General features: G+C 37.7%; 3 protein-coding genes and 2 long non-coding RNA genes across 5 annotated transcripts; 4 read left to right on the top strand and 1 right to left on the bottom strand.

Annotated features, from left to right (window-relative positions):
• Positions 1-27,811: 27,811 nt before the first annotated feature.
• Positions 27,812-30,263, top strand: LOC131945186 (uncharacterized). The gene is made up of 3 exons (XR_009387119.1): positions 27,812-28,070; positions 29,746-29,834; positions 30,184-30,263. It is a non-coding gene; the product is annotated as an uncharacterized LOC131945186 (long non-coding RNA).
• A 9,908-nt stretch (positions 30,264-40,171) lies between these two features.
• LOC131945189 (uncharacterized) lies at positions 40,172-41,709 on the top strand. Its single transcript, XR_009387120.1, has 3 exons — positions 40,172-40,242; positions 40,591-40,705; positions 41,493-41,709. It is a non-coding gene; the product is annotated as an uncharacterized LOC131945189 (long non-coding RNA).
• Positions 41,710-42,874: 1,165 nt separating this feature from the next.
• On the top strand, positions 42,875-47,039 carry LOC131945182 (uncharacterized). Its single transcript, XM_059306211.1, has 3 exons — positions 42,875-42,919; positions 44,142-44,230; positions 45,581-47,039. Exons 2-3 carry the CDS (start codon positions 44,153-44,155, stop codon positions 46,397-46,399), a joined length of 897 nt encoding a protein of 298 aa, XP_059162194.1. The 5' UTR covers positions 42,875-42,919; positions 44,142-44,152; the 3' UTR covers positions 46,400-47,039.
• Positions 47,040-49,362: 2,323 nt separating this feature from the next.
• LOC131945214 (ryanodine receptor) lies at positions 49,363-120,358 on the bottom strand. The gene is made up of 125 exons (XM_059306242.1): positions 120,353-120,358; positions 120,157-120,267; positions 119,576-119,677; positions 119,242-119,313; positions 118,955-119,030; positions 118,387-118,499; positions 117,781-117,877; positions 117,352-117,445; positions 117,168-117,242; positions 116,797-116,953; positions 116,459-116,626; positions 116,066-116,187; positions 113,915-114,039; positions 113,635-113,699; positions 113,395-113,530; positions 113,089-113,190; positions 112,741-112,859; positions 111,974-112,107; positions 111,559-111,797; positions 110,987-111,176; positions 110,568-110,778; positions 110,348-110,452; positions 110,105-110,208; positions 109,909-109,995; positions 109,550-109,709; positions 109,324-109,397; positions 109,107-109,198; positions 107,832-107,916; positions 107,431-107,551; positions 107,167-107,263; positions 106,935-107,018; positions 106,691-106,814; positions 106,385-106,489; positions 105,984-106,103; positions 105,169-105,488; positions 104,304-104,411; positions 103,566-103,628; positions 102,683-103,371; positions 102,344-102,459; positions 102,031-102,214; positions 101,754-101,840; positions 100,714-100,900; positions 100,110-100,191; positions 99,745-99,866; positions 99,386-99,461; positions 99,043-99,222; positions 98,336-98,485; positions 98,047-98,162; positions 97,764-97,819; positions 97,424-97,522; positions 97,162-97,260; positions 96,939-97,049; positions 96,630-96,780; positions 96,299-96,423; positions 88,767-88,915; positions 87,941-88,151; positions 87,530-87,659; positions 87,046-87,182; positions 86,731-86,833; positions 86,346-86,571; positions 85,751-86,013; positions 85,379-85,551; positions 84,711-84,931; positions 83,378-83,468; positions 82,510-82,644; positions 82,058-82,221; positions 81,666-81,744; positions 81,489-81,578; positions 81,185-81,322; positions 79,758-79,823; positions 79,484-79,559; positions 78,567-78,690; positions 76,199-76,439; positions 75,544-75,665; positions 75,249-75,359; positions 74,773-75,011; positions 74,270-74,351; positions 73,181-73,207; positions 71,679-71,827; positions 71,402-71,537; positions 70,498-70,548; positions 70,250-70,371; positions 69,824-70,002; positions 69,522-69,680; positions 68,933-69,226; positions 67,292-67,351; positions 66,847-66,990; positions 66,477-66,589; positions 66,269-66,362; positions 65,978-66,145; positions 65,339-65,407; positions 63,053-63,152; positions 62,624-62,703; positions 62,362-62,438; positions 61,965-62,113; positions 61,758-61,846; positions 61,250-61,378; positions 60,816-60,920; positions 60,609-60,690; positions 60,431-60,501; positions 60,249-60,314; positions 59,199-59,278; positions 58,232-58,393; positions 57,863-58,019; positions 57,641-57,739; positions 57,470-57,549; positions 56,893-56,919; positions 55,015-55,215; positions 54,634-54,870; positions 54,300-54,393; positions 54,056-54,141; positions 53,809-53,902; positions 53,610-53,696; positions 53,132-53,362; positions 52,683-52,856; positions 52,356-52,471; positions 52,173-52,233; positions 51,845-51,991; positions 51,584-51,715; positions 51,419-51,467; positions 51,180-51,287; positions 50,858-50,922; positions 50,572-50,672; positions 50,053-50,104; positions 49,363-49,812 (listed from the first exon to the last, which is right to left on the bottom strand). Exons 1-125 carry the CDS (start codon positions 120,356-120,358, stop codon positions 49,714-49,716), a joined length of 15,816 nt encoding a protein of 5,271 aa, XP_059162225.1. The 3' UTR covers positions 49,363-49,713.
• A 3,912-nt stretch (positions 120,359-124,270) lies between these two features.
• On the top strand, positions 124,271-130,297 carry LOC131945215 (zinc finger protein 431). The gene is made up of 6 exons (XM_059306243.1): positions 124,271-124,331; positions 124,949-125,025; positions 125,184-125,393; positions 126,235-126,414; positions 127,206-127,308; positions 127,788-130,297. Exons 1-6 carry the CDS (start codon positions 124,274-124,276, stop codon positions 129,365-129,367), a joined length of 2,208 nt encoding a protein of 735 aa, XP_059162226.1. The 5' UTR covers positions 124,271-124,273; the 3' UTR covers positions 129,368-130,297.
• Positions 130,298-135,300: the final 5,003 nt, after the last annotated feature.

Genomic DNA, 135,300 nt, shown 5'->3' on the forward strand with positions numbered 1-135,300 from the left:
TTAAAGACGTTAATTAATTTATTGATATATTCATTGGTAGATTAGGGGTCATCCATAAATGATGTCACACTTTTTTGACGATTTTTACCTCCCCTCCGTCACACACGGCGCCTCGGTAGAGTGCGATTGGACGCCCTAGGCTATTCTGTGAGCAATGTGGCGCCTACGTTCGTTTTAAAGAGTACCTACAATATTGACTCGGAGGCATACGACATTCGACGATTTTAAAAATTTAACAGAGCCAGGGATCGTACTCGGTGCCCCTGCAGTTATTTAACCAGGGGCTCCCGAGAGCGCCGCTCTACGTTCCTGACACATGGGCGGTCGCCGAAGTGCGTTCTGCCTCACTATTACGGAAAGTGATTAACATACACTCAAAGGTTTTATACAGCACTCCCTGGGCGTGTTGGACGGCAGTGTTTCTTCCAGACTTTTTTTCTCCGGGGGGGGGGGGGGGGGCACTTGTAAAAATGTATGTTTACTATATAAAATCCATCTCGTTCGGGAGGGGAGGGACGGGACTCAGACCGACCCCCCCCCCCCGAAGAGATGCCGGGAAGAAATACTGCTGGATGGTAATGTTGATATATATATATATATATATATATATATATATATATATATATATATATATATATATATATATATATATATATATATCTTCGTTCTTAATTTTTAGTGTTGGGAGGGATCGAGCCTTATCTGCCAGAGGGTTTGAACTCAAGACTTTTTTCGAATTTATCAACCATGAGCTTTGCCGACTCGACCATGCCTCCATCACAATTAAGGATTACGTGTCAACTGGTTATGCGCCATTGAGGTCATTGACTACGATTTCAGCCTGCTTTTCTTTTTGAATTTGCTTCCATAGCCTTTGTTCAACCAAGAACAAACTACAAGGCAGCAGTTGTTTGATTTTGGAGTTGTCTCTGCTAGAAGAGTGGCTGTCCCCAGCTAACGAGCCTCATCTGCCCGAGGATTCGAACTCGAGACTTTTCGCCCCCCCCCCCCCCCCCCCGAACGAAATGAAATTTATATAATTTATATAGAAAATATATACTTTTAACAATGTCCCCCCCCCCCCCGAAGAAAGTCTACCCCCCCCAACAAAATTTTCAAGTGCCCCCCCCCCCCCTTCGGAGAAAGAAGTCTGGAAGAAACACTACTGGTGCGCGAACATTTTTAGCATTAACCCTCAGCTGAACGAGTTAACACGTATTCGTTGGATGTGTCGACTTCACGTGTGTGCTTGTCGTTTGCCTTATGTCCTTACTCTAACATTTGTTACAATGGTATGCGTAATCTTGAAAATTCTGCAAGCGAGACTCTACAAACGAAAGAAAACGAAATATCCGTGAAGTCGTCGAATAAAACCCCGCGTCCGGATGGCGTGTTGCAACGATCGGCAAGCGACGGACAGTTACGGAAATCCAGCCAAGTAGACATAGCTGACACTTACCAAATCATCAATATCGCCAGCTGCATGCAATATTTCCATTTTCCCTTCCCACATTTATTAGAATTCGACAGCATCAAACGCCCTTTGAACAACGTAGGCAACATCCAGAGGCGGCTATCCAAATCTGGTAAATTGGCCAAACCGTTTTTAGTCGAGGTGAAAACCGAGAGCGACAGAAACAGAAATCCGAGCCCGCAGACGACGAGTCGAGCTCCCACTCCCAGGTCTCAACGCTGGCATCTGACCTCTCCAATCAAATGACCCCGGACAAGATCCACTTCCAAAGCACGCGGATCATCGAGTCCGAGGTGGACCCGGCCAACTACAGGAAGATCCTGGCCCTGGCCATGCGGCAAAGGGTATCAGGGGCGTCGCACAATGTGGATGTGACGAAAGGCCGCGTGCATTTCTCCTCCGATTTGGATGTATGCGTGTATGAGTCAAACAGATATATAGATGTGAGTAATTCATTTTAACACTATTCTCAAAAGGTAACCCCATACGGCAGTGCCAGATATTGCTTAAAATTGGGCCAACAAGAAAGTTCTAAGACATTCATATAGCCTATATGAAGTTAAAGTTAATTATGCATTTTTAGAAGGGACAGGGTAGCCGAGCTCTAGACTGCTAACCCGAAAGTATCGAGCTCGAATCCAGTTACAAGTACGTAGAACGTCCCTGAGTACACCCAGCTCTTATGGGTACCTGACTCTCGTTAGGGAAAGGAAAGGCCGTTGGGCCTAATACTGACCCCGAAGTCACAGAAACAGGTGAACCCTACTTCATTTGCCACAGGGACCGTCAGGTTCGAATAGGGAACTTAACTTTTAAACATTTTTGAAAACTGGAGATAGAATTTACTTCTGGAGGAGCTATGCTGTAATTGCGAAGGAGAAGACAGGCTGGATTGATATGATTAGAGGTAATATACAGAGGCGTAGGGGGGGGGGGGCGGGCGTGCGGACCGCACCGGGTGACACCATTTAGGGGGGGTGACACCATGGCAAAAAATAGCAAAATATATAGAGAAAAACATGAGGGGGGGGGGTCAAATTGAAAGTTTGAGGGAGGGGGGTACAAATCGGAAGTTTGAGGGGGGGGGGGGGGTGTGCACATCAAAAGTTCGAGGGGGGTGCAAATCGAAAATTTGAAAGTTTGTTCCCGGGAAGGGTCGCTATGCCTGTGGGGGGTGACACCATTAAGTGCCGCACCGGGTGACACCCGACCTCGCTACGCCACTGCAAGTAGGTACCTTCCTTTTTAAACAAAATCAACCCGTATTTATACGTGCTGAACATGACAAAATAACCAAATTTTAAAAAAAAAGTAGGCCTACAATCTAAAAAGCAAATCTGTAAAGCATCTTATAGTTATTATTGTTGATGAACCACTTATTTATGTTTTATGTAATTTATATCACTGTAAAGGAAGTTGCCTGTGGTTTCAGGTGATAAGTTTACTAGAATTTTAGGCATGACACATCAATCAGCACACAGTGAGAAGGTGTGACGCTGTTTGTGTATGTTTGACGTGTAGCACAATGGGCCTACAACTTGTAGTACACAGACAATGCGACTGTGTTGTGATCGGTGTGTGAGTTTGAGTTCATGAAAGGGGAAGTAACCCAAGCGCACATTTCGCTTAAAACCTGTGAAGCGGTATTTCCAAGAGAGACACAGACAGTAAATAACTAGATCTAAATCTAGAATTTAAAAAGCCTGTGTACTTATTTTAAGTACATGTAGATCTAGAAGAAGGCCCGTCAATTAAATAACCAACTAATACCATAATTTAGATCTCTCAATATATATGAACATTCGTGATGAGGATCGAGGTACGGTATGTTTTGTAACCATCTACATATATAGGACCTATTTATGTGTGTATAGTTTACTATATGCCTACTTGGTGGCTCTGTATAGTTAGATAGATCTAATATTAATTATAAATATTATAAAGTAAATTTGTCACTAAAGGTTGTTAGACAAATCTATTGATACCACATGCAATAAATGTAAACAATAGGCTTAATTAAATTTGTAAAAGTAAAATAGATCTAAATCTAGGAAATGGATCTAGCTCTAGAATCGAGGCATATGACAGTACGAGGGGTCATCTATAAATGACGTCACACATTTTTTTACGATTTTTACCTCCCCCTCCGCCCCTTCGTCACACACGGTCACAAAAAGCCAGACCCCCCTCTCCTAAAATGACGTCACACCACAGCCTACATGCCTTCCCCTTCCCCACCTTCAAATTTGCAGTTGAATTTTTCTTAAAATACGATATTTTCTCCAAAATCTTGTCTGAACTCTGTCAACATAGGGTATTTTAATCAATTCCTATTACAGTTTATTAAAACAGTTTCCAAAAAAACGCGAAATAACGGAGAAAATTTGTTTTCTAACATTGTTTTTTTTATTATACGAAAGTGTTACGTCACACCATCGGAGCCACACCCCCTCCCCCTCATCACATACCGTCACAAGATTAAAGACCCCCCCTCCACCCAACGGGTGTGACGTCATTTATGGACGACCCCCAACATGAATCTAGAAGGCCCATCATTTTATAATTTAACTACCAACTTACCATTGTCATATTACTTGAGGTCTAGAAAAGATCTGTATGGACAACGATGATCGAGGTACGATTTAATCATATAAAGTTTTCAACTATTTGGTTAGCCATATCTGTTAATTTCAGAGTCAGACTATCCGATTACTTCCAATAAAATGTAAACAATAACTAGATGCAGAATAGAGGCCTATGTGCTTATGTACATGTAGATCTAGAAGTCTCATCAATGTAATAACCAAATCCAAAAAAAACTTTAAATTACAAACAACACACATTGTTGACACATTCTATGTGCAGGTGGAGCTACGTCCAGCCGCACATCATTTTCACAACAGAAATGGAAGTGAAATCAGTTTCTTGCTGGATGTAGGCCTAAATCTCAGACAATGAGAGAAATAGTTTTCTAGCTCAAGCATGGGTTAACATGACATCTTGACGTATGTCTGAACTCTTCAGTTGGCTACAAGCCAAGCGAAAACTGAAACCTGAGGTAAAGACTGCAGTCGAGACATCACCAAAAACCACCTCCGCCGTCTAGCAAAGACAGAACATTACAAGCGGCTTCCTATGTAGAAATGAGCTGCTTCCAGCATCTTTGTCATAGAGCAAATAAACTGTTCAATATTACACCATCCACACACGTTTCGCCTGCCAACCACGATGTTGCTAGATTGATCACATTATTGACGTCTGTTGATAAAATTGATGCTCCTGGAACTATCAACCAATCTCAACAATGCAAGCGATCAAATAGAGGAAAAATTATCAGCGCTCGTCAAATGAATCTTCAATAAGGTCAGTTGGGAATATGTATGACGAATGTTTGCAGGGCGCCTGAGGTGTAACTGCGCGCAGGGCTCCTGAGGTGTGAGTGCATGCCGGGCTCCTGAGTGGTGAGTGCATGCCGGGCTCCTGATGTGTGAGTGCTCGCAGGGCTCCTGAGGGATGAGTGCTCGCAGGGCGCCTGAAGTGTGAGTGCGCGCTATGCGTCTGGCAATCGACAGACCGCTCGCCGCCTCATCAGGACTGCTCGCGGCTTCTCTAGGACTGCTCGCGGCCTCCCTTGGACTGCTCGCGGCCTCCCTTGGGCTACTCGCGGCCTCCCTAGAACTGTTTGCCGTCGCTATTGCACAGCTCGCCGTCCCATATTGTGGTAGCCCAGCTCTTGAGGTGTTAGGGCTCGCAGAGCTTCTGAGGTGTTAGGGCTCGCAGAGCTTCTGAGATGCGAGTGCTCGCAGAGCTTCTGAGATGTGAGTGCTCGCAGGGCTCCTGAGGTGTTAGTGCTCGCAGGTCTCCTGAGGTGTTAGCGCTCGCAGAGCTTCTTAGGTGTGTGTGCTAGCAGGGCCCCTAAGGTGTTAGTGCTCGCAGGTCTCCTGAGGTGTTAGCGCTCGCAGAGCTTCTTAGGTGTGTGTGCTAGCAGGGCCCCTAAGGTGTTAGTTGTAACATAACTTTTTAGGTGTGAGTGCTCGCAGGGCGCCTGAGGTGTTAGTGCTCGCAGAGATTCTGAGATGTGAGTGCTCGCAGCGCTCCTGAGGTGTGAGTGCTCGCAGAGCTGAGGGGTGAGTGCTGGCAGGTCTCCTGATGAGTGAGTGCTGGCAGGGCGCCTATTGGGTGAGTGCATGCCGGGCTCCTGAGGTGTGAGTGCACGCAGGGCGCCTGAAGTGTGAGTGCGCGCTGTGCGTCTGGCAATCGACAGACCGCTCGCCGCCTCCCTTGGACTGCTCGCGGCCTCCCCACGTCTGCTCGCGGCCTCCCTTGGACTGGTCGCGGCCTCCCTTGGACTACTCGCGGCCTTCCTAGGACTGTTTGCCGTCATTATTGCATAACTCGCCGTCCCATTTTGTGGTAGCCCAGCTCTTGAGGGGTTAGTTCTCGCAGGGCCCCTGAGGTGTGAGTGCTCGCAGGGCTCCTGATGTGTTAGTGCTCGAAGAGCGTCTGAGGTGTGAGTGCTCGCAAGGTGCCTGAGGTGTGAGTGCTCGCAGGGCTCCTGATGTGTTAGTGCTCACAGAGCTCAAAAGGGGTGAGTGCTGCCAGGGCTTCTGGGGTGTGAGTGCTCCCAGAGATTCTGAGATGTGAGTACTCGCAGGGCTCCTAAGGTGTGAGTGCACGCACTGCTCCTGAGGTGAGAGTGCACGCACTGCTCCTGAGGTGTGAGTGCTCGCAGAATTCATGAGGGGAAGTGCTCGCAGGGCTCCTGAGGTGTGAGTGCATGCCGGGCTCCTGAGGTGTGAGTGCGCGCTGTGCGTCTGGCAATCGACAGATCGCTCGCCGCCTCCCCAGGACTGCTCGCGAACTCCCTAGGACTGCTCGCGGCCTCCCTTGGACTGCTCGCGTCCTCCCTTGGACTGCTCGCGGCCTCCCTTGGACTGCTCGCGGCCTCCCTTGGACTGCTCGCGGCCTCCCTTGGACTGCTCGCGGCCTCCCTTGGACTGCTCGCGGCCTCCCTTGGACTGCTCGCGGCCTCCCTTGGACTGCTCGCGGCCTCCCTTGGACTGCTCGCGGCCTCCCTAGGACTGCTCGCGGCCTCCCTAGGACTTTTTGCCTTCACTATTGCACAGTTCGCCGTCCCATATGGTGGTAGCACATCTGGCGGCCGACTGATGGCTCCACCTCCAACAGACTGTTGTATTTTTTTTTGTTTTTTTATCCACAGCTATTATCCCCTTGAACCTCCAATAGCATCGTATGCAAGAAGGCAGCTTTTTCAGTGATGGACCACCCCACTAGAGAGGGTTTAAAATAGTGAGATTTAATCTTTATAAATACGCTCTGTATATACTAGTTTAAAATTTATTTGTCCTTGAGAAATTAAAAAACAATTTAGCTGAAGATTTAAAGAATGAGAATTTTAAAGTTTCACGAATAAAAATAGTGCTTTACATTTTAAAATTAAAAGCCTAAGTCGATTTTTTTACTAATTATTTTATTTTTAAGATGTGTAAAATGTCTGTTAGTTGGGTTTAGGGCTACTTTGGTTCTGTTGTTTTGGTATAGCTACGTTCTGTTATTTTGGTAACATTTAGGTAAGTCAAAATCATTTTTATTTATTTAAATGTGACTGCTATATTCATTTTCCTTTTGAATTTCAGATATATACATCCTAATTATCTAATTAAGTCACAGCAAAGGCTGAGCTGGTGTAGGATGAATTTTCAAATGCAAGACTTTCTTATACAGCAAGATAAAATAGATTGTACTTAGAAGGTATGTATATGTAGCGTTTTCAACAAACATAGTGTTTTCTACCAAATGGTGAAGTCAAGTCGCCAGGAACCATCCTTGCGACTTGACTTCACCATTTACTGTAAACCGTTCAAGTAATGAAGAAATCAGGAACCATCCTTATTTCTTCATTACTTGAAAAGTTGACAGCAAATACTTGGAGAGTGAGTTGTCTGCCTTGGAGATCGCGTTTGGTTAACATTGTTCTCTCCTATTAGTTTCACTCTTCTATAAGTTTTTAAATTCCCCAGTGTCAAATGACAGTGTAACGTCCCCAAAGTGATTATTCCTTCTCCGGCCTGTCAGTCACATTCCCCAGTACGTTCCAGATAATTCTAGGCTAAATCTTTACACGAAACTCCCTTTGCAATGGTGTACAATAAATTACATTGTGTTGACCTATAGACTCTAGTACAGATCTTATTATGTATTGTAAGTGGTTCTTTAGACAATCAAAAATCTCACTACATTATTTTCAATTGCTCATCCAAAGTACCTTTTACTTAGAATGGCTAAGTTTAGGTTGTGAGTTGGTGAATGTGCAACGTCTTAACATTTTTATTGAGTGTTGTGCTAAATTCGATTTAAACACTGTTTCTGAACAAGCAAAAACGTGTGCATCTGTTTAAATAGGCACATATTGATGCAATAAAAACGAGGAGTTCTAGTGACAAAAGCCTTAACAGATTATTGACTATTTACTAACGGAATGCAAACAGAAGCTTTAGATCATTTCTTAAGATACAATGACATGTATTCTACTTTTCAGATGCCACCAAAGAAATTAACCATTTTTGAATGAGAAATTGCGCACGCTAAAACAAATGGCAGTTTAAAGCAAAAGTGAAGCATTGGATGAAATTGTCTCCAGATTAGAGAACAAGGGACATTCCAAATATTCCAATAGATCTAAGAACCCAGACATCACATGCCTTTCAGAAAGAAAGAAAGAACACAGTTTTCTCAAGGTTTAAGGAAAGATGCGATAAAATGGAAGCATGACTCAAGAATAAGACTGTCACAAACAACAATTTTCAATTTGAATGTCACAAATGTCAGCTCTCAACAATATGACTATAAAAACATCTCTAAAATCTGAGAAGTCTAGCTTCCATGTCATAGAGCAAATAAACTGTTCAATATTACACCATCCACACACGTTTCGCCTGCCAACCACGATGTTGCTAGATTGATCACATTATTGACGTCTGTTGATAAAATTGATGCTCCTGGAACTATCAACCAATCTCAACAATGCAAGCGATCAAATAGAGGAAAAATTATCAGCGCTCGTCAAATGAATCTTCAATAAGGTCAGTTGGGAATATGTGTGACGAATGTTTGCAGGGCGCCTGAGGTGTAACTGCGCGCAGGGCTCCTGAGGTGAGTGCATGCCAGGCTCCTGAGTGGTGAGTGCATGCCGGGCTCCTGATGTGTGAGTGCTCGCAGGGCTCCTGAGGGATGAGTGCTCGCAGGGCGCCTGAAGTGTGAGTGCGCGCTATGCGTCTGGCAATCGACAGACCGCTCGCCGCCTCATCAGGACTGCTCGCGGCTTCTCTAGGACTGCTCGCGGCCTCCCTTGGGCTACTCGCGGCCTCCCCAGAAATGTTTGCCGTCGCTATTGCACAGCTCGCCGTCCCATATTGTGGTAGCCCAGCTCTTGAGGTGTTAGGGCTCGCAGAGCTTCTGAGGTGTTAGGGCTCGCAGAGCTTCTAAGATGTGAGTGCTCGCAGCGCTCCAGAGGTGTGAGTGATCGCAGCGCTCCAGAGGTGTGAGTGCTCGCAGAGCTGAGGGGTGAGTGCTGGCAGGTCTCCTGATGAGTGAGTGCTGGCAGGGCTCCTATTGGGTCAGTGCATGCCGGGCTCCTGAGGTGTGAGTGCACGCAGGGCGCCTGAAGTGTGAGTGCGCGCTGTGCGTCTGGCAATCGACAGACCGCTCGCCGCCTCCCTTGGACTGCTCGCGGCCTCATCAGGACTGCTCGCGGCTTCTCTAGGACTGCTCGCGGCTTCCCTATGACTGGTCGCGGCCTCCCCACGTCTGCTCGCGGCATCCCTTGGACTGCTCGCGGCATCCCTTGGACTGCTCGCGGCCTCCCTTGGACTGCTCGCGGCCTCCCGTCGCTATTGCACAGCTCGCCGTCCCATATTGTGGTAGCCCAGCTCTTGAGATGTGAGTGCTCGCAGAGCTTCTGAGATGTGAGTGCTCGCAGAGCTTTTCAGATGTGAGTGCTCGCAGCGCTCCAGAGGTGTGAGTGCACGCAGGGCGCCTGAAGTGTGAGTGCGCGCTGTGCGTCTGGCAATCGACAGACCGCTCGCCGCCTCCCTTGGACTGCTCGCGGCCTCCCTAGGACTGCTCGCGGCCTCCCTACGTCTGCTCGCGGCCTCCCTTGGACTGCTCGCGGAATCCCTTGGACTACTCGCGGCCTTCCTAGGACTGTTTGCCGTCATTATTGCATAACTCGCCGTCCCATTTTGTGGTAGCCCAGCTCTTGAGTGGTTAGTGCTCGCAGGGCTCCTGATGTCTTAGTGCTCGAAGAGCTTCTGAGGTGTGAGTGCTCGCAGGGTGCCTGAGGTGTGAGTACTCACAGAGCTCATGAGGGGTGATGCTGCCAGGGCTCCTGAGGTGTGAGTGCTCCCAGAGATTCTGAGATGTGAGTGCTCGCAGGGCTCCTAAGGTGTGAGTGCACGCACTGCTCCTGAGGTGTGAGTGCACGCACTGCTCCTGAGGTGTGAGTGCTCGCAGAATTCATGAAGGGTAAGTGCTCGCAGGGCTCCTGATGTGTGAGTGCATGCCGGGCTCCTGAGGTGTGAGTGCGCGCTGTGCGTCTGGCAATCGACAGATCGCTCGCCGCCTCCCCAGGACCGCTCGCCAACTCCCTAGGACTGCTCGCGGCCTCCCTAGGACTGCTCGCGGCCTCCCTAGGATTGCTCGCGGCCTGCCTAGGACTACTCGCGGCCTCCCTAGGACTGCTCGCGGTTTCCCTAGGACTACTCGCGGCCTCCCTAGGACTTTTTGCCTTCACTATTGCAACGTTCGCCGTCCCATATGGTGGTAGCACATCTGGCGGCCGACTGACGGCTCCACCTCCAACAGACTGTTGTATTTTTTTTTTGTTTTTTTTATCCACAGCTATTATCCCCTTGAACCTTCAATAGCATCGTATGCAAGAAGGCAGCCTTTTCAGTGATGGACCACCCCACTAGAGAGGGTTTAAAATAGTGAGATTTAATCTTTATAAATACGCTCTGTATATACTAGTTTAAAATTTATTTGTCCTTGAGAAATTAAAAAACAATTTAGCTGAAGATTTAAAGAATGAGAATTTTAAAGTTTCACGAATAAAAATAGTGCTTTACATTTTAAAATTAAAAGCCTAAGTCGATTTTTTTACTAATTATTTTATTTTTAAGATGTGTAAAATGTCTGTTAGTTGGGTTTAGGGCTACTTTGGTTCTGTTGTTTTGGTATAGCTACGTTCTGTTATTTTGGTAACATTTAGGTAAGTCAAAATCATTTTTATTTATTTAAATGTGACTGCTATATTCATTTTCCTTTTGAATTTCAGATATATACATCCTAATTATCTAATTAAGTCACAGCAAAGGCTGAGCTGGTGTAGGATGAATTTTCAAATGCAAGACTTTCTTATACAGCAAGATAAAACAGATTGTACTTAGAAGGTATGTATATGTAGCGTTTTCAACAAACATAGTGTTTTCTACCAAATGGTGAAGTCAAGTCGCCAGGAACCATCCTTGCGACTTGACTTCACCATTTACTGTAAACCGTTCAAGTAATGAAGAAATCAGGAACCATCCTTATTTCTTCATTACTTGAAAAGTTGACAGCAAATACTTGGAGAGTGAGTTGTCTGCCTTGGAGATCGCGTTTGGTTAACATTGTTCTCTCCTATTAGTTTCACTCTTCTATAAGTTTTTAAATTCCCCAGTGTCAAATGACAGTGTAACGTCCCCAAAGTGATTATTCCTTCTCCGGCCTGTCAGTCACATTCCCCAGTACGTTCCAGATAATTCTAGGCTAAATCTATTCACGAAACTCCCTTTGCAATGGTGTACATTAAATTACATTGTGTTGCCCTATAGACTCTAGTACAGATCTTATTATGTATTGTAAGTGGTTCTTTAGACAATCAAAAATCTCACTACATTATTTTCAATTGCTCATCCAAAGTACCTCTTACTTAGAATGGCTAAGTTTAGGTTGTGAGTTGGTGAATGTGCAACGTCTTAACATTTTTATTGAGTGTTGTGCTAAATTCGATTTAAACACTGTTTCTGAACAAGCAAAAACGTGTGCATCTGTTTAAATAGGCACATATTGATGCAATAAAAACGAGGAGTTCTAGTGACAAAAGCCTTAACAGATTATTGACTATTTACTAACGGAATGCAAACAGAAGCTTTAGATCATTTCTTAAGATACAATGACATGTATTCTACTTTTCAGATGCCACCAAAGAAATTAACCATTTTTGAATGAGAAATTGCGCACGCTAAAACAAATGGCAGTTTAAAGCAAAAGTGAAGCATTGGATGAAATTGTCTCCAGATTAGAGAACAAGGGACATTCCAAATATTCCAATAGATCTAAGAACCCAGACATCACATGCCTTTCAGAAAGAAAGAAAGAACACAGTTTTCTCAAGGTTTAAGGAAAGATGCGATAAAATGGAAGCATGACTCAAGAATAAGACTGTCACAAACAACAATTTTCAATTTGAATGTCACAAATGTCAGCTCTCAACAATATGACTATAAAAACATCTCTAAAATCTGAGAAGTCTAGCCTCCATGTCATAGAGCAAATAAACTGTTCAATATTACACCATCCACACACGTTTCGCCTGCCAACCACGATGTTGCTAGATTGATCACATTATTGACGTCTGTTGATAAAATTGATGCTCCTGGAACTATCAACCAATCTCAACAATGCAAGCGATCAAATAGAGGAAAAATTATCAGCGCTCGTCAAATGAATCTTCAATAAGGTCAGTTGGGAATATGTATGACGAATGTTTGCAGGGCGCCTGAGGTGTAACTGCGCGCAGGGCTCCTGAGGTGTGAGTGCATGCCAGGCTCCTGAGTGGTGAGTGCATGCCGGGCTCCTGATGTGTGAGTGCTCGCAGGGCTCCTGAGGGATGAGTGCTCGCAGGGCGCCTGAAGTGTGAGTGCGCGCTATGCGTCTGGCAATCGACAGACCGCTCGCCGCCTCATCAGGACTGCTCGCGGCTTCTCTAGGACTGCTCGCGGCTTCCCTAGGACTGGTCGCGGCCTCTTCACGTCTGCTCGCGGCATCCCTTGGACTGCTCGCGGCCTCCCTTGGACTGCTCGCGGCCTCCCTTGGGCTACTCGCGGCCTCCCTAGAACTGTTTGCCGTCGCTATTGCACAGCTCGCCGTCCCATATTGTGGTAGCCCAGCTCTTGAGGTGTTAGGGCTCGCAGAGCTTCTGAGGTGTTAGGGCTCGCAGAGCTTCTGAGATGCGAGTGCTCGCAGAGCTTCTGAGATGTGAGTGCTCGCAGGGCTCCTGAGGTGTTAGTGCTCGCAGGTCTCCTGAGGTGTTAGCGCTCGCAGAGCTTCTTAGGTGTGTGTGCTAGCAGGGCCCCTAAGGTGTTAGTTGTAACATAACTTTTTAGGTGTGAGTGCTCGCAGGGCGCCTGAGGTGTTAGTGCTCGCAGAGATTCTGAGATGTGAGTGCTCGCAGCGCTCCTGAGGTGTGAGTGCTCGCAGAGCTGAGGGGTGAGTGCTGGCAGGTCTCCTGATGAGTGAGTGCTGGCAGGGCGCCTATTGGGTGAGTGCATGCCGGGCTCCTGAGGTGTGAGTGCACGCAGGGCGCCTGAAGTGTGAGTGCGCGCTGTGCGTCTGGCAATCGACAGACCGCTCGCCGCCTCCCTTGGACTGCTCGCGGCCTCCCTAGGACTGCTCGCGGCCTCCCCACGTATGCTCGCGGCCTCCCTTGGACTGGTCGCGGCCTCCCTTGGACTACTCGCGGCCTTCCTAGGACTGTTTGCCGTCATTATTGCATAACTCGCCGTCCCATTTTGTGGTAGCCCAGCTCTTGAGGGGTTAGTTCTCGCAGGGCCCCTGAGGTGTGAGTGCTCGCAGGGCTCCTGATGTGGTAGTGCTCGAAGAGCGTCTGAGGTGTGAGTGCTCGCAGGGTGCCTGAGGTGTGAGTGCTCGCAGGGCTCCTGATGTGTTAGTGCTCGAAGAGCGTCTGAGGTGTGAGTGCTCGCAGGGTGCCTGAGGTGTGAGTGCTCACAGAGCTCAAAAGGGGTGAGTGCTGCCAGGGCTTCTGGGGTGTGAGTGCTCCCAGAGATTCTGAGATGTGAGTACTCGCAGGGCTCCTAAGGTGTGAGTGCACGCACTGCTCCTGAGGTGAGAGTGCACGCACTGCTCCTGAGGTGTGAGTGCTCGCAGAATTCATGAGGGGTAAGTGCTCGCAGGGCTCCTGAGGTGTGAGTGCATGCCGGGCTCCTGAGGTCTGAGTGCGCGCTGTGCGTCTGGCAATCGACAGATCGCTCGCCGCCTCCCCAGGACTGCTCGCGGCCTCCCTAGGACTGCTCGCGGCCTCCCTAGAACTGCTCGCTGCCTCCCTAGGACTGCTCGCGGCCTCCCTAGGACTGCTCGCGGCCTCCCTTGGACTGCTCGCGGCCTCCCTTGGACTGCTCGCGGCCTCCCTTGGACTGCTCGCGGCCTCCCTTGGACTGCTCGCGGCCTCCCTTGGACTGCTCGCGGCCTCCCTTGGACTGCTCGCGGCCTCCCTTGGACTGCTCGCGGCCTCCCTTGGACTGCTCGCGGCCTCCCTTGGACTGCTCGCGGCCTCCCTAGGACTTTTTGCCTTCACTATTGCACAGTTCGCCGTCCCATATGGTGGTAGCACATCTGGCGGCCGACTGATGGCTCCACCTCCAACAGACTGTTGTATTTTTTTTTGTTTTTTTATCCACAGCTATTATCCCCTTGAACCTCCAATAGCATCGTATGCAAGAAGGCAGCTTTTTCAGTGATGGACCACCCCACTAGAGAGGGTTTAAAATAGTGAGATTTAATCTTTATAAATACGCTCTGTATATACTAGTTTAAAATTTATTTGTCCCTGAGAAATTAAAAAAACAATTTAGCTGAAGATTTAAAGAATGAGAATTTTAAAGTTTCACGAATAAAAATAGTGCTTTACATTTTAAAATTAAAAGCCTAAGTCGATTTTTTTACTAATTATTTTATTTTTAAGATGTGTAAAATGTCTGTTAGTTGGGTTTAGGGCTACTTTGGTTCTGTTGTTTTGGTATAGTTATGTTCTGTTATTTTGGTAACATTTAGGTAAGTCAAAATCATTTTTATTTATTTAAATGTGACTGCTATATTCATTTTCCTTTTGAATTTCAGATATATACATCCTAATTATCTAATTAAGTCACAGCAAAGGCTGAGCTGGTGTAGGATGAATTTTCAAATGCAAGACTTTCTTATACAGCAAGATAAAACAGATTGTACTTAGAAGGTATGTATATGTAGCGTTTTCAACAAACATAGTGTTTTCTACCAAATGGTGAAGTCAAGTTGCCAGGAACCATCCTTGCGACTCGACTTCACCATTTACTGTAAACCGTTCAAGTAATGAAGAAATCATGAGCCATCCTTATTTCTTCATTACTTGAGCAGTTTACAGCAAATACTTGGAGAGTGAGTTGTCTGCCTTGGAGATCGCGTTTGGTTAACATTTTTCTCTCTTATTAGTTTCACTCTTCTATAAGTTTTTAAATTCCCCAGTGTCAAATGACAGTGTAACGTCCCCAAGTGATTATTCCTTCTCCGGCCTGTCAGTCACATTCCCCAGTACGTTCCAGATAATTCTAGGCTAAACTTCTACACGAAACTCCCTTTACAATGGTGTACAATAAATTACATTGTGTTGACCAATAGACTCTAGTACAGATCTTATTATGTATTGTAAGTGGTTCTTTAGACTTTAGACAATCAAAAATCTCACTACATTATTTTCAATTGCTCATCCAAAGTACCTTTTACTTAGAATGGCTAAGTTTAGGTTGTGAGTTGGTGAATGTGCAACGTCTTAACATTTTTATTGAGTGTTGTGCTAAATTCGATTTAAACACTGTTTCTGAACAAGCAAAAACGTGTGCATCTGTTTAAATAGACACATATTGATGCAATAAAAACGAGGAGTTCTAGTGACAAAAGCCTTAACAGATTATTGACTATTTACTAACGGAATGCAAACAGAAGCTTTAGATCATTTCTTAAGATACAATGACATGTATTCTACTTTTCAGATGCCACCAAAGAAATTAACCATTTTTGAATGAGAAATTGCGCACGCTAAAACAAATGGCAGTTTAAAGCAAAAGTGAAGCATTGGATGAAATTGTCTCCAGATTAGAGAACAAGGGACATTCCAAATATTCCAATAGATCTAAGAACCCAGACATCACATGCCTTTCAGAAAGAAAGAAAGAACACAGTTTTCTCAAGGTTTAAGGAAAGATGCGATAAAATGGAAGCATGACTCAAGAATAAGACTGTCACAAACAACAATTTTCAATTTGAATGTCACAAATGTCAGCTCTCAACAATATGACTATAAAAACATCTCTAAAATCTGAGAAGTCTAGCTTCCATGTCATAGAGCAAATAAACTGTTCAATATTACACCATCCACACACGTTTCGCCTGCCAACCACGATGTTGCTAGATTGATCACATTATTGACGTCTGTTGATAAAATTGATGCTCCTGGAACTATCAACCAATCTCAACAATGCAAGCGATCAAATAGAGGAAAAATTATCAGCGCTCGTCAAATGAATCTTCAATAAGGTCAGTTGGGAATATGTGTGACGAATGTTTGCAGGGCGCCTGAGGTGTAACTGCGCGCAGGGCTCCTGAGGTGAGTGCATGCCAGGCTCCTGAGTGGTGAGTGCATGCCGGGCTCCTGATGTGTGAGTGCTCGCAGGGCTCCTGAGGGATGAGTGCTCGCAGGGCGCCTGAAGTGTGAGTGCGCGCCATGCGTCTGGCAATCGACAGACCGCTCGCCGCCTCATCAGGACTGCTCGCGGCTTCTCTAGGACTGCTCGCGGCCTCCCTTGGGCTACTCGCGGCCTCCCCAGAAATGTTTGCCGTCGCTATTGCACAGCTCGCCGTCCCATATTGTGGTAGCCCAGCTCTTGAGGTGTTAGGGCTCGCAGAGCTTCTAAGATGTGAGTGCTCGCAGCGCTCCAGAGGTGTGAGTGCTCGCAGCGCTCCAGAGGGGTGAGTGCTCGCAGAGCTGAGGGGTGAGTGCTGGCAGGTCTCCTGATGAGTGAGTGCTGGCAGGGCTCCTATTGGGTCAGTGCATGCCGGGCTCCTGAGGTGTGAGTGCACGCAGGGCGCCTGAAGTGTGAGTGCGCGCTGTGCGTCTGGCAATCGACAGACCGCTCGCCGCCTCCCTTGGACTGCTCGCGGCCTCATCAGGACTGCTCGCGGCTTCTCTAGGACTGCTCGCGGCTTCCCTATGACTGGTCGCGGCCTCCCCACGTCTGCTCGCGGCATCCCTTGGACTGCTCGCGGCATCCCTTGGACTGCTCGCGGCCTCCCTTGGACTGCTCGCGGCCTCCCTTGGACTGCTCGCGGCCTCCCGTCGCTATTGCACAGCTCGCCGTCCCATATTGTGGTAGCCCAGCTCTTGAGATGTGAGTGCTCGCAGAGCTTCTGAGATGTGAGTGCTCGCAGAGCTTTTCAGATGTGAGTGCTCGCAGCGCTCCAGAGGTGTGAGTGCACGCAGGGCGCCTAAAGTGTGAGTGCGCGCTGTGCGTCTGGCAATCGACAGACCGCTCGCGGCCTCCCTAGGACTGCTCGCGGCCTCCCTAGGACTGCTCGCGGCCTCCCTAGGACTGCTCGCGGCCTCCCTACGTCTGCTCGCGGCCTCCCTTGGACTGCTCGCGGAATCCCTTGGACTACTCGCGGCCTTCCTAGGACTGTTTGCCGTCATTATTGCATAACTCGCCGTCCCATTTTGTGGTAGCCCAGCTCTTGAGTGGTTAGTGCTCGCAGGGCCCCTGAGGTGTGAGTGCTCGCAGGGCTCCTGATGTGTTAGTGCTCGAAGAGCTTCTGAGGTGTGAGTGCTCGCAGGGTGCCTGAGGTGTGAGTACTCACAGAGCTCATGAGGGGTGATGCTGCCAGGGCTCCTGAGGTGTGAGTGCTCCCAGAGATTCTGAGATGTGAGTGCTCGCAGGGCTCCTAAGGTGTGAGTGCACGCACTGCTCCTGAGGTGTGAGTGCACGCACTGCTCCTGAGGTGTGAGTGCTCGCAGAATTCATGAAGGGTAAGTGCTCGCAGGGCTCCTGATGTGTGAGTGCATGCCGGGCTCCTGAGGTGTGAGTGCGCGCTGTGCGTCTGGCAATCGACAGATCGCTCGCCGCCTCCCCAGGACTGCTCGCGAACTCCCTAGGACTGCTCGCGGCCTCCCTTGGACTGCTCGCGTCCTCCCTTGGACTGCTCGCGGCCTCCCTTGGACTGCTCGCGGCCTCCCTTGGACTGCTCGCGGCCTCCCTTGGACTGCTCGCGGCCTCCCTTGGACTGCTCGCGGCCTCCCTTGGACTGCTCGCGGCCTCCCTTGGACTGCTCGCGGCCTCCCTTGGACTGCTCGCGGCCTCCCTTGGACTGCTCGCGGCCTCCCTTGGACTGCTCGCGGCCTCCCTTGGACTGCTCGCGGCCTCCCTTGGACTGCTCGCGGCCTTCCTTGGACTGCTCGCGGCCTCCCTTGGACTGCTCGCGGCCTCCCTTGGACTGCTCGCGGCCTCCCTAGGACTTTTTGCCTTCACTATTGCACAGTTCGCCGTCCCATATGGTGGTAGCACATCTGGCGGCCGACTGATGGCTCCACCTCCAACAGACTGTTGTATTTTTTTTTGTTTTTTTATCCACAGCTATTATCCCCTTGAACCTCCAATAGCATCGTATGCAAGAAGGCAGCTTTTTCAGTGATGGACCACCCCACTAGAGAGGGTTTAAAATAGTGAGATTTAATCTTTATAAATACGCTCTGTATATACTAGTTTAAAATTTATTTGTCCTTGAGAAATTAAAAAACAATTTAGCTGAAGATTTAAAGAATGAGAATTTTAAAGTTTCACGAATAAAAATAGTGCTTTACATTTTAAAATTAAAAGCCTAAGTCGATTTTTTTACTAATTATTTTATTTTTAAGATGTGTAAAATGTCTGTTAGTTGGGTTTAGGGCTACTTTGGTTCTGTTGTTTTGGTATAGCTACGTTCTGTTATTTTGGTAACATTTAGGTAAGTCAAAATCATTTTTATTTATTTAAATGTGACTGCTATATTCATTTTCCTTTTGAATTTCAGATATATACATCCTAATTATCTAATTAAGTCACAGCAAAGGCTGAGCTGGTGTAGGATGAATTTTCAAATGCAAGACTTTCTTATACAGCAAGATAAAACAGATTGTACTTAGAAGGTATGTATATGTAGCGTTTTCAACAAACATAGTGTTTTCTACCAAATGGTGAAGTCAAGTCGCCAGGAACCATCCTTGCGACTTGACTTCACCATTTACTGTAAACCGTTCAAGTAATGAAGAAATCAGGAACCATCCTTATTTCTTCATTACTTGAAAAGTTGACAGCAAATACTTGGAGAGTGAGTTGTCTGCCTTGGAGATCGCGTTTGGTTAACATTGTTCTCTCCTATTAGTTTCACTCTTCTATAAGTTTTTAAATTCCCCAGTGTCAAATGACAGTGTAACGTCCCCAAAGTGATTATTCCTTCTCCGGCCTGTCAGTCACATTCCCCAGTACGTTCCAGATAATTCTAGGCTAAATCTATTCACGAAACTCCCTTTGCAATGGTGTACAATAAATTACATTGTGTTGACCTATAGACTCTAGTACAGATCTTATTATGTATTGTAAGTGGTTCTTTAGACAATCAAAAATCTCACTACATTATTTTCAATTGCTCATCCAAAGTACCTTTTACTTAGAATGGCTAAGTTTAGGTTGTGAGTTGGTGAATGTGCAACGTCTTAACATTTTTATTGAGTGTTGTGCTAAATTCGATTTAAACACTGTTTCTGAACAAGCAAAAACGTGTGCATCTGTTTAAATAGGCACATATTGATGCAATAAAAACGAGGAGTTCTAGTGACAAAAGCCTTAACAGATTATTGACTATTTACTAACGGAATGCAAACAGAAGCTTTAGATCATTTCTTAAGATACAATGACATGTATTCTACTTTTCAGATGCCACCAAAGAAATTAACCATTTTTGAATGAGAAATTGCGCACGCTAAAACAAATGGCAGTTTAAAGCAAAAGTGAAGCATTGGATGAAATTGTCTCCAGATTAGAGAACAAGGGACATTCCAAATATTCCAATAGATCTAAGAACCCAGACATCACATGCCTTTCAGAAAGAAAGAAAGAACACAGTTTTCTCAAGGTTTAAGGAAAGATGCGATAAAATGGAAGCATGACTCAAGAATAAGACTGTCACAAACAACAATTTTCAATTTGAATGTCACAAATGTCAGCTCTCAACAATATGACTATAAAAACATCTCTAAAATCTGAGAAGTCTAGCTTCCATGTCATAGAGCAAATAAACTGTTCAATATTACACCATCCACACACTTTCGCCTGCCAACCACGATGTTGCTAGATTGATCACATTATTGACGTCTGTTGATAAAATTGATGCTCCTGGAACTATCAACCAATCTCAACAATGCAAGCGATCAAATAGAGGAAAAATTATCAGCGCTCGTCAAATGAATCTTCAATAAGGTCAGTTGGGAATATGTGTGACGAATGTTTGCAGGGCGCCTGAGGTGTAACTGCGCGCAGGGCTCCTGAGGTGAGTGCATGCCAGGCTCCTGAGTGGTGAGTGCATGCCGGGCTCCTGATGTGTGAGTGCTCGCAGGGCTCCTGAGGGATGAGTGCTCGCAGGGCGCCTGAAGTGTGAGTGCGCGCTATGCGTCTGGCAATCGACAGACCGCTCGCCGCCTCATCAGGACTGCTCGCGGCTTCTCTAGGACTGCTCGCGGCCTCCCTTGGGCTACTCGCGGCCTCCCCAGAAATGTTTGCCGTCGCTATTGCACAGCTCGCCGTCCCATATTGTGGTAGCCCAGCTCTTGAGGTGTTAGGGCTCGCAGAGCTTCTGAGGTGTTAGGGCTCGCAGAGCTTCTAAGATGTGAGTGCTCGCAGCGCTCCAGAGGTGTGAGTGCTCGCAGCTCTCCAGAGGTGTGAGTGCTCGCAGAGCTGAGGGGTGAGTGCTGGCAGGTCTCCTGATGAGTGAGTGCTGGCAGGGCTCCTATTGGGTCAGTGCATGCCGGGCTCCTGAGGTATAAGTGCACGCAGGGCGCCTGAAGTGTGAGTGCGCGCTGTGCGTCTGGCAATCGACAGACCGCTCGCCGCCTCCCTTGGACTGCTCGCGGCCTCATCAGGACTGCTCGCGGCTTCTCTAGGACTGCTCGCGGCTTCCCTATGACTGGTCGCGGCCTCCCCACGTCTGCTCGCGGCATCCCTTGGACTGCTCGCGGCATCCCTTGGACTGCTCGCGGCCTCCCTTGGACTGCTCGCGGCCTCCCGTCGCTATTGCACAGCTCGCCGTCCCATATTGTGGTAGCCCAGCTCTTGAGATGTGAGTGCTCGCAGAGCTTCTGAGATGTGAGTGCTCGCAGAGCTTTTCAGATGTGAGTGCTCGCAGCGCTCCAGAGGTGTGAGTGCACGCAGGGCGCCTGAAGTGTGAGTGCGCGCTGTGCGTCTGGCAATCGACAGACCGCTCGCCGCCTCCCTTGGACTGCTCGCGGCCTCATCAGGACTGCTCGCGGCTTCTCTAGGACTGCTCGCGGCTTCCCTATGACTGGTCGCGGCCTCCCCACGTCTGCTCGCGGCATCCCTTGGACTGCTCGCGGCATCCCTTGGACTGCTCGCGGCCTCCCTTGGACTGCTCGCGGCCTCTCTTGGGCTACTCGCGGCCTCCCTTGGACTGCTCGCGGCCTCCCGTCGCTATTGCACAGCTCGCCGTCCCATATTGTGGTAGCCCAGCTCTTGAGATGTGAGTGCTCGCAGAGCTTCTGAGATGTGAGTGCTCGCAGAGCTTTTCAGATGTGAGTGCTCGCAGCGCTCCAGAGGTGTGAGTGCACGCAGGGCGCCTGAAGTGTGAGTGCGCGCTGTGCGTCTGGCAATCGACAGACCGCTCGCCGCCTCCCTTGGACTGCTCGCGGCCTCCCTAGGACTGCTCGCGGCCTCCCTACGTCTGCTCGCGGCCTCCCTTGGACTGCTCGCGGAATCCCTTGGACTACTCGCGGCCTTCCTAGGACTGTTTGCCGTCATTATTGCATAACTCGCCGTCCCATTTTGTGGTAGCCCAGCTCTTGAGTGGTTAGTGCTCGCAGGGCCCCTGAGGTGTGAGTGCTCGCAGGGCTCCTGATGTGTTAGTGCTCGAAGAGCTTCTGAGGTGTGAGTGCTCGCAGGGTGCCTGAGGTGTGAGTACTCACAGAGCTCATGAGGGGTGATGCTGCCAGGGCTCCTGAGGTGTGAGTGCTCCCAGAGATTCTGAGATGTGAGTGCTCGCAGGGCTCCTAAGGTGTGAGTGCACGCACTGCTCCTGAGGTGTGAGTGCACGCACTGCTCCTGAGGTGTGAGTGCTTGCAGAATTCATGAAGGGTAAGTGCTCGCAGGGCTCCTGATGTGTGAGTGCATGCCGGGCTCCTGAGGTGTGAGTGCGCGCTGTGCGTCTGGCAAACGACAGATCGCTCGCCGCCTCCCCAGGACCGCTCGCCAACTCCCTAGGACTGCTCGCGGCCTCCCTAGGACTGCTCGCGGCCTCCCTAGGATTGCTCGCGGCCTGCCTAGGACTGCTCGCGGCCTCCCTAGGACTGCTCGCGGTTTCCCTAGGACTACTCGCGGCCTCCCTAGGACTTTTTGCCTTCACTATTGCACAGTTCGCCGTTCCATATGGTGGTAGCACATCTGGCGGCCGACTGACGGCTCCACCTCCAACAGACTGTTGTATTTTTTTTTTGTTTTTTTTATCCACAGCTATTATCCCCTTGAACCTTCAATAGCATCGTATGCAAGAAGGCAGCCTTTTCAGTGATGGACCACCCCACTAGAGAGGGTTTAAAATAGTGAGATTTAATCTTTATAAATACGCTCTGTATATACTAGTTTAAAATTTATTTGTCCTTGAGAAATTAAAAAACAATTTAGCTGAAGATTTAAAGAATGAGAATTTTAAAGTTTCACGAATAAAAATAGTGCTTTACATTTTAAAATTAAAAGCCTAAGTCGATTTTTTTACTAATTATTTTATTTTTAAGATGTGTAAAATGTCTGTTAGTTGGGTTTAGGGCTACTTTGGTTCTGTTGTTTTGGTATAGCTACGTTCTGTTATTTTGGTAACATTTAGGTAAGTCAAAATCATTTTTATTTATTTAAATGTGACTGCTATATTCATTTTCCTTTTGAATTTCAGATATATACATCCTAATTATCTAATTAAGTCACAGCAAAGGCTGAGCTGGTGTAGGATGAATTTTCAAATGCAAGACTTTCTTATACAGCAAGATAAAACAGATTGTACTTAGAAGGTATGTATATGTAGCGTTTTCAACAAACATAGTGTTTTCTACCAAATGGTGAAGTCAAGTCGCCAGGAACCATCCTTGCGACTTGACTTCACCATTTACTGTAAACCGTTCAAGTAATGAAGAAATCAGGAACCATCCTTATTTCTTCATTACTTGAAAAGTTGACAGCAAATACTTGGAGAGTGAGTTGTCTGCCTTGGAGATCGCGTTTGGTTAACATTGTTCTCTCCTATTAGTTTCACTCTTCTATAAGTTTTTAAATTCCCCAGTGTCAAATGACAGTGTAACGTCCCCAAAGTGATTATTCCTTCTCCGGCCTGTCAGTCACATTCCCCAGTACGTTCCAGATAATTCTAGGCTAAATCTATTCACGAAACTCCCTTTGCAATGGTGTACAATAAATTACATTGTGTTGACCTATAGACTCTAGTACAGATCTTATTATGTATTGTAAGTGGTTCTTTAGACACTCAAAAATCTCACTACATTATTTTCAATTGCTCATCCAAAGTACCTTTTACTTAGAATGGCTAAGTTTAGGTTGTGAGTTGGTGAATGTGCAACGTCTTAACATTTTTATTGAGTGTTGTGCTAAATTCGATTTAAACACTGTTTCTGAACAAGCAAAAACGTGTGCATCTGTTTAAATAGGCACATATTGATGCAATAAAAACGAGGAGTTCTAGTGACAAAAGCCTTAACAGATTATTGACTATTTACTAACGGAATGCAAACAGAAGCTTTAGATCATTTCTTAAGATACAATGACATGTATTCTACTTTTCAGATGCCACCAAAGAAATTAACCATTTTTGAATGAGAAATTGCGCACGCTAAAACAAATGGCAGTTTAAAGCAAAAGTGAAGCATTGGATGAAATTGTCTCCAGATTAGAGAACAAGGGACATTCCAAATATTCCAATAGATCTAAGAACCCAGACATCACATGCCTTTCAGAAAGAAAGAAAGAACACAGTTTTCTCAAGGTTTAAGGAAAGATGCGATAAAATGGAAGCATGACTCAAGAATAAGACTGTCACAAACAACAATTTTCAATTTGAATGTCACAAATGTCAGCTCTCAACAATATGACTATAAAAACATCTCTAAAATCTGAGAAGTCTAGCCTCCATGTCATAGAGCAAATAAACTGTTCAATATTACACCATCCACACACGTTTCGCCTGCCAACCACGATGTTGCTAGATTGATCACATTATTGACGTCTGTTGATAAAATTGATGCTCCTGGAACTATCAACCAATCTCAACAATGCAAGCGATCAAATAGAGGAAAAATTATCAGCGCTCGTCAAATGAATCTTCAATAAGGTCAGTTGGGAATATGTATGACGAATGTTTGCAGGGCGCCTGAGGTGTAACTGCGCGCAGGGCTCCTGAGGTGTGAGTGCATGCCGGGCTCCTGAGTGGTGAGTGCATGCCGGGCTCCTGATGTGTGAGTGCTCGCAGGGCTCCTGAGGGATGAGTGCTCGCAGGGCGCCTGAAGTGTGAGTGCGCGCTATGCGTCTGGCAATCGACAGACCGCTCGCCGCCTCATCAGGACTGCTCGCGGCTTCTCTAGGACTGCTCGCGGCTTCCCTAGGACTGGTCGCGGCCTCTTCACGTCTGCTCGCGGCATCCCTTGGACTGCTCGCGGCCTCCCTTGGACTGCTCGCGGCCTCCCTTGGGCTACTCGCGGCCTCCCTAGAACTGTTTGCCGTCGCTATTGCACAGCTCGCCGTCCCATATTGTGGTAGCCCAGCTCTTGAGGTGTTAGGGCTCGCAGAGCTTCTGAGATGCGAGTGCTCGCAGAGCTTCTGAGATGTGAGTGCTCGCAGGGCTCCTGAGGTGTTAGTGCTCGCAGGTCTCCTGAGGTGTTAGCGCTCGCAGAGCTTCTTAGGTGTGTGTGCTAGCAGGGCCCCTAAGGTGTTAGTTGTAACATAACTTTTTAGGTGTGAGTGCTCGCAGGGCGCCTGAGGTGTTAGTGCTCGCAGAGATTCTGAGATGTGAGTGCTCGCAGCGCTCCTGAGGTGTGAGTGCTCGCAGAGCTGAGGGGTGAGTGCTGGCAGGTCTCCTGATGAGTGAGTGCTGGCAGGGCGCCTATTGGGTGAGTGCATGCCGGGCTCCTGAGGTGTGAGTGCACGCAGGGCGCCTGAAGTGTGAGTGCGCGCTGTGCGTCTGGCAATCGACAGACCGCTCGCCGCCTCCCTTGGACTGCTCGCGGCCTCCCTAGGACTGCTCGCGGCCTCCCCACGTATGCTCGCGGCCTCCCTTGGACTGGTCGCGGCCTCCCTTGGACTACTCGCGGCCTTCCTAGGACTGTTTGCCGTCATTATTGCATAACTCGCCGTCCCATTTTGTGGTAGCCCAGCTCTTGAGGGGTTAGTTCTCGCAGGGCCCCTGAGGTGTGAGTGCTCGCAGGGCTCCTGATGTGGTAGTGCTCGAAGAGCGTCTGAGGTGTGAGTGCTCGCAGGGTGCCTGAGGTGTGAGTGCTCGCAGGGCTCCTGATGTGTTAGTGCTCGAAGAGCGTCTGAGGTGTGAGTGCTCGCAGGGTGCCTGAGGTGTGAGTGCTCACAGAGCTCAAAAGGGGTGAGTGCTGCCAGGGCTTCTGGGGTGTGAGTGCTCCCAGAGATTCTGAGATGTGAGTACTCGCAGGGCTCCTAAGGTGTGAGTGCACGCACTGCTCCTGAGGTGAGAGTGCACGCACTGCTCCTGAGGTGTGAGTGCTCGCAGAATTCATGAGGGGTAAGTGCTCGCAGGGCTCCTGAGGTGTGAGTGCATGCCGGGCTCCTGAGGTGTGAGTGCGCGCTGTGCGTCTGGCAATCGACAGATCGCTCGCCGCCTCCCCAGGACTGCTCGCGAACTCCCTAGGACTGCTCGCGGCCTCCCTTGGACTGCTCGCGTCCTCCCTTGGACTGCTCGCGGCCTCCCTTGGACTGCTCGCGGCCTCCCTTGGACTGCTCGCGGCCTCCCTTGGACTGCTCGCGGCCTCCCTTGGACTGCTCGCGGCCTCCCTTGGACTGCTCGCGGCCTCCCTTGGACTGCTCGCGGCCTCCCTTGGACTGCTCGCGGCCTCCCTTGGACTGCTCGCGGCCTCCCTTGGACTGCTCGCGGCCTCCCTTGGACTGCTCGCGGCCTCCCTAGGACTGCTCGCGGCCTCCCTAGGACTTTTTGCCTTCACTATTGCAACGTTCGCCGTCCCATATGGTGGTAGCACATCTGGCGGCCGACTGACGGCTCCACCTCCAACAGACTGTTGTATTTTTTTTTTGTTTTTTTATCCACAGCTATTAACCTCTTGAACCTCCAATAGCATCGTATGCAAGAAGGCAGCTTTTTCAGTGATGGACCACCCCACTAGAGAGGGTTTAAAATAGTGAGATTTAATCTTTATAAATACGCTCTGTATATACTAGTTTAAAATTTATTTGTCCTTGAGAAATTAAAAAACAATTTAGCTGAAGATTTAAAGAATGAGAATTTTAAAGTTTCACGAATAAAAATAGTGCTTTACATTTTAAAATTAAAAGCCTAAGTCGATTTTTTTACTAATTATTTTATTTTTAAGATGTGTAAAATGTCTGTTAGTTGGGTTTAGGGCTACTTTGGTTCTGTTGTTTTGGTATAGTTATGTTCTGTTATTTTGGTAACATTTAGGTAAGTCAAAATCATTTTTATTTATTTAAATGTGACTGCTATATTCATTTTCCTTTTGAATTTCAGATATATACATCCTAATTATCTAATTAAGTCACAGCAAAGGCTGAGCTGGTGTAGGATGAATTTTCAAATGCAAGACTTTCTTATACAGCAAGATAAAACAGATTGTACTTAGAAGGTATGTATATGTAGCGTTTTCAACAAACATAGTGTTTTCTACCAAATGGTGAAGTCAAGTTGCCAGGAACCATCCTTGCGACTTGACTTCACCATTTACTGTAAACCGTTCAAGTAATGAAGAAATCATGAGCCATCCTTATTTCTTCATTACTTGAGCAGTTTACAGCAAATACTTGGAGAGTGAGTTGTCTGCCTTGGAGATCGCGTTTGGTTAACATTTTTCTCTCTTATTAGTTTCACTCTTCTATAAGTTTTTAAATTCCCCAGTGTCAAATGACAGTGTAACGTCCCCAAGTGATTATTCCTTCTCCGGCCTGTCAGTCACATTCCCCAGTACGTTCCAGATAATTCTAGGCTAAACTTCTACACGAAACTCCCTTTACAATGGTGTACAATAAATTACATTGTGTTGACCAATAGACTCTAGTACAGATCTTATTATGTATTGTAAGTGGTTCTTTAGACTTTAGACAATCAAAAATCTCACTACATTATTTTCAATTGCTCATCCAAAGTACCTTTTACTTAGAATGGCTAAGTTTAGGTTGTGAGTTGGTGAATGTGCAACGTCTTAACATTTTTATTGAGTGTTGTGCTAAATTCGATTTAAACACTGTTTCTGAACAAGCAAAAACGTGTGCATCTGTTTAAATAGACACATATTGATGCAATAAAAACGAGGAGTTCTAGTGACAAAAACCTTAACAGATTATTGACTATTTACTAACGGAATGCAAACAGAAGCTTTAGATCATTTCTTAAGATACAATGACATGTATTCTACTTTTCAGATGCCACCAAAGAAAATAACCATTTTTGAATGAGAAATTGCGCACGCTAAAACAAATGGCAGTTTAAAGCAAAAGTGAAGCATTGGATGAAATTGTCTCCAGATTAGAGAACAAGGGACATTCCAAATATTCCAATAGATCTAAGAACCCAGACATCACATGCCTTTCAGAAAGAAAGAACACAGTTTTCTCAAGGTTTAAGGAAAGATGCGATAAAATGGAAGCATGACTCAAGAATAAGACTGTCACAAACAACAATTTTCAATTTGAATGTCACACATGTCAGCTCTCAACAATATGACTATAAAAACATCTCTAAAATCTGAGAAGTCTAGCATCCATGTCATAGAGCAAATAAACTGTTCAATATTACACCATCCACACACGTTTCGCCTGCCAACCACGATGTTGCTAGATTGATCACATTATTGACGTCTGTTGATAAAATTGATGCTCCTGGAACTATCAACCAATCTCAACAACGCAACGATCAAATAGAGGAAAAATTATCAGCGCTCGTCAAATGAATCTTCAATAAGGTCAGTTGGGAATATGTGTGACGAATGTTTGCAGGGCGCCTGAGGTGTAACTGCGCGCAGGGCTCCTGAGGTGAGTGCATGCCAGGCTCCTGAGTGGCGAGTGCATGCCGGGCTCCTGATGTGTGAGTGCTCGCAGGGCTCCTGAGGGATGAGTGCTCGCAGGGCGCCTGAAGTGTGAGTGCGCGCTATGCGTCTGGCAATCGACAGACCGCTCGCCGCCTCATCAGGACTGCTCGCGGCTTCTCTTGGACTGCTCGCGGCCTCCCTTGGGCTACTCGCGGCCTCCCTAGAACTGTTTGCCGTCGCTATTGCACAGCTCGCCGTCCCATATTGTGGTAGCCCAGCTCTTGAGGTGTTAGGGCTCGCAGAGCTTCTGAGGTGTTAGGGCTCGCAGAGCTTCTAAGATGTGAGTGCTCGCAGCGCTCCAGAGGTGTGAGTGCTGGCAGCGCTCCAGAGGTGTGAGTGCTCGCAGAGCTGAGGGGTGAGTGCTGGCAGGTCTCCTGATGAGTGAGTGCTGGCAGGGCTCCTATTGGGTGAGTGCATGCCGGGCTCCTGAGGTGTGAGTGCACGCAGGGCGCCTGAAGTGTGAGTGCGCGCTGTGCGTCTGGCAATCGACAGACCGCTCGCCGCCTCTGTAGGACTGCTTGCGGCCTCCCTAGGACTGCTCGCGGCCTCCCTTGGACTGCTCGCGGCCTCCCTTGGACTACTCGCGGCCTTCCTAGGACTGTTTGCCGTCATTATTGCATAACTCGCCGTCCCATTTTGTGGTAGCCCAGCTCTTGAGGGGTTAGTGCTCGCAGGGCCCCTGAGGTCTGAGTGCTCGCAGGGCTCCTGATGTGTTAGTGGTCGAAGAGCTTCTGAGGTGTGAGTGCTCGCAGGGTGCCTGAGGTGTGAGTGCTCACAGAGCTCATGAGGGGTGATGCTGCCAGGGCTTCTGGGGTGTGAGTGCTCCTAGAGATTCTGAGATGTGAGTGCTCGCAGGGCTCCTAAGGTGTGAGTGCACGCACTGCTCCTGAGGTGTGAGTGCACGCACTGCTCCTGAGGTGTGAGTGCTTGCAGAATTCATGAGGGGTAAGTGCTCGCAGGGCTCCTGAGGTGTGAGTGCATGCCGGGCTCCTGAGGTGTGAGTGCGCGCTGTGCGTCTGGCAATCGACAGACCGCTCGCCGCCTCCCCAGGACCGCTCGCGGCCTCCCTAGGACTGCTCGCGGCCTCCCTTGGACTGCTCGCGGCCTCCCTAGGACTGCTCGCGGCCTCCCTAGGACTGCTCGCGGCCTCCCTAGAACTGCTCGCTGCCTCCCTAGGACTGCTCGCGGCCTCCCTAGGACTGCTCGCGGCCTCCCTTGGACTGCTCGCGGCCTCCCTTGGACTGCTCGCGGCCTCCCTTGGACTGCTCGCGGCCTCCCTTGGACTGCTCGCGGCCTCCCTTGGACTGCTCGCGGCCTCCCTTGGACTGCTCGCGGCCTCCCTTGGACTGCTCGCGGCCTCCCTTGGACTGCTCGCGGCCTCCCTTGGACTGCTCGCGGCCTCCCTTGGACTGCTCGCGGCCTCCCTAGGACTTTTTGCCTTCACTATTGCACAGTTCGCCGTCCCATATGGTGGTAGCACATCTGGCGGCCAACTGATGGCTCCACCTCCAACAGACTGTTGTATTTTTTTTTGTTTTTTTATCCACAGCTTTTAACCTCTTGAACCTCCAATAGCATCGTATGCAAGAAGGCAGCTTTTTCAGTGATGGACCACCCCACTAGAGAGGGTTTAAAATAGTGAGATTTAATCTTTATAAATACGCTCTGTATATACTAGTTTAAAATTTATTTGTCCCTGAGAAATTAAAAAAAACAATTTAGCTGAAGATTTAAAGAATGAGAATTTTAAAGTTTCACGAATAAAAATAGTGCTTTACATTTTAAAATTAAAAGCCTAAGTCGATTTTTTTACTAATTATTTTATTTTTAAGATGTGTAAAATGTCTGTTAGTTGGGTTTAGGGCTACTTTGGTTCTGTTGTTTTGGTATAGTTACGTTCTGTTATTTTGGTAACATTTAGGTAAGTCAAAATCATTTTTATTTATTTAAATGTGACTGCTATATTCATTTTCCTTTTGAATTTCAGATATATACATCCTAATTATCTAATTAAGTCACAGCAAAGGCTGAGCTGGTGTAGGGTGAATTTTTAAATGCAAGACTTTCTTATACAGCAAGATAAAACAGATTGTACTTAGAAGGTACGTATATGTAGCGTTTTCAACAAACATAGTGTTTTCTACCAAATGGTGAAGTCAAGTCGCCAGGAACCATCCTTGCGACTTGACTTCACCATTTACTGTAAACCGTTCAAGTAATGAAGAAATCATGAACCATCCTTATTTCTTCATTACTTGAAAAGTTGACAGCAAATACTTGGAGAGTGAGTTGTCTGCCTTGGAGATCGCGTTTGGTTAACATTTTTCTCTCTTATTAGTTTCACTCTTCTATAAGTTTTTAAATTCCCCAGTGTCAAATGACAGTGTAACGTCCCCAAAGTGATTATTCCTTCTCCGGCCTGTCAGTCACATTCCCCAGTACGTTCCAGATAATTCTAGGCTAAATCTTTACACGAAACTCCCTTTGCAATGGTGTACATTAAATTACATTGTGTTGACCAATAGACTCTAGTACATATCTTATTATGTATTGTAAGTGGTTCTTTAGACAATCAAAAATCTCACTACATTATTTTCAATTGCTCATCCAAAGTACCTTTTACTTAGAATGGCTAAGTTTAGGTTGTGAGTTGGTGAATGTGCAACGTCTTAACATTTTATTGAGTGTTGTGCTAAATTCGATTTAAACACTGTTTCTGAACAAGCAAAAACGTGTGCATCTGTTTAAATAGACACATATTGATGCAATAAAAACGAGGAGTTCTAGTGACAAAAGCCTTAACAGATTATTGACTATTTACTAACGGAATGCAAACAGAAGCTTTAGATCATTTCTTAAGATACAATGACATGTATTCTACTTTTCAGATGGCACCAAAGAAATTAACCATTTTTGAATGAGAAATTGCGCACGCTAAAACAAATGGCAGTTAAAAGAAAAAGTGAAGCATTGGATGAAATTGTCTCCAGATTAGAGAACAAGGGACATTCCAAATATTCCAATAGATCTAAGAACCCAGACATCACATGCCTTTCAGAAAGAAAGAAAGAACACAGTTTTCTCAAGGTTTAAGGAAAGATGCGATAAAATGGAAGCATGACTCAAGAATAAGACTGTCACAAACAACAATTTTCAATTTGAATGTCACAAATGTCAGCTCTCAACAATATGACTATAAAAACATCTCTAAAATCTGAGAAGTCTAGCCTCCATGTCATAGAGCAAATAAACTGTTCAATATTACACCATCCACACACGTTTCGCCTGCCAACCACGATGTTGCTAGATTGATCACATTATTGACGTCTGTTGATAAAATTGATGCTCCTGGAACTATCAACCAATCTCAACAATGCAAGCGATCAAATAGAGGAAAAATTATCAGCGCTCGTCAAATGAATCTTCAATAAGGTCAGTTGGGAATATGTGTGACGAATGTTTGCAGGGCGCCTGAGGTGTAACTGCGCGCAGGGCTCCTGAGGTGAGTGCATGCCAGGCTCCTGAGTGGTGAGTGCATGCCGGGCTCCTGATGTGTGAGTGCTCGCAGGGCTCCTGAGGGATGAGTGCTCGCAGGGCGCCTGAAGTGTGAGTGCGCGCTATGCGTCTGGCAATCGAAAGACCGCTCGCCGCCTCATCAGGACTGCTCGCGGCTTCTCTAGGACTGCTCGCGGCCTCCCTTGGGCTACTCGCGACCTCCCCAGAAATGTTTGCCGTCGCTATTGCACAGCTCGCCGTCCCATATTGTGGTAGCCCAGCTCTTGAGGTGTTAGGGCTCGCAGAGCTTCTGAGGTGTTAGGGCTCGCAGAGCTTCTGAGATGCGAGTGCTCGCAGAGCTTCTGAGATGTGAGTGCTCGCAGGGCTCCAGAGGTGTGAGTGCTCGCAGCGCTCCAGAGGTGTGAGTGCTCGCAGAGCTGAGGGGTGAGTGCTGGCAGGTCTCCTGATGAGTGAGTGCTGGCAGGGCTCCTATTGGGTCAGTGCATGCCGGGCTCCTGAGGTGTGAGTGCACGCAGGGCGCCTGAAGTGTGAGTGCGCGCTGTGCGTCTGGCAATCGACAGACCGCTCGCCGCCTCCCTTGGACTGCTCGCGGCCTCATCAGGACTGCTCGCGGCTTCTCTAGGACTGCTCGCGGCTTCCCTATGACTGGTCGCGGCCTCCCCACGTCTGCTCGCGGCATCCCTTGGACTGCTCGCGGCATCCCTTAGACTGCTCGCGGCCTCCCTTGGACTGCTCGCGGCCTCCCTTGGGCTACTCGCGGCCTCCCTTGGACTGCTCGCGGCCTCCCGTCGCTATTGCACAGCTCGCCGTCCCATATTGTGGTAGCCCAGTTCTTGAGATGTGAGTGCTCGCAGAGCTTCTGAGATGTGAGTGCTCGCAGAGCTTTTCAGATGTGAGTGCTCGCAGCGCTCCAGAGGTGTGAGTGCACGCAGGGCGCCTGAAGTGTGAGTGCGCGCTGTGCGTCTGGCAATCGACAGACCGCTCGCCGCCTCCCTTGGACTGCTCGCGGCCTCCCTAGGACTGCTCGCGGCCTCCCTACGTCTGCTCGCGGCCTCCCTTGGACTGCTCGCGGAATCCCTTGGACTACTCGCGGCCTTCCTAGGACTGTTTGCCGTCATTATTGCATAACTCGCCGTCCCATTTTGTGGTAGCCCAGCTCTTGAGTGGTTAGTGCTCGCAGGGCCCCTGAGGTGTGAGTGCTCGCAGGGCTCCTGATGTGTTAGTGCTCGAAGAGCTTCTGAGGTGTGAGTGCTCGCAGGGTGCCTGAGGTGTGAGTACTCACAGAGCTCATGAGGGGTGATGCTGCCAGGGCTCCTGAGGTGTGAGTGCTCCCAGAGATTCTGAGATGTGAGTGCTCGCAGGGCTCCTAAGGTGTGAGTGCACGCACTGCTCCTGAGGTGTGAGTGCACGCACTGCTCCTGAGGTGTGAGTGCACGCACTGCTCCTGAGGTGTGAGTGCTCGCAGAATTCATGAGGGGTAAGTGCTCGCAGGGCTCCTGATGTGTGAGTGCATGCCGGGCTTCTGATGTGTGAGTGCGCGCTGTGCGTCTGGCAATCGACAGATCGCTCGCCGCCTCCCCAGGACCGCTCGCCAACTCCCTAGGACTGCTCGCGGCCTCCCTAGGACTGCTCGCGGCCTCCCTAGGACTGCTCGCGGCCTCCCTAGGACTGCTCGCGGCCTCCCTAGGACTGCTCGCGGCCTCCCTAGGACTGCTCGCGGCCTCCCTAGGACTACTCGCGGCCTCCCTAGGACTTTTTGCCTTCACTATTGCAACGTTCGCCGTCCCATATGGTGGTAGCACATCTGGCGGCCGACTGACGGCTCCACCTCCAACAGACTGTTGTATTTTTTTTTTTGTTTTTTTTATCCACAGCTATTATCCCCTTGAACCTTCAATAGCATCGTATGCAAGAAGGCAGCCTTTTCAGTGATGGACCACCCCACTAGAGAGGGTTTAAAATAGTGAGATTTAATCTTTATAAATACGCTCTGTATATACTAGTTTAAAATTTATTTGTCCTTGAGAAATTAAAAAACAATTTAGCTGAAGATTTAAAGAATGAGAATTTTAAAGCTTCACGAATAAAAATAGTGCTTTACATTTTAAAATAATTAAAAGCCTAAGTTGATTTTTTTACTAATTATTTTATTTTTAAGATGTGTAAAATGTCTGTTAGTTGGGTTTAGGGCTACTTTGGTTCTGTTGTTTTGGTATAGCTACGTTCTGTTATTTTGGTAACATTTAGGTAAGTCAAAATCATTTTTATTTATTTAAATGTGACTGCTATATTCATTTTCCTTTTGAATTTCAGATATATACATCCTAATTATCTAATTAAGTCACAGCAAAGGCTGAGCTGGTGTAGGATGAATTTTCAAATGCAAGACTTTCTTATACAGCAAGATAAAACAGATTGTACTTAGAAGGTATGTATATGTAGCGTTTTCAACAAACATAGTGTTTTCTACCAAATGGTGAAGTCAAGTCGCCAGGAACCATCCTTGCGACTTGACTTCACCATTTACTGTAAACCGTTCAAGTAATGAAGAAATCATGAACCATCCTTATTTCTTCATTACTTGAAAAGTTGACAGCAAATACTTGGAGAGTGAGTTGTCTGCCTTGGAGATCGCGTTTGGTTAACATTGTTCTCTCCTATTAGTTTCACTCTTCTATAAGTTTTTAAATTCCCCAGTGTCAAATGACAGTGTAACGTCCCCAAAGTGATTATTCCTTCTCCGGCCTGTCAGTCACATTCCCCAGTACGTTCCAGATAATTCTAGGCTAAATCTATTCACGAAACTCCCTTTGCAATGGTGTACATTAAATTACATTGTGTTGACCTATAGACTCTAGTACAGATCTTATTATGTATTGTAAGTGGTTCTTTAGACACTCAAAAATCTCACTACATTATTTTCAATTGCTCATCCAAAGTACCTTTTACTTAGAATGGCTAAGTTTAGGTTGTGAGTTGGTGAATGTGCAACGTCTTAACATTTTTATTGAGTGTTGTGCTAAATTCGATTTAAACACTGTTTCTGAACAAGCAAAAACGTGTGCATCTGTTTAAATAGACACATATTGATGCAATAAAAACGAGGAGTTCTAGTGACAAAAGCCTTAACAGATTATTGACTATTTACTAACGGAATGCAAACAGAAGCTTTAGATCATTTCTTAAGATACAACGACATGTATTCTACTTTTCAGATGCCACCAAAGAAATTAACCATTTTTGAATGAGAAATTGCGCACGCTAAAACAAATGGCAGTTAAAAGAAAAAGTGAAGCATTGGATGAAATTGTCTCCAGATTAGAGAACAAGGGACATTCCAAATATTCCAATAGATCTAAGAACCCAGACATCACATGCCTTTCAGAAAGAAAGAAAGAACACAGTTTTCTCAAGGTTTAAGGAAAGATGCGATAAAATGGAAGCATGACTCAAGAATAAGACTGTCACAAACAACAATTTTCAATTTGAATGTCACAAATGTCAGCTCTCAACAATATGACTATAAAAACATCTCTAAAATCTGAGAAGTCTAGCCTCCATGTCATAGAGCAAATAAATTGTTCAATATTACACCATCCACACACGTTTCGCCTGCCAACCACGATGTTGCTAGATTGATCACATTATTGACGTCTGTTGATAAAATTGATGCTCCTGGAACTATCAACCAATCTCAACAATGCAAGCGATCAAATAGAGGAAAAATTATCAGCGCTCGTCAAATGAATCTTCAATAAGGTCAGTTGGGAATATGTATGACGAATGTTTGCAGGGCGCCTGAGGTGTAACTGCGCGCAGGGCTCCTGAGGTGTGAGTGCTCGCAGAGCTTCTGAGATGTGAGTGCTCGCAGAGCTTTTCAGATGTGAGTGCTCGCAGCGCTCCAGAGGTGTGAGTGCACGCAGGGCGCCTGAAGTGTGAGTGCGCGCTGTGCGTCTGGCAATCGACAGACCGCTCGCCGCCTCCCTTGGACTGCTCGCGGCCTCCCTAGGACTGCTCGCGGCCTCCCTACGTCTGCTCGCGGCCTCCCTTGGACTGCTCGCGGAATCCCTTGGACTACTCGCGGCCTTCCTAGGACTGTTTGCCGTCATTATTGCATAACTCGCCGTCCCATTTTGTGGTAGCCCAGCTCTTGAGTGGTTAGTGCTCGCAGGGCCCCTGAGGTATGAGTGCTCGCAGGGCTCCTGATGTGTTAGTGCTCGAAGAGCTTCTGAGGTGTGAGTGCTCGCAGGGTGCCTGAGGTGTGAGTACTCACAGAGCTCATGAGGGGTGATGCTGCCAGGGCTCCTGAGGTGTGAGTGCTCCCAGAGATTCTGAGATGTGAGTGCTCGCAGGGCTCCTAAGGTGTGAGTGCACGCACTGCTCCTGAGGTGTGAGTGCACGCACTGCTCCTGAGGTGTGAGTGCTCGCAGAATTCATGAGGGGTAAGTGCTCGCAGGGCTCCTGATGTGTGAGTGCATGCCGGGCTCCTGAGGTGTGAGTGCGCGCTGTGCGTCTGGCAATCGACAGATCGCTCGCCGCCTCCCCAGGACCGCTCGCCAACTCCCTAGGACTGCTCGCGGCCTCCCTAGGACTGCTCGCGGCCTCCCTAGGACTGCTCGCGGCCTCCCTAGGACTGCTCGCGGCCTCCCTAGGACTGCTCGCGGCCTCCCTAGGACTGCTCGCGGCCTCCCTAGGACTACTCGCGGCCTCCCTAGGACTTTTTGCCTTCACTATTGCAACGTTCGCCGTCCCATATGGTGGTAGCACATCTGGCGGCCGACTGACGGCTCCACCTCCAACAGACTGTTGTATTTTTTTTTTGTTTTTTTTATCCACAGCTATTATCCCCTTGAACCTTCAATAGCATCGTATGCAAGAAGGCAGCCTTTTCAGTGATGGACCACCCCACTAGAGAGGGTTTAAAATAGTGAGATTTAATCTTTATAAATACGCTCTGTATATACTAGTTTAAAATTTATTTGTCCTTGAGAAATTAAAAAACAATTTAGCTGAAGATTTAAAGAATTAGAATTTTAAAGCTTCACGAATAAAAATAGTGCTTTACATTTTAAAATAATTAAAAGCCTAAGTTGATTTTTTTACTAATTATTTTATTTTTAAGATGTGTAAAATGTCTGTTAGTTGGGTTTAGGGCTACTTTGGTTCTGTTGTTTTGGTATAGCTACGTTCTGTTATTTTGGTAACATTTAGGTAAGTCAAAATCATTTTTATTTATTTAAATGTGACTGCTATATTCATTTTCCTTTTGAATTTCAGATATATACATCCTAATTATCTAATTAAGTCACAGCAAAGGCTGAGCTGGTGTAGGATGAATTTTCAAATGCAAGACTTTCTTATACAGCAAGATAAAACAGATTGTACTTAGAAGGTATGTATATGTAGCGTTTTCAACAAACATAGTGTTTTCTACCAAATGGTGAAGTCAAGTCGCCAGGAACCATCCTTGCGACTTGACTTCACCATTTACTGTAAACCGTTCAAGTAATGAAGAAATCATGAACCATCCTTATTTCTTCATTACTTGAAAAGTTGACAGCAAATACTTGGAGAGTGAGTTGTCTGCCTTGGAGATCGCGTTTGGTTAACATTGTTCTCTCCTATTAGTTTCACTCTTCTATAAGTTTTTAAATTCCCCAGTGTCAAATGACAGTGTAACGTCCCCAAAGTGATTATTCCTTCTCCGGCCTGTCAGTCACATTCCCCAGTACGTTCCAGATAATTCTAGGCTAAATCTATTCACGAAACTCCCTTTGCAATGGTGTACATTAAATTACATTGTGTTGACCTATAGACTCTAGTACAGATCTTATTATGTATTGTAAGTGGTTCTTTAGACACTCAAAAATCTCACTACATTATTTTCAATTGCTCATCCAAAGTACCTTTTACTTAGAATGGCTAAGTTTAGGTTGTGAGTTGGTGAATGTGCAACGTCTTAACATTTTTATTGAGTGTTGTGCTAAATTCGATTTAAACACTGTTTCTGAACAAGCAAAAACGTGTGCATCTGTTTAAATAGACACATATTGATGCAATAAAAACGAGGAGTTCTAGTGACAAAAGCCTTAACAGATTATTGACTATTTACTAACGGAATGCAAACAGAAGCTTTAGATCATTTCTTAAGATACAATGACATGTATTCTACTTTTCAGATGCCACCAAAGAAATTAACCATTTTTGAATGAGAAATTGCGCACGCTAAAACAAATGGCAGTTAAAAGAAAAAGTGAAGCATTGGATGAAATTGTCTCCAGATTAGAGAACAAGGGACATTCCAAATATTCCAATAGATCTAAGAACCCAGACATCACATGCCTTTCAGAAAGAAAGAAAGAACACAGTTTTCTCAAGGTTTAAGGAAAGATGCGATAAAATGGAAGCATGACTCAAGAATAAGACTGTCACAAACAACAATTTTCAATTTGAATGTCACAAATGTCAGCTCTCAACAATATGACTATAAAAACATCTCTAAAATCTGAGAAGTCTAGCCTCCATGTCATAGAGCAAATAAACTGTTCAATATTACACCATCCACACACGTTTCGCCTGCCAACCACGATGTTGCTAGATTGATCACATTATTGACGTCTGTTGATAAAATTGATGCTCCTGGAACTATCAACCAATCTCAACAATGCAAGCGATCAAATAGAGGAAAAATTATCAGCGCTCGTCAAATGAATCTTCAATAAGGTCAGTTGGGAATATGTATGACGAATGTTTGCAGGGCGCCTGAGGTGTAACTGCGCGCAGGGCTCCTGAGGTGTGAGTGCATGCCGGGCTCCTGAGTGGTGAGTGCATGCCGGGCTCCTGATGTGTGAGTGCTCGCAGGGCTCCTGAGGGATGAGTGCTCGCAGGGCGCCTGAAGTGTGAGTGCGCGCTATGCGTCTGGCAATCGACAGACCGCTCGCCGCCTCATCAGGACTGCTCGCGGCTTCTCTTGGACTGCTCGCGGCCTCCCTTGGGCTACTCGCGGCCTCCCCAGAAATGTTTGCCGTCGCTATTGCACAGCTCGCCGTCCCATATTGTGGTAGCCCAGCTCTTGAGGTGTTAGGGCTCGCAGAGCTTCTGAGGTGTTAGGGCTCGCAGAGCTTCTAAGATGTGAGTGCTCGCAGCGCTCCAGAGGTGTGAGTGCTGGCAGCGCTCCAGAGGTGTGAGTGCTCGCAGAGCTGAGGGGTGAGTGCTGGCAGGTCTCCTGATGAGTGAGTGCTGGCAGGGCTCCTATTGGGTGAGTGCATGCCGGGCTCCTGAGGTGTGAGTGCACGCAGGGCGCCTGAAGTGTGAGTGCGCGCTGTGCGTCTGGCAATCGACAGACCGCTCGCCGCCTCTGTAGGACTGCTTGCGGCCTCCCTTGGACTGGTCGCGGCCTCCCTTGGACTACTCGCGGCCTTCCTAGGACTGTTTGCCGTCATTATTGCATAACTCGCCGTCCCATTTTGTGGTAGCCCAGCTCTTGAGGGGTTAGTGCTCGCAGGGCCCCTGAGGTGTGAGTGCTCGCAGGGCTCCTGATGTGTTAGTGGTCGAAGAGCTTCTGAGGTGTGAGTGCTCGCAGGGTGCCTGAGGTGTGAGTGCTCACAGAGCTCATGAGGGGTGATGCTGCCAGGGCTTCTGGGGTGTGAGTGCTCCTAGAGATTCTGAGATGTGAGTGCTCGCAGGGCTCCTAAGGTGTGAGTGCACGCACTGCTCCTGAGGTGTGAGTGCACGCACTGCTCCTGAGGTGTGAGTGCACGCACTGCTCCTGAGGTGTGAGTGCTTGCAGAATTCATGAGGGGTAAGTGCTCGCAGGGCTCCTGAGGTGTGAGTGCGCGCTGTGCGTCTGGCAATCGACAGATCGCTCGCCGCCTCCCCAGGACCGCTCGCGGCCTCCCTAGGACTGCTCGCGGCCTCCCTAGGACTGCTCGCGGCCTCCCTAGGACTGCTCGCGGCCTCCCTTGGACTGCTCGCGGCCTCCCTTGGACTGCTCGCGGCCTCCCTTGGACTGCTCGCTGCCTCCCTTGGACTGCTCGCGGCCTCCCTTGGACTGCTCGCGGCCTCCCTTGGACTGCTCGCGGCCTCCCTTGGACTGCTCGCGGCCTCCCTTGGACTGCTCGCGGCCTCCCTTGGACTGCTCGCGGCCTCCCTTGGACTGCTCGCGGCCTCCATTGGACTGCTCGCGGCCTCCCTTGGACTGCTCGCGGCCTCCCTTGGACTGCTCGCGGCCTCCCTTGGACTGCTCGCGGCCTCCATTGGACTGCTCGCGGCCTCCCTTGGACTGCTCGCGGCCTCCCTTGGACTGCTCGCGGCCTCCCTAGGACTTTTTGCCTTCACTATTGCACAGTTCGCCGTCCCATATGGTGGTAGCACATCTGGCGGCCGACTGATGGCTCCACCACCAACAGACTGTTGTATTTTTTTTGTTTTTTTATCCACAGCTTTTAACATCTTGAACCTCCAATAGCATCGTATGCAAGAAGGCAGCTTTTTCAGTGATGGACCACCCCACTAGAGAGGGTTTAAAATAGTGAGATTTAATCTTTATAAATACGCTCTGTATATACTAGTTTAAAATTTATTTGTCCCTGAGAAATTAAAAAAACAATTTAGCTGAAGATTTAAAGAATGAGAATTTTAAAGTTTCACGAATAAAAATAGTGCTTTACATTTTAAAATTAAAAGCCTAAGTCGATTTTTTTACTAATTATTTTATTTTTAAGATGTGTAAAATGTCTGTTAGTTGGGTTTAGGGCTACTTTGGTTCTGTTGTTTTGGTATAGTTACGTTCTGTTATTTTGGTAACATTTAGGTAAGTCAAAATCATTTTTATTTATTTAAATGTGACTGCTATATTCATTTTCCTTTTGAATTTCAGATATATACATCCTAATTATCTAATTAAGTCACAGCAAAGGCTGAGCTGGTGTAGGGTGAATTTTTAAATGCAAGACTTTCTTATACAGCAAGATAAAACAGATTGTACTTAGAAGGTATGTATATGTAGCGTTTTCAACAAACATAGTGTTTTCTACCAAATGGTGAAGTCAAGTCGCCAGGAACCATCCTTGCGACTTGACTTCACCATTTACTGTAAACCGTTCAAGTAATGAAGAAATCAGGAACCATCCTTATTTCTTCATTACTTGAGCAGTTTACAGCAAATACTTGGAGAGTGAGCTGTCTGCCTTGGAGATCGCGTTTGGTTAACATTTATCTCTCTTATTAGTTTCACTCTTCTATTAGTTTTTTAATTCCCCAGTGTCAAATGACAGTGTAACGTCCCCAAAGTGATTATTCCTTCTCCGGCCTGTCAGTCACATTCCCCAGTACGTTCCAGATAATTCTAGGCTAAATCTTTACACGAAACTCCCTTTGCAATGGTGTACATTAAATTACATTGTGTTGACCTATAGACTCTAGTACAGATCTTATTATGTATTGTAAGTGGTTCTTTAGACAATCAAAAATCTCACTACATTATTTTCAATTGCTCATCCAAAGTACCTTTTACTTAGAATGGCTAAGTTTAGGTTGTAAGTTGGTGAATGTGCAACGTCTTAACATTTTTATTGAGTGTTGTGCTAAATTCGATTTAAACACTGTTTCTGAACAAGCAAAAACGTGTGCATCTGTTTAAATAGACACATATTGATGCAATAAAAACGAGGAGTTCTAGTGACAAAAACCTTAACAGATTATTGACTATTTACTAACGGAATGCAAACAGAAGCTTTAGATCATTTCTTAAGATACAATGACATGTATTCTACTTTTCAGATGCCACCAAAGAAATTAACCATTTTTGAATGAGAAATTGTGCACGCTAAAACAAATGGCAGTTAAAAGCAAAAGTGAAGCATTGGATGAAATTGTCTCCAGATTAGAGAACAAGGGACATTCCAAATATTCCAATAGATCTAAGAACCCAGACATCACATGCCTTTCAGAAAGAAAGAACACAGTTTTCTCAAGGTTTAAGGAAAGATGCGATAAAATGGAAGCATGACACAAGAATAAGACTGTCACAAACAACAATTTTCAATTTGAATGTCACAAATGTCAGCTCTCAACAATATGAATATCAAAAACATCATCTCTAAAATCTGAGGGGGGCGGTAGACTTTCTTCGGGTGGGGGCGGACACTGTTAAAAGGTATATATTTTCTATATAAATTATATAAATTTCATTTCGTTTGGGGGGGGGGGGGGGGCGGTAGAATTTTTTCGGGGGGGGGGGGGGCTTAGACCCCCCCCCCCCCCCGAAGAGATGCCTGGAAGAAACTCTGATGGGTACCTAGCTCACGTTAGAGAAAGCTAAGTCGGCAAGAATAGTGCTGACTACACTATCCCTTTTCATGCCGAGGTAATAGAAACAGGTTAACTCTACTTCATTTACTTACTAGGCCTAGGCTAGGGCCTACTCTTAATTCTGCAGTGTTTCTTCCCGACTTTTTTCTCCGGGGGTGCACTAGATATTCCCGGGGTGGGGTGGGGGGGGGGACAACATTTTCCGGGGGGGGGGCGGACACTGGTAAAAGTATATATTTTCTATTTACATTTTATTTGGGGGGGGGGGGGAGGGGGAGTAGACTTTCTTCGGTGGGGGGGGGGGGGGGGTTTCCGCCCCCTCGAAGAGATGCCTGGAAGAAACTGTTCTGCAGGTGTCTCGCATTTACTTCTCGCATTCTATTGGCCCGCCATTTTGTGTTTCACGTCTCGCAAGATGTATCCAAATCTCGCAATCAGTTAATGAGCAACAAATTCTCTGTATACTTGTAGCAATTAAATTAGTGTAGTAGTAGTAAGTACTAGATCAACATCCAGCTAGATGTAATAAGTAATGACCCCTTGCAAACAAGTGACCAAAATCACGTGAATTGCCTAGTAATTATGCGTAATAGTTTATTTACCATAGACTCTACGCCCAGTGTTTCTTCCAGACTTTTTTCTTCGGGGGGGCACTTGAAATTTTCGGGGAGGCGGTAGACTTTCTTCGGGGGGGGGGGGGGGCGGACATTGTTAAAAGTATATATTTTCTCTATAAATTATATAAATTTCATTTCGTTCGGGGGGGGGGGGGGGGGCGGTAAAAAAAATTTCGGGGGGGGGGCTTCGCCCCCCCGAAGAGATGCCTGGGAGAAACTCTGTCTACGCCAAAGGCTTAGCCTTAGGCCTACTCATCAAACAACGTCGGCAAGAATCCTGTAAAATTAATTTATTTTGACAATTTTTGAGAGTTTAATCTGGCAACTTTAAACAATTGAACTTAAGTCGCGCCATTTGTCTGGCATCTAATGATGTAGTCTAGTCAGATCTAGCCTAGCACTAGTGTATTTAAAATTAGTCAGTCAAAATTCTAAATCTATTAGTAGTATTAGATCTAGATCTAGACTCTATGTGCATTCACCGTACCCTTCTCAATTAGATCTAGAATCTAGATCATCTAGACTTAGAATCTAGTTCTATTGTCCGCACAGACAAAATCCAATCATAAGTCATGTGAGTCTGGTGTGTGTCTTGAATTGATTTGATCTCCGTCGAACCCCTGGGGCTGACTAACTTCACTAACTGAACCCTTGGGGGTTTGATGACCACTGGTCTGGTCTAGACTAGATTTCTATATCTAAATCTGCAAGTTGTTGTAGACTACGTACATTCTAATCTCTAATAAAGGGTCATCCATTTAAATGTCCACCTATTTTAAAATTTAGTAGGCTCCCTCACACAAGTCTACTTTCGACGGACAGCCCCCACCCCCTCCTTACCCAATGTGGACGACCACAAAATTTAAATAAAAATCGAGGCCAACTCAAGGATGACCATATTTTAAGAAAAAAAGTATTTTTTTTAAAGCTACAGTTTTGAAATGTATAGATAAGTAAGAGTATAGTATACGACGGCAGTATACGACTATCTATACGTAGTGTCTGTATAGGCCATAGGCTGTTCTTTGGCTTCATTTTGATTTTAGATGCTGTGAAGATTAGTGATGTTGGGGTCTCATTGGGAGGAAGGGAAGTTAAAAATTCTAGATGTTGTTTGTTATGGATAACCCACTGTAGGTATAAATTAAATACAGTGCTTTATTTACACGTTGTGATAGGTTATTTTTAAACACGAGCACTGTTGTCTTAATTTTACTTTTTTCTTAAATGCAGGATACGAGTTTTATGTTTTTTTTTATTTTAAATTGTAAGCACTTCTATGTTAAATTCAACAGACTTTCAGATGGACCCAAAACCCCCATCCAGTCCACACGTTACCACGAAGTCTATTTATTTCTTCCCCCCCCCGTGTGGACGTCATAAATGAATGACCCTTCATATTATTGTAATCAACTATATATATATAATATATTATAATTATAGTAAATAATTCGTATTAATTATTAATTCACTAATCTAGACTCAATTTTTCCTACGTCAGATTCCTGCACCATGCCTCGCATTAGCAAGCCACTCGTTCTGGTAAATCCTGATGTAGATCTAGAGAATCTAGATCTTTCAGTAATAGAGGTAACTTGTTTTCTTGAATAGATCTAGATTTAAATTTAGAAGTCTAAATAACTATCACTAAATGATAACATTATTTCTGTAGTTATTAAAAAAAGGCCAGCATCTTGCAACTGCAACTGTAACTTGTTTGGAGTTTATTTGAAATGTCACATCAAGTTACATGTGTTACATCAAGTCACATGAGAATTGAATTGGAAGCATCAGCTTCAAAGGACGAGAAGGGGTAGTCTACAAGTGTATTATTATTAATTTACTTTGAATTATTTTGTATTCATTTATCCTTAACTTCATCCTAAGACGACAGTCTTGAAGGTTAGATACCAATTAGATACGGGGTGGGGAAAGTTAAAAAAGTAAGACTAGATTAGAAATCCACATAGAATCTTGATCTATTAGGGGAAGGTAGGGCTATATGTCACAATTTCATTTCTTTGTGGGGAAGGGTTAATACTAAATCACAAATGTATTATTAAAAATAATATAAATATAGCTGGTAGCCTATATCATGACCAGTGTTCCCTCCAAAGGGAAAAGCTGGTGTACAACGTGTATTTTGTGTGTGTGTGGTGGTGTTCTAAGTCTATGTAAGGATGTATGTATTTTAAAGGGATCATTAATCACAACTATAATAAATAAGTAATGACACTGCTTATAAAACAAACTAGATCTAACAGAAATTGAACCATAAGATTATTACTAACAATTATTAACACAAATGTAACCATAAATAATATAATTAGGCCTACATGAAATAATTGAATATTAAAAACACTCTTAACGTGAGACATGGGGTTAGCATTTGTAACTTATAAATGCTAACCACTTAGTCCCTTGAAACTTATAACAGTAGTTGTGTAATGCGTAGTCATACCTATCGTAATTTTGAAAACATCCGATTTTTTTTGCTATTTTTAGCTTGTTTAATAGCTGGGACAGCCACTCTTTTAGGAGAGACAACTCCAAAATCAAACAACTGCTGCCTTGCAGTTTGTTCTTGGTTGGACAAAGGCTTTGGAAGCTAATCCAAAAAAAAGAAAAGCGGGCTGAAATCGGAGTCAATGGTCTCTCTGGCGCTTAATCAGTTGACATGTATACTTAATTGTGTTTGAGGGGATCCCTTTCAACACCAAAAAAAAATTAAGAACAAAGAAGAAGAAGAACTTGTTTAAGTCTTTTTTAATAATACTCAATTTATGTTATATTATTTTGTTTATTCAGTACCATAACTGTTGGTAAAATTCCTAAAACTTAGTAATCTAACATTTTTAACCTAAGTCGACTAAATATTTTAAAACACAACAGTGAAAATGGTACATGCTTCATTCATATCTTGTATTTTAACTATCCTAGGGACCCAAGAAAGAGACATCTTCAACTTCCAAGAGAAAAATGACACCTCAAGAACCAGAGAAAACTACCATTGAAACAGATGATCTAACAAAGGTCAAACAACTATCAGAAGATGAAGGAGCACAGCCTTCAAACAAAAAGAAAAAGACATCAGCTACAGCTAATTGTTCCGGTTCAGGTAAAAGGGTAGGAAGTAAAATGAGTAAAAAGACAATGGTGTGCATTGAGGGTTGCAGGCAAGGTAAAAACAGTGGCTGTCCTCTCAAGTCAAAAGGCAGAGGTTTATCTAAAGATAATTTCTCCTGTGTTGAAGTTCATGACCTGTTAAGGAAAATGGGCCTAGATGAACCAGAAAAGTGCAGCCTGTGTGTCAAGTCAGCAATTCAGAAAAAAATTATTAAAGTCAAAGGAGATCCATCTGACTTGAACATGGTAGTAGCAGTTGGTACTTGTGAACAAAGCTGTGAGGAGTGCTCACATGAATTGAAAGCAACACTTGGTGACTTACTCAAGCAACCTGATGAAGCTGGTTGTGATTATGAGGATGGTCTTCAGAACGCAACAGTCAAATGTAAGGAACCAGGTTGTCCAGGAAGAGCTTATGTCACTGAAATCTGTAGTGGAAAAAATACTTTTGATTCAGGAAAGTTTCATAACCACTGTTCAGAATGCCCAGGGTTTGGCCAGTGTATTAATGATTATCGTAATACACATTGCTTTGATTGTGGCAAACACTACTTTGGTGGATCTTTAGGTAGTTTTAATTGTGGCTGTACTAAAACTAAAAGGCATGGTAAAAACAATTGTAATCCAATGTAAGCACTTAACCATACTATTATACATTTTTTTGCAGACAAGCACTCAAAATCTGGCTTATTTTAAAGAGGAATAATTTTTTCTTAAGTAATGGTAACCATAAACAATGTCAAAATTTTGAGCATTTTGTACAACCATCCAGCTTCAATCGGGCATAAAAGAGATCCTTTTTACACCCCCCCCCCCTCTTGTGGTGTTGCCTGAACCAGCTTTTCATGTAATGCTATTATTACTTTGGAAGTTTCTTTCTTATTTTTCCATAATTACAGAATTTCTAGTAACTAACAGAATTTCTTGTATTTCTTCCCACAAATCAGTATTTTGTGTACAGTAATTTTGTTCCAATAATTTAAAAATAACATAATAATTTAATGACTATGCACATGTAATTTATATTTGTACCATTCTACAACACATTTTTCCTGAGTTTCAAATTCAATTAAAAATTAAACTTAATTTTTAAAAGATAAAAATTAAGACTTAAATTACTGTTTTTTCCAGAAAAGAATATTTAAAAAAAAAAATTGACTGTGATGATGTGCAAATTCTTGGTTATTTAAGTTGGTATGCAATTATACTTTTAATACTTTTATGTAGTTTTAAAAATGTAAATATAGTTGATTTTTTAAAAGTTTAAAAGTTAATAAATTACTGGCACATGATGTTTGTATTTTTGTAAAATTATTTTAATAATAAAAGTACAACTCAAAATATTATTTGCTTGAATCTTGTATTTTCTTTTAGTTTACTCCTTATATAAGTCTAGTGATTGTAGTAGTATAGTTTGAGAACCTATTGGAACCATTTTTATGTTTGTCTATTGAACAATATCTGGATTTTCTTTACATAAGTTATCAAATACTGGAAATAAGTTTATGATCTAATATTACATGCTGTCAACCTCTAATTGAATTTTAATTTCAACCCTTTCAGCAATAAGGGGTCATCCATTAATGAAGTCACACTCAAATGTAGATAATCAGGTTCTTTAATAAAAAAATATATTAGTGACGAGCCGACCCGAGTGTAGCATACGCCGATCTTTTATTTTCTACTTTTCATTAATTCACAGTTTGTTAATTCGACACTTCACCCCCCCCCCTTGGCCTGTCAAAGCAGCTGTCCGTGACGAGTTTACTGACGACAATGAAAATATCTAGCAGGAATAGTTACCCCCCAATAGTTTCAAATCGTTTCAAATACTAAATTATCTGCCCCTAATAGCCATCACTAATCCGACCCGGCTCTACTATTGTGAACATTCGTCGTAAACCATAGCTCACCAGACAGGTGGGGGTGAGGGTGGTAGCGATACGCCTAGAGAGCGAAATAGTAATGGTGTGCATTTACGTGGTGTCTCGCATGGTCCCCATGAAGAGAATTATATATATCTAGATTATTTTAACAAACTCAATTTTCCAGTACTCAATGTTCACAGCTCATTTTAACAAACAAAATTGTAGGCTAGTATGGCACACTACTTTGGGGTGGGGGGGGGATTGCTTTAAACAAACATACAAAAACATGCTGAAATAAGGTTGCAAATCAGTTTTTTCTTAAATAACATTGTCTTTTTTTTTTTTTTAATTTAAAGACACCCTACTCTTGGCATGTGGGAAAGATGAAATAAAACACTAGAACAAAGTTTAATTTTTTTTTCTTTTATTTGAGAAGCCCAGCTCTTGAGTAGTAACAATGGGATACAACAGCTTCTCAAGGTCAGAGCTGTAGGGTAGTAACACTGCAAACAGTTTACACATCAATGACTTTCCAAGTTAAAAATTAACTCTTCAAAAAAAATGTGTTTTGTGGCTAAAACAAAGCATTTAGGAAACAAAAAAATTCTACAATGATTGCTTTAAAAAAAAAAAAAAAGTTATCTCCAGGGAAATTATTATTATAAAATGCTGTATGCAGTGTTGGGCATGCTGTGGAGTATTCTATTAAATCTAAATATTATTTGGTAAAATATTGCACTGTAGTTTCATTGTGAAAAGTTTGATACATTCAGACATTTCAAAAATAGATTGATAATCATTCTCTCATACAAACAACCAGTACAGTCATAAGCCTTTTTTAGTATTTTTCTTTTACAATAGGGTTATATCAAATAGGTAAATTTGAAGGTGATTTGAAATTCACATATAATCTTTCACTGTACTGTAACAAACTATTTTAAAAACTGAAATGTGTAATGCTTACAAAAACAGCAGCAAATGTTCATCAAAATGGTTATCATAATGTAACATGTTAATTCAAACTAGATAAAAGCATACTATTAAAACTATGATTTCTAATTGATACAAATAATTTTTGTCAAATGACAATCATATTAGAACTTACATAAACGTAAAATATTTTAACAGATAATTTATGACCACACAAAAAAAAAAGCCTTTACTTATGAAATTTTAAAAATAGTTGCCTTCTAAAATTAGTAAACAATACACTATTTCTAGGGATATCCTTTAAAAAATACCAACTATACATTCTTAATTCAAGTCATGAGAATAAGTGATTACTGATGCAAATATTAATAATATAAGATGATGTTTGGGGTTGATAATACCCTTGGTTATATACAAAAATGGTAGGGTTAAGCTTAGGATTACAAATCAGTGTTTTACATCTAGGGGGAAGATGCTTGTTGTAAGGATGGCTGGGAGTGGGCCATTTATCTACAATATCTACTTGCCTTCTGACAGGCTCTAAGTTGCGATGTTTATATCACAACTTGAGTATGGAGTCAACCATATATACCACCTGTCACATATCAAGAGTCCCCGCCCAACAATTAACATTTCACCAATAGTTTGTTTGATGAATGGGTTGACCATCCCCAATTTTTGAGGACCCTTGATTATTAAGATAAAAATTGGCTACATTATGTACAGTGAAAAAGTGTATTTACAAATACTGGTATAAATGTGCTTGTATCAAAGTTCATTTAAAGAAATGGCTGAAACAAAAACCTACTTCATGCTAAAATAACACTAAGCTGGCTTTCAGAGATAGCTTAAATATGTGGAGAAATAATTTATTGAGCAGAAACTACAAGCTGCATGCAAAAATAAAAAAAGAATTGCATTATAATTAAATATTGCACTATTAGTAGTTAAATAATCAGATATATACATTTAAAGCTGAGCCTGATTTTGAAAGTTTAGCTCAGATCTGACTTTCATTGATAAATTAAAATGTGACTTCAAAAAGAAAACATCCAAACTGAAAATAAAATATCAGAAGCTGAAAAAGTTTAGCAAAAACTGCTTAAACTATGTAGTGTAAATATCATTTGTAGAAATCTTTCATTGAAATCATCTTGAGTCTTCATCCTCATATTGTTTACGAAAGCATTCACCAACAGGAAAGAAGTCCCAGATTCGCTGCTGATACATCTCATATACATAAGTTTCCTGAAAAATAAATGTTATTTTATACGACATGCCAAAGTACGCTTTGTAATACAGATACATTTTATTAAAAAAATTTCAAAACAATTAACAATGAAGACATTTTCCCCAAAAGAGGTACTATAGGTTCATCTATTGTCTATATTTCAGAAAAGAAAAGTAACTTACCAACAAAGACATTTTTTTTTTTTACAAATGAAGTATTAGAATTAAATCGTCTATATTTCAAGATAAGTTACATACCTGACCTGTGTACTCTGTATCAGGCTTGTTGATCAAGTGCATAATAAAAAACCTGAAAGAATTGTGTTAGGATTTAAAATCTTTAAAAAGATCAAAATCTTTAGAAGGATCATACCGGTACTCATCACAAATTCGACACTACACATTAGCATACCAACAGGTGATTAGCATGTCTTATTAGTTCAAATACATTTTTCTGTAATAAGCAATTTAATTTTTTGAAAAATGGTTGGTATTTTCACAGTTACAAAATGATGTCACAAGTTCCCATCATAGACCAATGTGGTTAACATAAAAAGATGTAAAAGTAAAGTCAAGTTCTTGTCAAACCAGATGGTCTATAGGGCAAGTGAAGTAGAGTTCACTTGTATCTGTGACCTCGGCAAATGAAGAGATAGTGTGGTCAGCACTATGCCCAGCCGCGTTTACTTTTCTTAATGTGAGTTAGGTACCCATCATGGGTTAGCAGTCCAGCTCTCTACCGCTAGACCACGCTGTCCCGATAAAAAGATGACTTACATGTAATTTGCAAAGTTATGCTCATTCTTCACATGGATCTCAAATCCATGTGGTACTTTGTCGAAATAGTCTTTACCAATGCCACAAATGAAGCACTTGGACTGGAAAAAAAAAAGTAGCAATAACATTTTTATTCAGAAGTTTTTACCTCATAAAACTAAATTCAACAATTTGAAATAGTTTGAGGTTAACCAAGAATTAATATATAGTTTGCGGTTAACCAGGACTTACATAGTTTGAGGTTTATCAGGACTTATGAAATAGGTTAACTAGAACTATTTCTTACCTCCATATCTTCTTTTACTTGCTCCAGCTGGTCCCTAAGCTCTCCAAAGGCGTCAATAATCAAACCTATAGGTGTAGAATAAAATATAGTTTTTATTTTGTGATAACTACAAAACTAGACTTAAAGCATGTCTGTTTTATGTTGATTAATGGCACCATTTGTTGAGTTAGTCCATGATAATAAAGTTGATAAAAAATTTTATAAGTGATCAAAACCTTGGTTTGATCAAATCATACTCTGATTTCACATTAATAAAACTTTTCATTTTTGCTTCCTGAAATTTCTATGTAAGCACCAAGAAAATAGATTTATGAATACAAACCCTGAATAATGGCCAGCAGGATGACAATGACAAAGAAGAAAAAAGTAATATCAAACACAATTCTGTACATTTCATTGGGATCACCATCAGCAGGCTCAATTTCATCACCTGTAAGAAATAAAGTTCATGACCCCATCAACTCATCAGTTCAAATTACAACGATGTAACTTATTAAAAAAAAGAAACAAAAAGTAAAACATTCACAAGGGGATAAAGAAATAAGAATGTGTTCAACTTACCTATGCCACCACCAGCTCTAAGACCAGTGTGGAGATGGTACACAAAACACTGAAAAAAAAATGATGAGAAACTGTAGCTAAGAACAACCATGACAGATGCATAGTTTAAATACCAAATTTAAATGTCTGTTGAAAATAAAAAGAACTAATTGTTCTACATCTTACAGTGGCCATATCATGACACTTGTAGTCTACATTTCCATCTTCCTCTTTGACATAAAATTTCCTGAAAAAGTTGAAGGCCACCACAGTGTAGATATACACCACCACACACGTCAACATTACAGTCAAGACCAGCTGTAGATGAACAACAACAGCATTTAAACATTTATTTAAATTATAGCGCTCTTAGTAAAATCAAATAAAAATAGAAACAACATATTTAGAAAAGATGAATGCATGCATCTGTAGGGTATTTGGTCTCACCTGTTTACCATTGTGGGTTACAGACTGCAAAATGGTACGGAGAGTTTTAATCCCAATGGCTACATCCAAAAGGTGGGCAGCAAAGAAGAAGAAGTTAAAGTTGCCCAAGATGGAGAACAAAAAGTACCACAGCAAATACAAGAAAGACTGGGAAAAAAAAATTTATAAGAATATATATTTCACATCAATCCCACACACTACTATAAATCCTCTAACTTAATAACATAAAATATGTTTTTTTAAAAGTCACTAATGTATTAAGCCACTAATTTCATCACAATAAACATTAATCAAAAAAATTGAATACAGAAAATGCTGTATAAATTACATTATCAGTAATGATTACTCCCCACTTCCAGATCTGATATTGAAGATCAACATTTGCCAAGCTGGAAAATAAAATTACACAAATGATTTGGGATTTTTTTCTACATTTAATTTTATAAATAAACTTCCATTTTTGTAGTCAAACTGTAGTCATTGTCATAAATTTAAAGTATAAAAATCATACAATGAGGGAACAAATCTTGATTTTTCAGCGATGGATGAAACAGTTTCTCCCTGATCCATGCCCAACAAGCTGCTTATAGCATCATAGTCGTACTGCTCTGCATAACGAATTCGGACCTTAAATGAACAGGATAAAAGGTACATTCATTTGTGAACTTAGAGTGAGTTTGAGATTTTATAAGCAGTCTAATAGTCACACTGGTCTAAGTGCAAGCCTGGAAAATTTAATGATCAAATAACTTGAGTTTCAATAATCTAATTACATCACAATTAATGGATAAAAAAAATTAACCAGATCTATTGAACACATTTTTAGAAAATTCCAAACCTTCTTCTTGACAAATTTGTCCCAGTAACTTTCAGGGAAGGACTGTGTACTCAGCACCAGCTTGTCCCAATGTGCTTTAACATCATCATCACTTGGCTGCTCCACAATATACAGTCCTTCAAACTCCAACTTCCTGGCTATTTCTTTCTCTCTTTTGAATATGACCAATGGCACCTGCAACATAAGTATGTTAAACCTTGAGAACGGTAAATTGATAAATGTATACTGTAATAAATGATAACAATCATTAAAATGACAGTCACAAATCTGACTAGATTCTTTTAACTTTGAAAAATTATCTTACTGTAAAATTTATATAAAGAAGCTTGAGAATTATGTAATTCATAAAAATATCAATTAATCCTGTCAGTTGAATAAACTTTTATTTGTTTGTATGGCAAAAGACAATGTCATGTAAAAATGTAATGATATTTTTAGCTTGCGTTTACCTTTAAGCAGTAATAGGCAACCAGCATTGAGAAGGCAGCCAGTGAATGAAGCAGAGCCAAGCTCCTGATAACTGGATTCAAATAATAAAACTCTTCCTCAATGATGACCAACTCATTCAGGCTATCATCTTCCTCCTCTTCTCCTCCAGTCAGTGCTGCTGTTAGGTTGGCAATGACATCAGCATCATCTGGTGAATCAGCTTCTGCTGTTTCCTCATGAAGTTTGGTCACCTAGTTTTATAAGACACATCAACTCATAGAAAAAAATTACTTTTGATGCTATAATTTAAAAATTATACTTTAATAATAATAAAACACATTTAAAAAAAAAATTTATTAAGTTAAATACAGGAGAATTACAGGAGAACAAAAACATTGACAATGAATTATATAGTAAAAAGCATAATACATAAAAGCATAATAATCATAAGCTATTTCGTTTGAATAAAACATTTTTCTATAAAAATAATCTTCTGACCTTGAAAAACAACAGCAGAACATTGATAAAGAAAGCCAAAAGTAGTGCAAGGTACTTGAAGTTGTAAAAGTTACGAGCAAACAAACTCTGGAAAAGAAAATTCATGAATTAAAAAATGTCATTAAATTTCTATAAAAATAATACTTTAACAAAAATAAAAAAATAAAAATAGGAAAATCTTCCTCAATCATTAACTCACCAAAATGTATTTTCCATATTCAAACTCATGGGTCTCAACAGTGGGCTCTTCTTCTGATTTTGATGATTCCTTCGGTGCACTATCACTAGCCCTTCTGGAACAAATGTTTTCAGTTTTAACATTTTCAATTGTTTTAACATGAATAAAGTCCACCAATGACTATAGTAAACAAAACTTGCATGCCTTCTTGCCTTAAATGCTATCAATACAATTTTTGTCAAATTAAGAAAGTGTCAGTATTAGTTACCTGGCATCAGGTATAGACATCTGTGGTGCCATATAGGGAGGTGGAGCAGTTGTGGTTGACTGGGCACTTGCTTGCTGGTCTTCAGTCTGTTAAGGTACAAAATGTTTGTCACGTTTTGTTTAAAATATTTATAGGTATAGTCTGTGCATGTATGTGTATAGATGGATTGTGGATTGTTAACTGTTGAAACATTCTCTATAAAGTAAGAATAAAGAAACAAAGAGAGCTATTGCTGTAGACATACTAGTGTCTCAGGACTCTCAGTTTGGGTGCTTGATGTTCCAGGTTCAAATGTTGTTCCAGCAGTACCATTAGACATGTGCTCTTTAGACTGGGGCCTAGGATAAAGAAGATACAGTACTCTAGTTTTATACGAACTGTGATACAAAATTGAAATGTTTATAAACATTTATTTATTATGTATTGTTACCATGAAAATAAAATATCAGAATAAACAATTGAAAAGCACTAAAAATTAAAAGTCATTTAACAGGATAAGTTAAGAATATTTACTTTATCTTAATAATTTTATAATAATAAACAAAATAAAAGTGTACATTAATTTTAAAATAGCTTACATGTGCCTTTCTGTTCCATCCTCATCTATTAATGGTTGAGAAAGCTCAGCATTAGCACCATCCACATCCGGTGGAAAACCAGCCCCACCATTCATAGCCGACCTCCCGGCTGGTCCTGACATTGCTATAGGACCTAACTGCAGCGCCATAGGTGTAGGAGGCTGTTTTTCCTCGGGTGGTTTTGTCTCTGTGTCCTTCTCCCCCATCATCATGTTAATCACAAATTTCACTAGTGTCCTGTTTACAAATCATAAAACAATCCGTTGTTTAAAAAAAATGTTAGTGTTCACCAAAAAACACATTAGACTGTGCAATGTATTTGATTTAGACCTATTTTGTAACAAATTAAAGATATTGTGTGAAAGAAAAAAAAAGTCCTACCATGAGATATGGAAGACAAGGGTGACCATAAACCAGGCAAACTTGAAGTTCATCTTGAAGAAGGCTATAAACAGCTGCCAGTAGGTCATGGACTTGATTGTAAGGTATGAATGTTTCAGATTTGACCAGGTTAGACAAGACAGTATGGTGAACAAGGTGTCTTTCAGGAACCTGTATGTTATGGCCAAAGGTTCCAATACACTGGAAAACAATATTTTAAATAACTCAATTTTGGATACATACTTAATTTTTTAATGATGCATAAGGAGTAGTTGAAACACAGATTTCAGAAACAAAAGAAAGAAAAAAAACAAATTTTAAACATATTTTAAAATATACTTAAAAATGTGCAATACATTAAATATAATTTTTTTTTGAAAGTTTAAATGTTATATCAAATAGTTTAACACCACAAAACTGAATTATCATAGTAGAAGCGGGAGACTAACATTTGACATAGTTCAATACAACCTGAACACATTGCATGATGCATTACAAGTAAACAATAGAATCTTACATATTATATTAATTTCAATATGCTTTTTTCCCACATAAACATATTCAGCATAATTTGATAATGCTGTACATTTAAATGACACTGTACCATACTTCTAAATGGTGTAAGTATAAATATAATGCAGCAGTATAGAGTAAAGTAAAATTTAACATCAAATATAAAAAGACATACTGACATACAACAAATGACATTTTTAGACACCAATGACATTCATTCATAAAGACAATTTTTAAAATGTCACTTTTTTTCTCTTTCATGCTTAGTCTCAACATCTCAATCAAATGTATGCAATATTTTGTACATGGTTAGATCAACAAGTTTTGAAGACAATTTATTTTTTAACATAAGTTAGATCATGCAAATTGGCTAATTTTATTAAATGTAATTTTTTTTTTAATTTAATAGGTAGATCTATTTTGCAACTAGATCTATTTCTTACTTGCAAAAGTTTTTAAAAAATAAATAAGTAATAATATTTAATAAAGCAAAATTATTTTTATTTTATGTAATAGAATATTGAAAAATGGTTTAAGTTTTAGACTAGAGGCCTACTTGTTTTAATAATATGAGATTTGTGCAGATTTATTTTCAAGAAAATGAGAATGCTTTTTGTGCAAAGTAAACTATAAACAACATATAGAACAATCATACATCAAGTAGAGAGTAGTAGTTAAAGGTCTGGTTGATAGTTACCATTGAGTTGTAAAAGTTTTATTGGGGATTTAAAACATTTAGATTTGTGTGGATTTTTTTAAAAAGAAGATCAGGCTTAGCAAGAGATTAGCAAATAAGGTAAGGTATGTGTAGGAAAAAACTAGTCAAAGGAAATGTCATGTTTACAAAAAGATTAGCAATAGTGGAAATTATGTGAAGGAAAAAACTAACCTGTGTCATGTTCATAAAGATTAGCAAAAAAGGTCAGGTTTGAGTAAGAAAAAAAACTAGCCAACAGGAAATGTCATGTTTTAAAAAGAGATTAGCAATAGGGGAAGTTACATTAAGGAAAAAACTAGCCAACAGGAAAGTCATATTTAGAAAGAGATTGGCCATAGAAAAAATGAGCCCCTTTGAGAAGTCATGTTTAGAAAGAGATGAAGCAATAGAAAAGAAAGCAGCTGTACAGTGGGGAAAATATGATGAGACTGTGGGTGTGCAGGAAACATTCTTCTTGACACACCATCAAAACCAGTGCCTTAAAATAACTCATGCTAGACTTTCAGGAATGTTTTTTATGTCTTTGAAAAAATAAAGTTCAACTTAATCATAAGAATAGAGAAAAAAAATAAAATAGAGCCATGTTAAAAAAAAGTTAAGGTATACTGATGCATTTGTTTGCATTCACTTCAAGACAATATCTATACCCTGTTGGTCCTGACTGTTGTCTCCTTCTGAAAACACAAATCAATTTTATAAGCTAACAAGATACAAAAGCTAAGCTCCAATAGACCACAGTTGTTCCCAAGAGGCTGAAATCAAGTTTAACAATAAACTAAAACAAATAAGTACACAAAACTATAGGCCTACTCTGGAAAAATTAAAATGTGTTTACTTTTAAGAATCAGGCATTAATTACATGAATCTGTTCATAATTGAATATTAATAGTAATAATCACCAAGCTACTAGTTAATAAATTAAAAATATACAAGATAATTATAAAAAAGGTAAAACCATTAAGAGGCACTTGCTACAAAAATACTAATAATCACTTTTATTATTAAGAATATTGATTGATACATTATTTCTTTGTGATTTAAAACAATTACCATACAGTCAATAATCTTACAATTGAAAAAAAAACAACTTAGATTGTGCAAAGAAGTAATTAAAGGATAATAGAAAAAATTATATGTTAAACTTCATAGCAAGGCAACTGCAAATACTATAAACATTGTATTTTATAACAAGATTTTGAATAAAGATATTTTATCATCACTTACCCTCCTTCCATGTTGCCAGCACCACTTCTCATTGCTGCTATTCTCTGTTCCTCTGCACTGATACTTGTGGCATGTTGCATCTACAAGGAGATAGGTTTTGAAAACATTTGTACAAGTTGTGTTATCAATGGCTTGAAGAATGAGCATGTTACAATCAAACAAAAGCTTTACCTCAAATATTGTGTCCTCACAAAAGTTGACAAAGCTCTCAAGTTTTTCCTTGTCTCCACCTTCATTAACCACACTGTGCAAGAAGGACCTCTTAGATTCCTAGAATACAAACACAAAGTAGTAACAATATACAAGAACAATATGCATGACAATGAAACACTGTAGCTATTGCATGCATGTTCACATGAAGCAAATAAACTAAAGATAGGGTTTGTCAACTACCTTGATCTGGGGTTTCTCCCACTGGTCAATATGTGACTGTTTAATCTCAAAGTAGACTCTCTCAATGCGATTAGCACTGCCCTGGATCTCAATGCGCCCAAGGTAAGGCTCAAAGTAGTCAAGCACACTTTTAGCTTTATTCAAGAGCCGCTCCAGCCTGGCGGAAAAGAAAATCAATCATCTTTTTAAACCAATTTTAGAAGCTAAACTTAGAATCTGTTATGATAAAACTACATTTAGAGCATTCAACTTTGGATTACAGAGTTTATCCTCAGTTAAGATAAGCATAAACTTCATTAAGTTTTAGTAAGACTTCTGAACAAAAAATGTAACTGTAAACTATGTAGTCTAAATATTTAAAGCAATTACTTGGGCTCATTAGGCATGTGTTCAGACAAATTGGTCAAGAGGACAGCCATGGTGAAGCCAATATCCTTGGCTGGGTTGTGGAAGCGGTCAGTAAACTCTGTGAAGTCCACCTTCCCATCATGGTTGGCATCAACACACATCATGATGTACTCAATTTCTTCCCTGAAATCATTCATCCACCAATTCAATTAAATACTTTGTTTTTGTTTTACTCGTTTCTTAAGCCAACTGTATAATTTATTAAAAAAATAAATAAAATAGCTAGTGGTTTTGATATTAAACAGTTGTTTAAAATAATAATTGAGGTTAAAACTAAAGCTACCTCTATATTAAAAATGTTTTCTTTACAACAGACATGCATCTGACATCATGCAACATAGAGTCTAACACTTTCATTTTAAACAGTCAAACTTATAAGATCATTTAATATTATTAACTACTATTGTTACTACTATTACTGAATAAATAAATATACAGTTTCTATATCAATAAGCATTAGGTCAAAAACAATGATTAAATAATGACAAGATGTTTATAAATATTATTTTAAATCATGCTATGAATTGAATACAGTTATGATGCATGTGTTACAGTTTGAATAGTAAAATTAGCTGATGCTAAGTATAAATTAATAAGAAAAATGATAGTATTTAAAACTTAAAAAAAATAAATAATTTAAAACAAATTCATAAAGTTTGGCTAAGAAAAGAATTCAATTTAAAAACAAAACAAAACATACTATATTATTTGAAGCATTTAAAATGGGTGGCTAATGAAATGAGAGAAATAGTTTGCTTTATCTGATCCTTTAATGACAGGAGGCCATGTACAGGTGAAAATATGAATTAATTGTTGTGTGTTGAGGAATGACAACACATAAATTCTGTTTTGATGAACAACAGAAGGGGATGGAAACGGTTTGTTGATTTTTTTTTATTTCAGTCCTTCACGCCATGCCTCCACTTACTCAGAGTAAATTTTTTGTGATTCCATGGCCTTACGGAATTCTTTGTGTGATATCCACCCATCTTTATTTGTGTCGAACTCCTACAAATAAACAGGCTAAAAGGCTAGCAACATTGACACCAATAACCAAAAGATGACATAAGCAACTGAAACATACAATGATCATCTGCATTCATTCGGAGATCACATGACCTTACACATTTCTGCTAATTTTTGGAACACACCACTTTGAAGACTCTAAAGTTAAAATTTAACTTTTATAAAAATTAGAGTATAATATAGAGGATGAATGAAATGAATAAAACCAGTGTGACCTCCAAATGACCTCTACCAAACACTGACTATGAAAGATACCCCACAGAGCTGTTGCATATATCCAATGATATACAAACCGTGTGAACACTTTCTGAGCATGCAGAGCTTTACTGAACTCTTTGGCAGATAAAACACCATCCTTGTTTATGTCAAACTCCTATAAAAGTTCATGGCATTTCAAAACAGGAGTTTGTGTGGGTGAAAAGGAAAATAAATAAACAGTTCTTACAAATAATGAAAAATGGAAATAAAAACATTTTTTTAATGATTAATTTAGCTATACAATGAAGAATAATGGATTATTATTTCTCTTTTGCAATAGCTCTTGAAATGCAATTTGCTGAAAATGATTTGTGATGATGTATTACACATTTTATGGGTTGGTACAGCTCATCTACAGCTGGAAGAGAAAATTATTCAGGTCCTTCTAGAAACAGACAAGCTAACACAGATCAATGGAAGAGATTAGTTTTAAAATCAAGTCTTCTCAACGCTGAGAGTAAAATAAACTTAAGAGTATTAAAGTAATTCGTTATCAATTGCAGTTTAGCACTTGGTTTAATATTGAAATCATGTTTTAATTTAACTAGATGTAAATTCCTGAAAAGATATTAGGTTCAAATTACACCTAAATGCAGACAAGTTGCATTTTAATTTTTCAAACAATTATAATAATAAATCCTATAGCTAATTTATTGACACAAAAACTAAAACATAAATTGAATATAGCACATACCAAGAAAGCTTCAGATGTAGTTAGATTCTTCATCTTAAGGAAGATGTCGAAGAACTTCAATAACATCTGTTAGTTGAGATACAAATGTGTTAAAGACAGAGACATGATATGTTAAAACATACACATTTTAAAATATATTCTTGTCATTCTACAGAGTTGATTATGAAGTTTGAAGACTGTACCTCCACATTTGTAGAAGACTCTACCAGTGTATCCACCATCTGTTTACCAATGGGTCCATTCATGACATTACCTAGAATTGTACAGTCAACTCACTGAATCACATTTTAAGCAAGTGTTATAATTTATAAATGAGACAGAGAAATGTTTTTTTTAAGACCTATGGCTACAAGGACATACCCTCTAACATAGAAAGCAACATGATCATCATTTCTTTCTGGAGTTTCATGAATTCTCTTAGAAGTTCTAACTGATCTGGGTCCTACAAGAAAATTTTTGAAATTTTATTATTCTTTAAATAATTATGAAAATAAAACAGTTCATACAAAGATAAGCTCTTGAAAAATGCTATAAACTATATTTTCAGAGTATTTTAGTTTTTCTTACTTTGGAAAGTTTGTCTTGCATGTGGGCAAAGATATATAGGAACCCACCAACAGCATCCCACAACCTACTGTGGGCCAGGGCTAACTGATTCTGTGAACATGGGCCCTATACAAAGGGATAAAAATAAAAATTTAAATCTTTATACAAGGCTGATTTTGTGAACATGGGCTCTATACACATGGATAAAATAAACATTTAAATCTTTATACAAGGCTGATTTTGTGAACAAGGGCTCTATACACAGGGATAAAATAAACATTTAAATCTTTGTACAAGGCTGATGATTCTGTGAACATGGGCTCTATACACAGGGATAAAAATAAACCTTTAAATCTTTATACAAGGCTGATTCTGTGAACATGGGCTCTATACACAGGGATAAAATATGGGGCACACAATCTAAAGATAGGTTAAAATAATCACATAAAAGTTACCTGAATGTATTCAGTGAGGGAGTTGAAGACCTGTGCTGCAACCATTATAGCCCTGCTAAAGTTGTCTTTTCCTGCAATGTCTATTATCTCCTTCCCTGAGTAATGCCAGTAGAAATCCATGATGGACTCCTGTTTTTAAAAATGTAAAATGTGTTTAACCAAAACAATAATAATAAAGAAACCAAAATTGAGCCTTAATTTTAAAATACATTAAAGAAATGAAATGAGTTGAACCTATAAAAGAAAGGTCATGCCCAAAATTGACAATAATAAAATATTAACCCAATGCAAGTTGGTTCTTGTAACTATTCTGTATCTAAGTCTTCAATTGAAGCCTTTGAAAGATTTTTAAAAAAAAATGAGTATATTGATTGTTAAAGGATTTAATGTTCTAATTCCATACCGGACTGAAAGCTATAAATTAAGTGTGAAAAGTAATCTGATTGAGTCAATATGAAAAAATAAAATTTCATCAACAACACAACATTCAAAGATAAAACCAACATACTTGTAATCTGAGCAAATAGTCCACAGTGCAGATGATGATATTTACTGTTGTTGTATTGCCTGCTTGGGTTCTCAAGTAATTTTGGAATTCTGAAAGTTACAGTTGGCTAAAATGATTATTACAGTTAATAGAATATTAATAGAATAATTTTTTAAAGCTTTTGTTAATTTTATCTAGGTGAGATAGTTTGTGTAGAGTGTGACTTACCTAGATTGTGGCCCTCACAGAGAAGTTGTAGGAACCTGAAAATTTTACAGGTGACCTCAGCATCAGCTAGGTTACCAGCACCTGACTCTGTGCTCATGCCAAGGCCTTTGGCTTTGTTTGTTCTCTCAAATGCATCAAGGTCAAGGACACTGTACACATGTATTCATATCTCGTAAGTCAATAACTAAATTAAGCCTATTATTACAGGAATTATCTTACTTTGAATTGTAATTTTGGAATAATTTCTTTGTATAGTATGTCAAAAGCAATTGAGACGTATATAACATAAGTAACTAAATTGATTTTAATTTAAAAAAAACCCTTAACATCTCAGAATGGGTGTCTAAGTATAATACTAAAAGGCTTACTGAAAAGTGGTGGGACAACAAAAGGTTACCTGCACTGCTGCATCAGGCCAGATAAAGATGTAAAGAAACCAACATCTTTCTTGTCTTTCAATGACTGAAGCAATCTCTGTCATGGAAAATAATTGGTACTTCAAAATAATGAATTTAACAAACAAAATAACTTTGCTTCATTGAGATAGTACAATGCTGAAAATGATTAGTTGTAAAACAGCGTATGGAAGCAAATAATGCTAAAAACACACCTAGTGTTAGACAAATGTACAAATATAAACAAGTTCAATGTGTGTGTACCTTCTGTACTATTGTGTTACCACCCCTCAGCAGAGAGATTCCAAGCTCAATGGTCTTGGTAACCATTGGACCAGGTTCACCTGAAGTGTAGGAACATTTGTTGTTGTTACATCATAACATATCATAAAGCCAAATAAAAACTCAGAAATGAAACTTATTAATGTACTTATAACCTAAAGAAGTCAACTGTACCTCTGCTGGCACTGATGTACTGTAACACCATTTGAACAAACTTATTAATGTACTTATAAGCTAAAGAAGTCAACTGTACCTCTACTGGCACTGATGTACTGTAACACCATTTGAACAAACTTATTAATATACTTATAACCTAAAGAAGTCAACTGTACCTCTGCTGGCACTGATGTACTGTAACACCATTTGAACAAACTTATTAATATACTTATAACCTAAAGAAGTCAACTGTACCTCTACTGGCACTGATGTACTGTAACACCATCTCAGCTGCACCACGATCTGAAAGACGTGATTGTTCAAACAGTAGTTGCTGCTTCTCCATTTCTTGTTCCTAAACAAACAAAACATTTCAAAAATAAAATGAACATTAGAATACACATTAGTTGAAGAAATAACTAAATGAATGTACTTTGAAACAGGTATTCTTTAACTATAACTTGTGATTATTAAGATGGTGCAATACACCTCTTATTTTATAACAATTTAAAAAAAAAAAACAAAAGCAATTATGATATGACAAGCTGATAAAAGTATCCTGTATTCAATAAACATTTTTCTATTAAATGATTCCTTAGGTAATTTCTTATTAAAAATAGCCTCATGCACCATTGTCGGTAATTGACAATAAACAATGAAATGTAATTATTTTTATATTTTGTAATCTTGTAACTATGTTATTTTTGCTTTTTCTTAACAAAATAATTACTTATTATGCATTTCAGAGTGATATCTTTAAGCAAACACATTTTAAAACCCACCACTAAAGCTGAATAATATGTATCAAAAGAAATGATTAACCTGTATTTAGCAGTTCCATATTATCTCTATATTTAAAAACCACATGACTGCGATATGGTGGTTTTTTAAATATTGCATGAAGATATCCAGCTTAAATTATTGTAAAGAAAAGCTTTTTAAATAGCCCCATTTAACTATTCCACATTTAGAACAGCTTCTAATTCTTATTAAGCAATATGATAAAGATGGCATTTGTTACCTAAGACAGTGGAGCATGCATATTCAATAATATTCTAGATGATACAGCTGTTGTATTTTTATTATAATCTACCAAGGGGTAATGCAGGACAGAGTAAAAATTAAGACAGGATGGGTTTACACAAAACAATTCTCAACAAAGTTTAGGTTGTCATTATTCTAAGTTAATCTACAGTCTAAATTCTATGAATGATTTTATTAGCCAAGTAATTTTAACTAGCTTTAAATGATTAAAAAATAAATGACACTACTTACTAAATATTGAAAAATAATGTATCTATACATAGATTATCTATATATTTCATGTTAACTGCAGTGTATTAATAAACAATTAAACTAACATTTATATAAATGAAATTAAGGAGTTGAGATACTCAGTAGTACACTGACATAAAATAAACTACAACACAAATTTATTAACAACGGTATTATAATTAGATGATAATATCAGCCTTTGTAACAGAGACAACAGCTGACAAAAATTAACCAAAGTCATTATAGGCTACTTATTTACTTTTTGTGTTTATTCACAAGTGTAAATATTTACAATTAAATTTTTATTTTCGAACGTTGACCAAGGGGAATGCTGTCAAACACAACTTGAATCCACCCTACACAGATACTCAATTAACATGAAGTTTACACCAATAAAAATGGATCAGCAACTACTACAATGCAAACCAATACCTTCATAAACTCCACTTTTATCTTCAAATGCAGCCAAAAAGGTAGCAATTTTATAATTATAAAAATTCTAATACTTTGTAGATGGCTCTTTAAAATATGTTTTAATAACAGAGCAGTGAAAGCAAAACAAAAGTTTTTAAAGCTGTTTAGCATGCAAAAACTGGTAAAAATTCAAAATATTTAAAGATAATTGTTGTAAAAAAAAATTCATTATAATAATGTTAATGACAGGGAGGTAAGTATGGTTGGAGATTTGCATGGGTGATTAAAAACTTTTAATACAATTGGGTTGATTCATAAAAAATGAGACAGTAAAATCAATCAAGACAAGAAGAAAACAAAAGGCAATTAGGCAAATCTCCAACAACACTAAAGCAAAAACAATCTCAATACTGGAATAGTAGTTTTGCTGATAGTTTAATGAAGTTAGCATTGGCTTTCAAAGTATATAAACAATAGTGTGCTAGCATCTTTAGATTATTTGTGGAAACAAAATATTACTTCAATGATTTTCAACCCTAATTTGTCTACAACATATGGTATAAATACTCTATAACTGTTACATATAGGACATAAATTAAATGAAAAAAATATTTTTAAAATATTAGATTATTATGATGAGCTTTTTTGCTTTTTTAAAACGTTTTATTCATACTATCTATAAATGAATCATAATAATGCTAGAATGCTTGAAAATGTTTAAAAAATGTTAAAAAATACGATACATTATAAACAAATTGGAAAGAGATGGGATGAAGTGTTAGAAAGTTAGGATGCAAAGAAAGAACATAAAAGCTTAACCAATGGTTCTTGTGAAAATAGATGAGTATTTACCTCAAAAGATGGACCAGGACCCTCATCATTCTCTTCATCATCATCATCCTCATCTTCTCCACTACAACTCTGTAAGTATAAATATTTTACATTTTTAGTGAACCATTAAAAATAAAATTACTTATTTAAAAATAAGAGAGACTGATTAAAATATAACATGGGTCTAATCAATATGTTTAGATATCAATGTCTGAAATTTTTACAGTTTTTATAACCATGTTACAAAAACAGAGCAGAGAATACAAAAGTTAACTTTTAAAAATTGTCATTATATTTTTTTCATGTTCACGAAAAAGAATCATGATATAGTAATACTACTGCTTTTTCTTGAAGCAAAAATAGTTGTAAGCAGTAGTTACACTGACCAAAAGGTGACCTAACCACTGAGAGAACTGACCATTTGATGAATTATCAAAAGGGTGAATTGACAACAAGGTGAACTGAGCAAAGGGTAAGAAACAAACGACACACCTGGCTCATGATTTCAGCATAGGCCATGTACAGAGGGTAAGAAACAAATGACACACCTGGCTCATGATTTCAGCATATGCCATGTACAGAGGGTAAGAAACAAACGACACACCTGGCTCATGATTTCAGCATAGGCCATGTACAGAGGGTAAGAAACAAACTACACACCTGGCTCATGATTTCAGCATATGCCATGTACAGAGGATCGTCAGGGATACTTCGCTGCTGTTCCTTTGTGGCCCCTCTACTCAAGGTTGTTATCAACTGATTCAGTGGGTCAGGTTTCTTTTCCTCTTCCTCTTCTTTTTTGTCACCTTCTTCTTCTGCATGTGACTGCTGCATTAGCATGAAGGAAGAGCAAATGTATGAGTAGTCATAAAGCATATTTTTTATTAGAATAAATACTTTTGTAAGTTTAGGCCTTATAAAAATTAAGGCTAGATGACAGAGATAACATACAGTGAGGTCAACAATGAGAGCATTCTTGTCAGTCTCCTCTGTGTCTAACCAAAGCTGCTTGTAGGCTTTCAAGAAAAGATTGATGGCCCTGTGCCTGTAAGAAATGAATTACATCCAGAGTTGAGGTATATTTGTAAGGGAATGACTTCAAATCAGCTCTTACAATTGTTTGTGGACAAACTCAACCATACAAGCTCAGATATTCTACCTTGGTGTTCCGTGTAAAGGAATCATCCTAAAGCAGGCCATGACTGCTCTCTTCCTCTGTGAAGATATCACCTTTTTCCATGCACCCTTGCAGTACTGGTTAGGATGCTCAACCTAGATAAACATCAGGTGTATATTATTTTGGTTCACATTTAATTTATTAAATGTTTGTTTCCTTAAATTTTAAAATATTTTGCATTAAAATTTAATCAACATGTAGGGAAGCTGTACTTGTTTTTGGAAAGTAAAATTAAGTCTGACAATTTTGTATAATGAAAAAAATGGTTGATCAAATGTAATTAAAGTTATATGTATATAATAATGGGGGAACTCCCCACTGAAATGGGATGTTGTAGAACAGTTTAACTTACCATGTGTAAACCATGCATTACTTTAGCCATACTGATGATTCTTTCAATAATTTTCCCCTGAGTCAGTTGCATAGTGCCAGATGTTTTTGTGTCCCCAATTTTACGGTACAAGACTTTTTGCCACTGTACTTTCTCATCAATTGGCTGTTGTACAAAGGAAAAATAAGCTAATTAAATTGATATGGACAGATTTTAAAGAGACTAGTGACTACATATTACTTACCAAGAGAAAGAAATCAATAAATAAGTAAATGAAAATCTTTAATAAATTACATTGATTTGTTTTTCTTGAGATTTTAATAACACCAGCTTGTCTGAACTTAGAGTTTTTAAAATTCAATTATTTTCCTTTTCTCAAAGCTGTCTTATTTGAGGCCTATCACTGACAGCAGTGATCTACTCACCCAGTGTAGGTAGAGAGAGATTAAAAAAAACCCACACTTACCCCTTCATCTGCACCAAGATTGTTCATGAGGTAGTCTTCGATGTCTCCCTCCGCATCCTTCTGAAACATGTGATAATGAGAAACCTGTCCTGTATCTTACATGCTGGCACAATGCAGACAAGCATACACACAAGTGCTGTGTAAGTAGTGCAGTGTAAGTAGTGCTGTGTAAGTAAGCCCGAGGCAGTGATACACTGCCATGTGCTGGTTGTGTCAGAAATTAGCCAGCCAGTAGCACACACATGTAGTAATAACAGTTATATGACCACATTAGTCAGTCAGTAGCACACACTTGTAGTCATGACAGTTGTGTGACTAAATTAGTCAGTCAGTAGAAAATACATGTAGTAATGACAATTGTGTGACCAAATTAGTCAGTCAGTAGCACACATTTGTAGTAATGACAGTTGTGTGACTAAATTAGTCAGTCAGTAGCACATATGTGTAGTAATAACAGTTGTGTGACTAAATTAGCCAGTCAGTAATGACAGTTGTTTGACCAAATTAGTCAGTCAGTAGCACATGTTTGTAGTAATGACAGTTGATTGATCAAAGAGAAAAACCATCCAACTAGTTAAAATAGGTCTGAGCCATTAGCACCCCCCCCCCCAGGTCAATTACTGTCCCCTATGGATAATTACTCTTCTTTCATAATACATTTTATATTTATATCTATCCCTTCCTTCTCCTTATCCATCTACCTATTCCTCATCTTATAATTATCCTAAATAGTCTGGGGGTGGGGGTGACAGGGTGTTATTGATGGGGAGGGGGTTAATTTCCCAGTTAAAACAGATGTTAGATATCACACTAACATTTTTTTAATTTTAAGAAGATATTTTTATGCTTGCATTAGACGTCTCAAAACAATGTATACAACTGCTTGACTTTTTTTTAGATGTACAGCTGTTTATTTCAAATTAAAATCAACTGAACAGAAGAAATTATAATTTTTCTGCTTGATATTTGTAATGTAGCATATAATTTGTTAGCAAACAAAAACAGTGTGACAAAAACTTGTGAATAAAAGTTAGCGGCTGCTGGTTACTCCTCATTTACTGCACACCATTGAAAGTAATTCAACACAACTACCAGAAGATCGCACAGCACATTGGCTGATTATGATGCTATTATTATAATCCTACACTTAGTGCACACTGTTAAAATATTTATCAGTTACCATGTACTATAGACTTAAGACACTAAAATGTTAATTAATAGGCGTTAAAATCACAGAGAATTATTTTGTTATTCAGTTATCCATCAAGGTATAATTTTCAGTTATTTATGATTGTTGTTATAGTTAATATGTTATTGAACACCACAGTAAACATCTATAAATTTGGACTTAAATGAAAATGATACAACTTTATAAAAACTAAAAAATTAAATATAGTGAGAAATATAGTGGCCAATGAAGGCTCTAGAATAGTAAGTTTTAAGGAACTTAAGTTTTAAAAATTCTTGCATTAATATTGAAATTTTTTAAAACATGATTTTTATGCCCTATACATTTTATTATCAAATGTTTTTGTGAGAAATTTTCATATTTTTAAGAAAATTAAAAATAAAATAATATAATCTAAACCGTAGTAATTAACTTAGATAAAAGAACATTATAAAGGAAACAATGTCACGAACCTGGAGAAGCTTCTGCTTGGCTTGCTGCAGCAGCTCTTGCTCCCTCCCACTGAAGTAGCTCAAGCCAACGGGCACCAATCTCTTAAGGCAAGCAACATTCAGAGAATTGTGAGGCTCCAGGCGTTTCTTCTCTCTACGTTTTCCTCCTGAAGCCCGTTTGGTGGGCACTTGGTCTTGTGAGCCAGACAACATTTTCTTTGGTACAGACAGGCGGATGGCCTGGCTGGGCATGATGAGGGCCATGTTGTCTATCTCATTGTGAGCAACAAAGTTCTGTTCTTCTCGTTTGAAAAACTGAGGCAATCAATAATATGAAACTTTAATACTTTGTTAAGGCAATTAGAGACAGCGAAGCTCTAAATATATATTTTAGTTAAATGCACTGTATGTTTAAAAAGAACCAAATAGTTTGTGGCAAAATAAAAAATAAAAAAAAGACCAACCAATAATTAGAAATGTCTAACATTGATAACAAAAGAAGAACTATCAGTGAGTTTGATGACAAAAAAAGACATACCAAGATGACAAAAAAAGACTTACCAGTAATGACAAAAAAAAAGACCTACCACTGATGACAAAAAAGACCTACCAGTGAGTGTGACCACATTGAAAAGATTTCAGCCACACATGAGAAAAGCTCTTCTGCCTCAGGGGTTGGATTTTTCAGCCAATGGGAGCGGTGCTGATCAACATACTTGATGAGTAGAGGGTAGAAGGCATAGATGTCTCTCACCAATGTACCAAATTTCTGTGGATCAAAGCCATTTGTTACAACTAAAGTAGATTCTAATCAACATTTTAATAAACTAAACAATCAAACAAGTAAATGTATAGTTGATATTGTAGAAAATATGTATACATGTGACTATCTGCAGGTTAAAAAATAAATACCTCTTGTACATATTGTTCATAATCTTCACTTCCTTCTATGGCCTGCCTCTTTTCTTGAGCCAATCTTTTCTCCATTGCTTCCACCAAACTGGCATTTTCTCTCAACTTTTTAGCAATGGGCAGAAAATGGTCTTTGATCATTTCAGGAGTGGAGTTACAGATGATAGGCTGTGTCCGAGCTGAAAATTTATTTTAAGGTTATAAGATTTCAATTTTATTACACAGAAACACCAAGGAAAAATATTTTATACTACACTTAATACAGTCAGTACTTTTATTTCACAACTGCTATGTTATAAATAATTATACATTAAAAAAACTGTGTTACTCTCAGTTTTCTTTAATATCCTTACAAAATGTATCAAACTATGAAAAGAGTATATTGGTCCTTATATATTTATTCCTAAAACAAAACAAACAACTTACTAGCAATCCTGTTCATCCATGGAGCGTCCTCAGTGCCAATGTTACTAAGGATCAGTTTCAGCACATTACCTAGCACAGCATTCATTTGCTGAGCTGTAACATCTGTTACATAATTTCTGGGTCTATGCAGAAAAAAGATAGTTTGTCTTAATTCAAGAAACACAAATACATTTATTTTAAATAATCATGTTGATTTACTAAGCTGTTTACTTAAAGAAAACAAAATTTTTTGATGTTTTTTTCTTTACCTTTCAGTGTGAGTTCCATCAGGTCCATATTTCAACCAGTAAGGGAGGTAGCTTAAAAATTGAATTTAAATTATTATTTTCTTTTTTAACAAAAAAAAATAAAGTAATTCTGTGTAATGAAACAACTGACCAACATGTGGCTGGTGCTTGATGTGTAATTTTAACAAGTGTCCAGCATAGCCTACATATAGCTGGTGTTTAATGTGTAATGAAACAAATAACCAGCATATGGCTGGTGTTTGATGTGTAATGAAACAAGTGACCAGCATATTGCTGGTGTTTGATGTGTAATTTTAACAACTGTCCAGCATAGCCTACATATAGCTGGTGTTTAATGTGTAATGAAACAAATAACCAGCATATGGCTGGTGTTTGATGTGTAATGAAACAAGTGACCAGCATATGGCTGGTGTTTGATGTGTAATTAAAATAACTGACCAAGATAGCCAACATATGGTTGGTGTTTGATGTGTAATTAAAACAACTGACCAGCATAGCCTACATATAGCTGGTGTTTAATGTGTAATGAAACAAATGACCAGCATATGGCTAGTGTTTGATGTGTAATTAAAACAACTGACCAAGATAGCCAACATATGGTTGGTGTTTGATGTGGAATTTTAACAACTGTCCAGCATAGCCTACATATAGCTGGTGTTTGAGGTAAAATGAAACAAGTGACCAGCATATTGCTGGTGTTTGATGTGTAATTAAAACAACTGTCCAGCATAGCCTACATATAGCTGGTGTTTGAGGTAAAATGAAACAAGTGACCAGCATATTGCTGGTGTTTGATGTGTAATTAAAACAACTGTCCAGCATAGCCTACATATAGCTGGTGTTTGAGGTAAAGTGAAACAAGTGACCAGCAAAGTCAAGATGTGGCTGGTGTCTGATGACCTACCTGCACACCATAGGCAAGGTAACCTCAATGACATGTGGGGCCTCCTGATATTTCCCCCCTGAGTGGGCCAAACCCTCAATTTCAGTCACAATTTTCTCAAGTGATGGCACATTCTCTTTCAACTGATCCATGACCTCTGTTGATGAATATTTTTTTTTAAATTTTTACTCTCTAATTAAAAAAAAAACAACTTATAAATTCATTTTAGTAATAAAAATTGTAACAATAAACATTGAAACCAATAATCTAAAAATTAGATAGGTTGGTGGATGGTTACCCTGAGCTTCTAAAGAGTGCTCTGAGATCTTGCCCTCAAGACCAAACAGGATGGAGTGTTTGTTGAACTTGTTTTTCTCAGGTTCCAGGAAGGCTACAGGAAAACAGCTGGCAAATGAGCCAACACACTCACCCAAGGCTGGTCGATGTCTTTAATGAGAAGCAGTTAATTAATTACAGTTAATACTGTACACATACATTAATACAAATATGGAATAATAAATTACAAATATAACTCCCTCTTGAAAACAGTTGTTTCGATAGCAATCCTAAGACAACTATCATAAAATATAAGCAAAAAATAAATAAAAATAAAATCATAAAATAAACTGTCACAAAGAAGTGATTTTAAGAATGTGATTTAACATTTTTGTTTTTCAAAGAGGATTGCTACTGGATAGCTTCAAGTAAATTTTAAAATTAATTAAAGAACATATGGTTAGCGTTGTGATAACACATGCATGCATTAGAGTAAAATCATCACACAACACACTAATTACAGCAATTATTTTTCTCACTTCTATATAAATCTAGAACTTGTTATCTTCAATACCGGTAAAAAAACACAACTCTATATTACTGTTTAAGAATTCATGTTTATCTCCATACAGTTATTGAGTGAGGCAACTAATAATGCAGTATAACACTTAGCACTAGCCAACACATTCATCTAAGATCAAATTAGTTTTTGTCAACAGAATAAAGTTGAGCTGTATTCTAAGTATTTTTATACCAGGAAATTAAATGGTAATACCTGTAGTGTTAAAATAAAACTTAAAATAAATATTTGTTTTCAACAAAGGACACAAAAATAACAGTGTACATTTTGAAAAAAAAAATTTGGGATAGTGTGGTTCTATAACAAGCTTTTGCTGAGAATTAAAAAATAAAATGAAGTGATAGTACCTTAATACATTTTGTTCACTTAAACACACAGTAATATTAAGTCAATTTTGTATAAAGACAATTCAAAATCAATAATGGGTGAATAGTTTATTTATTCTTTAAGTTTATGACCAGAGTCAAAACTTCAAACAGCAGCACTACAGTTTGTTTGTAATACAAATTCTACTGCAGCTAATTATTCAATGAGAGCACAAAGAATAATCTCATGCTACTATAAGTACAGTTTTAGCTAAGAAGTATTACTGCTAATAGAGCATAGTATGTTACATTAGTATTAATATTTACTACACACTTTCCTATTATAGTGAAATATTATGGTGAAATATTATAGATAAATATTATTTATGGCCAACTGATTTAGATGTAATAGATATGGATGGCATTACTGTGTAAATTATTTAACTGTGTTATATTAAAAAAGCTGATTTGGTGGATTAAAAAAGTAAAATGTGTTTAATGGCCAAAGCAAACACACATTATTTTAAATGGGATTGAATCTGTTATATCAACAAAGAAAAAAAACAGTCACTAATTTATATGCATCACACAGAACATGAAAGGCTAGTTAATATGGACACCGTCCACACAATAAAATACCTGGCCAGTTCCGCCTGGATTGTTTCTCTACAGCACATTGGAGAAACAAGGAAAGCGTGTGAGACAAATGATTCATAGCAGCAATACCCATTTGGATTCTCAAATTTTGATTACGTGTGCACCGGTAAATATACCTATTCTTTATCTCAATATGCCTTATTTTATTAAGTTATGTATTAAAGAGTTCTTTCTAAGTAATTGTTATTGTTTTTTTTTTTTAACTAAAGAATTTCTTTGATTAGTTGAAACAAAAATGTAGGCTAAATGTTAAGGTATAAACTAAAACAAAAACAGCATGATCAAAACTGAGATTTTAAAGAGAACAAAACATACAAGATAAAACTTTATTGGACATAAAATGTAAATAAGAATGGAAATTTTTTTTAATGCTACAATATCAAACTTAGCAGCTCATGTGCTACTCTGACTCCTCTAAGTAATGGCACAAAATTGAAGGAATTCTTCTATACTTTTTAAGCAGCAAAACAAATTGCTGCAAGATTATCCAACACAAAGCAAACATACAAAAGCACATGTTGGAATCCTCTTTTTATAATTTAAGGCTTCCTTCATAAATGTGTTAAGAAATGCAGAAGATGTTGCCTGTTGAAACATTCATAAGTTTTAAGGCCACCTTAAGAAACAGATTGGCTTAAACAGCAAAGAAGAAACATTACAGAACAAAGTTACAAAGAAACAAAGAGTTGCCGGCAAAGTAACCAAAACAGAAAAGAATTCTGAAAATTTTTATTTTTTTTTGCTTCATTGGTAGTTTGAAATATAAGCAAGTAATCAACGAATGAAAATTTTTAATCCTATTTTTTAAACATTCCAAAATAATCTGAGTCATGATAAATTGTTCTTGAAAAAAATAAGGCTACTAATAAAACATCTTGAAATCCCTGTAGTTTTTAAAAATTGTATGAAACATAAAATCATGTTTAGATAAAACTAGTCATGTGTGCTAATTTTGTATTGGTAAATGCCCAATTCTAATAAAATAAAAGATATTCAAATGAATTATATTTTTAAAAGCCATAACCTCCAAATGTGGGTAAATTAAAACATATTGACTGTCAGTCAACCTACCTCTGGGCAAAAGTGGAACTGTTGGTTCCCAGTGTGTATAAGGCATTCAATATTCTGTAGCAAGCAAGCTGGGTATCACCAACTGAGTGGGAGCAGTCAAAAAGCATGGTTAAGGTAGCAGTCATAAAGCATAATAATGGAATCAGTCATAAAGCATAGTAGTGATGTCAGTCAAAAAGCATAGTAATGGAATCAGTCATAAAGCATACTAGTAATGTCAGTCATAAAGCATAGAAATGGAATCTGTCATAAAACATGGTAATAGGATCAGTCATAAAAAATAACAGAGCAAGAGGAATATCATATTAGCTTAAGACAGGTGAAAATGTTACGGAAAAATTCTCCTATTTGTTAACCTTAATTCCTTCTGCAGAAATATAGTACTTCTTTAAATCAGCTTATAAACAAGTATTTGCAGTGCTATTTAGTTTTTGTCAAAATAGTTTCACTAGCATTAACATAATTATTGAACAGTTTCACAAGCTGAGAGCATGCATACTAACCTAGCATATCTGCCCCAAACTGGTTATGTCCTATGTGGTCAAAGAGTGATGACAAAACAGGGAGCAAAACCATGTGCACATAGTCAAGAGAGGTGGCGCCACGTGTAATGGTGCCCTTGACATGGCTGAACCTCTCCTTGATCAGGTTGTCCATCACTAGAGCCAGATCATCAGCAGCATTGTTAAAGAATGGAAGAAGGGAAGATCGAACAAATTCAGGGCTGTTTTTTACTACTGATCTGTAAAATAATCAATAGCAAATAATATTTATTGACCTCACAACATTTATGTATGTGCTAAAGTCTAACTTTTTAAACAATATTATTTTAATAACTTTTAAAGCTGTAAATTGTAAATTTGTAAAAACTATTGTAAAATTTGTTAAAATATTGTGATTTACTAGCAGTTTAAAAACATTTGTGTACTTTCTAAGACTAGTCAATACAAATTATAAAGAAAAAAATCCAAATTCCTACTTAAAATCAACAGCTTGAACCATGACCCTCAAGCAGCGCACAGATATGTTTACATCATGGCCAAATGCTGTAATTTTGGCTCTCAAAGTTTGAGCCAGTCTACAGAACAAACTGAAAATAAATTGGAAAAGGTTTAATTAAAAAACTTGTAGCAATAATTCTAAGTTACTTAATGATCATTTTGGTTTTGTTTTCTCTAACAGAACATTAAAAATAATATTAAGTCCATTACACGAATAAACTGGTCGGAGTGGATATTCATCAAAATTCTAACATGTTGTAAAATGTAGCCTACCTGGCAGTCATCTCTTTCTCCTTGAAAGATGCCATGCTGTGGTTTCCTTGGGGTGAGTTTGGTGATGCTATAAAATAGGCTTGGTGGGCGTGGAAGTAGCGCTCAACAAATGGCAACACAACCTGTCAGGTGACAACAAGATCATAACTTTGGTGCTCTATTCAGTGTTAATATATAAGATTATTTCAATATTGTAACGAGACACAGAAAGATATATTGCATAGACTGAATAACAAAAAGTGAACCCACAATCTTAACAACACATTGGCTAGTATTTTCCTTGCTAGTACAATTTCATGTTTGGACCAGTTTGTTACTCTTTACAAGAAAGCTTTATTAGTTTTTTTTGCATTCAAAGGATGAAGACTTTGGTAAAGTGCTATTTAGCAAAGGCTAATGATTTCTAACTTAATGTAACTTTCTTCTAAGCTTAATGACTAAGACAATGACATCTACTAGGCACAGCATTTGACTTATGAAAGCCATGCCGAAAATTCTGTCCACTGGCAATAAAATGCTATTAATTATTTTGTTAAGTAAAATTGATCTCATATTTATTTTTAGGCTTCTTAAGCGCCCAAAGTACTTGAATAAAACTAATGTAGGCCTTTAGTTTCATTCCTATTTAAAGAACACAAAAAAAAAAAAATCCCACCTTTCCAAAAAATTTGACATCTTCTGTGGCTGTGGAGTAGCTGTGTCTACGTGAGAACCTGGTGGAGGGCTTGCTCATCTGCATGTTGACAGATGCTTTGTCCAGGTACTCCAGCAGTTTCTCCAGCAGGCTGTAGGCAAACCTCCTCTCTGTGGCAGACACGCCAACACCGCTGTCAGCGTCTGTCTCTCTACCACCTCTGGGATGGGATTCACGCCGAGGATCAATACCCAAATCCCCACTTTAGGTATGGAGGAGCCACAACATGGACACAGAGGTGTTGTCATCAATGATTGTAGAACCATAGAATCAAAGGAAGGTGGGACACCAAGCAGAACCAAATCAACCAAAAATGTTGACAACCACATCGGGAAGAATGAAAAAAAAAACATCAAACATTAAATATCAATTTGAATTTGTTAAATGCTGACAAAATAATTAATCTTTTAAAACATCAATATATTACACATACAATATTTTTCTAAATATTTTGTAAACATACACATTTAGAAATAATTATAGAAAGTAGCTATATCGAACTGATTAGATTTGCCATACTCTTAAGATTTCTGTTTTCTTACAAAATATATATATAAAATAATCAAACACTTCTTTTATATACAAGTGATGATCACATGAAATTAATGAAACTAGAAACTGTACTTTAGAAATCATAAATGAGCTCCATGCATCATTTGCTACTAATTAAGAAAAAAAAGTGAACATAAAAGTAGACAAGAACCTCTACTAAGAAGAAGCGTATATATATATATATATATATATATATATATATATATATATATATATATATATATATATATATATATATATATATATAATTTATAGTTTCTTTACACAAAGAAATAAATCAGGATAAACAGTGCTTAAACAATTGAAGTGCTCAAAATAATTCATGCAAGGAAACTAAGTATCTAATTTACATCTTAGTATAATCCCAAACTGAAAGGAAAAGCTGTAAAGGCAATTGCTATAATCTCAATCCCATGCTACTAATAAAAATAATGTGTAAACATTGATACATTTTCAGGCTATACGTTCTACTATGTAGTAAAAAAATCTAATCCAAAACCTAGAAGACAATGAGTATATTGTAATAGAAACCAGTGCAAGCCATGTAATCCTCTTCAATAGAAATGTTTGTGTTTGAACTTTATTTAAACAAAATTGTATTTAATTTTTTATAATAATTCCAATAATAAAATGTTAACATATGAATTAGTTGTTTCAACAAAAATTTAATTTTTTTTAAACTGGGATTAACAGACTGCACTGTGGAGTATATATTTGGAATATATGAAGCTAAGAGTTTGAAACAGATAAATAAGAGCAAGCTCACCATTTTGGATTATTTATTGTATTCAAAACAAAGTTGCGTCCAACAATGCATGAATTATGAAATGTGCAGTGTTTTTATAAAATACAATAAAATCTCAAAATGATTCATGGTAAGTAGTTCAAGTAGTCTGGGATGCAGATTACTGATGAGGTTTAAAAATTTGTATGAATGGTGTAATGAAAACTGGTTTCCTGAATTACATAACAGTATTCTTTTTGCTATACGAAATTAGATACTATAAGTAAATGTATAATGCTATATCAATATTCTAATGTTAAATCAATGATTTGAAAGTAACTTTAAATGTTTTGTGGAAAGCGATTTCTAGAGTTTAAGTGGACTGGTTTTAACATGTGGAGCTGAGTTTTGTTTATCCAGTGTTGAGTTATTTTGTTTACATATATAACTCAGCTGTCAAAATTATTAGATATAGGCCTACTACATCTATATATGATAATGATGTGCAAAAATGAATGAAAATCAAAATTAGATACAATAAGCACAATTTACAGACATTAAAATGTATTTGGGGGAAGAAATGTGAGACTTTTGCCTAGACAGACCAACATCTCTAATGCATTAGACAGGTTTGTGAACTTCTCTAAGGTAGTGCCATGCTGTGAATGTGAGTTTTTAGCAGGCAGGGGAGACCACTGTCAGCTGTTCATGCCGCACTGGCAACATCAACACACTGTGAGCTGCTGGCTAATCATGCTGGGGTTAGCTGTGAGCATTGATCTACTTCAGTGTTTTCTCAGCATGACATGCATGCTCACTGTTAACATTCACTGTCAACATTGGACATGAGAACTGATACATTTCTCCTTAACATCAGTCTTAACACCAGCACTCACACAAGCTATGGAATGGTGTCATTTCTTTAACTGGCCTAGACAATGGACAACATCTCAACTAAATCTCAACTTCAGTAAAAAGCTGCCACATTTTTTGACAGTGGTGTATTAAAGCAAATCATCATATTTTCTGTAACAGGATAGATGACAAACCCACCTGGTGATTCTGAAGCCCAAAAACTGCAAGAATCTCAGCAGCTCCTGAGCCTGCTCTCTGTCTTTTCTCTTCTCCTTGTCAGTCAGGATGTCATAGGGTACAAGTTGGGGGTGTACACCTCCCCCTGGGGTAGACCAGACATCAACAGTAATCAACATGTAGCGGCAAATATTTGGGTCAATATCCATAAACAAACATGAACAAATTATAATCTATCAATATCAATAATGGATCAGCAACAAGCATCACGAAAAGTTCGGCCATCTCCATTACCACAAAAATTAGGATATTTAACTCTAATGTCAAGGCAGTTCTGCTGTATGGAGCAGAGACATGGAGAGTCTCCAAGGCAAGCACAGCAAAGATACAGACCTTCATGAATAGATGCCTTAGACAGATACTGAAACTGAGATGGCAGGACAAAGTGCCGAACTTGGAACTATGGAGGAAAGCTAGGCAGGAGCCTATAGGTGTGCAAATAAGAAGGAGGAAGTGGGTGGGTCACACACTGCGAAAGGCTCACACAAATGTTACACGCCAAGCGCTTGAGTGGAACCCCCAGGGAAAGTGGAAGAGAGGGCGCCCAAGACAGACCTGGAGGTGGAGTCTTTTTGAAGAACTGAAGCCAATAGGGATGTCTTGGGAGATGTCAAAATTAATAGCCGAGGATAGGAAGAAATGGAAGGAAATGGTGGAGGCCCTATGCTCCATAAGGAGCAAAGAGGACTAAGTCAAGTAAGTCAACAAGCATCACAATGTGGTCAACATACAACAACGTACATCAACAATTGATCTACATCTAGCACCAAACACTAACACTTTATCCAAATTCATCAGATATCTCTGATTTAACAAAAGGATATTTCCTTATGTACATTTGTTAATAAAGCAGTATAGATAAAGGAAGCAGCCCATACCGATAGAATCAAGTTCCTCTCTCTTCCTTTTTGCCCACAAGTCATGTGCATTTTCTGACAGCCTCTCAGCCATTGTCTGGAATCAAAAGAATTGAGCTTATAAAATACATTGTTGCTTGTTCTTTTAAACTGCTAACTAAAAACAGCTGTTAATTTTTCATTATGATACATTCAAATAAATTTACTAATAAGTTTCTTATAAATTCTAATTGATAAATTTAATTTAAAAATATAATAATAAATAATTTTAAACATACAAATTTGACAAACTTACAAGAATCTCTCTTGTCAGAGTGATGTTTCTCAAGTCATAAGGTCTGGGACTGTAACCATGTTCATACTAAATTTAAAAAGTAATTGTATATAAAATATTTAATGGATTAAAACAGCTCTAGATCAGGGCTAGAAAATTCAGTTTATTATTGGAATGAATGAAAAACTTCCCATTTAAGATATTGTAACTTTTAGTTATGATATAAAAGTTAATGCTTAATTTATGTATAATTTATTGTAATAAAAAAAGTGCTCCAAAATAGTAGAGGACCACAACACTGCAGAATCACCACCACCTCTTCAAACAAAGAGAGAAATTCAAAGTGAGTTAATATAGCAGTCACTTTTTAGCAAGGAGAATCAAGGAGTAATCTTAGGCCACACTTTAAGAAAAAGGTAATCGTTATCCAAAATTTAAAAGGGTTATCTTTCCATGATGAAATTCATAGGGGGAGAAGGCATATCAGGGGAGACGATCAAGTATGAAAACAAAGAGAAGATTGACAGCATAGAGGCATTAGTCTACCTGTTGTTCAGGATTCAAAGTCAAAAGAGATATATAAAAAGATGTATATCATTATTTATGTAATCTATCTAAACATTTTACTAACAATGATCAAATAATAGCAAAACAATGCTAACTAATTATTCTAAAAAAAAAAAACAACAACAGGATAACTAAAAAGAGAAAAAACAACTATTGAAGACAATTCTGTAGCTAGGTATTGTCAGCATCAGAAATATAAGTAAAATTTAGCTACATAAATTGTCTTGCCTACTCAACTAAATATGACAGTGAAAACTACATCAGACTATCACTAGTTGAAACAAGTTTTTTCTACTGTATATAGATCTAGATCAACAGAAACAATGACATTCTGAAAATACTCCAATTATATTGGTAATTTTTTGGAGTAATTTGTAAATAAGCTCTATTTTGTAGTATAAATTAAGTGACAGTTACTCTGTTTAAGTTAAGAGAAACTTATCTGATTTTCTAATTAAGTAGTCTTATTCTAGAGGCAATTAAAGGGTGTAAATTATTGTTACTTTATGTTTATGTCTATGTACATATTAATAGAGTTTGAAGTAAAATGGTATGGGAGAGGTAAAATATGGTTTAATTAAAAAATGAACTAAGTACAAGTATCAGAAAATCATTTCACAGCAAATCTCTAGAGGTCAAACCAAAACAAGATGTAGAAGAAGCAGTTTTGACTACATATTGCATTTAAGTTTTAATTTTATTTGTAATATTTCTTAGAATTAAAATTTTATTATTTAAGAAATTAAAGGTATAATGTGTAAAAGAATGATTAACTCTGCTTCTTCCAGCTCAAAGCATAATAAAAACAGTAGGCTATGAAAAGTTTGCTTTGGTCTGCGTGCTGATATTGAAAAGACCTCCTGTACATTGTTTGCATTCACCACATTGGCTTTGGAGGTCCTTCTCTTGATGCTCTCCCTGTTGGAGGTGAACCGTGTCTGGTCTTGTTCCAGTGTCCAGCCCCAGGCTAACATAGCCTTGAGTGATTCTCTCGCTGGGTTCATGTATCTGGCCTTTGACTAACAACAAAAGATTATTTTTAAAATTTAATTTTTTACAAAATGGACGTGCCTGTTAAGGTGAATAAAAACAAGTATTCAATCTTTATAATTTGTTTTGTTGATTAAAAAATATTTTAATAACATGGATCAAGTTATAAGTTAAATTTGTTAGTCTGATACAAACCCTATCATCTAGGAGATGGTAAGGCTTTAGAAGAGGATGTATTTTTCTGTCATCATCATATGTGTTGCCAAATTGCCAGCCTTGCTCAATCTAAATTATAAAAAGATTTAGTTTAGCCTTATAGATGTACTCTATGTAACTGAATAATTGATATGGACATGTGTTAAAAACAGTTACCTTCTTCACAGCCCAGCAGTCATGGAAGTGCTCAGCATACTTAGTTACAGCTGAATCCAATGACTGGTTTAAGTTCACTCTGAAAGATGTGTTCCACAATAACACATTGTTAAAGATATGGGATTTTGCTAGTATGCAACTGTGGCAATTATTATTCAAAAATATCTTATAAATTAAGGTTCAGGCTATATTCCAATTCTGATCTGGCTTTTACAATTATTTATTTTCTATAAATGTATAAACTTTGTTGCAAGCTGGGTAAAAGATCATGTTAATTAATTTTTTTTTATAAGTTCATAGTTAAATCATTTCTTGATATATTTCCTTAAAATTTTTATGTGTTATTATGGCTATATTTTATTAAAATGTTAAGCTGGCCAATGATGTCCTACCTGGTAGTGTCCACTGGTTTGGGGTTGTAAGCCCCATCTAGGTCTACAGATGTTTGTCTCAGCCAACTGTCATCATGATGACTGAGAGCATAGTCAGGTGACAGAGCACAGCCAATAGCTGACAAGCATGGTAAGGCTTTTGAGAATAGCTCAGGGTCATATGCCTATGGCGAGAGGCAATAATAGCAGAATAAATAACTTTTACTGATTCTTGACTATTAGAATGCAAAAAGAGAATATTTACAACATTAGAAACATTATTTTGTAACTTTTTACACACTGGTAAACTGACAAGAAGGTTTTAGTGACTATCATTTTCACAACTTGACCAGTTGCTGTTATTATTCAAGCAAAAAATTTGTTTTTTGAAATAAGTTTTAATTTTAAATTTTTTCCTGAAAAACATTCACATTAACTATAAAAATACTGGCAGTGATAATAATAGTACTTACCCTCTTTGCTAATGAATCAAAGATGCCTTGGAACAACATCATGGTGAGCCTCTTTTCTTCTTCACTGGCCACTGAGCCTCGTCCTGCTCCAGATGCATAATAGCTGCCACTTCTCTCATAATGTGATGTGAGGACCTGACAGAAACAAAATAGTTTCCACATTACTCTTATAATAGCTGCCACTTCTCTCATAATGTGATGTGAGGACCTGACAGAAACAAAATAGTTTCCACATTACTCTAATAATAGCTGACACTTCTCTCATAATGTGATGTGAGGACCTGACAGAAACAAAATAGTTTCCACATCTCTGCTCAATACAATATTACATATGTAATGGACTGGATAGCTGGTTGCAAGATGATGAGAGATGTGTAGCTTAGAGGCCATTTTTTTTCATAGTATGCTTCACTAAGACTTCAATCTATCATAGGAGACTTTCAAGACACAAAGAAATTATCACAAAAGGCCATATACAACATGAGCTTGTACTTCCACAATACAACAGAACTTTCAATCTGGACCCAACCTTCTGATGGGACCAGACATAAACACAAACTTCCATCAAGGCCAACAAGATGAGCATGCCTTAAACTTGCACACTCCTCTCAACTATCTCACATATAAATGTAACACTTGTCTGCTATGTCACCTTGCACTATGCAAAAATCTCCTACTACACAAATACTCTCTATAAATAAACACTCTATTTTCACTTTTATGGTTTACAACTGTTTTTCATCTCAGCTCATCCAGGTATATAGTAATGTAACTTGGAGTAAGAAAAATATGTAGCATGATTTTCTATTAGAGAAACAATACATTCGTAATGAAGCAAAAACAGTTATGCTAGTTATATTTAACTTACTCTTAATGGAACAACAGCATGTTCAGATAGGGCAGGGACATCCACAGTAAGTTTCCTAAGGAGGTTTGTCATCAGTGGAAGTCTGAGTTCTCTGTTAACAGAGGAAATTTTATTTAATTGAATTGATTTTTTTATTTCAAGCAATTTTAAAAGACATTCTAGCAGCCATATATATAAAAATGACAATGGAATGTGCCTTGTGTGATTGCAGGGAACAGAAAATTCTTATGTTTGTGATAATATACAACTTGGGGGCTAAGAAATGTAAACATACATTTTGTAGACCTTAAAATTAAAATAAATTTTAAAACATTTTAAAAAAAATTATAGTTGAATTAAGAGAGGGGGAGAAGCTTTAGTACATAGTTGAGGAGAGGGTCCTGGCTTAAAAGTTCCTAGATTTAAAGAATATAATAAAATTAAAACACAATTACATCAGAAAATTAAAAAAAAGAAATAATGTCATTTGTTTGATTGACCAAAGGTTTCTGTTCTAGTTTATTTTTAATGGTTTTAGCATGATTCAGTAACAGCAGAATAATGTTTTAATATGTCTGTCTATTCTTTTACAGATAAGCTTCAGTGATTTTTTTCAGTATTTTAAATTAAGCTAATTAATTAACATACTAAAATAAACCGGTAGTGATCTCCCCTAAACTTTCTCGAATATTCTTATATAAAACAACAGGGGATGGTAACTGGGGATATAGTTATGATTTTTAATCCATTTTAAATACTTAAACTTTTAAAAATAGAATAGAATATCATAAAAAAAACATTGCGCACCAAGCAAACGCCGAATAAAAACGCGTATAATAGTGCGCAATATTATTAGTACTTTAAAAATTTACATTAGTTTTTTGAGAAATCGGAAGTAGCGTAAATTACTACTTCCAGTCAACGGAAATTACTCAAAATTTAACAGAAGGTAGAGGATTAGATCTTTTACTTACATGTGAAATTTCATTTATCTATCTGAAATAGTACTCAAGTTATAGGCTTTTAAAAAATTCAAAGTAGGAAAAGTACCACTTCCGGTTATCGGAAATCGCTCAAAAGTTGATACGGATCTACGATTTTGATAAAATACTTATATATGAAATTTCATCAACCTAGCTGTAACGGTACTCAAGTTATCGTGTTTACACACAGACACACACACGGACAGACACACACACACACAGACATACGGACAAGATTGCAAAATTATGTTTTTCCGTATCAGTGAGGTGTAAAACGTCGAGATTTGTAAAAATCTCGATTTTTTTTTTTTTGCACGATTACAATACTTTCTCTATACTACGTATATACGAGAAAGTAAAAATTAACCTACTGTGTGAAAGCCACCAGAAAGTCTGAGGTCATTTCCTGTTGGCCTTTAGTAAGTGTTCTACACTTGGACAGCCTATAGCAGGTCTGTAGCATAGTTTCCAGCAGAACTGATGCATGCTCTGACTCCCTGAAGTAGTGGCTGTGTTTCATCAGCAGGGGAAGAACTGAGGTGCACAGGTAGCGATTTAGTGCAAGAGCCATATCACTTTCTGAAGCTGCAGCCTAGAGGGAGATAGAGTAGATTTTGTTGGCCAAACCTTATTGACTTGAGTAAAGAAGGCTGTTAATGATAACTGCTATTGTTGAGAAAAATTTAAATTCTCAATGCTATTAGAAGAAAAAATTAAGGGATTGTTTCGTACATAAAAACATTTTAGCATCCGACAATTTTAATATCACGAAAAATATTTCCAATTGTTAGTGTATTTAAAAGCTTGTTATGATAAAGGTTTCATACTTGTTTTATTTTAATCATTAAATGATGAAAAGAATTGCAAACAGTTAAAAGAAAAACTTCCATTAAAAACATGTTTGAAATAGATAGTTTATCTTTTTCACATATTGAATGTATGGCTAAATGTGCTAATCAGTTTAGCAATTCCATTTTAATGAAAGCATCAGAAACTAATTAAATATTATTTATTTGAGAAGACAAGTTGACCACCATACCATGTCCAGTGTAGTAGCAGCTCTGAGATCTGGCAGGAAAGCATCATCCAACAGCCTGTAAAATGTGGCCTGGTCATCAATGCCATACACCCTGTCCAGAAACATCACAATGGATGCCTTGTGACTTGGAAGCAGACCTGGTGGCATTCCATCACCCCCTGGACCTCCACCACCTATCATTTCATAAACATTAATAAACTTAATTGTAGCTATTCATAACCAATCATATCTACTAGTATAGAAGATTTTGTTTTCTAGCATATTAAAACATAGCCAAAAAAAGTCAGGATTAAAATTTCAATATAACTTCCTATAAATATCGTATTTAATTTTGTACTTGAAAATATGTGCTTAAACTGACACAACACCTACCCTCTTCATCATCTCCACCTGATCTGCCCACAGGTAAAATGAAAGGTAAGCCTAACACTCCCTCCAAGTCATCCATAGAAACCAAACTCCTCAAGATAGCCCTAGCCCTAAGGGAGTCACTTCGACCAGCTTTGATAGTTTCAGCATCGGGGGCACATTTCCCTAACAAGTCCACAAGGCTGGAGTAGAACTCCAAGATGGCAGCACCAATGTCAATGTAGTCCTCATCTTCAGGGGGAGGTAATGTGTGGAACTTGTACTTGCTGTGGAATTCAAATTGATTTATGGTTACGCACTTGGTAAATAGTTCCAAGGAAAAAAATTTAAAATATTTTTTTTTTGCAATAGAAGTGTAGCAATCAAGTATAAATTCATGGAAAATGTGTTGTCTTGAACATGTATTCATGGGTACAAAATTTAAATATTAGGACTCTTTATTACATCTTAATTAATATTAAGTTCACTTTAAATTGTGTTATTATCTCAAGGGGTAGGAAGTCTTCTTATGGACCTTCTATAGGTACAGGTAGTTATAGTATCAAATCCTGTTAAGCAGTGTGATAGCACAAGACATATTTCAGAAGATTGTGGATACCTGTTGATGAGGTAATTTCCACCAGTGTCATCGTCATCATTCATGGCCATGAGGAAGCTGCTAGAGCTGTTGTCCCTGGCTGCTGCTATCTGCTCAGACATTCTGATGCCATCCTTCATGGCCTTCAGCAAGCCACCCCCTTCACCACGAAGCGCAGGGCCAAGACACTCTGGCCGACGAATCAACAGTCTCACTACCAGATTGGCATTTTCTTCCACATTTTCTCCTTTAGATGGATTTTTTAAATTTTTTTTTAGGAACATGTCAAAAGTTTAATGATTTGCTAAACGTTATAAAAATCACAGCAATATGCAGAAAAGAAAAACATAATAAAAAACATTTTAAAAATCTTTTAAAAGCAAATAACTTTTAACAGAAATCTTACCATTGTTCCAAACACAGAACCTAAAGAAGTCCAAGAACCTTTCACCTTCCACTGGGTCCCAACCAATATCTGGGTAACCTTTCTCTAGGAGTTCTGCATTCACCTAATGCAAACATAAATATTTTTAATAGCTTCGGTTATTATAGAATTATTTAGTTTTTTATTCCAATTATTTTCAAGTTCAGTTTATTTATTCTAATACTAAAATTAATTTCTTTTTTTCCTAGAAACAGAAATTTTTTCAAAATACTCAAAACAAATTTGATTTAAAAAAATCCATAATACTAACATTCACAATATTGTAAAATGTTCTACCTGTATACCACATCTAGAAAGATAGACAGCTATTTTCTCTAAATGAGATTCTCTCAAGGCCAGGGCAAGTTCATTGTTGTCCATGAGAGAGGAGTAGGCAACATCAAGGGGACACGATCCCCTTAGAGATGGTCGAGCTAAAAAATACATTCAACTGGATTCAACAAAAAAATAAAAAACACAACACAGATAAAATAATTTACACATTTTTCTAGAATAAAATGATTTACCAATTTCCAGTAAATTAACATTTGTGAGATAATATTTAAAATGCTAGATAAAGTAGAATTCACCTTTAATAACTATCAAGTAAAACTTACCTCTTAACTAAAGTCCATGGAAAAAATCTAAACCTCATCTTAGTCCAACCAACAATTTAAAAACAACTAAAAAATGAAAACTCACCCTAACCCAATACATGAAAAAAAAACTGAGTTGCCAGATAAATCAAAACAGCTTAAAGCTAACACATAAAACAACTGACCCAGCAACATGCTGCTGTTGTCCAGCAAATAGCTAAGGTGCTCAAACATGGCTGCCTGGTTCTGGCGACTTGTACGGCAGAAATAACATAGGAAGCGACAGCACATGACAACCATTTCAGCTGCTGCATCCTGTTGAAAGGAAATAACAGATGCAAAAAAAATATCTCATAAAAAAATAGAGAAAAAAGATTAGGTGTAAATGAGTAAAATCTGATTTAAAAAAAAAGAGAGGTGCTAATTAAATTGTTCCACATTTTTCAAATTAATATCCGTGTTGACTTAAATTGTTGAACTTATTTTACCATATAATAACATCTAGCCCTAATGTCATCTTATTTTTGCTGACTTTTTCCTTTGAGTCAATATCTGACCATGCCTAAGTTTCAAATGTCCACTGACTTATCACTGACCTTATTCTGCTCACTAAGACTCTCCATGGTGTTGGACTGGGTGGGCTGTCTGTTTCCTGCCTCCACAGCGGCTGCTTGCTGCTGTTGTTGCTGCTGCTGCTGTTGAGCCTTGTTGAGGGTGTTCACCATCAACTGCATAACAGTCTCATGAACACACAGGGCTCTCATCAGGTCAGGGTGCTGGAAGAACACTTTATTGTCCATCAGGTCTCTGAGATAGACAGTATAGAGAGAGAAATAGTTTAACAAGTATATTCCATTATAGTAAGCAGCCAATGACAACATTAATTACATTTTCAACATTCATATTTTGTATTTGACTTAATAGAGATATCTTCAATAATCTCATTCTACAAATGTGAGTGATTATGAATTTCTGTTTAGATCCTTTTATTTTAACAATTTTGAAACAAAAGGAAAGGAGAAAAATACAGTACCACCTGTTTGGTGGCGAAATGAGGTTTATTATTAAAGAACGTGTTTATTAGCATGGGAAGAATTTACTTGAAAAAAGCAAATCTATATAAATATTTGTAATCCTTGATACGTGAAAACAATGAGCAATTAATAGAATTTAAATAAGAAACTGCAGCAACATTGCATTTTATACTGCAACAGTCACAACTTACTGAAAAAACAAGACCATCAGCAACACACAAAAAAAAAAACTACCAATAGATAACACAGATATAAGACCAGTAATAAGGTACATAGACAAGAATGTAAATTGGAGACAGTTTAAAACTAAATCAACACTCATAAGAGCCATTGGCTGACCATCTGATGTTAACACCCCCCCTAACACCAGCATAGTCACATTTCTTACTTGAGACTCTGCTTCATGAGCTCCTCCTCATCAGGGCCAGCCTGAACCTGCAGCAGAGATCGTATGATACCCAGTGACTTGAGCAGAAGGTTGATGTCTTCTCGACTCTTGCAGCTTATCACATAGGCTTTTTCCAGACCTGACATCAGCTGTGAGAAACAAAGTCTGCACTCATTTCTCAGTGTTTACATGGTACACAGTTTAACAGAAGATAACAGTCATAAATAAGCACTATTCAACCTTTGATAAGATCAGCTTTCTAAAAACTTAATATAAATATATTTAGATCTGTAGATCTAGTCTATATCTAATTTATATAGTTCAATTCTGAATGTATGTAACCAAGGATAACAAAGGCATATAAGAAAAAATAATAGTTCCATTGCCTCAAGTGTTAAATGTCTAAAGTGCTAGCTCATCATCTTAATTCATGTTTTAAAAAATTAATATTGAAGGTGTAGTAAAACAATTTCATTTTTCAAACTTATAGCAATAATTTATGTCATGTTCTTAAACAAAATTAAAGAAAATGTATTATCCTTTACAAAAATTCTAATTGTGTCTGAAACTTATTTACATGTAGTCCTTTAGCACTTATTACGTCCCTTGATAAATTAAGAAAACTCAATTACTTCCCTTTAAAAAAAACCATTTGGGTTGTAAATTTACTTTTTAACACGTTTTTCTTAACTCAGCTTCGCGTTTGTGGATGTGTTTGTTGTTAAAATTGACATCGAAAATTAGCCCACTTCTGATTGCTCTAGAGACCTGAAATTTGGCATGCATGCTACTTTCGCCTAACAATTTCAGATGCAATCATAAAAACTAGCAATTAGTGACCGTAATTAGCTTAATTTAATTACGCCCCAAGGACCATAAAATTGAGGACATGATTTCTAAAGATACCGACAAGACTGAAGACCTATTGACACAGTTACTTCGGCCCCAATCGATGTGAGCGCGCTGGCCGTGATCGTATAGTGGTTAGTACTTCGCGTTGTGGCCGCGACAACCCAGGTTCGAATCCTGGTCGCTCAAGATTTTTAGTCCGTGTATTTATAAACACTTAGTCAAGTCATACTTAATCAAGTCATTGGATAAAGTAGAAAATAAACTATATAAAAAACTTTTTTTAAAAACCACGTTTTTCATGTGTAGCAACGGACTAAAAAGGAGAAAATAAAATACTTAAAAAAACTTTTTAAAAAACCACGTTTTTCTTGTGGACTAAAAAGTAGAAAATAACTATTTACATACATTTGATGACAAAAAACGTGGGTCGGGCAGATGGGTCGGGAAATTTGATGGTGAACGTACCCACGTTTTTTGTCATCAAATGTATGTAAATAGTTATTTTCTACTTTTTAGTCCACAAGAAAAACGTGGTTTTTTAAAAAGTTTTTTTAAGTATTTTATTAACACGTTTTTAAAACGTTTTTCTTAACTCAGCTTCGCGTTTGTTTGTTTGGTTGTTTGGATGTTTGTTGTTAAAATTGACATCGAAAATTAGCCCACTTCTGATTGCTCTAGAGACCTGAAATTTGGCATGCATGCTACTTTCGCCTAACAATTTCAGATGCAATCATAAAAACTAGCAATTAGTGACCGTAATTAGCTTAATTTAATTACGCCCCAAGGACCATAAAATTGAGGACATGATTTCTAAAGATACCGACAAGAGGCCTATTGAAACAGTTACTTCGGCCCCAATCGATGTGAGCGCGCTGGCCGTGATCGTATAGTGGTTAGTACTTCGCGTTGTGGCCGCGACAACCCAGGTTCGAATCCTGGTCGCTCAAGATTTTTAGTCCGTGTATTTATAAACACTTTTTTAAAAACCACGTTTTTCATGTGTAGCAACGGACTAAAAAGGAGAAAATAAAATACTTAAAAAAATCTTTTAAAAAAACCACGTTTTTTATGTGTAGCAACGGACTAAAAAGGAGAACGGACACGGTAACACATTGTTAACGGTGACACGGTTGGTACGCTGGGCATGCTAAAATACACATAAACACGTTTTTCCTTAACCCAGCTTCGCGTTTATTTGTTTGTTTATGGGAGATTTGATCACGTGATTCGTGAGTAGATCTCCACGCCAGCAAAGTAAATTACACCCTTTCTCTGTTTAAAGCGTATCGGTCGCTCAAGATTTTTTTAGTCCGTGTATTTAAAAACACCTAGTCAAGTCATACTTAATCAAGTGATTAGATAAAGTAGAAAATAAACTATATAAAAAACTTTTTAAAAACCACGTTTTTCATGTGTAGCAACGGACTAAAAAGGAGAAAATAAAATACTTAAAAAAAACTTTTTAAAAAAACACGTTTTTCTTGTGGACTAAAAAGTAGAAAATAACTATTTACATACATTTGATGACAAAAAACGTGGGTCGGGCAGATGGGTCGGGAAATTTGATGGTGAACGTACCCACGTTTTTTGTCATCAAATGTATGTAAATAGTTATTTTCTACTTTTTAGTCCACAAGAAAAACGTGTTTTTTTAAAAAGTTTTTTTTAAGTATTTTATTATTAACTCAGCTTCGCGTTTGTGTGTTTGTTGTTAAAATTGACATCGAAAATTAGCCCACTTCTGATTGCTCTAGAGACCTGAAATTTGGCATGCATGCTACTTTCGCCTAACAATTTCAGATGCAATCATAAAAACTAGCAATTAGTGACCGTAATTAGCTTAATTTAATTACGCCCCAAGGACCATAAAATTGAGGACATGATTTCTAAAGATACCGACAAGACTAGAGGCCTATTGATACAGTTACTTCGGCCCCAATCGATGTGAGCGCGCTGGCCGTGATCGTATAGTGGTTAGTACTTCGCGTTGTGCCCGCGACAACCCAGGTTCGAATCCTGGTCGCTCAAGATTTTTTTTAGTCCGTGTATTTATAAACACTTTTTTAAAAACCACGTGTTTCATGTGTAGCAACGGACTAAAAAGGAGAAAATAAAATACTTAAAAAAAACTTTAAAAAAAAACACGTTTTTCTTGTGGACTAAAAAGTAGAAAATAATTTTTTCTTTTGTGCTTCCTCGAGCTGTGCAGGTTCTTGTGATGACTGACAAAAAAAACGTGGGTCGGGCAGATGGGTCGGGAAATTTGATGGTGAACGTACCCACGTTTTTTGTCAGTCATCACAAGAACCTGCACAGCTCGAGGAAGCACGAAAGAAAAAATTATTTTCTACTTTTTAGTCCACAAGAAAAACGTGGTTTTTTAAAAAGTTTTTTTTAAGTATTTTATTATTACTTTGTTTTGGTGTTGGAAAAAAATAATAACATAATTAGTGGTGATTTATCAAGTGCAATATTGTAGGTATTTTTAATACTGCCTTTTATTTATTCTATACACTGAACGTACTGTTTACTAATTATTTTTTTAAAATCAATAACAAGTTAATAAGCCAGGTCCTAAATGTCCTATATGTTTACTTCTTTCCGTTTGCGGATAAGCTTGGAGTATTATAATTCTTCACTAAATTGAAACAGGCGCGTCCACTGGCGCCCCGGCAGGGTTTTGATTTGGCGCCCTGGGCTATCATGTGAGCGCTATGGTCCATAATTTTGTTTTAAACAGTGCGATAACCTATGGATAAGAAAGGTTACTATAGCCTTCAAGTGAATCAAATCCGGGCATCCTCCGGGGTGCTATTTGGAGCCCCGGGCCTTCCCGTGTTCGCTTTATCGCCTTCGTTCGTTTAAGTGAGTGCAAATGACTATGAATAAGTTGGGGTACTATAGTCGTTTACTAAGCTGAAACAGGCGGTTCCATCAATGCGATTTAGGATCGACTGTGAGCACTTTGCGTTTATGTTTGCATTTTCTTTGTGTTTAGGTTGGGTTTGCGTTTTGATTTGGTTCGTTTTCATTTGCTTTTTCGTTTTCGTTTTTGTGTTTTCTTTGGGTTTGTATTTGTGTTTGCATTTGTGGTTGGGTTTGAGTTTGCGTTATTGTTTGTATTTGTGTTTGCGTTTATGTTATGTTTGCTTTTTTTGTGTTTTGGTTGATTACAAAGCACACATGTCATGGTCCTTTGCAGATCTTGTAATTCATGTGGCTAATTGTTATGCCTAATTTGTGATACAAATTCAATATGGCTAAGTAGATGGGCGGGAGTAGGCCTATATGAAGGGTGCTTTTTGCTATTCTACTTACTAACATCTGTTCTTTGAGTAATATGATTTTAACACCCAATAATTTTCTGTGAAAATAATTCTGAAAACTATGCAATACTGTGATAATGGCACTGATTTAGCTAAACTATTACATGTCTACAAAGTAGATAATCAATACAGTTAATAGTTTGCTATTTTATATATAGTTCAAAATAATTTTAAAATAAAAAAAATATAAAAGGTAGTCAAAATTTCACAAAGGATTTCTAAAATCAATGTTTCTTGAAATAATAAAAAATGAACCCCTTTTTTTATTTTGTTACCATTGAATTTCTCTGTGTTTTAAGCAATTTTTTGAACCTAGTAATAAGTTGTCTGCCTTGATTTTTTTCAAATTTATTTTAAATGGGGAAAAAGCTTAGGTAATCAATGTTGACATTTTAAAAAAAGATGTATTTAGTTTAAAAATAAAAAATGTTGTTGTAAGCTTTTATTCAAAATGTTTAATTTATTAGATTTAGTTTTTTTTTTAAATGTATGTATTTATTTATTTTTAATTTTTGTTTTATTTTTATCCAATGAGAAAGGGAAATATTTAAGCAGTTGGGCTAGTCCTCTTCATCTCTGAAGTAGTATGTTACTTTGTTGTTTGAGTCTTGTCTACAATAGACTTTGTTGTGTGCCAGCTTTTAAGGTGTGCTTTTAGCTGTTTGTTTGCTGTAAAGATGGAGTCTGGAGCCTCACAATATAAACACTTGTACGTTAGAGACCTTGGGGGTTTTGTTGCATAATGTTACAGCATGTTTGTTTTGATTGTATTTTTGCAAATGGGGCAGTTTAAGGCGTCAAAATGTTCTTTATCTACGTGGTTTGCCCATGGTCAGAAGAGTAAAAAAATAAAAAAAGAGCAGAGTAGGCAATTGATGAGTAGGTCTTCAATCTGTGTTTTGGAGTTTTGGATGTTGTGGTGGCTGCTGACTGTGTCTCCTTCATTAACTTTAGCTGCTTTTGATGTTTTCTCTGGTTCTGGGTGTCCCCTTTCTTTCTCTTGATGGTTGTTGATGTATCCATGTTTGTATGTTGTGTGATTTGAGAGCCAGAAGTTTCTTTCTGTGGTGTCAAGATCTGGATGGTGGCTGCATAAATTCTTGTTGCTAGCTGTTGTGCTACTTTGTCATGGTTAGTTGTTGTTGTCTTCAAGACAGTTGACTCAGATGTGTCCAGGGCTGGACTTTGGGAAACAGAGATGACCAGCTGAATTGAGATCCCTGTTGAATTTACAGCTGGTTGCAGGTGTAGTTGGTTGCATTGGTTTGTCCAGTGTTGTGCAGATGAGTAATATTGGCAGGCTTGTTTTACTGTTGTCTTCTAAATAGATGATCCTTTTGCTGGTGTGGGATTTTGTTGGTGGCATACTGCTGCTTTAACTTGTTACGAGGTACTGTGACCGAGTGTTAGTGTTGTAGTGTGTCTGGGTGTGCCAGCTGGCAACGGTTCATCCAGTGTTGAGTAGAAGAACAGAGCTGACACGCTTGTCTTCTACCAGTGATTGTGATTAGGATATTTAGTGTTTTGTTTCTATGTTTTTATAGTTTATTTTGATGTAGTACGGGATGGTTGAAGGTTTGTCAGTGTAGATATAAAAGCTGCTTATTGATGGTTCTTTGTTGCTGAATAAGCGTAGTGCTTGTATGAGTGTTGCGTTGTTGTATCGAGAGTACCTAAGTGTGCTGTTTCTTTTGTCATTTTCATGTAGTGAGAAGTGCAATATGTATGGACCATGTATTTTGTTTGTCTTATGCATTGTGGTGTTGGCTTTGAGTAGAAGACATTGGTTGTTGATGAACTGTCTTATTATATGGCCTCTAGGTTTGGTTGTACTCTTGATGTGATGAATACTTGCAATGTAGGTGAGGCTGTTGCAGTTGAAAAAAAGTCTGGACGTTATTATTCGGATAGTTCTAAAGTTGCTGTTGTTGATTTTGAAAAGGTTTTGGCCAATTGTTTCACTGCTGGTGTTGGTAATAATTGCTTTTTCCATGCTTTAGTGAATAGCTCTAGATGTTTGCTAGTAGAGAGATGTGTTAAAACATTGCAAACTAGCAGCAAAAAATTGTTAATAAATTATATTGGGTGTATAGATTGACACTGAAATTCTGTGTCTCAGGACTTATGTATGTATTATGTATGTTTGATTAAGTTTCCAAGATACAAATATGTTGTATAATTTAATAAAGTTTTAAATCTAACATTCGTTTTCACATTTCAAGAAATAATGAACTGTTATATTACTAATTAATGTTTTTAAAATGGTATAATTATTGCAAATATGTAAGATAAAAAAAATTAAATTACATCGATTAAAGAGGAATAACTCCCAAGATTAATTATCAAGGGTTTTTTCTTATTTATTTTCAGTTTTAGATTCTTATATTATTAGGATACTTTAAAAATTATTTATCCTTAAAAATTCAAACAAGCATGACTTTTTATGGAAACAAAATGGAATGACATTATTAAGAAGATGATTTTTATGATTATTGGTATTTAAGCCATGCCTGACGTCTGAGTGGCTTCAGAAAATGTCATACTTGGTTGTGTGGCATAGTATAACAGTTGTGTGGGGAAATGCAATAAATGCTTAAGTTACAATATGAAGGTCTAGCTATCCTGTGAGCGCTATGGCGTCTATGTTTGTTTTAAACAGTGCAATAGACTATGGATAAATGGGAAATTATAATTGTTAAGTAAATTGAATCAGGCGTGTCCGCCGGCTTCCCTGGCAGGGTGTAATTTTGTGTCCTGGGCTATCCACTGAGCACTATGGTGCCTACGTTAGTTATAAGGAGCACCCTACAATATTGACACAGTGTCACACAATATTCGATGATTAAACCGCACCAGATCAGTATGCGGCACCCTGTGGTAGTGTAATCGAGGCTACCAGAAGCGCCCCTCTACGTCCATGACACCTGGGCGGTAGTGGATATGTGCTCTACCCCACTATTAAGGTGAGTGATTGACGTACACTTAAGGAAACCTGTGCCCCATTTAATATGATCCAAGCGCTCGCATTAGTTAACATTGAAATGATTCAGTTTTAGAAAACAAGGTCACACGTCTAAGTATACAGGATTGGTAACGTATTGATAAAACCCTCCTAATATATTTAATCAGAGTTTCTTCTAACCTTGCGACAAAGTGTGGGAAAGTGCACGCTAGTTATATATATATATATATATATATATATATATATATATATATATATATAGTGTCACAGTTTTAAATTAACTGAAATTTTTGAAATTTTTTCTGAAATACCTAACCTCTACTGCTCTACTTACACCAACACTGTTAAAATGAACAGTACACAAAACTCAAAATCCAGCATAACAAACTGACCTCTCCTATGCCATCGTACTGCCTGTGTAACAGGCTGAACATCTCTCTCACCAGATCCTGGCTGGAGATGAAAGTTTCCTCAGCCCAGGAGATCATTGTGGTAGTGATCAGCTTCTGCAGTGAGTCTGCATGAACAGAAACAAAACGTTGCAGTAAAACATATAGAGCAGTCCACATCACAGTGTTTCCTAATTTCCTAAAGCAAAATCATCTAAGATAAATATGCACACAAAGAGGTTAAAAAAAGGCAATATAAATTATTATGAAACAATGACAATTTACTGTAAGGTCTAGTTAATTGCTGTAACATAAAAGAAAGAAGAGCCCATACCTGGAATTTTAGCTGTCTCAATGCTGGCAGAAACATCTGGAGTTTTGGCTTTCCAGACAAGAGCAAGTAATCTCTGTGAGATGGCAGGGGTGGGTGGAGCCTCAACCTGGACTGGGGTGTCATCTTCACTCATCAATGGCATTTTACAATGCTGGTGAAAAAAACATTTTTATTGACAATAATTTATAGCTATTTTAAAATGTGCTAAGACCATTTAACAAAAGCATTTGTATTCAAATATCATAATTAAAAATACCTTTTGCATTGTTTTGCCCTATATTTTTAAATAATTGCAATTCATTAACATACCAGAAGTAATTCTTCATGAAACTTCTTCAAAGAAACCCTGATATCATCTCGACATGGGCAGTTCTCATTATTGTCATCTTCTTCAAGTTTAAAAGTCAGAAGGGCTTTCATCTAACAAAGTTAATTATTTTGTGTTAAAACAGGCAATGTAAAATAGTACATCTGTTGTTGATAAAAAATATGTGAAACGAACATTAACAGTTCTAAACCTCCAGATATTTACCTGTTCTTTAGGGGGGCACCTGAACTCTTTTGTCTTTTTAGCTGCCATAGCTGGAGGCATATCTGTCTGCTTGATCTCATTGTACCTGCGCAACTGGTCCTATTCAAAACAACCATAATATGTACACATTAAGAACCAGTACCATCTTTTTTTAATATTTAAAAAAAAATTTTTTTTTTACTAATAATGCAAGTGCTCATAAATCATGGAAATTTTGTGTTAATGTTTACTTTGAGACCCAGATTGTATGACAATGTCTTACATTCTGGCAATTAGCAACAAAATCATCGGAGAAGGCAATGATGGATTCCACTCTATGCCTCAGCTGGAGATCACACAGGTGCTGTAGGATTCTGCAAACCTGTGGAAAACAACTTTTTCTTTAGCTTTTTTTTATAATGTTGTACAGTACCTACATTTTTAAAACTACTACAAGATGTAGAAAAAATAAGACAGTAGATGTATATCTGCCATTAATAAGTATAAACAATAAACAGCTGACAGAATGTCAATTTATTTTATGATTATTTATTTTCAAGGCTGAAAAATCTTTTCTTGAGATTGTAAGTTCATATAAAATAGCAAAAAAAATTTAAACAAACCTCTAGTTTAACTGCTTCTTCAAGTTCCATTTTCAGCAAACCTTTTAAAGCAGGATCTGTTATAATACAATGTTATGTCAAAAAGTAAAAAATGAAAAAAATTTAAAGACCAAATCATAAATTAATTAAAAACTCTCAATATGAACAAACAAGATAACAATAGTCACTCACTTTAAATACTTCAACATTAACCACTTACTTTTAGTACTTCAACATCAGTCACTTACTTCAAAAAGTTCTACATTGGTCACTTACTTCTAACAGTACTACATCAGTCACTTACTTTTATGACTAGACTCATCAAAGACTGAAGGGTCAATGAGACAAAGTAGGTGATTCAGATCATCATCATTTAAAAGCCCCATGACAAGGAGATTGTCACAAACTTTTAAAAGAGGCCTGGAAAATAGTATTCATTTAAACTATTTTACTGAAATTATGATTTTTAATTAATTAAATTTAATCTATGATGTTTTGTTAGAATAATAAGTGAATTTCTAATTAAACTAAATTTTTTATGTCTATCTATTAACAAACTGAATATATGACTTGAAATTAATTTAACTACTAACACAAATAGATTGGTGTTGCTGCCTCCAATGGGATCCCTGACATGTGCTGCCCCCTTCTCCACAGCTGTTGACAGGGCATACATGGTGAAAGACTTGAGTTTTTCAACAGAGAAAAATGGCGCTGTAGAATCTCTTCCATTTTTCTGGATTCTGAAAGTGCATCAAACTTGAGTAGTTAAGACACTTAAAATCTTGAATGCTTCAATATAAATACAAATAACATTAACAATATTGCTGTATGTTTTTACACTTTTAATCCACTTCATGAAAATAAATTGCAATGTGTTTGGAGTTTAACTGTTCAGATTATTCCTGATAAAGTTTTCTATATCCAAGATTTCAAATTTTTAACGCTACAATAATAAAGTTTTTATTTTAAAAGTAATTATTAACTAACAGTTTAAAATCGACTAAACCATTGAGTAAGGGGCGGAGTGGTCCAGCGGTAGAGAGTTGGACTTCTAACCCGTAAGGCTTGAGTTCGAATCCGGGTTCTAGTCAGTAGACCATCCCTGAGCCCACCCAACTCTGATGGGTACCTAACTCATGTTAGGGAAAGTAAAGGCGGCTGGGCATAGTGCTGACCACACTATCTATTCATATGCCGAGGTTACAGAAACAAGTGAACTCTACTTCACTTGCCCCTGCCCCATAGACCGTCAGGTTTGAAAGGGAAACTTTACTTAAACCATTGAGTAGAATAATACCTGTCTTGTATTTGCTTCTCTGTGATAGCCAGCTGGGGTCTGATTGATACACTGCCTTCCATGCTGGGGATCTGGTGCTTGATGCTGTAGGACTCGGATGCATTGCTAGTTGGCCTGTACAGACTTAGAGACTTGGTTTGTGGAGTCAGTGGTATAATAAATTCATTCTGGGTCATTAACCTAATTTGGAACACAAGATTGTAAAAAATATTAGCATAAATTAATGAAATGTTTTATAATTTATTGACAAATAGGGAAATACAAGTTTTATTAAGATTTATCTTTAATTTTAGAGATCTGTCATGTAAACTTCTAATATAAAACAAACAGAAATGTATGTCACCTGGCTCTGGTATGAGATTCCAAGTGCATAGCTATCAGCAGGTTGTGGAATCCATGTCTCAATGGACCAGACAAATCTTCATAAATACAATTAGGTAAACAATTAGAATCATTATTGGTGGCTTTGTGTTAGTTTTTTGTAGGTTGTTGCTAAAACTTATTTCAGTTTTGTAAGATTTGGTGTTCTGAATATATTTAAGATTATGTACCAGTTAATGTCACCTATATGACATTTTAATAATTTTTTATGTCAAGTACACTAACTTTTGTTACATTTTGCTTGTGTTTTGAATATTTTAGTGTTGCTTGTGTTCTGAATAATTTAGTGTGAATGTGGAGCCCACAATGTCCAAAACTTACATTCACTCTTGATGCAGTACATGAGCTGCTTCTCATCAACATGCTGGACAAGAGCATTGGCCACTCTGTGGTTGCCATGGGAACACACAGCTTGATACAAGTCCAGGGTCTTAGCATGGAAACTGTGGAGCGTAGGTGAAAGTCAGCAATGTGAATGTGTGGTTGGATGAGAATATTTTTTGTCAGCGTAAAAACTTTGGAGAGTTTGTGAAAGTTAGCAATGTGAATGTGTGGGACAGTGAGAATATTTGTTATTAGCAAGGAAATTGTGGATAATTTGTGTAAGTTAGTCAGCAATGTGAATGTGTGATGGGAAATGTATATAAAAACTGACTGAGGTAGTTTGCTATTGTCACAAAACTTACTTGAGTAAGTCATCTTTTTCAATCAGCTCTAAAACATCATAGCATCTGTCCTCATCTGGGATGTACACAGCCAGCATTGACACTGGAAACATTTTTTGTTGGTTACAAATTATGTCAAGCTTCTTAGAATATCAGGAGAAAGAGAACTTACTGGATGGAAATTTTGAAATGAAAATGTATGGCATGATGTAATTTTAATAAGTTATTACATTTTGAACTATTTAAAAATTTATTATGTTCAGAACGATGTAAATTTAAAAAGTTATCCCATTTGGCAATAGATGGATTGAAAAACTGATCACACATGGAACTGTGTAATTTGTAAAACTGATCTCACTTAGAACTGTGTAATTTGTAAAACTGATCACACTTGGAACTGTGTAATTTGTAAAACTGATCACACTTAGAACTGTGTAATTTGTAAAACTGATCACACTTGGAACTGTGTAATTTGTAAAACTGATCACACTTAGAACTGTGTAATTTGTAAAACTGATCACACTTGGAACTGTGTAATTTGTAAAACTGATCACATTTGTCTCTGTGTAAACTGAAAAAGCTATAACTTTATTAGCAAGGTGAATGAACAAATGTGCTGACATACTGGGCTCTTCACAGATCATGCTCCACCCTCTGATGTCTGACAGCTTCAGTGTGCTGGCCTTCAGCACTGCATTGGGGACCCTGGCCCAGAAGGCTGGTCTCAGTGACTGGATATCAAGTCTTGGAGGACAAGTTGGAACCAAGGACTTGGGACCTCGGAATACAGCAGCAGAAAGAGGCAGCGATGTCTGGAAAAAATGTACACAGCATGTTGAAAAAAATACATAAGATTATAATTTTATAAGCTTCAGAATGTCAAAATTTTAAAAAAAATTAACTAAAAATGTTGAAAAACTAAATGAAAAAGATATTAGTAAAAACAAGTAATTAAAAAAGTCTAGTGACAATTTTAGCGCAATTTCCTTATGTTATCTAAAAATAGCTCTGTCGTAGCGTAAATCAAGAGCAGGGTTAGTAAAACCATTGGTTAGTTATTAAAACGTTTTTTATTAATTTCTTTTTCAGTATTTTACATGTTTTATTTACAATAGAGTAACATGACTAAAAACCATTGCGCGCCTAGCTACCGAACGTGATGTCGCAGCCATTGAACGTGATGGCGCAGCTATTGAACGTGATGACGCGTGTGGTGTGGTTGGATAAAATGCCTACTAATTCGGTCCAAATTTTAATTAACTCAAAAAAATTTTTGTGACCGAATGAAAGGATATTTTTGAAAACTTTCTTCTGCAATATTGTTCTAAATTATGGCAGGAATCGATTGGTACATGTTTCAAGTCGCTAAGTGGTCTGGTTGCCGAGATATGGGCCAAAAACTGTATTTTTTCAAGGTTTTTTGGCTTTTCTGGGAAATCCATGAAAGAAACCCGGAATTTTTTTGGCCTATGTTCATCCTGGTAACTTGCTTAACATATTTGCTTTTGGAACTAGTCCTCGATATTGCTTCGTTGAGGAGGAGATACGACTTAAAGCTGCGGACACACATCCATCCATCCATTCCCAGAATGAAAAAGATATTAGTAAACAAATGTTAACTGGACAAAACTGTAAAACCAAATGATGATAGTAAAAAATTCTTACCCTGGTGCTTCCAAGCTCAAACTGGAATATTTCCTTACTGGTGGGTTCACAGAAAACTGCTGGGTACAGCTTTGTGCCTGGCTCCACCTTTCAAATAAACAGTTTAAATGGCTCAAGATTTCCATTCATTTTAAACCAGCTATATACTTCTGTTCCTGTGTCCATAATTGGACAATTTCTTCTGATTAACAACTAGTCATTATATATATAACTGCTAACTTCACTCTCTTTCAGTAGTAACCAAATAAATGTTTTGCTAAAAAAAAATATGTCATACCTGGAACTTGTTAGCCACCTCCTTGCCATTGACTGTAAAGCTCAGAACACCTGTTGAGGTGTCAATAAAACAGCCAATAACTAGTCCAGGTGATGAGCGTTTGGAGGCCATCTCTTGACTGGAGTCAGCATACCTCTGCTGGAGGTCACCCGCTGACATTATGTAACAATTCTTACGGCTGACACTGAAAAATATTTTTTAACGTTTTCAAAAGCTCTTGGAAAACTTCACATTTAAATATTGATAGATTTAAAAAATACTTGTATCCCAAGGTGTATGAATAAATAATGTAGGCCTGGTTGTGCTGGTTTACCTTTGTTTTGGTTTGTAATCTCTGTCCAGTGTAGACACAATGACATGTCTTACACTCTTGATATCAAAACTGTTCTCATTATGGTGGAAGCTGGGGGTCACCCACCCTACATAGATCTGGAAAATATAGTTTTACAATAGTTTACATTTCACTTTATTCAAACAAGATCTGAAGACAATTACTGTATTCAACAGAGTATAGGAGGCTGTTTGTAAGACAGCATCTCAATGGAAAAAAAATGTGTAGGCCTAATACAAGCTTATATGAAACACATCATACTTGAGGCATACTTAGAGTGGCAGCAATATAAACTACATATATGACATGTCATGTACTCACATGTGCAGGATCCTGACCAGGGAAAACCCTGACAGCATAGAAGTACTCATCCATCTGTTCTGCTAAAGCATTGATCTCGCTCAGCTCTCCCTCTGACTGGCCAAAGTCAGAGTCCTCACTACGGTATATGTGGTGCCGAGATGCCAGCTCATCCTGAAACTCATACGGGATAAGATCTTTGTCTGCGTTCTCATCATACTCTGAATCTGTGACTCGCTGCTGCTGACCCTTGCCAGGGGTCTTCTTCTTATCCAGGTGGCCTGTTCTGGCTGAGACATTCTTCTTGTCTAGGCTGGAGTATTCTGTGCTCCTGGCCCTGCCCATGTTGTTGGGGGAGGGGTCACGCGACTTGGACTTTTTGAAGAGGGATGTGAATGTGGACTTGCCCTGCTTCTTGCTCTGGGCCTGCTGGTTCTTGTCTGTCATCAGCTTGGCGGTATCTAGGACTTTATCTGCAAGGAGAGAAAGTTTTGACCCAGTGCGGGGTTTTTCTTTAGGGGGGTTAAGGAAAGAGTCTAAGCTGTCGTTGAGCTGCGATTCACTGGCAGCCGGCTTCATGCCCTGAGAATGTTCCCCAATGCTGGAGTCATCTAATGACTGGCCTTTCCCTGACTTCATTCCTTTCAGGTAAGATTTTCTGCGTTCAGCTGTGCTCAAGGCATCATCTTCTGTGTAGTTGTGATGAAGGGCTGGGAAAAGTTATAATACACACTTATGGCAAACTGTTGCCGCACAGTGCTAAGCACCCTAAAGGTGACACAAAAATGTTAATGTAAATGTTAGCAGTTTAATTTTATTTAGTTGGTGAAAATTCAAAATTAGACAATTAATGAGGTATCAAAAATGATTAGTGGCACAGTGTTATTTTTTGTTTGTTTCTTACTTTTCCTGAGAGTTAGATCTGGCCCACCATTCATCATCTCATTGATACTGTAATCCTCCTCATCTGTTAAACACAAAGTTAACACTGTACAAAACACTCAGAAACTCAGTGAAAATTTTGTCCTATACATTTTTTTAATAAATTTGTTCAAAATATACAGCAAAATAAGATTAACAAATAACTTAAAAATCTATCATCTTCAGCAGCATATACCATATTCACAAAAAAATAAGCTACATTGAGTAGATAATTAGTGAATGTGACCCTCCACCATTGTTCATTATTGTGCACCTATGAGTAATTTCATATTGAGTAATTTAGTTGGTCTTCACTACCTGGGTTGATTTAATGATGAAAACAGTAAACAATGGGGAAAAACATTTCTGAACTATGTTCATAACTATATGGAAGATTTAATTCCTGAAAGAAGTCTTTATTATAAATGTTCTTATTTAAAATTGAGAGATGCCATTTTAAAATATTTTAAATAACTTAAGATTTAAACTCTTTAAAAAAAACTCCACCACAAATGTGTGCACTTGTGAATAAATAACTAAAATTGTATATCCTACATCCCCTCCACATATTTTTGGCTTTATTTCAAAATAGCCTGAGATGAATCACTTAAACCCTGGAACAGGGACCAAAATAAGAATGAATGAATACTGACTGAAGCCCCCTTCAGCCATGAGTAGGCTACATTTAAACTGGGGCCTGCCTTGACACAATAGCACTTACTTGCTTCAGGGATGGCTTCCTCAATCCTGTTTTCTACATGATTAGTAAAAGAAAAGCCAGAGTCATGCTCTACCATACCATTAATGTCTCCTTTCCTTCTAGCAGTGTCTGTCAAGGTTAGGAGTAGGTAGCACATTATTAGTAAAATCATTGCAATTCTCATCCATGTTAAAGAGGATAAAAAGTGTAAACACATAAGTGGGATTCAATTTTGAACTCTGGTTATTGTTAGGTTTGAGGTGATAATGAGGGAAAAAGTTATGTATTGTTTGATGCAGACGCCCAGAACTCACATTGTTTTTTTCCCTTTAATGTAATAGTAAAATAAAAAATTTGTTTTTGAGATCAGCAAAAGAAAAGTGGTGTTATAATTGAAAATGCAAAAATAAAATAATATTCCATGCAAAAAAACAAACCCAACAACCAAACACAAGACTTTAACTTGATATTAACAAGTATTTACAGCAAGTTTAAAGCACACACAAAATTTAAGTGCAAATATTGTTATGTTATATTGTAGTATAGTTAAACATAAAAAAATCATTGCTGTTAAATACTATATTTATATTATCTAAAAAACAAAAATTCCATAAGAGAAACTCTTTATGATGTTTCATTTATTAATTCATTTAACAAATTAGATGATTCAAGTTGCAAATATATTAGAGGTGAAATCTCACTATTATTTCTTTTTTTTTAGGAATTTAGGTCTATTGGAGCATACTTATTTTAAAACTTCTAATAACTGACTGTCCAAAATGATATTTACAATAAAAGTATAAGTCATATTTAGTTAGTTGCATTAGTTTCTAATCTACTGTTAACAGCAATGATTTAGGTTGAGAAAAAATGTTAGTAAAAGCACCAGTAAAGCGTGCATGTCCGCCAGCCTTGTCTGAGAGTGAGTTCTGGCTACTGTTGGGGCCGCACATGCTGCTGCCATTGGTCACGATGCTGCTGGTGATGCTGTTACTGCTATTGCTGCCATTGTTCTTTTGGCTGGCGCTCACTTTGCCGTTAACCTTAGGCTGGTGAGGGTGGTTGTTGTTGCTGCTGCTGTGTGTTTTAACGCTGACAGTACCTGTAGCGACCTCCTCCTCTATGTCGAGGTCTGTTCCACGTCTTCGATTGTTTTCCAGATTGAGACGTTTTTCAAGGACCTGCTGGGCTAACTGCTTGTCTCTGCTATTCAAAAAACAAAAACCTATTACTCAACTGTGTAGGAATATTTGTAACTACAACAATATTTTCTTTTCTCTATGCCCTCTCCATATACATTTTTGTATTTCTTCTTCGTTCTTAATTTTAGTGTAGGAAAGGATCCCCTCCAACACAATTAAGTATATGTGTCAACTGGTTATGCAACATTGAGGCCATTGACTCAGATTTCAGCCTGCTTTTCTTTTTGGATATGCTTCCATAGCCTTTGTCCAACCAAGAACAAACTACAAGGCAGCAGTTGTTTGATTTTGGAGTTGTCTCTCTTAGAAGAGTGGCTGTCCTCGAGGGTTCGAACTCGAGACTTTTCGGTTTAGCAACCATGAGCTTTACTGACTCGACCCCTATTTTTGTATTTAAATGCATCGATTTCTTAACTTGGCAATGTCTTACACTGGAGTAATTTTGTCTGAATAACATTGGTCTAGATAAAATGATGTTAGAGTTCAATGGCTGACTTACTTTGAAACAAATTCTTCCTTACAGGTGACAGGTAAACTGAGACGCAGGTATTCTAAATGTACCTTTTCTAAGGTACCAAATGTTTTTGATGACACTTTGAGGCATGGGCTAACATTAGGACTGTTGACATTAATAAATATTATTAATAAATAATTGATAAATACATTAAACTTTTTGTAGCAGTAAAAATATTTGTTAAATTCATAACATCTTTGTAAATAAAGATAATAAATGTGTTTCTAGGACATAATTGTTAGTTGTTACATTTTATATAACCTGACCTTATTTTAATATTGTAACAAGGTAGTCTATTATCAAAGCTTGTAACAGTAATGGTATTATTAAACACGAGACATTGTTTAGGTAGACATTTAATATTAGTGTGAACTCCTTGTACTGACCCTCCAGAGATCCTGGACACAAGCAGACCTGGGTCGGATGAGTTGATGGTTTCAAACACTGGATCACACTTGGCATACCACAAGGTCAGCGGCCTCATCATATTCCTAATTTTATATTTTCATTAGTGGCTTTGTTTACTATTTAACTGTCAACAGCTAACACAATTTTATGCTTAATTTATTTTAATTAGCAAAATTGGCTGCAGAAAGTTTTGGATATAACTAATTTTATATAGGAATGCTTTGAGATTTAAACAATATTTTAAATAAGTTAAGTAGCGATGTATGACAGATGCTAATACATACACACAAAATGGCTCATAGCCTTCTTGTAGACCACAGTTTGTGAAAAACTTCAGCTGATTGATGTCCTGACCAAAGTTAAGTTTGGCTTGCTGGTGAGGGCCAAGTGTAAATGCTGGAACATAGCCTTGGGGGAAAAAATTATTTAAAATAATTATTCATAATATTAAGAAAAAGTATTCTAATGAATTTGTTATGCTTTTTGTTAAAACTGAATAGAAATCCCTAGACTGAAGCAAAAACTCACCAATGTTATTTTCACTTTTAACATTTCTGAAAGCGATTTCCTGACCCATTGCGTCCATCATTAGCTCTCCATTTAGAGAAAAGGCTGTAATAATTGAGACAAAATAATTAAAAAACATTTTATATACCACCACACAAGTTTATAATTACTCACAGTTATAAAAAAAATGTAATTGAAAAGAAAACAAACATCTGAAAATTATATATAAAATGGGCAGTAAAATAAAGCTTACATATTGTGGCATCATGAAGATCTAGCAGACACCCTACAACATCTCCTGAGTTCCATATTTTACCATAAGACTCAGCTCCCATGTACCACTTCCTTGCCTGCAATCAAAGAGAACAAATAAAAAACTCTTTTCAAAGGAAAGATACATTTGTTTCCTTATTTGAAGTTAGGTAATTGTACTTAATTCAAAAGACTGACAATAAAATTTCCATAGTATAATCATTACTAATTATAAGATATTTGAATGAATGAAAAAAATCTTTACCAAGTATCCATCAAAAGCATAGGATGTTCCATCAGTTCCAAGCTCAGATGATGGGTCAGCAGTAACAAGTGCCCAGCCTACTTTCATGTAGCCTGTTGTTATCACTTCAAACTCATAGTACCTTTATTATTATACACAGAGGTTTTGTTACAAAAAGATAGGTTGGTTTAAAAATAAAACAGTCAAACTTTCACTGAGCAAATTATAAACAAAAGCTTTAATACAATTATCATGTCACTATTTTACTGAGCAAAGCATAAACCAAATCTTTAATATATTTATCATGTCACTATTTTACTGAGCAAATTATAAATGAAGTCTTTAATACATTTTAAATTTTACTATTTTCTACAGAAAACAATCCTAATATTTATGTAACACTTTATAAAACTTAATCACACCATTTTCCACTGGTAACAGCATATGTCTTCTCTGTTCTGTATGTTCTTGTCTTTGTAGTTTTTTCTGTACTTTCAGTAGCCACAACTACAAGAAGCAAAAAGAAATGTGTCACCTACATTAAATCAGTTCTGTTCTTTAAAAGATAAACAGAACTGTAACAGATTTATTCTTAAATAACCACAACTACAGTGATGTACCATCCATATGTTGGACGTGTACTGTTTTGATGTACCACCCATATGTTGGATATGTACTGTTTGATGTACCACCCATATGTTGGATATGTACGGTTTGATTTACCATCCATATGTTGGATATGTACTATTTGATGTACCATCCACATGTTGGATATGTACTATTTGATGTACCACCCATATGTTGGATGTGTACTATTTGATGTACCACCAACATATTGGATATGTACTATTTGATGTACCACCAACATGTTGGATATGTACTATTTGATGTACCACCAACATGTTGGATATGTACCATTGGATTTATCACCAACATGTTGGATATGTACCATTGGATTTATCACCCATACTGTGAAGGTAAGTTGGATGTATACTATTTGATGTATTACACATAGAAAATGTATGTGGGATGTATACTGTTTGATTTACCATCCACATAGAGAATGTATGTTGGATGTATACTGTTTGATATACCACCCATTTAGAGAATGTATGTGGGATGTATACTGTTTAATGTACCACCCATTTGGAGAATGTATGTTGGATGTATACCGTTTGATGTTTCCACACTTGTTTAAAACCCAGTAAAAGAAAGTCAAGCCAATGTGTAAAAAATGAATGATACTAAGAAGGTTTTATCTTGGGGATCAAAGCATGAGAATTACCTGGTGCCAAACCAAGAGCAGCTAATCTGCTCTGTAGTTTGCTTCCTTTGGCAAGCATTGGAAAAAAGGAAGATTGCAAAATATCAAGTAGAGCATACATGTTTTTAAATTGCCTATTTACACTAATAAAAAAACTGAGAAAACTATTTGTTGCGCTCATTCATTAATGTTTTTCAAATAGCTAATAAAATTACAAATTACATTAAATCTAAAGGTTTCTATTAAAAATGAAAGCATTTTAATCTTGTTAAAATAATTTATGTTGATACAAATAGTAATGCTTTTTACTATACAAATTTAATTTTCAACTTTTGAAATGATTTACTGTTTGTTGTTATTTCATGTGAAAAGGAAAGGTTTTTGGAATGTTTGGATAAATTCAATAAAATACAATGTCACAAAAATATTTTACCAGCAGCACTGCTCTCCCCTGTTTCACTTGTAGGGGCTTCAATAGCATAGCCATAAGCTAGAAGAGTTCGTACAGCATCTGTTGATGTGTCTCTGGCAAGCAAAATTTTGTCAACATTTATTTCCAAGAAATGTAGTCTTAAGATGATAATAAAATAATGGCAGGATTAGAATGATAATAGCCTGTATGCTCTATACAATATTGACGTGGTGTCTACCTGTTTGCTTTCTTTATGTGCTCATCTACTTTGTTGTAAGGTACAAGATGTGGGGTTCTTTTATTGACTGGGTCCTGAAATTTGTTCAGTAAAATAGTTCAGTTATTTTTAAATATTTTTAAAAATTTATTACAATTTTTTTTTAAAAGTTAAATAACCTACAATCAATAGAACTATTCATAACCTCTATAGCCAAAGTTCAAATGTAATAGAATATATTATTTACCTCATGTAGACCATAGGTCCAGCCGTGCTTGATTCTATCTTTAGCCCAAACATTATGAGTGTTCTCAGCCAAAAGATCAACAAGCTCCTGCATCTTCTCATTGAGGGTAATCCCAGACAAGTCAAGTGGATTAGGCTTGTACCCATTGGTCTGCAGATAGCTGTGACAGAATTTAGATCTGGATTATAGATAACTAACAGTGAACTTAGGAGATTTAAGTTAGAAGTAGACTGAGGAAATTACAGATTACTGTATTCAATAATAGCCTAAATTAAAGAAATAAAATTGACAACATATAGTGATCAATTTAAAATAAAGTAAAAGGTGAAGGCCGTATTTATATAAGTAAGATGAATTACTTGTTTCCTAATTTGAGCATTTTCAGTCTGTTATTGGGTGTCTCTTGTGGGATCATGGCCACATGGTATCCCAAGGCAAGAAGTGTCCTGGAAAAGTGTTACGTTTCAATACTGAAGTCTTATTTTTCATAGGTACTTTTAAAGTTTTTTACAAATGTTAATGTGATTTATATGTTTTCTGTACAACATTATTCACCTTAGAGTTTCAAATGCAACTGTAATGATATACTTCTTCTCAGACATGGGCAACTTTTCAAATGAATTAATGGATGGATTGATTTTCCTATCAGGGTCACGATTCTGTAAATTTTAAAAACATTTTAAATTGTTTTTTAAACAATTTAAACAAAAGATATAGTTAAACACAATGGATAAACAATTTTAACAATGTTTATTAATTGGGAAAAGTTTAAGGAATCTGTATTTATAACAATCTGACCTCTCCAAAAGACCACCCTTGGTCAATTTTGTTCATAGTCCACATCTCATGAAGGTTTTCTGCCAGCTTGTCTCTCACATTTTCAATGTAAGTTGGCAATTGAATCTGTCATGAAAGAAAAGTTAACAAAATAAACAAGTAATTATACAAGAAAATGAATTGTATTCATGGTACAATAGCCAAGAGAAGAAGCATCAAGACAACATTAGTCAAGGCTTACATGTGCAGTGCTGACAGGGTTAGGCACAAATGGCTGATATTCACACATCTCTGTGGGACCACTGATCAGGTTCTTGCTAAGTTCACCAAAGTAGAAGCAGGGGTCAATCTTCAGTCTGTCTTTGGGAGGAAGGGATTCAATGATTGGGGCATGTTCCTCTGGAGGACCAAACTTCAAACGTCCATGGTCTCCTCCAAATATGAACCGGCAACTGTTGAAGACAAATCATAGATTTTAAAATAACACTTACACCAGAAACATTACTTAATACTTTAAAATAATTGTCATCAAACCCTCATTTTTGTTCAAAGTATTAACCATTGTATTTTTAAAAATGTGTAATAATTGTATCTTACAACCTCATCATTTAATCCCACAACTTTAACTATATGAGACATACAATGTAAGCTAGACCTCACCTGACTCCAGCAGAAAGACTAATGACAGGAAAAAACATCCCATCGGTGTTGAAATCTTTAAAGTAACCAGCGATTTTCACACCATTGATGGAAAATAGGATTTGTGGAACAGTCAGATCCATTGAGCATCCAATAATATCACCTTTTTGGAGTGGCACATTGGTGATTCTAACTTGTTTTGGCTTTCCTCCTGTAAATGAAATTTTTATTTTATATTCTAAGAAAAGAAACCATATGGAAAGTGAATGGAAAAAATGTTGAAGAGGATTTCTTTCAACACCATTAAGTATTGGATGTCAACATGTCATGCACCCTATGGACCATTGACTTTAGCCTTCTTTTCATCCTAGATTTGCTTCCATAGAATTTGTCCATCCAAGAACAAACTACAAGACAGCGGTTGTTTGAGTTTGTAGTTTTCTTTCCTAGATGGGCTGCTGTCCTCAGCAAATGAGCTTCATCTGCTCAAGGGTCTGAACTCAGGACCATTGGATTTAGCAAACATACACTGTCCCACCTGACCATAACATTTCCTAATATAAACACAACAGTGCCAATATCCAGCAACATACCTGTCCACAGATTAGCTCCATCAAAACCATATGAGTACAGGGAATCCCCACAGCCATTAGCACCCCAGTGTTCCCCTCCTCCAGGGTAAGGCACAAACCCAATAGTGTTGGCCCAGCCAACCCTTAGCATTGGGGGCAGGTGAGTGGTTGCTTGGTACTGGATCACCATCACTTCAAAGTACCACTTTTTGTACATAGCTGAGCCTTGCTTTATGCCAGCGTACAGGTTGGGATGTAAACTACAACAGAATAAACAATGTTCTTACTAAACAAATGAAAAGTAAAAACTTTGGATGTAAAGAAAGAACGAACAGAAATTAATTCTGAATTAAACAAATAAAATAAGTTAGAAGAATGATTTTATAAAATTTCATGACCAATATTTTAACTGCTTTTGATTGCCAGTTAACATTACCTTATAACATAGTCCACTAGTTTTGTTTGCAGTAGTAAATCTTTTCCAGGCAACAAATTATCACATATAAGATTCTGATTGGTCCTCACAGCTACATCGTTACCCACACACAATGAGCGAAGGACATCTAATACCTAAACAGATCACACAAATATTTAGCACTATTTGTCATTGTAAAACTTCATAAACATTAATCATTTATTTAAATATGTGGCTTATTCTTCTTCTGCAAATAATATTAAGGCATTGTACCTTGGGATCTCTCCCATGTTTGTCAATGAGGGAGATGATGGTGATGATATGATAACATTATTAAGGCATTGTACCTTGGGATCTCTCCCATGTTTGTCAATGAGGGAGATGATAGTGATGATATGATAACATTATTAAGGTATTGTACCTTGGGATCTCTCCCATGTTTGTCAATGAGGGAGATGATGGTGATGATATGCTAACATTATGAAGGTATTGTACCTTGGGATCTCTCCCATGTTTGTCAATGAAGGAGATGATGGTGATGATATGCTAACATTATGAAGGTATTGTACCTTGGGATCTCTCCCATGTTTGTCAATGAGGGAGATGATGGTGATGATATGCTAACATTATGAAGGTATTGTACCTTGGGATCTCTCCCATGTTTGTCAATGAGGGAGATGATAGTGATGATATGCTAACATTATGAAGGTATTGTACCTTGGGATCTCTCCCATGTTTGTCAATGAAGGAGATGATGGTGATGATATGCTAACATTAATGTATTATACCTTGGGATCTCTCCCATGTTTGTCAATGAGGGAGATGATAGTGATGATATGCTTCTCTTTGATCATGTTCAGGGCTTCAGGGCTGTCAATCAACACACAGTGCAGGACATCCAGCACACCTGAGAGCAAACAGTTACAAGGGAAATGTTTAAAGAATATTAACGAGACAGAATTTTTAAATAGTAGGGCTTAGATAAGAAATCAATCTAAAATATAAATATCATTTGAAGAATAAACAAATAATATAATGTGAAAAGATTTGACCTGTGCTGCAGTGAACCAAAAATACAAACAACCTAAATTCAGACATCTCTAACTAAAATGTTCTATATGTAGTAAAATCCTTACCTGTGGAGGACTGCTGACTCTCAAGCCTATTGACCAACCAATCAAGACGATATGATTGAGCAAATTGGGCGCAGTTTGCCCTGTTGCCCCTGATCATGGCAGCTGCATTAACAGAAATTATAAAACATTTCAGAGTATGCATCAATTTGCATTTTACAGAATGCAGCCATTTACATTTCACAGTGTGCAGCAATTTAAGTTTAATAGTTTAAACAGACGGTTAAAAAAATTGTCATACTCAACATAATTTTTCCCTACTAAACTTGGAAAAATAAAACTGTGTAAGAGCATCAAGTGCCAGCCTACCTAAAAGCAAGTACAGGTAGCTAGAAATGTCATCCCATTTTCCAGCTGCTTCTTCTCCAGCATAATGGGCAAACTGTCTACGGCTTTTGTAGGAACTAAACTTATCTATTGTTTCTAAAATCAAAGCTATCATGCCCTAGAAAATGAAGAACATAAATTTGCTTAGTAAAAGAACTATGGTAGGTCTATTGACATGTTTTAAACTATAACATATGTAATTCCCCAAGGAAATATGTTTACCTCTTCTTGGAATAGATCCTGTCTGTTCCTCAAAGCTTTTAATTTGTTTTGTTTCTCCTCATGTTCTGAGGGTATACAAGTTCAAAGAGACTTTTAATTTTTGGGATAAGATGCTAACTCAAAGGCTTTTTAAAACATCTACAATGCAATTCAGCAGAGACTGCTAAAGAGTTAGTAAATAAAAGTTAATTAGCATGACTTATGAACTACTTTTTTTCTTATATGTTTGAATATGTCAAATGTGATTAAACTACTCAGTTATCAATTTTTAAAAATGCACCTTCGTCATCTCCTGGCTGAGCAAAGTAATCAATAAGGTCTTCCAAGCACTTAATGACCTCAGATAAGCTAAGCCTCGACCAGGAAGGACTTGTACGACCTTCTGTCTTCAGAGACTCAAGGGCCCTGGTTGAAGGAAATGACACAATGTAAGAACAAAATTCTCATGGTCACGTATTACATGATGATTATAAAAACATGTCTTATGATGGTTAAGATCCATGATGGTAACTTAAGTAAACTTAATCTGTTTCAAAGTAATTCTTAAGCAGCAAGATATATATTATTTAGATTGCTTAAGTCAGATTGATTTTATGTAAAGAAAATAAAAATTAGCCCTGTAACTGATAGTAATTAATTAATATTGTTTCTAAACAATATATCAAAAGACTACAATATTTAGGGCAGCTATACACAATTAATCATAAAGCTATTTTCTTTATTAATAAGCTTACAGTTTAACATGTTTTAGCTATTATCTAACATATATTTTAACATATATTTATAATGTTTTTTTTAATTTAATAATTATACTTTTATATAAGAGAGTTATTTATAATTTTCAATAAAAATTACAAAAAAAGCTACATTTGTCAGTACTTAACTCTGTTTGGATGCAACTTACATCTAAATGCAAGCAGAGACTCAGCTAATTTTGAGAACTAAATACATTAAATTATTATTATAAATTCGGGCTGATACATTGATTATGTAGCCAAATTACTAAATACAACTTTCTATGTTTAAATGCTAACTAATAATTAGTAGACAACAGGAAAAAAAATGAAAATGTCTACAAATATTTTAAAAGTATTAGCTATTATTATAAGAAATAAGTAATTCTATCCAAAGAAACAACAAACTGCTTATTTGATTATTTTCTTTTTATTTAAAACTAATATATCTGAATGCAGGATTGCTATTTTCATAGTTAACAAATCTCAAAGTGTTACCTCATTTTTATAATTACAATAAAACCAAAGGCGTTAAAACTAATGCAAAATGAATAATATGAATGAAAAATGAGTTGATGATCATTTAACAAAAGTGTATACAAATAATGGAGATTTTAGATGCTTACTGCAGAATGATTTTGTTTTAACAGTTTTTATGAAGTGGCTAGAATGAATTATTTATTAAATCATTCAACTTTTTTTCATTTTGGCTAAAATAGTCACACCATTAATAGTTTGAGTCTGATTTTATTACAACATAAAAAGCCCAATAGGGTGGATCAAACTTGTTAATATTGAACTAATAAACTATCCAACCTTTAAAAAACTAACAGTGTTCTACATAACACTGCACCATCAAAACACATTCTTTATTTAGAAAAGCTTTGACATTAAATATTAGCTAGTCAGAGGAAAGTTAAAACTTGGTTTGTATATTCCAACTTTTTGCAGGCATCTCATCATACAGAAATAGTAGATGGTTGTGTTGCACTCAATAACACTTAATAAACTGTTATATAACAGTTGAACCATGCAAAAAATTGGAATTTTATAGGTATGAAATATGAAACTTTATGAAATGCATTCTAAGAATAGTTGACAACAATTCTATGAGGTCATGCACATGCTGAATTTACCTTGATGAAACAGTGTTATTTCAAGTTCTAATGCCCATTTTTGTTCCACAAAACCAAAGGTCAAGAAGTCAAGTGGAACAGGATTGTTGGAATAAGAATTTCCCCATACGAATGAATGGGACACAAGACAGCAGATGCTTATAGCAGTGATGAGGAAATGATGTGCACAAATAGGAATTGTAATGAATATGCGAAAGCATCAAGTTGAAAGAACTAATGTGAATACATTTTCTTTAAGAAAAAAAGAAGCTATCTCTTTGGACACTCAAATGTTATAATGGGTATTGAGAAGAGTTAGCTGATGAAATAAAACATAACCATGGCTGCAAACAGGCCATTGGCACATAACTGTCATTGAGAAAAAAACAGTTATTTTCTCATTTAGAGATATTCTGCTTGTTATAGCAATTAAGAAAATGATCAGGTGAGATACTCTTGGAATGTACTTTTAGTGGAATATATCAGGGCATGACTTGTGAGGGTAAAAACACTGTCTGGGATTATACTGAGCGATGACTTCTGATGTTAACACAACACACAACTCTACATTTCTAAACCTACTTTGTAAACCTGTTAAACAAACTCTGGCATTTGCGAATGACTCGTGCAGAACGAGATTCCTCCTCCTGGGCCCTTGAGAAAGTGAAGCCATCATCCATATGACCTTCAACCAGCATGATAGCCTAATATTGAAACAAAGACAAGTAACCTTAAAAATGTATATAAACAGATTCTCATACATCTAATCAATAAAACTGACAATACTTTAGCATGAGGTTAAAAAATGGTGATTCATTATTAATTCAGGATCAATGGGTCATTTTAATATGCACAGCAAATATCTTGACACAATCAGTAAAATCTGTAACCACATCAAATCTTGTCCTAATATCATACATCAAATTAAACAAGTATGAACTGCCCAAAGCAATACACAAAAGCTAAGATAAGCACCTTTTTTTCTTCCACTCTCCCCACTCCTCGTTTCTTCGTCTCAAAAGTTTGGTAAGATAGCCAGAGACCAGTGGAGGCATGTTGCATGTAAACCATTGAGTCACCGTACTTGATGTCTGCAAGGCCCATACCTTCATCTTCTCTGGCATCTGATTGTTTCTTTTCATCCTAGAATATTAAATACAAACAGTCACATTATTTATCATTTATGTAGGACTTTTAGAAAAAAATAAAGAACATTTTTTAAATTAAATTATTTCTTTTAGCTTTATAGGTAGTTTATATTATGCTTTATGATATTTAGAATCAAAGTTATCTTGGACCAGAATTAAACTTACCTTGGACATTAAAAGTGTGAATGCTGTACTAGCTTCATCAGCCTTTTGCCTATGGACGGTCATCACAGAGTTATCTGGCATGGCTGATAAATATCTGCCTGATGTAACATGGCGAATTCGACACTGTTGACCCCAGCCCATGAAGGCTCCAGCCCACCTTTTAATAACAAAACAGATTTATTTTATACTCTGAAATGCACATTTCTCAGAAGAGTTTGAAAAATATTCAGCAAAATGTATCATGGATGAGATAATGTTTGAAGTAATCCAGTCACAAAATCTGCCATTCCGTTTTTTAAGTGAACAACATATATAAAGTTTAATAATCAAGAAATGAACAAGTAAAAATGCACCAGAGTAAAACAACTTACTTTGTTCTGATGTGTTCCAGCCGCCAGAGTGAACGAGCATGACTACATACTGCACCGGTTTCATACATCACACAGCTGGAAAAGAAACACACATTTAAAAAAAAATGCTACATATTTAAAAGATAAAATATTTTGTCAACACCCTAGTATATAAAATAAAAGAATGTTGTAATCAAAATATTACTTGAATTCATTTTCACTGCCAGCTTCAGGAATAGCAAGACACTCATCCATATGGCCATGGAACAATCTCAAGACATCTCCTCCAAACACATAGCCTTAAAAAATCAGTTGAAATTAAATGTATTTTAAAACAATGTATAATCATTTCCATGTTGAATGAACTAACTGAACTTAAATAAAGAGTGCACTTTAAGCATGGAATAGTATATCAAAACTTAAACTTTAGAAGTTAAGATATAAAAAATTTTTAAATTAATTCTAAGCTCATTCCACTGATAAATAATAACAGATATTTTTAATTTTTTTTACTGCTTTGCATGAGAAAAAAGTTCTTTTAGAAATCCTGAATAACTATTAATACTATTAATTGTATAGTCCAATTAAGAAATGATACAGCATGTAGTTAAGGGCAGTAGGAACAGAAACATACCCAAAGTTTTCTGTCTGACAGTTCCAGAACACATGGGAACAACTGTCCACAAGGTTTGTTGAAATGATGCTATCACACTACTCCCACTGCCAATGTGCTAGACAGAAGGTAAGACAAAAGTTTCATTTTATGTTTGCATTGACTTTAAAAGCAGATGCCTGCTAAACTGAAAGTCTTTAGTTTGGAGCAAGGATGCTAGTCTGTAGGACATACCTGAGTCCACCCAGCTCTAATGGGAAAGAAAAGGAGGCTGGGCATAATACTGACCACACTATCTTTTCATATGCCTAAGTTGCAGAAATGCAATGAACTCTACTTCACTTGCACCCAGAGGCGTAGCGACCCTTCCCGGCGCCCGGGGACAAACTTTCGATTTGCACCCCCCACCTCAAACTTTTCATTTGCACCTGCACCCCCCCCCCAAACTTTTCATTTGCACCCCCCCACCTCCTCAAACTTTCAATATGGTGCCCCCCCCTTAAGGTCAGCGCCTGGTGACATATGTCGTCCCCCCCCCCCCCTTGCTACTCCTCTGCTTGCACCAAGGACCATAATGTTGTTTTTTAAAGAATGAATATGCTGTTTAGTTAATAGCATCATACTAACCAAATATCTTTCTGAAGACACACTGACAAGGATAAGGTCATCTCCCACTCGAACTTTTTCACCTTCTGATCTTTGTTTGGAAGCAGGATGTATTGTCCACCAGCAAGATTCACCTAAGCAAAATAATTTTTTTAATTTGACTTTTAATAATTGATACTGTTTAAAATATTTTTACTATATTTAAAATATTTTTACTAGGATTGGAATAACTTCAAGTATAAAGTACATAAATAAACCTAATGATTCTGACCTCAATATTTTTAAAACTAAAAAATATTTTATTGTGAAAGTAGATTAAAATGGAAAAAATTGATAGATTAAAATGGAAAAACATGTCAATAGAGGAGATGTATATAAACCGTAATCAAATTTAGTAGATTAAAATTAAAGATGATTTGTTTTCATTAGAATGCTATCATGAGAAGTTTCAGTGTCAAAAACGCAACTAGAAAAAAGACTTTCAATAACATGGAAAAAAGTGAACACAATATTTCATATTTGTTTAACATTTAGAAAATTGATTTTTTATTTATTATAATTCTTATAAAAACTAAATTATAATACTTACCTGAAGCAGTTTCTTGGAGCCCAACATCAAAGGCTAATTTATCATTTGAAGAACTTGTTGACAGGCAGGACAAATACTAAAAATCAAAAATTAATAATAAAAAAAATCATTGGCCTATACTTTAAAGGAGTGAATTAAAACATTTTTAAACTTTAAAGTACTCTACTTTTAACATCATTATGAAAAAAAAGTTCAAGTGTATTTTCCCCCTTTATTTTTCCAATAATAGAGTTTGTGTAATCATTAGATTTTTACATGTGTTAAATATTATTTATTAAATAACTCACCATGTTGCCATGGTAGTGTCTGAGCAAAACAGCATGTCCATAAAGTAAAGTCCTATGTCCAGATTGGGCTGCCTAAAATGGTAGAAACATATGATAGCACTTCTTATGTCTACAATATTATCTCAAAACATTGCTACAATTTTCTGTTTTTGTTGAATGCAGCCAAAATACTAAAATCCACATAAACATTTAACCTACTGTATCTGCAGAGAATGAATTCTGGGATTTTTAAGAAAAAGAAATCCATATAAAATCATTTTTAAAAAAATGAAATAATGTTTTCCATAAAAAAGAAAAATGTTTTTGTAGATGAATTTAAATAGTTTATAGTTACCGTTGACTGTTGGTTTGATGCTCCAACCATTTCCTGCAATGCTCTAACTGATAACGCCTGCTCTAAAACAAAAACTGACACTGACAAGTCTGGTGGTACATCCTGTATGAATAAAACATCAATAAAACATCAAGCATTATTGACTGCACTAATGTTCAATCCATGATCATATGATCATCTACATTTAATTCTACCATTTGTTTTAAAACAAAGAAAGCAACATCAAACAACTTTTATTCATGTAAGAAGCTTTAAAGCACACACTATTTTTTAATGGAAGTTTGAAATAATTATCAATCCACACAAAAAGATATTCAGCTTGGCTGATGATAGTTTTAAGCTATTAAGCAAAACAATTCAGAGATTTAGCTTAAAATTATAACTATCATAGTCAACTAAAAAAACTATAGGCCCCATTGATGGTACAAGAATAAGTAAAAGTAATACGTCCTAAGCTTTAAGAATTGTAGCATTGATATCCACTCAATACATTCAAAAGTTTCATACATCATGTTTTAACTCAATTATTCTTTAACATTAAACTTCTAAAAGAGAATAAATAACACAAAATCAGGACATACTCTGTTTGCAACACTTTCTAGAGAGCACATTCTGTTTCCAAAACCCTCTGCAGATAGGCAAACTCTTTCTCCTGAACTGGGAGCAATACAGCTGAGACATACCATGTCATCCTGAAAAACAAAACAAAAATATATCATTGAAAGCTGATTTAATCAATGATCTCTTATGTCAGATAGGACTACAGTTTAAAATTACTGCCATATACAAAAAGTAAACAGTCATGTACTACAAATGATAATTAATAGTGATAATGGCATTTTTGTATCACAGCACATTATTGTTTATCTACTATAAATGCTACTATAAAATCTAGTCTGTAGAGTATATAGTATAGTATTCTCATTATTAGTTAAAACTATTAAATTAATATACATTGACGTCACATTAGTTAATAGTTATTAGTTAACCCTTTATCTACTGACGGTACTTATAAGTACCACTTTAATTAAATGCCTGTATTATTTTTAATTAAATACGAATTTTAAAAGTTATTGAAGTAATTAATAGTATTATCTCCCCTGAGTCGCCGGTAGTCGGAGGTATCATTGTTTTTTGAAAATTACTGGTGTGGGGCCATTTTCAATGTCTTGCTATATCGGTAGTTCACAATTTTTCTGTACATTTCTCACATACGTTCTTGATTTCCCTTTGTTTTACCTTATTTTTCAAGTTTTCAACCCCAAATATTTTTTATTGGCAACTTCAATAGTCAGACAAACGCATTTAACTTCTAGTTATACAATTTTAATCAAATTGTCTTTGTATTAGATCGATGTTTACAAGTGGACTTATAAGTACCGTCAGGGCACACGGCCACTTTTTTAAGATTTTTAGAAAATGGCAGATTTTTTTATGTGGAGTTACATAAATATTGTCTTGATAATTAATTATCGAAATGTACTCAAAAAATGATATTTACACATTTATAATAAGTTTAGCATATGGTTTACCTAAGAAATATTGTAATTACATGTTAATTTCTAGTAGTAAAAAATTAACCAGAATAAAGGTATCAGTTGCAGGCTCGTTTACAAGGTTTAGTTTACTTCATTTGTATACCAAAGCCTAGTTCTAGTTGTAAGATTTAATTTGTAAGTTATATTTACTGCAATAAACTGTCTTGCCTATAACAACTAGCATTTACGTAATTTATACATGTAGGCTAGTAATAGTCCATACTTCTGCATATAGTCTTGATTTATATGGTAAATTTTAATCAGTTAACAGAAAGGAGTAGGACACTACGGCTATTCTAAACAAATTGAGATCATTCTATTTATGAACTTTGCACTGTAGTGTAGACTTGTCATAATATTCTAGTAGGCTACAATTATACTAGTATTACTTGTAGTTGCGTGCTGAATGACTAGGCTTTTTTTGTTAATGCGGCTCATTGTACTAGCTATTGGAAGCTTCCAGCAAAAGCATGTTCATTCCGGCAACCGTTGCTACACCAGAAAGACCACAGACAAGATTGAGGGAGCATGACATGTCGACTACTTTTGCTGTGTTTGAAGTCTAAGATGTGTTCCGATAGAAAATCCAGTAAAAATCGTACTCAAAATATACTTTTGTGCTATATTTATGTGTGAAAATTACAAAAAGTGATTGTTATAATGATTGCCATGTTATTAGTTAATAAATTGTATCGTTTGTTCCTGTTTTGGAAAAAAAATTTTTTTGAAAAAAAATGTCCTAGTTTACTGACGGTACTTATAAGTACCAATATCTATTTGGGCCATTAAAAATTTATGAAACGAAATTGCCTTCGATATATGCTTTGAATGTGCCAAAAGCAATATAGTAACACATTGTTTAAGTAAAAATCTCATTCAGAACATAATTCCGTAAATAAAGGGTTAAGTAATATTTGTAGGCCTTGCATTAGTAAAAAAAAGTTAGTGAGCCTTAGTTAATAGTTAGGTCAATAAAATAATTATTAATTAATATTTATTATGGCTCTAACATTTTTTAATATCCCTACCCTTTTACTAATGGGTTCTAATAACTAAACTTTAAAAGTTTATTAGATTGATCTAGTCTAGATTCTACATAAAAGGCGTTACTAAAACAAGCAGGCCAAAACAGTGTGAGTGTGTGGAGAAGTCGCCAGTGCAGACGTGTCTTTTTCATTCTGCTAGAAAAATTTTCAAAAGTGTACTGGGCACTGGGTCCATTTCGTTTGACTCGATTGTAGATAGAAGAGATGGGGATATTATCAATGAGCAGAATAGTCATATTGATTATGTAGGGAGAGGTACAGAAGTAACATTATGACCAAATAATAATAATATAGTAATATAGAGATCTAAATGAAATAATGCCTGCTACCTAGTTTTAAATATTCGAACTTAGTAGTGAAGTAGAGCTTAGCAGTTGAAAAATAGAAAAAAAATACACCCCCGGAGAAAAAAGTCTGGAAAAGCACTGGTTACAAGCGGTAGGGTGACTCTGTACACCTAAGCTTGATAAAACATTAATATTTAAAAACAACAACTAACAATGCCCCGGGACCCCCCCCCCCTTCTCTGAGTGTCTCTATAACACATATAAATTGATAAATAATGTAATAATACATTTATTAGAACTGTTATTTCCCTTGGTAAGAAATCGATATGTTTCCGACCAACCACTCAATACCAATTTAATTTTAATTTTTAGTTATTAGGTCCGCAATATTTTTGAAGAGTTTCAGTTTTATGTTGGCGGAAAAACTTTAAATGGGATTAAATAAATAATTTTAAAAAAAATACTGGGCATAAAAGATAATTAAATCTAGATCTAGAACTAGATTTTAGATCTACGGATTTGGTCATGAATCATTACGATGATTTTCAAAGTTCCGGTTGAGACTCAATACTCGAATCTAGTTCTAGCAGTCCTGCTAGTGTATTAACCGGACAAGTTTTGCCGCTTCTGAACTACACTATTCAAATTTTAAAAATTAATTAATTTAAAAATCTAGAGCTAGATTTCTAGATCTAGAATCTAGATTCTAGATATCTTAATCTAGTCAAAAACTAGTCTTATATTAAAAATATCCTAGGTAATCTATCGTTGGTAATCTATCGAATCGTTTTGGGTACGTAAAATCGCCCGCGGCTATTAATGTGAAAAACAGGTAATTCCTTAAATTTTAATAATTATTTCACATTTTGAGGAGGATTTGTTTTGAAAAAATACAAAAATGTTCCCTTGTTTCATTTATGTACCTGTTTTTAAATTTTAAACAATTGAATTAAAACTTTTCAGTAATAAACGAAGACTAGCGATGTATGTTTCCATCAGATGCAACCATGCTCATTTACTAAATTTAGTAAACTATAGCAGCCATCTTGTTTATTTTTTTTTATAGTAAACTTATAGCGCAAGATTCAGGGGAAGCGACTCTAACTTACAGATGGCCGCTTTGGTAAAATCACGATATAGCGTCGGTTATTATTCCGGAACTGTACAGCAGTAAAAAACAGTAAAACCATGGCGTAGTCTGTCGAGCCGTTCCGGAAACCACCGGAAATACTGTAAACCATCATTTATTTGCCGCCATATTATTTTTAATACATAATGTCGAAAAATGTGCAAGGATTGATTTTAGTTGTAATTTAAATACTGTTTTGCTAATTATTTTGTATTTCTAATTATTTTAAGTGTATGTGCTAATTATTGCTGCTACTAAACATTATTCTAGTTATTCTTACTACTTTTCTTTTAACTTTAGTAAATCTAATCGTCTTATTTACTAACAGAACTAGAGCTGGTTGTCGCAAATCTTCTGCAGGTTTTTTCTGTTTCTTAAAAAAAAAACATTTATTACTACACTCGACTTTATTAATTATATTTAGATTTACTTATTGTTGCTAATTTTTTGTCAGTTAAACATTAAATTTAAGTTAAAACATTAATTTAATGCAATTGACTTTATTTTTCTTTCTACGGTAAAAAAACTATGGTTTACAGTAACAAATGTTACCGAAACTCAACGAACATTACCCAATAATTTCCGACGCTGTATCGGGATTTTACCGCCGCTTTTTATATAGCAAATCCTGCTCGCAAACACTGCTGTTTAAAGATAATTTCTTCAACTCTTTTTCATACATAGGTAGACAGCAGATCATGAGTGACCAGCTTAACATGTCTAGTCTACACATCCCAGAAGATGATGAGTATCTCTGTTAGTTCTTTTCTTTGTACATTATGAATAAGTCAGCTATGAGCATATATATTCACTTATGTCTTTATTTTATTATCTACCTTTTCAGTATTATAACAGTTAAGGCATTGTCTTAACTTTTAAAAACTAGTCTTACTTCAAAAGTAATTAAAATTCTACTTCGACAAAGGGGACTTATAAGTAGAACTCTTGATCACTGTCACAATGACTTCAATTGTGAAAAGGTAGATTTTAGAGATGCCCCTGTGTTTATCTATTTCCAAAGAGTTTACCAGCTTTAGTAGATTAGATATAGGCAGCTGAGTGGCTCTATAATCCCACATGTCTATACCATTAATCATACCCTAGCACAGAACAGTTTTATCTATATAACCAATAGGATTATACATGTTTTTGTTTGAAGTTGTGTATGAAAAATAGTAGACCATGCATAGATGTTCATTGAAAGAAAACACACAACTTTTTCATCTGTTGTTTTTATATCTGGTTCACGTATTAGTGCAAGGAATTTATCTTTGTGTCAGTATAAATAAAGTAGCTACTGATGGTAGAATACTTTGTAGTGCAACTACACTGTACCTTGTCTGTAGTTTTGATGTTTTACATTTTTGTTTCAGTTTGTGATGAGTGCAAAATTAAATACATAGGAGATTGTACTGAACATGGTCCTCTAAATATTATATCAGATTCACAGGTAAAATAAAACAAAGTTTTTTAAGCCCTGTTAGTAACTACTTCATCTCTGGGAAGTTTAAAGACTGGTTAGTTGTGTTAAAATAAATTTTGTGAATGTGGTATTGTACCAAAAATATCACCAAGTAAAATACTAAGATGTTTACTGCTGCTTAACAGGTACCCCAAGACTGCATCAAGGGCAAGGACACAAATTATTGTAGGAAAACACTGCCCCCTGGGCTGGTCATTAAAACATCTGGCATACGTGATGCTGGACTAGGAGTTTTCACCACAAGATTTATTTCTGCTCGTACAAGGTTTGGGCCTTACGTTGGGAAAAAAGAGCAAAATAAGCAGATAGCTCATTATTCACAGTATTGCTGGCAGGTGAGCAATGTAGTTAAGGATTGTGTTAGACATGAGTAACAGTTTTGTTTAGGACAGTGTCAAGCTGAATTATGGGTTCTTATCCATTTTTTGTTTTTTAGATATAGATCTATGTTAATTTTATTTCATAATAAAGAGCTTTGTCATTTTAAACACTTGTAAAAAGTTGTAAAGTAAATGGTCCTTGTGCTGTGGGCCAAATAGGTACACAAGTGTAAGATTTTTTTGTGATTTGTTTTGTGTAGGCTGTGACAGATCTGGATGTCTTTAGTGCTTATAGTTATAGTTATAGATGGATTGCATTTCTGTAGCTAGTGTCAAATTATGTTCTAGATAAATCTCAATTCAACTTTTATCTGTTCACATTATCACTTGACCTATCACCTCTTTAAATGCATTCCATTCACTACAAACAGGTCACTCTGTGCTCAGATATTTAACTTGCTGATGAACTGGGTTTTGACAAGTGACAAATTAGTCATAATTTTATCACTACTCTGCATTATTTTCGTGTTTTATAAGAACTGCCAGATTATCAACCATAATAAATAAAGCAACTTGATTGATGGTTGTAGCAATGAAAAGGAGTTTTTAAATCCATTTCGGGAAATACTGATGTAGATTTTTTGAATTGGTTTCTCTCTGAACTCTTTTTGGCTGTATAAGCAACAAGGTCCTCCATAGTATATTATGGCTGAGATGCTGTTTTTGGCTTAGCCAACTTATTCTGATAAAGTTTACTATGTGAGCAAGTTTCATAAAACAAAATTACTTTTTTTTATTGAACTCTGTTTAGTCTCATTTATGATAAAGGGTAAAATAGTTAAATGTGCTTCTTTAGATCTTCAAAGATGGAAGGCCATCCCATTTTATTGATGCCAGTGACAGATCTGATTCTAACTGGATGAGATTTGTAAACTGTGCACGCTGTGAGGATGAGCAGTGTGTCACAGCATACCAGCACAAGGGGGAGATCTTCTACAGGACTAACAGGGACATTACTGCTGGCACAGAATTACTGGTAACTACCCCATAGATACTCCGTCAGTCAAAGATTTAATACTTTTTTCTGTGCATCCATAAAAAAAAGCCAACTATTTAACTTACTAACTGCAAACTGGATGTTTTAATGAAATAGTGATCTGTGCAGTCTTTATTTATTTAATTATAATCCAATTATATTTGGTGTAAACTTGTTAGAGTAAACATTTTAATTAGTAATATTAGCATCAGTATTTTATTTGTTAAAATATTAATTTTAAAACAATTTCTTTTCATACAAAAAGTAAATGTTCAAAAGTTTAAAAGGCCTATCAACTTTGTACAGCCTTGTGGACATTCCTCTCTATTCCCCTTTATTTATGCTCATTTGACTACAATTCGACTTTTTGATTAAATTTCCTTTATGCCAAGTTGAACAAATTTACACAAAACAATGGTATTGTTTACATTAACAAAACCATGGATTTTACATTTCACCATTGTACTTGACACAGTGTTTATTTGGAACAGTAGTAGTCACCCCACTAAAATTTTAAAGTTTACAAAATGTTCTGATTTTTAAGTTTTTCGTGTGGAATGACAGTTTTATATTAATATTATCCATGCCGGTTTAGATGGGTTGATCAAGAGTGAAGCATCACTTTTGTAGCTTATTTGTGTCCTGTATATGATGAGCATCTGCTGTGACATCAAAGTAGGGACCTAAACGCAAAACTATTGTTTTATCAGTCCCATGCTTGGCCACACCATACCTAATGATTCAAACGGATTGAGTGTTTTGTTCTGAGAATAGTATTCTGATATTTTCAGGTGTCCTATGGAGACAACCGTGGCAGAGACCTGGGCATTCAGGTAGAGAGTGTTGGTGTTAAAAGCAAGAACAGTTTAGCAAACATGGTGAACAATGACAGTGGTAAATATATTTATTCAGTACTTTACACTCTCCTAATTGTAATCATCTATACACTTCTCATCTCTGTTGTTTAATATCTAGTCTCTAGTTCACTTTTGTGTCCATTGTATAAGTAAGCCATGGCTCTGTCCATTGTATCAGAGAGTTAACATTGTGTCCATCATATCAGTAAACCATCACTGTGTCCAACATATCAGTTAGTGATGTGTACACTGTTTGAGTTAACACTGTGTCCACTTAATCAGTTAACCATCACTGTGTCCTCAGGTAATCATCACTGTGTCCATTGTATAAGTGAACCATGGCTATGTTCATTGTATCAGTTAGTGATAACTATTTCAGTTTATCACTGTGTCCTCTTTATCAGTTTATCATCACTGTGTTTACTGTATCATTTAGTTATCACTGTACCATTTAGTCATCACTATTTCATGTCATCACTGTGTCCACTGTATCAATGCAATTTTTACAATTTGCAGATATTGATGCATGCCAGTATTACAGATTGGATTTTTCAGAACTTTCCAATTCGAATAGGGGTCTGGATCTCAATGATAATGACAGAGAACATTCTTCCATGACGACATCTAACTTTCATCAACGCCATAGAATTCATACAGGAGATAAGCCTTACAAGTGTGACAGGTGTAGTAAATGTTTTAAAAAAAGCACCCCATTAAAAATTCACCAAAGAATTCATACAGGAGAAAAGCCTTACAAGTGTGACAAATGTGGTAACTGTTTTGCGCAGCTTGGTAACTTGAAGATACATCATAGAGCTCATACAGGAGAGAAGCCTTATATGTGTGATATATGTGGTAAATGTTTCATACAGCGTGCTGTTTTAAAGGAACACTTTAAAATTCATACAAAAGAAAAACCTCGCAAGTGTGATGTATGTGGTAAATGTTTCATTCAACTTTCTAACTTAAAAGAGCACCTTAGAGTTCATACAGGAGAAAAGTCTAACATGTGTAACATATGCAGTAAATCGTTCACACGTCCTGCTTATTTAAAGGAACACCTTAAAATTCATACAGAAGGAAAGCTTTTTAAGTGTGAAACTTGTGGTAAATGTTTCTCTCATCTTGTTGCTTTAAAGAGACACCATAACATTCATACACAGAAAAATTCTTTCAAGTGTGACATATGTGGTAAATGTTTAACAAGACAGTATATTTTAAGGGCACACCTTAAAATTCATACAGGGGAAAAGCCTTACAAATGTGACGTATGTGGTAAATGTTTCATACAGAAAGCTGTTCTAAAGGAACACATTAGAATTCATACAGGAGAAAAGCCTTACAAATGTGACATATGTGGTGAATGTTTCACAACGAGTGTTTTTTTAAAGGAACACTTTAAAATTCATACAGGAGAGTCAAACAAGTGTGATATATGTGATAAATGTTTCAAAAAGTCTTCTCATTTTAAGGAACACCTTAAAATTCATGGAGGAGAAAAGTCACACATGTGTGATATATGTGGTAAATTTTTCTTACAGCGTTCACATCTAAAGAATCACCTTCAAGTTCATACAGGCAAAAAGCATTACAGGTGTGATATTTGTGGTAAATGTTTCACCCAATTAGCTCATTTAAAGGATCACCTTAAAATTCATACAGGAGAAAAGCCTTACAGGTGTAACATATGTGGTAAATGTTTCACACATTGTGTTGGCTTAAAGAGACACCATAGACGGCATACACACGAAAAGCCTTACAAGTGTGACAAATGTGATATATCTTTTGCAAAGCATAGAGATTTGAAACAACACCAAAGAATTCATACAGGAGAAACACCTTACAAGTGTGACACATGTGGTAAATGTTTCACATCACTTGCTTGTTTAAAGAGACACCTTAGACTGCATATACAAGAAACACCTTGCAAGTGTGACATATGTGGGAAATGTTTCACACAGCTTGCTGAACTTAAGATTCACCTTAGAGGTCATACAGGAGAAAAGCCTTACAAGTGTGACACATGTGGTAAATGTTTCACATATTTTGCTTGTTTAAAGAGACACCTTAGACTGCATATACAAGAAACACCTTAAATAAACACCAAAGAGTTCATACAGGAGAAAAGCCTTACAAGTGTGTCTAATGTGGTAAATGTTTCACACAGACCTCAAACTTACAAAGGCACCATAAAATTCATAAAGATGAGTATTGAGTGTGGGCAGTGTTTCTGCACCCTCAAAATACTCCAAGTATTAAAGAACCCACAAATTAAATATATCTCTGCACATCTGTTTGAAAAAAACATGGTTTTTTGGTTTCATCTGATATGATATGCACAGTTGATCATAGTTGATGACCATCATGACCCTTGCTTTGTGAGAGAACATTGTTGAAATTTTTATTAATCATACTTTGATCTGTTAGTATTAAATTTGTCAATATCAAGCTATTCTTTGCTAATTTTTAAAAAGATTGTCACAACATATAAGATACTTTGTACACTCTTACTCAGTTCCATTTTAGTTCAAGGTAGTGGTGTGAAGTATGTTATATTAAAGTCAAAGACATGCAAATGCATCAGGTGTAAGCTATTATTTCTTACACATCTTAGAGACCAATGCTTTAACCTACGAGAGAAAGTTTATTTTATATTCTTACATTTGAATTATATGCACATTAGTTTAAAGTTAAAGCTTTTTTACAGTTCATCTATTTTTATCTAATGTTTGATTTATGTGGTCTCTATGGAAGTGTGTCTGTGTGACTAAGTGTATGCAACTCTGTGAAAGTGCATTTAACTAGACATTGTATACAATTTGAGATTTATCATAAGTTAATGAGTGAGGATAACAAGTAATCAATCATCTGCTCTAGTTAGTGATGACATTTGCACCTGATCATGATTTTTTAAATAAAACAAAATCCACAATTTATTAACAAATAGCAAACATTTCTGGCCTATTTTTTTCAAAGGGTAAAAAAGCAAACTGGCTGCAGGTGATGCTTGCGCAACTCAGGTTACTTACAACTGGCTTTATGAAAGACTATGACCAAACTGATGACTTGGGTAAAAACTGATCTAAGGTTAAAGATGACAACATCATCCTCTTAGGTAACAGTTTGATAAAGAAAGTAGTTACTTTTTGGACCTAATGATCCATAGTGTAGATGAAGTAGAGTTCATATGTTTCTTGAGCTCAGCATATGATGGGACTGCATGGTGGAGTGGTGGTTAGTTCAGTTGCTAGCCAGACAGCCTCAAGTTCAGATCTCAGGGAAAAGTTGACACAGTGGGTGGTGGTTACAACTTAGAAGTCAAATTGTTTTGCAAGTCAATATCATGTGTGTTTTTTTTAAATTATCTGTTTTAATTGAATGAAAGTCCTCAATTGAATGAATAGTCTTTATGTTGACTGTAATCTGCTGGTTTTATGTTGATTCTTTTGCAGATATAAGAAATTATATTTTTATCCAGTGGTGTCATTAGGTCAATTGTTTTTCTATTTATGATAGTTCTTTTATCATCATCCCTTCTCCCCACCCCCTGCGCCCAGAGGCGTAGCGACCTAATCCGGCGCCCAGGGCGGACTATCAATTTTGCGCCCCCACCCCCCATTTATATATTTCGTTTTTCCTGTTTGTGAAAAAGACCCCCCCCCCCCCTTAGTTGGAAAGGTTTGTAGCGCTTCTTACCAGTTACTATCCTGTAACAATTTCTATTTCGGTGTCACAAAGTTGTTAAATCAGTGCGTGGAGCCTTGTAGTCGTTTATTTTTCGTAACTTTGACAGTATATAATTCGATACTTCAGCTTAAAATGAGCTTTCAAATTAATATCTCTACCCCTTTTGACGCCCCCTTAAGGTCGGCGTCCTGGGCGGCCGCCCCACCCGCCCTCCCCTAGCTACGCCTCTGCCTGCGCCCAGCAATCTTCGAAAGAATGGACAATGTGATATATTCTTTTTAACTTACACTCACAAACCTCGCCAACTTTTCAAAATATCCAACAGGGCTATTTTTAACTTTCCTTGATCTTGTCTTGGTATTTTCATCACCCCAACCCCCATAACCTCTATTAAATGTTTTTATTGAAGAATATAGTCTTGGCAACATCGTTCTCCCCCCCCACACCCCCATCCCGTAGTTTTATTAATCAGTTAGAGGATAGAGAATATGTAGAAGATGATAGCATTTGGGGTGTTGCCAACTTGAGGATGTGCTGTTCTGTTGTATCGTAACTCCTGGATCACATAACTCACACCATGAGCTGGACAACCAAGGCTATCTCGGACATCCAGGATAGTGTACACTCGGGGGAGTGAGGGGGTATTACTGTCTTTCACTAAACATTGCCCTGTGGAAAATATCTTCTCTGTGGCAGTAGACTAACTTGCACTAGCTGATTACCATTGGAGCAAATTATTAGAGAGAGTCGCATAACTTATTAGTATACTCTCACTGAAAACCTGCCCAGACATACATGTCAAACAAAACGTTAGTAGAACTGCATGGAAGTAGCCTGACATTTAAAAGGTAGAGTAATACTGTAGCAAATATTAGCCAGAAGAACAAATTCCCAACGGGAATTAAGGATAAAAATCAAGAATCGATTTATTGGTTTATTGATCAATAAATTACAAGGCAGGTCAACGCAACACTGGGCTGGGACAAAAAAAGAGAGCATGGAGGTTCTTCTATTAATAACTGTCACAGGAGTAATTGCAAGAATAACTAATATTTTCTATTATACTTATATGATAGACATCACTAAGTATAGTCTACATTGTATAACCAAGGTTCATCTTCAAGTCTACCAGTGAGGTGTTTACATTAAGGCTCGGGATTGGGGTAGAAAAAAAATTCAAAAAGACTAGAACTATGACCTTGTAAAAGAACGGAGATGCTCCTTAACCTAGGAAATCGGAATGAAACCGCGGTACTCGGAAGTGTATTGTCGTATAGGAAAATAGCGTAAATGTTAAAAAAAATAATCTAGCAACATGTAGGCTCTTAAGCTACCCGCGGTTATGGAGCAAACTTAACAACCAGCTATTTTTGTGATTGCAGCAAGCTATAATAATGAGCGCGTAGTTACATTTTCAAGTCAATATTTCAACGAAACACAGACGTGCTGCATCATTGCTGTAGAGATCTGTATTTGAACGGAAACGATGAACCTTGAAAAGAAATAGCATTCAACTGACAACGGAATTTATCGTAATTTACTAAAAATGTTGTTACGACATCCCTTTTGGTTATGGACAAGCCGGAGTCAAGTTAAATGTTTACTTTTCAAACATTCAATCTTTAGTAGACCCCACCGGTCGTTGTAGGCAATTCTATGTTGTGAAATAGAAAATAACGTTTCATGTTTTGGTGATGTGGCAGGGGGTTCACAGTGTGATATTGTGACAAAGCACTAGAGAAATTCGACACGTAACAGAAGCCTAGAACCAGTTTTTATCCGATAGATTGGGTGGAAAGGGAGGGTGATTTAATATTTTTTTCGCGTATTATAATAGTAACGACTCATAAACAGACGAAAGGTTAAACACTATCAGATGAACAACTACTCTTCTTTTTTTTTATATGATACAACGTGAGATATCAATGCTAAATTAGCCCTTCTAAAATAACCTTTATCGAACGGAGAGGGGGTGGGGGAATGTACAAGAACCATTGCAGCGTTACCTACATTGTGATGTTACAACCTACCTGACTATACAGACACACCACCTCGTATCTAATGACGTGTTTTTTTCCCCGGGCTACGAGGAGGAAGCATTCCAAGACGTTTGTTACAACCTGTATCATACTATAGATCTAGCCCATAGATCAGTAATACAAACAGGAGCCCATCTATTTAGAAACGAAAATTAATTGCATTCCTTCCTTATCCCTCCCCTAGAAGATGCACATTATTTCTGCATAACAATTCCTCTTTTACTTTAAAAAAATGTAAAATAACATTTGAAAACTATAACAACGACAACAAAAAAGACATTTCCAGACAAAATCAGTAACATGTAACCTTAATTAAAATATGCCGTGTCCGGTTTAGATCAAGTAAAGAAACGAAATTAGCATATTTGAACCATGTTTGGAAAAGGGTTGAAAAATACAATCACTTTATCTTTTTTTCCTCTACAAAAAAACTAAAAAACTTTCCTTTCCATATAATTATATTGACTAAATAATATTGCGAACATATCGAGTAACTGAATCTGCGCAGTAATATATCTTACAGTTCAAACACACTCCGAGTACAAACGCACTCAGTGATCACTGAAATGACGGCGCCAGCCTTCTCTGGGTTGTTCTCTCCCCTTACATTTCCAAATGGCATCTTGTCTTTATAATGATGAAATGTTGGGTAATACGGGCACTAGTCCGTCAGGGGAAGCAAGTTATGAATGTACATAGTTTTCCATCATAGTTTTTTTTTAACGTTGTAAGATTAAGGTTACCTTATAACTTATAAGGACCATAGCCATGTATTATTTTCTAGACTTTTAAGTCTGTTTTACGAACAGTATTCTCATGTAATAAATATTCTACAACGCCACCTCACGCCAACATTCAGCAGCCTACCACCCATACACCAATCACATCACAACGAGTATTTTCCGCCAACCTACACCTGTTATCATTGATTAATTTAATACTGCTTTACGACCCTTGATCCGACCTTTTAACTTGCTTCAACTGACAGTATTGTCTTCAAATTTAAAATTATCCTTCAGATAAGCACCTTTTATATATGACCAACATAATAGAATCATACAAAAAAGTCATATAACATGATACAATACGATACACTACAATACGATACGATACGATACAATACCAGTAAAATGATACACAATACAATACGACACGATACAATGCGTTACGATACAATAACAGTAAAATACTACACGACACGATACGATACAATGCGCTACGATACAATATCAGTAAAATGCTACACAATACGAAACGATACACTATAATTTATAGTATAATACGATACAATACGATACGATGCACAACAGTAAAATACTACACGATACAATACGATACGATACAATGCGCTACGATACAATACCAGTAAAATGCTGCATGATACAATACACTACACTACAATATGATACAATACGATACGATACAATACCAATAAAACGCTACACGATACAATACGACACGATACAATGCGCTACGATACAATACCAGTAAAATGCTACACGATACAATACGACACGATACAATGCGCTACGATACAATACCAGTAAAATGCTGCATGATACAATACGATACTAAACACTACAATATGATACAATACGATACGATGAAATAACTGTAAAATACTACAAGATACAATACGATACAATGCGCTACGATACAATACCAGTAAAATGCTACACGATACAATACGATCAGTAGCGTAGCGAGGGGGGGGGGGGGGGGCGGGGACATATGGGTTGGAAAAATAAATTGAAAGGTTGAGGGGGGTGCAAATCGAAAGTTTGAGGGGGGGGGGGGTGCAAATGGAAATCTCGAGGGGGGGGGGGTGCAAATCGAAAAGATTGTCCCCGGCGCCGGGAAGGGTCGCTACGCCTCTGAATACGATACTATACGATACGCAGTACGATGCAATACACTAAGATATTCACAATCATTATTCTTAATACTGAATCAAAATGTAATCTATATTTCTTATTTGCACCAATTGGCAACTATTAATGAAAGATAAAGAGAGAAAAAAAATAAGCATACTAAAAAGGCGCCTTACATAACCTTTTAAATTTTCATAAACAGCCCGATAGGGAAAACCGCCACTCGGTGACTAAAATAATGCAGAAAGATTCAGTAATACTTAGCTACGCTCATTTTAACTCTACTATTAACGTAATACAGAAAGATTCAGTAATACTTAGCTACGCTCATTTTAACTTGACTATTAACGCAAAATTATCTATTTGCTTTTCCTACAGACGAGAAGAAAAGAATCGATCTTTTTCGTTCAACCTTGTCTAAATATGAGCTAA

This window comes from Physella acuta, unplaced genomic scaffold (genome assembly GCF_028476545.2).
Source record: "Physella acuta isolate Inbredline_101_S28 unplaced genomic scaffold, ASM2847654v3 ptg000531l, whole genome shotgun sequence".
NCBI lineage: Eukaryota > Metazoa > Mollusca > Gastropoda > Physidae > Physella > Physella acuta.

Coding starts and splice junctions, on each gene's coding strand:
- LOC131945182 (XM_059306211.1), top strand. CDS start 44,153: ATGCCTCGCATTAGCAAGCCACTCGTTCTGGTAAATCCTGATGTAGAT. Junction 44,231..45,580: donor TAGATCTTTCAGTAATAGAG/GTAACTTGTTTT, acceptor TAACTATCCTAG/GGACCCAAGAAAGAGACATC.
- LOC131945214 (XM_059306242.1), bottom strand. Junction 112,108..112,740: donor AACATGGGAGAGATCCCAAG/GTATAATACATT, acceptor TGATCTGTTTAG/GTATTAGATGTCCTTCGCTC. Junction 71,538..71,678: donor GCACTCTTTAGAAGCTCAGG/GTAACCATCCAC, acceptor ATTCATCAACAG/AGGTCATGGATCAGTTGAAA.
- LOC131945215 (XM_059306243.1), top strand. CDS start 124,274: ATGAGTGACCAGCTTAACATGTCTAGTCTACACATCCCAGAAGATGAT. Junction 125,394..126,234: donor ATTCACAGTATTGCTGGCAG/GTGAGCAATGTA, acceptor GTGCTTCTTTAG/ATCTTCAAAGATGGAAGGCC. Junction 126,415..127,205: donor CTGCTGGCACAGAATTACTG/GTAACTACCCCA, acceptor TGATATTTTCAG/GTGTCCTATGGAGACAACCG.